The sequence below is a fragment of the Euleptes europaea genome, chromosome 5 (assembly GCF_029931775.1).
Source record: "Euleptes europaea isolate rEulEur1 chromosome 5, rEulEur1.hap1, whole genome shotgun sequence".
In the NCBI taxonomy this organism is placed as follows: domain Eukaryota; kingdom Metazoa; phylum Chordata; class Lepidosauria; order Squamata; family Sphaerodactylidae; genus Euleptes; species Euleptes europaea.
The window spans coordinates 9,113,577-9,255,760 of NC_079316.1; the positions used below are offsets into that span (position 1 = coordinate 9,113,577).

Genomic DNA, 142,184 nt, shown 5'->3' on the forward strand with positions numbered 1-142,184 from the left:
GCTCCAGCTAGTACCTGGAGGTTGGAGCAACCCAAAACAGCACTATGACAATTTTCTTATGCAAAGAATAAGTGAATTTTATAATAGTGAAAAAGTGAAAAATTATATACAAATATATACAAAACGGAGGTACAACAAGATACACATTTTACAATATGCAATCCAGTAAATATGACCATTTAAAGGATATCACAGATCCTAATTCAACAGGTAAGTCAAAGTATGCGACCCATTGAGGTATCTTTTTATATAAGGTCTTTGGTAGTTCCAAAATTTGTTTCCAGGTTTCAAACAAAGCGAACACAACACAACTGGAACAAAGCCACGAAGGAGAGATGCCAGGACGCGTCGTCTAGATCGGGGCCACGTTTCGCTTATGGCTTCATCAGCAATTATCCTTGCAGCACTGAGCCTTATTTGTGTGGAGTACCTGGAGGTTGGCAACCCTATTCCTAGCCTGAATCTGGCAACCCTACCCTCTTTCCCTCCAAGAACCCCGATCCTCCTGCATTGTTTATTAGAGGTCTTGGCTGTGGGACGGAATTGTGTCCCATACTGTGTCATCCGCCTTGAGTCTCAATGAGAAAGGAGGGCTATAAATGAAGTTAATCATAATGACAGAGCAAACCACACTCAGGAGAAGCATTTCCAGATGCAAGGAACCATTCCCTGCTCTTAAGAGCATCCCATGAGGACAGAGACAGAACAAGAGTGCCACCCTGTGGCCAGGAAGTGAACTGGCTACGGCAATTAACCTGTAATCCACTACAGCCTGCAAATATACAACATTACTATTACTACAGCTGTTACCGCACTAGGTATTCCCAGCGACGTATTAAGAGTTTGAAAATGTTATAAAAAAATACTGTTCGTACTTTCGATAGGGGTTACCGCACTAGGTATTCCCCGCAATGTCTTCAGAGTTTGAAAATGTTATAAAAAACACTGTTCGCACTTTCTATGTATGCCCACCGATGTCTTAAGTGTTTGAAAAACGTAATAAAAAATACTGTTCGTACTTTGTTTGGCCCCTTTAGCTGTGAAGACGTCTTCCAACCATTTCTTAGCCGTGGTATCCAAAAACCCTTTTAAAGCGATGTTTTTTATAACATTTTCAAACTCTTAATACATCGCTGGGAATACAAAGTGCGGTAACCCAGTGTATTCCCACTGATGTCTTAAGAGTTAAAACGTTATAAAAAATACTGTTTGCACTTTGTTTGGCCCCTTTAGCTGTGAAGACATCTTCCAACCATTTTTAGCCGTGGCATCCAAAAACCCTTTTAAAGTGATGTTTTTTATAACATTTCCAAACTCTTAATACATTGCTGGGAATACCTAATGCGGTAACAGCCTACTATTACTCATGGGTTTTTTTTGTATGTCAGTTCTGGTCCCATACTGCTTCAGTCTATCCCCTGATTTCTGCGCACATTTTTTGTGCCTTTAGTTTTTGCTTTTCTCCCCCCACCCCTGTTTTTTCCTGTTTCTTTTGAGACCACTTTCACCCTGATCTTTTCTTGGAGCCAATTTTGAGTTGGTTTCCCCCCCCCCCTCCTGCATAATGTTCCTGTCAATTTTCTTTGTCCTGCCCACTCCTATCCCCACCCACCTCCAGCCCACTTTTCGATGACTGGATTATTATCATCGTCAAACCATTCCCCCTCCCATCACTGAAGATGAGTGATTTCATTTTAAAGGCACTAAAACATCGATATATCGATCGACCATTGTAACAATAGGTAACACAGGATCTGTGAATTCCCAGCTTCCATTTAAAAAGGGGGAGGGGCTGTGGCTCAGTGGTAGAGGCTCGGCATGCAGAAGGTCCCAGGTTCAATCTTCGGCATCTCCAGTTAAAGGGACTTAGGCAAGTAGGTGATGTGAAAGACACCGCCCTGAGACCCTGGAGAGGGGCTGTGGCTCAGTGGTAGAGCATCTGCTTGGCATTCAGAAGGTCCCAGGTTCAATCCCCGGCATCTCCAGTTAAAGGGACCAGGCAAGTAGGTGATGGGAAAGACCCCTGCCTGAGACCCCGGAGAGCTGCTGCCAGTCTGAGTAGACAATACTGACTTTGATGGACCATGGGTCCGATTCAATATAAGGCAGCTTCATGGGTTCAAGTAAGTCTCTAGCCCCTCCCTTGTGGAGATAGGCCTTTTTCCTTATCTCTCAGCACCGGAAGAAGAAGGGTTGGTTTTTATATGCCGACTTTCTCTACCACTTAAAGAAGAATCAAACCAGCTGACAAGCAGGTAGAGACTTAAAAAAAAAATGAAAGACAGGAATTCAGAGAACCTGCTTAACCTATCAGTTCAATGGTATAGCTATATATTGCTTTTTTTTTTGGCCATCAATTCATAGCTGACTGATGGCGACGCCATAGGGTTGTCAAGGCAAGAGACGTTCGGAGGTGGTTTGCCATTGCCTGCCTCTGTGTGGGCTGAGAGAGTTCAGAGAGAGCTGTGACTGGCCCAGGGTCACCCAGCAGGCTTCGTGTGGAGGAGTGGGGGGCTGAGCTTGATTCTGCCTGAATGGAGTCCGCCGCTCTTCACCACTACACCATGCTGGCTCTCTGTACTTCTTTACTTAATGAGAAATTCAGTTGTGGAATTCACTAACCATGGATGTATGTAATTCACAGTGGGTAGCCGTGTTAGTCTGTTTGCAGTAGTCAAAAAGGACAAGAGTCCAGTAGCACCTTAAAGACTAACAAAAATATTTTCTGGTAGGGTATGAGCTTTCGTGAGCCACAGCTCACTTCTTCAGAAGAAGTGAGAAGTGTTCTGAAGAAGTGAGCTGTGGCTCACGAAAGCTCATACCCTACCAGAAAATATTTTTGTTAGTCTTTAAGGTGCTACTGGACTCTTGCCCTTTTTGACTACATGGATGTATGATGACTCTGAAAGCATGGATGGCTTTCAGAGGGGATTAGAGTGATTCATGGAGGAGAAGTCCATCGACGGCTACTAGACCAGATGAGTATAGCCCCCCCCCTCTTATCCAGACATCCCCCTGCCAGTTCTAGGATGTAAGCGGGGAGGATCTTGGTCTCTATTTCTTGTTTGTTAGCCCTACAGGGCAACTTGTTGATCACTGTTATGCAACAGGATGCTGGGCCAGGGGGACCACCAGTCTCATCCAACAGGGCTCTTCTTTTGTTCCGATGATGCACTCCCTTGATTTACGGTTGCCAACCCTGGCCTGAGAAATTCCTGGAGATTTGGGGGAAGTACCCGTGGAAGGGGGGATATGGACAGGGACTTCACCCGGAATCTTACAGGATTGCCAACTTACAACTTAGGGTTGCCAGCTCCAAGTCTGGAATTAACTGGAGATTTTGGAGGTGCAGCTTAAGGAGGGCGGGGTTTGGGAAGGGGAGGGACTTCAACGCCATAGAGTCCAATGGCCAAAATGGCCATTTTCTCCAGGGGGACTGGTCTCTGTCGGCTGGAGATCAGTTGCAATAGCAGATCTCCAGCCGCCACCTGGAGGTTGAAGAAAAACGAGGCTCTGTGCTGTATAGTAATATTAAAAAACAAAACCAGCACACAAATCTCAATGCAATACAATTATATTAAAAGTGCAAGGTGACAAGTGAATACTTCGCTCTAAGATAACGACGAACAATATATGTACAATATATACACAAATATACAAGGTGGACTGATGGATTCTTCTTTCCAAGGTAAGTACACTTTAGATCATATTGTATTGCAGAATTGTCAGTATAGAAGGTAGATAATGGAAGTCTGATGAAGCCTTTGGCGAAACGTGAATATTGATCTAGACGACACGTCCTTACCTTTCACCTCTTCTTCGGCTGTCTTCATTGTGGACTTCCATTATCTACCTTCTATACTGACAATTCTGCAATACAATATGATCTAAACTAAGTGTACTTACCTTGGAAAGAAGAACCCATCAGTCCATTTTGTATATTTGTGTATATATTGTACATATATTGTTCGCTGTTATCTCAGAGCGAAGTATTCACTCGTCACCTTGCACTTTTTATATAACTGTATTGCATTGAGATTTGTGTGCTGGTTTTGTTTTTTAACGCCACCTGGAGGTTGGCAACCCTGTTACAACTGGAGATCAATTCTAATGCTGGGGAATCCCCAGGCCCCACCTGGAGGTTGGCAACCCTCTCTAAATTCTCCAACTCTAAATTCTCAAACTTTAAACTTTTAAAGTTTAAAAGAGAGATTAGATGGAAAATAGGGGGGGGGTTTAATTGAACTAATGATATGGTGAAATGGTTCGTGGAGGAGAAGGACTCAACCACCTTTGCAGCGAACCAGGGGAAAGGGCAGGGGAAGGCGGGAGGCGCGCGCGCATGCGCCCAACGCGCCCCCTCTCTCTCTCTCTCTCTCTCGTTCGGGTTGCTCCGCGTTCTGCTTTGACCCCTCCGAGGCGCCGTGGCGTTCTCCGGCTTCCACCGGAAGCGGAAGCAGAGGCGGGGGTCAGCGCGTGAGAGCCAGGCGGAGAGACACGATGGCGTCCCGCGGTCCTTCAGCCAAGCGCGGGGGAGCCGCCGCCGGGCCCGGGGGCTCTCGGGGTCCCGAGCCCCAGGGGGAGCCGCCGCCTCCGCTGCAGGCCGTGCTGGTCGCCGACAGCTTCAACCGCCGCTTCTCCCCCATTTCCAAGGACCGGCCTCGGGTAAGCGAAGGAGGCCGGGCGGGCGGGCGGCTCTCTGCGCTCTTCAGGCGGCTGCTCCTCCTCGGAAGGCCTCGCGTTGAAATAAACGGTTTCTAAGGCGCCCCCGGATATATTATTTTTTGCTCCCTTATTGGCAACGCAGTCCGGTCTTCGGCATCCCACTGCCTTGTGGTAGAGCGTCTGCTCGGCGTGCGGAAGGTCCCAGGTTCAATCCCCGGCATCTCCAGTTAAAGCAGCAGTTCCCAACCTTTTCAGTATGGTGACCCACAAGTCCTAATTTACTTGGTATGATAACCCGTCCAAGGCCGGTCCAAGGTTTTTTTTTTTTTTTGGCATCCTAAGGAACCTTGTGTGTGTGTTAAGTGGCGTCAAGTCGCTTCCGACTCACGGCGACCCTATGAATGGAAGTCCTCCAAAATGTCCTGTCTTTGACAGCCTTGCTCAGATCTTGCAAATTGAAGGCTGTGGCTTCCTTTATTGAGTCAGTCCATCTCTTGTTGGGTGTTCCTCTTTTCCTGCTGCCCTCAACCTTTCCTAGCATGACGGTCTTTTCCAGTGACTCTTGTCGTCTCATGACGTGACCAAAATACGACAGCCTCAGTTTAGTCATTTTAGCTTCTAGGGTCAGTTCAGGACTGATTTGATCTAGAACCCACTGATTTTTTTGGCAGTCCACGGAATCCGCAAACATCTCCTCCAACACCACATTTCAAAGGAATCTATTTTCTTCCTATCAGCTTTCTTCACTGTGCAGCTTTCACACCCATACATAGTAATAGGGGATATAATGGCATGAATTAATCTAGTCTTGGTGGCCAGAGTCACATCCTTACACTTCAAAATCTTTTCTAGCTCCTTCATGGCTGCCCTTCCCAGTCTCAATCTCCTTCTAATTTCTTGGCTGCAGTCTCCCTTTTGGTTGATGGGAAGGAACTTTGGCACCCAATAAATTCAGCATTCCATTTTCTACAGTGGCTAACCAGATATCTTTGAGAAACCAACCAATCTTGTGCAAAGGGCAGATGGTCTCACCATGAACCCAAGCAAGGTGGCATTCTGACATATACTGTCCTTGCATATGTCTCCTTCTCCATTACTTTCTCTAAACCCCCCTAAAATTATACGAATCTCATTCTAGTAACCAGCAGGACACATTTTACTCGAACAACAGGTATATGCAGTGAAGAAAAAATAGAAGATACTATTTCCAGGGTCAGATCTTGGTTTCCAGAATACAAGAGAGGAATGGAAAGGGCAGGAGAAGCAATTGGGGGGGGGGTGGCCGGCAACCCACTTTCAGAGGCTTCACAACCCATTTTTGGGCCCCAGCCCACAGGTTGGGAAACAATGAGTTAAAGGAACCAGGCAAGTAGGTGATGTGAAAGACCCCTGCCTGAGACCCTGGAGAGCTGCTGCCGGTCTTAGTAGACAAAAATGACTTTGATGGACCGAGGGTCTGATTCAGTAGAAGGCAGCTTGTTGTGTTTATGTGATAATATTCAACGTCTGCACAGTGATTTTGAGTGTTTTTGCAGTTTCTCTTATAGGATGGCTTGCTGACTTTAGGCCAGATTCATAAGGCACTAGTCAAAATGAACACCGGTCTACTAGTCAATGGCTATTCGTCAAAATGAATACTGGTCATGATGCATACGCATTCTCTCCAGGATCAGAGGAGCAGGCCTATTCTGTTAGGTGCTGTAGAACACAGACATAAGAACATAAGAAAGGCAGTGCTGGATCAGATCAAGTCCAGCAGTCTGTTCACACAGTGGCCGACCAGGGTCCTCTAGGAAGCCCACAAACAAGACGACTGCAGCAGCACCATCCTGCCTGTGCTCCACAGCACCTAATATAATAGGTATGCTCCTCTGATGAGGCAGGATAATCCTGCTGCAGTTGTCTTGTTTGAGGGCTTCCTAGAGGCCCTTCCTGGTTTGCCACTGTGGGAACAGACTGCTTGATTGGATGGGCCTGGGTCTGACCCAGCATAGCTTTTCTTATGTTCATGCCTATTCTCTCCAATATCAGAGGAACATGCCTATTATATGAGGTGCTGTGGAACACAGGTAGGATAATGATGCTGCAGTCATCTTGTTTGTGGGCTTCCTAGAGGCACCTGGTTGGCCACTGTGTGAACAGACTGCTGGACTTGATGGGCCTTGGTCTGATCCAGCATGGCTTTTCTTATGTTCTTATGCTGTAATTGAGGGAAGTTAGCTGTGTATGAATGGCGATGGTCGCCCAGAGGCTGCTTAGTGAGCTCACAGTAGAAGTGAGTTTCCTGCTTCCTAGCTCATTTCTTAGATGCTGTGTTGTATCATTAGCTATAGCAGGTCTCGGCCTTGCCACTTCCACTGAAAAAGAATGATATGAAAGAGCTCTACCTGATCCCTTGGAGAGCTGCTGCTGGTCAGAGTAGGCAGGGCTGACTTCAGGAGACTGATGATCTGACTCTGTATAAGGCAGATTCATAAGGTTTGTTATTTGATGAGCTCTGTCTCGGAAGCTGAACTCTTTAACAATTCTGTCAGCTTTATTCACTGAGCAGCTGGAATGTTTGTGAACATTCTGTTCTGTCAGCCCAGCTCAGTCAGTTGGTTTCAGGCTTCATATCAGTTACTATATGCTACAGATTGTAGTCCTTTGTGATACTTATCTGTAAATGTTAAGGGAAGAGAAACTTGTTTCAGTCTTGCAGTAATCATTGATCAGGATATTTTGCACATTTTCAGTGCAGCTTAACAACAGACATTCTTTTTTTTAATGAACAGAGGCACTTTTCTTTCAGTTAGGGCACTGCATTGTGGTGGTGGGGAAATCTTAATCTATTGATTATCTGTCACTGTGTTATAGCAGCAGATTCTCTATGTAAAATGGCAGATATGGCTATATCACATTGATTGCATATATAGCTGGGCTTGCTTCATGGAATTCAAGGGGACTGTGGCTCAGTGGTAGAGCATCTGCTCGGCATGCAGAGGGTCCCAGGTTCAATCCCCGGCATCTCCAGCTAAAGGGACTGGGCAAGTAGGTGATGGGAAAGTCCTCTGCCTGAGACCCTGGAGAGCCACTGCCGGTCTGAGTAGACAATACTGACTTTGATGGACCAAGGGTCTGATTCAGTATAAAGCAGCTTCATGTGTTCAGGTAAGTCTCTAGCCCATCCCTTGTGGAGATAGGCCTTTTCCCTTATCTCTGGGATACCATAAAGTCCAGCGTTGCTCTGCAGAGGCAGGCAATGGCAAACCCACCTTTGTTCATCTCTTGCCTTGAAAACCCTACAGGGTTGCTATAAGCCAGTTATGAATTGATGGCTCATCATCATTGTTGTTATACCTATTAAAAATGCCCTTCCAAATCTGTTTTACACATTCTTCAGAATGATAGAATTGTGGGGATTCTTCCTGACTTCCCCAGGCCTGCCATTCTGCAAAAGTTGGGTGGGGAGCTATTATACAGAAGGCTCTAGAATATTAGTTTGCTGTTCAAAATAAAGTAGAGGCAGAGGAGTCTGGTTAAGAATAACACCCTTTTTGATCCTGCCTGGTTGCTACTGGGGAGGTATTTGTATGATCCATGCCTTCCAATGAAATTAGAAGAAGGGTTGGTTTTTATGTGCCACTTAAGGGAAACTCAGACCGGCTTACAATCACCTTCCCTTCCCCTCCCCACAACCTACCCTGTGAGGTAGGTGGGGCTGAGAGAGCTCTAATAGAGCTGTGACTAGCCCAAGGTCACCCAGCTGACTTCATGTGTAGGAGTGGGGAAACAAATCCAGTTCTTCAGATCAGAGTTCACCGCTCTTAACCACTACACCACGCTGATTCTCTGGTTAGTATGGAATTACTGGTTAGTATGGAAGATGCCTTTTTTTACAAAGGAGGAAAACATATTCTGGAGTACTCTTCTTCTGAGTCATTGCTGGTAGCCAAACAGGCTTTGGTAGATCGCTGTGACAATTAGCTTACCCATGCAGTTAACTCCTGGCGAGGTTTTCCCATTTATATCCGACAAAACTCCTTATTAAAAAGAGGCACCCGTGATTATATTGTGAAAAATACTGGGTGGGGCCAGGCATGTATCTGGGGAGGCTTTTAGGTATGAAAATGAAACCCATCAGCTCTTGAGCCTTGAGAATTTATTGCTGTTGAGCAGAGATTTGCAAGGAGCTGTGGCCCATGGAGAGTTTCCTGCAGCAGACGCCATTGTGCATTTGTTCTTGGATAAATCCTCCGCATTTTGGAAAAGTGGAATGCAAATACAAGCAGAGGCCGTAGGTCACTCTCCAACAAGACATTTTCAGAGGCCTATTCCATGACTGCGTGCGAGGAATTTGCTTGAGGAGAGAGATTGACCTACAGTTTTTCATGAATTAGAACAGGGGTGTTGAACTCATTTGTTATGAGGGCTGGATATGGCATAACTGTCACTTGGTCGGGCCAAGCCTCGGCTGCCGAGATCGGGACTTGGGGTGGTGATGGCTGCCTCGGCTGGCTTGCGGGCCAGATAAGACTCTCAAGGGGGCGGATCCGGCCCACGGGCCGCGTGTTTCACACTCCTGGGTTGGCAGATATGTGGCAACATCCTTTGGAAAGCTTCTGAGATGCTTGAAGAATATGGGTTGAAAAGTGTGGAAGACTTAGCGATCCTGCTTAGAAGAAGAGTTGGTTTTTATATGCCGACTTTCTCTACCACCTAAGGAAGAATCAAACCGGCTTAAACTCTCCCTTCCCCTCCTCACAACAGACACCCTGTGAGGTAGGTGAGTCTGACAGAGCTCTGAGCTGTGACTAGCCCAAGGTCACCCAGCTGGCTCCATGTGGAGGAATGGGAAAACCAACCCGGTTACCAGATTAGCCTCCGCCGCTCATGTGGAGAGTGAGGAATCCAACCTGGTTCTCCAGATCAGAGTCCACCGCTCTTAACCACTGCACCATGCTGGCTCTCCTTGTGAGTTTCACAAGGAGGGTGTCACTGCTCAGCAGGCCCTGCGCCGTCTAGTCCCCTCCTGGGCCTCAGAAGGAAGGGTTACAATGGCTTTCCTCGATGATCTTTTACTTTGTGTGAGAGTATACCGAGGAAGGAGGCCATTCTTCAGTGCAAGTTCTACTCATATTGTAATTTTTAACAACCTTAGGGTTGTTACACTGAAGATCTGGCTAGATGAGCTTAGGTATTCTCCCTCCCATTTCTTCCCACAGCTGGGGCTGCGTTATCAAGTTTCCTGCCTAGGCAATAGCGAAAAAAGGGTGCTTAAGTTTAGGCAAACTGTAAGCAGCCGTTCCTGGCAATAGTTTCATTGGGGTCTCTTGTCTAGACAGCGTGGAATGAAGCCATAAGGCGGGGGGATGTGTGGGAAAGCGGGCTTATTAATTGGTTTGTGTGCATTAATGGTTTGAGTGGGTTTTACGGTGAAGAAAAAAAACAACCACAAACCCAGACTGCGGTCATTAAAAAGCACTGGGGCACCAGAAAGTATTTGGAATGTTGTTTCCTTTTCAGCTTGCTTTGGGGGAGGGGGGGGGCTACCGCTGTCATGCGCTTTTGGGGTAATTTATGCATTTGCGTGAGAGAGGGGGGAACTGCACAATTGTTGCACATGGTTGCGTTGCCTCCCCACATTGAAGTGTCCAGTAGTTGTTGCAAGAGGGTGCCTTCTTGGGAGTGGCCGTGGCTCAGTGGTAGAGCCTCTGCTTGGCATGCAGAAGGTCCCAGGTTCAATCCCCGGCATCTCCAGTAAAAAGGATCAAGGAATAGGTGATGTGGTAAGACCTTTACCTGAGACATTAGAGAGCTGCTGCCAGTTTGAGTAGACAATGCAGACCTTGATGGACCAGGGGTCTAATTCAGCGTAAGGCAGCTTTATGTGTGTGTGTGTGTGTGTTTTTTTTTTTTTTTTGGTACTGAAATTTGAGCCTGCCATTGCCTGGGATGTTCTTTCAGCAAAGGAAGTCATTGGCAGCTGATCAGGGGAGCTTAATCCAGGTATTTATGTGTCTGGACTGGCTGAGACCAAAACAAGAATAGTTCTCCCCGCCCCAATGAAAGCATGAACTAAGAAAGTCCTAAGAAATGGCCGCTGCAGCAGAGCAATGTCATGGAGCGAGGCATCGAACATGATGCTGCAGGACTTTGAGCCAGTTTATGAATTGACCGTTAGGGCATGGATCTAGGTTTGATTATCCACTCCTCCACATGAGTGGCGGACTCTAATCTGGTGAACTGGGTTTGTTTCTCCACTCCTCCACATGAATCCTGCTGGGTGACCTTGGGCTAGTCACAGTTCTCTTTGAACTCTTTTGGCTCCACCTACCTCACAAGATGTCTGTTGTGGGGAGAGGAAGGGAAAGCTATTGTAAACTACTTTGAGACTCCTTTATGTTAGAGAAAAGGGGATTTATAAAAACCAACTCTTCTTTTTCTGTTTGGCTACAGTGTTAGATTATGTAACCTGGGACGCTCCACCACAGCCGCAGCCCCTCCCCAAACACACATGAAGCCCTTGCCATTCGCAGGGGATTCATTTGCAGAATTAGCACGAATAGCAAAATTCATAGACACTGGGTGGCAGGGTTCAGCTGCCTTCCAATAGTAACCCCCCAAAAATTTTTCTCACAAATTGAATGAGGTAATGATTGCAGTGATGGCGTGGTGGGAATAAAAACCAGCTGGAGACCGTATCCTGTGCTCCAGTTGCAGACTGTGAATAAGTGAAGCGGGTCGTGAGTTTGCAAATGGCGAGGGTCTGCTTCTATTCCTGTCGGTTAAATGACCAAAGCGTAGGGCGGGAGAGACATTCTCAGGGTTTTCTCCATCATCTTAGAATCAGAGTTGGAAGGGACCACCAGGGTCATCTACTCCAACCCCCTGCACAATGCAGAAGAATCACAACTACCTCCCCCCATACCCCCAGTGACCCCTGCTCCATGCTCAGAAGATGGCCAAAGATGCCATCCCTCTCATCATCTGCTTAAGGTCATAGAATCAGCATTGATGACAGATGGCCATCTAGCCTCTGCTTAAAAACCTCCAGGGAAGGATTTCTTACCACCTCCTGAGGAAGCCTGTTCTACTGAGGAACCACTCCAACTGTTAGAAAATTCTTCCTAATCTTTAGACAGAGACCCTTTTGATTTAATTTCTAAGTTTATTCAAAACACAATCTTTTTTTATTGCGTTTTGGATAAACTTAGAAAACAACATACAGCTTTTCAAGCTTGGCTGAGATGTAAGAGAAGAGCCAAGTGTTTCTCTAACAAAAGGGTCCAGGGACAATTGAGTGGTGTGGGCTCAGTAAAGTTGGGTGGAAACTGGGGAGCAGGAGGTTACCTTTTCTTGTGGTTTTCCTAGCTTTTGTGTGCCGTGTGAGCAGAATCTGTGGAATATGGCCTTGGTGTTACGCTGTTCTCTCCCTGCTTCCCTAGGCTCTGATTCCTCTGGCAAACGTGGCCATCATCGATTATACCCTGGAATTCCTAACTGCGACTGGAGTGGAGGAAACATTTGTCTTTTGCTGCTGGAAGTCGGCGGAGATCAAGGAACATGTACAGTAAGGGCAGATGTGCTTTTTGAAAACCCAAATAGGGAGTATCCTCTCTTCCATTTTTCAATCTGTCTAAGCCAGTGTGGTGTAGTGGTTAAGGTGTCGGATTGGGAGCAGCTTCAAATGTGGGCTGATGCAATCACAACTGAAATCCTCTATGCTGTTTAACGATTACTAAAATAAGAACACCCCAAAATACCCTCCAAGTCTCCCCCCCCCCCGCAACTCTGTGGAAGCTTGCCTTAAAAAAAGAGAAAGCTGGAATTTGCTGTCTTCTGCTCCAGTGGCTTGTTCACGCGTTCTCTGCATGAATTTGGCTATACAGAGGGGGCCACGTTGAGGAGAGGCTGTGGCTGAGTTGGCAGAGCATCTGCTTGGCATGCAGAAGGTCTCAGCCTCAACCCCCAGGATCTCCAGTAGGTGATTATTGACATTGAAAGAAATCTTAAGGAGGAACTTCACTGGGTGTGACGCACATGACCCGCTAAATTCCTTCCTGCCTGTATTCCTTGCCAGGAAGTCCAAGTGGTGCCGCTCGACTTCTCCAAACACCGTGCGGTTCGTGACCTCCGACCTCTACCGTTCGCTTGGGGACGTACTGAGGGACGTTGATGCCAAGTCTCTTGTTCGTTCCGACTTTGTGCTCGTCTCCGGAGATGTGGTGTCTAATATTAACATTTCCAAAGCTTTACAGGAACACAGGTTGGTGCTTGGGAGGATGGGAAACAACCTCACCTTTGGAACTTCCTATGTATTTCTTTGTTTATTGAAAAATTTATATCCCACCTTTCCTTGTAGTGCAAGGCGGCTTACAGTGATGGCTAAAACATTTCCTGTTTAAACAAATATAGCAAACCCCAAATCTCCTCCCCCCCTTAAAAGACGTCTGTCATTCAAACCCTTAAAAAAAAAAAACAGGCCTTGCATCACCTCTTGAAGATCTCCAGGAAGGGGTCACCCCTCACTTTTTCAGGGAGCCCATTCCACAGAGCCAGAGCCATGGTGGAAAAGGGCCAGGCTCTAGTTGATGCCAGACGGGCCACCATAAGCAGTTGTGGTAGCTAAGAGATGGCTGCCTGATGACCAAAGTTAGTTCACAGGGACATATGGAAGGAATCATAAAGTTGGAAGGGACCCCAAGGATCATCTACCCCAGTGGTTCCCAAACTCTTTGGGCCACCGCCCCATTGGTTCCGCAAACTCAGCCCAGCACCCCCTACCCTATCCAACGACACAGTTGAAGGGGCCCACCTCTCGTGCCCCCATGCTGTCACCTTTGCCTCTTAGTGCCCCCTTAGGTAATCCCACCGCCCCCCCAGAGGGTGATACTGCCCACTTAGGGAACCACTGATCTAGTCCAATCCCCTGCACAATGCAGGAAATTCACAACTACCTCCCCCCCGCACACCCCAGTGACCCCTACTCCATGCCAGAAGATGGCCAAAAAAAAAAAAACCCTCCAGGATCTCTGGCCAATCTGGCCTGGAGAAAAATTGCTTCCTGACCCTGAAGTGGTGATCGGCATTACCCTGGCCATGTCAGAAAGGACCATGAGAGCCAAACACTGGCGCAACCCTTCCTGCACTCCCTCTCATGATCTGCCTAAGTTCACAGAATCAGCCTTGCTGACAGATGGCTATCTAGCCTCTGCTTCAAAACCTCCAAAGGAGGAGAGCCCACCATCTCCCGAGGAAGCCTGTTCCACTGAGGAACTGGAAGTGCTTCCTAATGTTTAGCCAAGAGCAGATGGTCTTATAGGAATCGTGTCTTCCTCTGATACATCAATTAAAATCTCTCCTTGTTCTTCCTTCCTGGTTAGGGCGCGGCGCAAAGCAGAGAAGAACGTGTCTGTGATGACAATGATTTTCAAAGAGTCTTCGCCGTTTCATCGGGCCAGATGCCAAGAGGACGATGTCATCCTTGCCATGGACAGCGCAACAAACCGGGTCCTTCACTACCAGAAGACGCAAGGGCTGAAGCGCTTCCGGTTTCCCATGGTGGGTGAAGCGCAGAGCCAGTATCAGATGGCTCAGCCAGAAGCATTCTCCTTAGAAGCAGCATGGTGTAGTGGTTAAGAGCAGTGGTTTGGAGTCATGGACTGTAATCTGGAGAACTGGGTTTGATTCCCAACTCCTCCACATGAAGCTAGCTGGGTGACCTTGCGCTAGTCACAGCTCGTTTAGAGCTCTCTCAGCCCCACCTACCTTACAGGGTGCTGTTGTGGGGAGGGGAAGGGAAGGTGATTGTAAGGCTGTTTTATTCGTCCTTAAGTGGTAGAGAAAGTTGGCATATTAAAACCAACTGTTCTTCAAACACTGCATGTTGCAATTGGCATTTTCTCAGTCACTTCCAGTTTTCTCAGCTTCCAGTTGGGCGTTGCGAGGATGGGCGTCCTTAATTAAATTAGTTGTCCTGTGCTTTCCTTCCTGGTCTGGAATTTGTTCCCCCACTAATTGCTGCTGCTGATGTTCAGCCCTCACCCTCCTAGTGAATCCCCTCCAGATTCTTTCTTTGTTTCCCCTGTCTTAGAGGTCTTGAACAATAAAGCCATTAAAAACTTAAATAAGACCCATCTCTAAAAACACCTCCAAAAAATGGGCATCAAAATAAGTACGCTGAGGGTCAGAGTCCTCTAGGAGGAACTGAATCTTTTGCTCCAAAGTTGCTCGAGAAAATGCGGACCATTTGTGAAAACATGGCGTAATCCATTTTAGCCCAAGTTGGTACATGTAAGGACAATGCAGAAGGATATGCACCAAGAAGGATATCCACCAAGGATATGTACCAAGAGGGCAGGGACACAGCTGGTCTGAAAAAGAGATCCTTAGCATACGGCCCCGCAAAACCATTGAAAAGGGCCCTCCGGATTCTCTCTTTGACACTGTCAGATGATGGAATTGGTTGCAAGGTCTTAAGTGATTTTTTTTCTCTCGTCTTTCCAGAGCTTGTTTCAGAGCAATACAGAAGACGTGCAAGTACGGCACGATCTATTGGATTGCCACATCAGCATCTGCTCTCCTCAGGTGCGTTCCGACCAGAGCTGCTGATGGGCACGCATCGGCATTTATTTATTTATCTCCCGCTTTTCTCCCCAGTTAGGACTCAAAGCAAGCTCACTTAAGGGAAAGACTTTGAGCCACCGCATTCTCTTATGACTTGGGTTTTGTCCTCACCGCAACTTCTCTTCTTCTCACAGGTGGCCGAGCTGTTCACGGATAACTTTGACTATCAGACTCGGGATGACTTTGTGCGGGGCCTTTTGGTGAACGAGGAGGTAAGCTGGTGATGAGGGAGGCCGGCCGGCCAGCGTAGAGGAGCTGTGAGGCTGGGCACTGAAGAAGGTGTATACGGAAGGGGGACAGGCTAAGCCTGAGATTATAGATAGCCAGGAGTTCTGAGTGTTGCAGATTGAGAGCCAGCATGGTGTAGTGGTTTGGAGTGGCGGATGCTAATCTGGTGAACAGGATTTGTTTCCCCACTCCGACATATGAAGCCAGCTGGGTGACCTTGAGCTAGTTACAGTTCTGTGAAGAGCTCTCTCAGCCCCACCTACCTCACAGGGTGTCTGATGTGGGAGGGGAAGGGAAGGAGATTATAAGCTGGTTTGATTCTGCCTTAATTGGTAGAGAAAGTCGGCATATAAAAAACCAACTCTTCTTCTTCTTAGTCGTAGCAGCAGGTAAAACAGTCACCTATTCTCACTGGGAAGCAGGTGCCGCGATGGGTCTCTTGACGAATATCTTGTGGTCCTCCAGGTTCTGGGCAACCAGATCCACCTGCACATGACGTCGGAAGAGTACGGGGCCCCCGTCTCCAACCTGCTGATGTACGAAGCCGTATCCTCCGATGTGATCCAGCGCTGGGTTTACCCGCTGACGCCGGAGATGAACTTCAGTGACAACGAGAGGGGGAGCTGCACCCATTCCCGCCACAACATCTACCGGGGGGCGGAGGTGAGCCTGGGCCACGGCAGCTTGCTGGAGGAGAACGTCTTGATCGGGCGGGCAACGTCCGTCGGCAACAGGTGCTCCATTACGAACAGCGTCATCGGCCCGGACTGCAGGATAGGTAAGTTCCACCCGCAAAGGGGTTTTCCATCGGTCCTTTGAATATGATACAAAAAGAGGCGACGGACCCACTCCTTTGCGAATCTGCCTGACCGCTTTTCTGAGGTGCTGCTTCGGGTGCACTTGTTGCCTCCTTTTCCTTTTATTTCAAGCTCATCCGACCAAAGATCTTGAGCGCAACATACATAAGACAAAAACAAAATTTACAGCATCATAGAATGCTAAAATATTAAAAAGATACATAAGATTAAAAACAAAATTTGCAACATCATAGAGTGATAGAATGTTATAAGTATGGCTTTAAAATCTTGGAATTCATAAGTTATTTTAAAATTACAAATATAAGAATAGATAAATATCTTCATAGGGAGCAATATAGACAGTACATTGATAATATTTCTGTTTAGCACATGATTTAACGTTATCTTGACTTTAAAGACAGGACTATTTCCCAATATTTGGCGACACCTCTAGTTATTTCTGGGTCCGTGTCTCCCATCAGTAATGAAACCACCCAGGGGTCAGCAGAAAGATGATGTTTTGATAGGAGCAATCCAGAGGGCCCTGGGTGCAGACCATTGATCACAAAGTAATAGAAGGTGATCTGTTTTCTCAATTGCTCCTGATGCACCAGCACACAGCCAATCTGGGAATGGAGTTTTATCAAATCTGCCTCTCAGTTCAGCTGTCAGCAGAACATTCAATCTGGCGAGAATAAAAGCTCGCCTGTGGCTAGGAAGCCCCTGTTGTCTGAGTTTAGGCAGTTGGCAACTTGGAAGGCTTCAAGAGGGGACATGTTCATGGAGGAGAGGGCTGTCTATGGCTGCTAGTCAAAATGGATACGGTCATGGTGCATACCTACTCTCTCCAGGATCAGAGGAGCCAGCGTGGTGTAGTGGTTAAGAGCGGTGGTTTGGAGCGGTGGAGTCTGATATGGATAACCAGGTTTGATTCCCCACTCCTCCACTTGAGCGCCGGAGGCTAATCTGGTGAACTAGATTTGTTTCCCCACTCCTACACATGAAGCCAGCTGGGTGAACTTGGGCTAGTCACAGCTCTCTCAGCCCCACCTACCTCCCAGGGTCTGTTGTGGGGAGGGGAAGGGAAGGTGATTATAAGCTGGTTTGATGCTTCCTTGGTATAGAAAGTTGGCATATAAAAACCAATTCTTCTTCTTACTTAAACACATTCTATTATTTTTATTGATTAACAGCCATATAATCAAGGAATACTTTCCATTTTTCATAGAACTCGGAGGTTGATCTGTTATGCTCTAAAGATGTTAAAAATGGCTAGGCTTTATTGACACATTTATGGTCCATATGTAGGCAGCTCTGCATAAACCACTCTTGAGTCCTCTTTCTGGAGTAAAGAGGTAGTATAGAAAATGTTTTAATCTTAAGAAACAGACAGCAGTTCCGTTCTACATGTTTTACATGCTTTGGCCGGCCATTTGGTAGGTGACGAGGTCATTCTAGATGGGGCGTTCCTCTGGAGCGGGGTCCGCGTCGGAGACCATGTGAAAATCCAGCAATCAATTGTCTGCGATGAGGCAGAGGTGAAGAAAGGGGTAACGCTGAAGCCACGCTGTGTCCTCACTTCCCAGGTGTGTTTGAAGAGCTGCTGCCATGCTTTGGTCTTAGAAACATAGAGCTGGAAGGTACCTCAAGGGTCATCTAGTCCAACCCCCCTGCACAACCCAGGACATTCCCAACGCCCCCCCCCCCCAATTTCCCAATGATTCCTGCTCTAAGCCCAGAGGAAGGCAAAAACCCTCCAGGATCCCTGGCCTGGTGGAAGATTCCTTCCTGGCCCCAAAGTGGCGATGGGCATCCCTTGGGCATGTAAGAAAGGGTCACTAGAGCCAAATGCCGACTCATCCCTTCCTGCCCTCCCTCTCATGATCTGTCTTGATCTCACTGTGACAGGACAGTGAATAAAAAACCCCTTTTCCCTCCAGGCACCCCTGTCCGCTCTTGTTATGCTGGGATGGCCTGGGGCTAGTCCGTAACTCCATCTCTGCTGACCATCAGCGAAACGAATGAATGAATTATGGCCAAAGACCAGCACAAGAATAGACACAACACCAGACACGTGTAACCATCAGCAAATGGAAACGACTGCAGTCATTGTGACATACAGTTTGGACACTGGGGAGTGTTGCCTGTGTGTATTGTCAATTCTGCCACACAGCAGAAGAGACAGTCTGGTGTAGTGGATACAGTGGCGGACTAGGACCTTGGGCGACCCGGGTTCGAGTCCTCACTTCTGCTGTGGATGTGCACTGGATGACCTTGGACCCATCCCAAACTTTCAGTCTGGCCTTAGAATCATAGAGTTGGAAGGGACCACCAGGATCATCTAGTCCAACCCCCTGCACAACGCAGGAAATTCACAGCTACCTCCCCCCCATACCCCCAGTGACCCCTACTCCATGCCCACAAGATGGCCAAGATGCCCTCCCTCTCATGATCTGCCTAAGGTTATAGAATCAGCATTGCTGACAGATGGCCATCTAGCCTCTGCTTAAAAACCTCCAGGGAAGGAGAGCTCACCACCTGCCGAGGAGGCCTTCCTCACAGGGTCATTCTTGTGAGAATGAAGGAGGGGAGGATGAGGTTCTAAACTGCTTTTGAGTCCCGAATGCGGGGTGAAAAGCGGGATATAAATAAACCAGTGAAAACGCAAGAAAGAAATGACCCGGTGGATTTTTTGCTTTGCTGCCTGGACTATTTGGCTGATCTGTGTGTGTGTGTGTGGGGGGGGCTTCCATTTGATAACCGAGTAACCGGCTGCCCACACAAGCGCTCTGGGAATAGAACTTGGTGTTTTCCATTTGCTAGAGCAGCCCGAGCTGACGGAGGTAAAACGTTGCTTACTTTCCAGGTGGTGGTGGGCCCTGACGTCGTCCTCCCGGAAGGCACTGTCATCTCCTTACATCCCACCGACGAGGAAGAGGAGGACGATGACCAGTTCAGCGACGATTCCGGAATGAATAAAGAGGAGAGCAAGGCGAAGCTAAAAGGTGCATGAGGTTTGGGTCTGTCTCGATTAGCCAGTTTGCAGAGGTGTGTCACCCCCCACACACACACCTTGGGCTGAATTCCACCCCCTTCCTAAGGGTCTCCCGATCCTCCAGAGTTGCTTTGCTGGAGATTGCAGTGAGATGTGGCAGGAATAACCAATTCTGGTTATTAAAAGCCAGCCGAGGTGATCCCATCTCGCGTGATGGGAAGAGAAGAATGTGGATTAAAAATTGACAGCAGGGGTCCCCACGTGAACCCATGAAGCTGCCTTATACTGAATCAGACCCTTGGTCCATCAAAGTCACTGTTGTCTACTCAGATCGGCAGCGGCTCTCCAGGGTCTCAGGCAGAGGTCTTTCACATCCCCTATCTGCCTGGTCCCTTTTAACTGGATATGCCAGGGATTGAATCTGGGACCTTCTGCATGCCAAGCAGAGGCTCTACCACTGAGCCACGGCCCTAACCCTTTTGAGCCTGTGGGCTGCTTTGGAATTCTGACTCTGGACGGTAAGCGCAATCACAAAATGGCTGCCACAAGAGGCGGGGCCAACCACGAAATGTCAGGGAGTGGGGTCATGCGTAACTAATGGCAACTGCAGCATTTCAGGCAGAGGCTCTTTAACAGGAGTTACATTTAAAAATGCCTTTTTAAAATGAACGTACAGTTTAAACGCATTGCCTTGCATTATGTCCATCTTCAGTTATACTGTGAGGATCTGTCTGCTGTGGTGGCAGCTGCCGCTGAAGCAACTTCTTGAAAATTGGCACAGCCAATCGGAGGCCCTGTTGGGCAGAAGCCCCCCCCCCCCCGCCCCTGCCCATGTTGTTAAAACACTTGGCAGGCATCATGGTGCACATGGGTGCCACACTGGGGAACCCTGATCTGCAGTGTTGTTTTTCGAGTTTGAAGGGGGGCTACCTGGGTCAGTCCCGTCCCCCCCAAGCACGAGACATCCGTTACCTTCTTGGGCCACGAGCGTGAGCTTGGCTGCTGGCTGCGCAGGTGATAAACATCGCCTTGTCAGCGTTGGTGTAGGGGCTAAGAGCAGTGGTTTGGACGGTGGACTCTAATCTGGAGAACCGGGTTTGATTCCCCACTACTCCACATGAGCAGCAGAGTTTGATTCTTCCTTAAGAGAGGCAGTGTGGTGTAGTGGTTAAGTGCGGTGGTTTGGAGCGGTAGACTCTGATCTGGAGAACTGGGTTCGATTCCCCACTCCTCCACATGAACGGCGGAGGCTAATCTGGTGAACTGGGTTTGTTTCCCCACTCCTCCACACGAAGCCAGCTGGGTGACCTTGGGCAAGTTACAGTTCTATTAAGAGCTCTCTCAGCCCCACCTACCTCACAGGGTGTCGGTTGTGGGGAGGAGAAGGGAAGGTGATCATAAGCTGGTTTGAGTCTCCCTGAAGTGGTAGAGAAAATCGGCATATAAAAACCAACTCTTCTTCTTTTTCATAAGTGGTAGTGAAAGTTGGCATATAAAAACCAATTCTTCTTCATTGTCTTCTTATCGTCATGCTGCTGATACTCAGGAAGGAGCCACACCCATGTGGCGCATCAGCACCCTTAATTTACCACCCCTAACCTGTGCCCCCTTGCTTTGGACTGCATGCCGTGAGGTCAGCTCCAACCAGCGTCGCTGCCGTCTCCTTCTAGGTTACAACACAGTGGAAGTCGGCTCAGAGGGCAGAGGTTACCTTTGGAAAGCAGACAGCGAGAACGATGCAGACGAAGAGGAGCAGAGGCAGAGTCTCTGGGGTGAGGGACGAGAGAGCGTGGCCGAGTGGGGGTTAGGCCCGGACCTGTTGATGGGTCAGCACGACAGTCGAAAGAGGGCACGTAAATGTGAAGCAAGCCTCTTACACGGTTCCTCTTGTAATGCATGGGGATTTAGCAAGAATGCAGACAGGGCAGTGATCTTCCTTGTCTGTTCCTGATTTGCCTTGCTTTTAAGGCCGCCTCCGTCGCTCACGAGTAGGCAGGAGCACTCAAATGTGCGTGACCACAGGTGGGCGGGTCGACATTCTCCGCAGGCATGCCCCAGAGATGGCTCTCTTACCCGCAACCTGGTGTGTGCCCCAGAGACCGCACCGTTCTACAAATAACAATCCCCTGGAGGTCCCTGACCCAAGGAGTGTCCGGCTGGCCTCGACCAGGGCCGGGGTCTTTTCCACCCTGGCCCCTGCCTGGTGGAATAGCCTTTCTAATTAGACCCGGGGCCCTGCGGGGCCTTAGGGAATTCTGCAGGGCCTGCAAGACTGAGCTACTCTGCCAGGCTTATGGTTGAGGTCAGCTACGGTTCTTCATCAATTGCTGGCCTCCCAACCCCCCCTCTGCCCCCGGTCCCCTCTGTAGATCATTGTTGTGGGTGCGTTAGCTGATTATTCTGCTGTAGTCAGCGTGGTGTAGTGGTTAAGGGCAGTGGTTTGGAGTGGTGGACTCTGATCTGGAGAACCGGGTTTGATTCCCCACTCCTCTGCATGAGTGGTGGAGGCTAATCTGGTGAACTGGATTTGTTTCGCCACCCCTACACATGAAGCCAGCTGGGTGACCTTGGGTCAGTCATAGCTCTCTTAGAGCTCTCTCAGCCTTACCTACCTCACAGGGTGTCTGTTGTGGGGAGGGGAAGGTGATTGTAAGCTAGTTTGATTCTTCCTTAAGTGGTAGAGAAAGTCGGCATATAAAAACCAACTCTTCTAGTCTGCGCTGCAAAGTGCGCCAAAATGAGTTTTTATGGGGCAAGTTTTTATTTAAGAATATTCTTAATGTTTGGACTATGTTGTGCGGTTCCCTGAGCCCGGCGTTTGCTGGGGAGGGCGGGATATAAATTTAATAAAAGAAATAAAAACCGGTGGTTGTTTCCCAGATCAACGGCAGGCGTCCAGGAGGAGTACAGAAAGAAGCTTCCTCGCTGGGTGGCTCCCTAGGTTTGGAACTCGAAGTTGCTTTTTCACACTCTCGATTGGGGGAGGGGGGGCTACGGCTGCTTGTCTACATTGAGTTAGAAATAATCTCTAGCCTCCAGTTAAGAGGAAGCAGCTGCAAATCACGGGCGTAATTCCATTCAAAAAATCAAAATAAGTTTAACTTACTTTGCGGAGAGTTGTAGCCGGCACGTCTTATCTCGCCACCATGTAGAGTTGCTTTCTCACACTCGATGGGGGGGAGGGGGGGGCTATGGCTGCTTGTCAGAACTTGGGGAGAGGAGTTGGCCAGAACTAAAGCTTTGGCAACGCCCCTCCCCTCTCTGTATTTTGCCAGGCCCCGCTTTAAGCGCGGAAGAAGAAAGCGAGACCGAAAGCGACATGAGCGAGGGGTCCGAGCATTCAGGGAGCCGGGCAGCTTCCCCTCAGCTGGATGATATCAAAGGTGTGTAGCTGACGTTCCCGGACCCACAGTTAGCTCTGCAAGGGGTCATCTTCCTGCGTCGCTTCTGGGGGGAGGGGGGGGGACTTGGTCCACAGAAAGTTGCTGCTTTGGCCATGGGGTTTTGTGAACCCGCAACCTCACAACCTGGCCCCGAATGCTGACTAACAGCCCCTTCAGATTCCAGGCGGGCAAGGCGCTGTTCATTTAATAATAAGACAGAGCTTTTCCTTATCTCTCCAGGCTCTGTTTTGTTTCTGGGGGGAGACCCACTCACTATAGGGTTACCAACCTCCAGGCTGGAGATATCCTGCTGTTGCTGAACTCCAGGTGACAGAGATCAGTTCCCCTGGAGGAAATGGCTGCTTGGGCAATTGGGCTCTATGGCATTGAAGTCCCTCCCCTCCCCAAACCCTGCCTTCCTCAGGCTCCGCCCTCCAAAACCTCCCATCAGTGGCAAAGAGGGACCTGGCAGCCCTAACTCGCCAGCAAGCACGGCCCGAATAAAAGTATATTTTGGAGAGAGTCTCTCACTTCACAACAAGCAAAGAAAACCGTCCAATTTCCAAGTAAAGAGCTGTCTAAAGAAAATTTTTTTTATGCCAAGGCGAAACTAATGCCTTATCACTTCCCCCACAAATCAAGGCCAAGCAATAAATTAGCCTCGCAGCTGCTAGATGAGCACTGCATGCATGGACTCCACTGAGAGGCCCCGTTCGTACCATCTTAAAGCCAAAACAAGCCTGAGTAGACGCACAGCGCTTCCACACACTGCCCCCCCGCAAAAAAAAAAAAAATTGGGACCTGATGCCGGTTGCAAATGCCAGTTTTCCTCCCGTGCAGGCTGGCGTTGCTCGCTCATGATCTTAACCATCTGTTGTTTTTGCCCCAGTCTTCCAGAACGAGGTGCTGGGAACTTTGCAGAGGGGAGAAGAGGAGAACATCTCCTGCGACAACCTGGTTTTGGAGATCAACTCTCTGAAGTAAGGCTGTGTTTTCTCAATCCTTTTGAACTGTGTGGGGTGGTGGTTGGGGGGCTATGCCTGTATCTTTCCAGCCTCTCCCCCCAATCCCCTCGGTAGACAAGCATGCAGGATCCTTACCCGCACCTAGTATAAAGATCTGTGGCCTAAGGAGAGGGCTAGAACAGAGCGTCTTGGACTCCATCCTAAAGCCATCTGGGGAAACTCCGTATGGGTCCTCCCTCTCATAGAATCGTAGAGTTGGAAGGGGCTGTACAGGCCATCTAGTCCAACCCCCTGCTTAATGCAGGATCAGCCTAGAGCATCCCTGACAAGTGCTTGTCCAGCCTCTGCTTAAAGACTGCCAGTGAGGGGGAGCTCACCACCTCCCTAGGTAGCCGATTCCACTGTCGAACAACTTACTGTAAAAAACATTTTCTCCTAATATCCATCCGGTATCTTTCCGCCTGCTATTTAAACCCATTATTGTGAGTCCTATCCTCTGCTGCCAACAGGAGCAGCTCCCTGCCCTCCTCTAAGTGACAGCCCTTCAAATACTTCAAGAGAGCAATCATGTCCCCCCTCAACCTCCTCTTCTCCAGACTGAACATCCCCAACTCCCTCAGCCTTTCCTTGTGGGGCTTGGTCTCCAGGGCCCTGATCATCCTTGTCGCTCTCCTCTGCACCCGCTCCATTCTGTCCACATCCTTTTGGAAGTGAGGCTTCCAGAACTGCAGCTTTGTGTAGTTAGCAGTGTTTGGACAGCTGCGGTGCTGTGTTTCTTCTGCTGGAAGGGAAGTAACTTCGGCTTGGCCTGCTGTGGGATCCTTTCTATCCTAAACATCTTTTGCCTTGCATTTCCGCGGTGTCCTGCACTTCTTCCACCTTAGAGTCTGAGATACACTGCTGTAAAGGATCCTGCGCACTTTCATGTGCAATGTACAACAATCAGAGCAGATTATATAAAAATGCCAGAACTGGGTTATAGAAAAGTAAAGGTAGTCCCCTGTGCTAGCACCGGGTCACGACTCACCCATGGGGTGGCACAGAGGACTACCTTTACCTAGTATGAACTATACAATCCTGTTGAGAAGATCTGTCCATTTTAGTAAAGCTACCCATGTGGTGGCAGTGGAGGAAAATGCCACCAAGTTGCAGCCACCTTATGGTGACCCCATAGGGCAGGGGTGGGGAACCGTTTTTCCACCAAGGGCCATTTGGATATTTATAACATCATTCGCGGGCCATACAAAATTATCAACTTAAAAATTAGCCAACCAAGCCCCAAGCAGGCAGCTGCTCCAGATGACCCCTTGGTGTGGGCAAGCAGGCAGGCATCCAACCGATAGTGCACTTGCCCACCTGGTGGCACAGGATGGTCTGTTGCACCAGCCGGGCGTAGCCATCCAGCCGCACACCGGAGTTGCTCCTGCCCCGCATGGTTGGGGCTGGATTCTACAGCTGGCTCCTGCTACCTCCGCCTGCAGGGATGAAATGAAGACACACTGGCTAAGAACTCACCCCCCTCCCCGTGCATTCTGGCCCTGCCCCCTTTAACCCCTCCATTGTCACCACTTCCACCCCCAGCCCTCTTGTAGTACAGAGGGAATATGTTTCTACGTGCCCCAGGTGGGAAAGGGTTAACACAGTTTCTTGGGCGGTCCTAGCAGCTCCATAGCTAACGACTCTTCTGCAAAGGGGGAAAAAGGTTATTTTCCAGGGAAAACAAACTCACATCTGCCCTGAATAGAGGCTATTCCGGTCCGCGGGAGGGGGCGGATCACCAGTCTTCAATCCTTCTGATCTAGAGATCTGCCAGGACCCACGAAGGGCCAGACCAAATGATTTCGCAGGCCTCAAACGACCCCCGGGCCTGATGTTCCCCACCCCTGCTATAGGGTATTCGAGGCAGGAGACAAATAGAGGTGGTTTGCCACGGTCTGCCTTTGCATAGCAATCCTTGTTGGTCTCCCATCCAAGTACTAACCAGGGCTGACCATGCTTAGCTCCCAAGATCTGACGAGATCAGGCTAGCCATCCAGGTCAGGGTGTACACACGGCGCCGAAATTCCAGGCAGGCAACACGTTTTCTGGAGTATACGAAAACGGAGAACGTCCCATAATGCCATCATACCTTTTTCCAGGTACGCATATAACATTGGCCTGAAGGAAGTGATGGAGGTGCTCAGCAAAGTGGTTCTGGAGTTCCCCCTGCAGCAGATGAACGCCGAGAAAGATCCCCAGCACTACTGCATGTTGGTAGTCCCTGTGAGTAGGCCCCTCTACCTTGCTTGACTCCGTGTCTGTTTTCATTTCTCGGGTGTTGGTTTTCTTTCTTTGGAGACGGGCGGCGTTCACTGTTCCACAGTTACTGGCCTGAGCCACGAACGCGCTGAAGACCCACTGCCAGATTGTTGCTAAAGCCCAAGGATCCTTGGCAGGGAATCATAGTTTTCCCTAGTGTAAACCATGGGAAGAGCCCTGGTGGTCCGGACCAGTGGTTCAGCATCCTGTCTCACAAACTGGCCAACCAGTTCTTCTGGAGGTCTAGCAACAGGGCATAGAGACTGAGGCCTTCATAAGAAAAGCCCTGGTGGTTCAGACCAGTGGTCCATCTAGTCCAGCGTCCTGTCAGACTGTGGCCAGCCAGTTCCTCTGGAGGTCCAACAAACAGGGCGTAGAGGCTGAGGCTTTCATAAGAACATCAGAAGAGCCCTGTTGGATCAGACCAGTGAGGGTCCATCAAGTCCAGAATTCTATCTCTCAGAGTGGCCAACCAGTTCCTCTGGAGGTCGAACAACAGGGCACAGAGGCCAAGGCCTTCATAAGAACATCAGAAGAGCCCTGCTGGATCAGGCCAGTGGTCCATCTAGTCAAGCATCCTGTCTCACACAGCAGCCAACGAGTTCCTCTGGAGGTCCAACAACAGGGCATAGAGGTCGAGGCCTTCCCCTGATGTTGCCTCCTGGCACTGAGATTCAATGGTTTCGTTGCCTTTGAAAGTGGTTCCCTTTATTCACCATGACTAGTAGCCATTGATAGGCCTCCCAGGAATCTTTCTAATCCCTTCTTAAAGCCTGTGGCCATCACTACATCCTCTGGCAGCGAATCCCACATTTTAATCACTTACCGTGTAAAGAAGGATTTCCTGTTGTCTGTCCTGAAGGAAATACTTGTTTAACACAGCGAGTGATCAAAGTGTGAAATTCACTGCCAGAGGCTGTAGCGATGGCCAGAGGCACAAGTGTATCTTCCTGTGGTTTTCTCCAGACTTCATGAGTTGTGAACAACAGGGCCTTGGATCTCTACAATCCATCCCGATTTGTGCGCCCTTTAAAAGGCACTGAAGTCTGTGGGAGAGCCCCATGGCACAGAGCAGTAAGCTGCAGTACTGCAGTCAAAAGCTCCATTCATGACCCAAGTTTGATCCCTACGGAAGTCGGTTTCAGGTGGCCGGCTCAAGGTTGACTCAGCCTTCCATCCTTCCGAGGTCGGTAAAACAAGGACCCAGCTTGCTGGGGGGTAAAGTGTAGATGACTGTGGAAGGCAAGGGGAAACCATCCCGTAAACATAGTCTGCCTGGCAAATGTCGGGATGTGACGTCACCCCGTGGGTCCAATTTTTCGTTATATGCCAGAGACAGAGTAGTGTAGTGGTTAGCATTTTGAGGTAGCATCTGCGAGACCCTGGTTCAAATCCTCTCTCCACCATGGAAGCTTGCTGGGTGACATTGGACCAGTCACACAGTCTCAGCCTGGCCTACCTCACAGGGTTGTTGTGAGGATAAAATGGGGAAGGGGAGAACGTTGTAAGCTGCGTGGAGTCCCCATTGGGGAGGAAAGTGGAATATGTATGAAAGTAAATATGCCGAAGAGCCCCGTGGCGCAGAGTGGTAAGCTGCAGTATTGCAATCCAAAACTGCTCACGACCTGAATTCGATCCCAATGGAAGTTGGTTTCAGGTAGCCGGCTCAAGGTTGACTCAGCCTTCCATCCTTCCGAGGTCGGTAAAATGAGTACCCAGCTTGCTGGGGGTAAAGGGAAGATGACTGGGGAAGGCACTGGCAAACCACTCCGTAAACAAAGTCTGCCTAGAAAATGTCGGGATGTGACATCACCCCATGGGTCAAGAATGACCCGGTGCTTGCACAGGGGACCTTTACCTTTTACCTTAAATATGCTGATCAACTGCAGGCTTAGTTAGACGTTCTTGCCTCTCTGATGTGTCTGATAACAATGCAGGGTTTCAGTAGGTTCTTCTGTGTTTGCTTTAAAACCTTAAATTGCTTTTACTTTTGTTCCTTGTACATCTTAGATGTTAGCAGAAATGTAATTCATGTAAGGCAAAAATTAGAGAAGCCTTTTTTGTGTGTGTGAGATTTTTCAAACCGGGACAACTTCTTAGAATTTGGATGATTTTCCTGTGGAGGCGTGCTACCTCGAAGTTTCTTGTACCTTGGAGTTTATGGCTGGAGGGGGGATCAGAATTTTCTCAAATAAAAATATGTGTTTTTGCTGGAATCCCAAAAACTATCTGCTCATATTTAAGCTTACACAATAAACAGATCAGCCTGCTATAACATCAAGATAACTGGAAAAAGGAGACCACTAAAAATAAAGTTTCGTTCTTATGAGGCTTTTTATAACGTATCGGGTCACTAGCAAAGAACTTCTCCCTTTCTTTTGGGCATTACTTCAGTCTCCAGTGTATAACCTGATAGGCGTTCTTGTGGAGAATAATCGTAAGAGGAGAAGGGAGCATGAGGTTTGTATAATTTTCCACTTCCAGTCAGCAAAATGTGCAAATTTTACAATACCGCAAGGCCTGCGAGAGATATTCTCGGCTAAAGCTGATGTTGTCATTGGCTGCCGAGTTTTTAGAGAGGAGCCTAGCTGGGGTCCGGCGGGACCGTGAGTTTGAGTGTATTATCAATTGTGGACATTGCTAGAGATGCCAGTAAAAAGTCCCTGTGTTACTCTGCCAAGACGATTCCAACTTCTTGGCTACTCATATTACTCTCTCAGGAAGGAGCTGAGTTTCTTCTGCCTTGTAAATGCATAAGCATTTTAATCTTTGCAACTTTTTCCAGCAATTTAACAATGTCAATGTCGGGAGCTCCTGCCAGCACATCTGGACGCAAATAAGATATATTTCATGATGTTTCAGCCTTCTTGGTTCTTTCTCTCCCCCCCCCCCCCACGACAGCTACTGAAAAACTGGGCTCCGGTCTTCAAGAACTACATCAAGCGGGCGTCGGATCACTTGGATGCCTTACACGCCATCGAAGAGTTCTTCCTGGAACACGATAGCCTGTGCATGTCCATGGCCAAAGTAAGCTTGACAATTGGAATGATGCATGTTTCCACCGCAGCTTTCGATGTCTGGTCCAATTCCAGCTCTACCAGCGTGCAGTTTTCTTTCATACCGGACAGGGGAGAAGCGTTCACGTGCCTGTCAGCAGGAGCTTAATAAGAAACTTATTCTTGCCAACTAGATTGGAGTCCAGTAGCACTTTAGAGACCAACAAGATTTTGGGGGTAAGCTTTCGAGAGGCAAAGCTCCCTTTGTCAGATGCCAAGTTTGACTCCCGAAGGCTTATACCCCATAAAAACATAAAAGCCCTGCTGGATCAGACCAAGGTCCATCAAGTCCAGCAGTCTGTCCACTCAGTGGCCAACCAGGTGCCTCGAGGAAGCCCACAAACAAGACGACTGCAGCAACATTATCCTGCCTGTGTTCTACAGCACCTAATGTAATAGGCATGCTCCTCTGATCCTGGAGAGAATAGGTATGCATCATGACTAGTATCCATTTTGACTAGTAGCCATGGATAGCCTTCTCCTCCATGAACATGTCCACTCCCCTCTTAAAGCCTTCCTGAAAATTTTGTTGGCCTCGAGGGTGCTGCTGGACTCGAATGTAGCTATTGTAATGCAGGCCAACGTGGCTGCCCTCTGAAGCTTATTCTTGCCAGTCATCGATGGGTATCTTTATTGTTACAGTCAAAGACCAGCATATATACAATTTAAGCTTGTTATAAAAAGAGAAAAACTACAAAATCAAAAACTAAAATCCCTGATTGAATAAATAAGCTAAGGATAACTATATAGCTGTGATAAGTGGATTATACAAACCTGATTGGATTAGGTGTGATATGCAGAGGGGTAGCAGGCATGGAGAAATCAGCATTGGTAATGAGGCAGGAATCCCAGATCTCTGTTAAGTCCAGGAGAATGCCTTGTCTTGAGCTTCACCCACAGAATGAAGAGTGTTGTCTCTCTGTTGCTGCTCTTTCACTCTTGGTTGAGAGCCGGGGCCTTTTTGTTTCTTAACTGAACGCCTGCAATGGAAGCAAGGCAATCCATCGCTCTCCTCTCCCCGCCCTCCCACAACATATTTTTGCCTTCTGGGTTTGGCAACTGGAATTTGCTTGTGTTTAGGAAGGAGGCCAAGAATCCCTTTAGGGACCTTGACTGTCTCAGCAGCCGATGAACCATTTCCTTCCACCGGAGCAGGGGAAGATGGCCAATTTCCAAAAATAGTTGCTCTACCTGTTGCTCACTGGTCTCAATAGTGTGTGTCGGGGGGGGGGGAGAGATTGTGTGCTAGCAGCATCCTTCAAAGGCTCAGAAATGGGTTCTCCACGCAGCTCCTTACTGTGCTCCTCTTGCACTGTCTTCATCCCAGAACCTCCCTGCTAAACCTCCCAAGACTCGGAAACTCCCTTGGGGAGGAGCGGGGGCTCAGCGGCAGAACATCTGCTTTTTATGCAGAAGGTCCCAGGTTCAATCACTGGCATCTTTCATTAAAAGGACCAGGCAGTAGGTGATGTGGAAGACTGAGACCCTGGAGAGCTGCTGCCAGTCTGAGTAGACAGTACTGACTTGGATGGACCAAGGATATGATTCAGTATAAGGCAGCTTTGTGTGTGTTTGGAGAGGGGATGTGGCTCAGTGATGCAACATCTGCTTGGCACAGTGTTCCAGGTTCAATCCCTGGCATCTCTCGTTAAAAGGACCAGGCAATAGGTGATGTGGAAGACCTCTTCCTGAGACCCTGGAGAGCCACTGCCAGCCTGAGAAAACAATCCTGACTTGGATGGACCAAGGGCCTGATTCAGTATAGCTTCTTATGTTCAGTTGCAGTAGCCTTCTTGCCAGGAGAGGTACCCCGAGAGAGTTGACACCCTCCCCCCAGAGTCTGAATCATTTCTCCTCTTGCAGGTGCTGATGACTTTCTACCAGCTGGAGATCTTGGCAGAAGAGATGATTCTCACCTGGTTTTCTCAACGGGACGCATCTGAGAAAGGCAGACAGCTTCGTAAAAACCAGCGGGTGAGACTTTCAGGGTGGGGGAGGGGGGAAGAGGCCTTTCTCAGCTGCTGTTCATCATGCAGCCCGGTGTACACTCCAAGAAGGCTGGGTGCTCCTTGGAGAGCTTTACTAGAGACCAACTATCTGGGGCTTACGTGTGGATAAACATGCCTTGCGAATGTCAGCTGCGTTCCACAGATCAGGACTGCAGCCTTCGTATGTCGGCTGTTGTGAGGGTTGGTTTTACCACACCCCAGCATCATTCCTCTGCCTGGCCCAGGCTAGCCTGACCTCATCATGGGCCAGATAAGAGCTGTCAAGAGGCCGGATCTGGCCCATGGGCCTTGTGTTTGACAGCCCTGCCATAGAGTTTTCAAGGCGAGTGAAAAGCAGAGGAAGGTTGCCATTGCATTCCTCTTATTTGGTGGTCTCCATCATATTCCAACCTTGATACGTCATTCCCCCCCCCCATTTCCCACTTTCTCATCTCTTTATCTCCCTGTGTGCCTTGAACTGTTGACAGTCTGAGAGAGCCAGCATGGCGTAGTGGTTCAGAGCAGTGGTTTGGAGCGGTAGACTCTGATCTGGAGAACCGGGTTTGATTCCCCACTCCTCCACCTGAGCGGCGGAGGCTAATCTGATGAACTGGATTGGTTTCCCCACCCCTACACCCAAAGCCTGCTGGGTGACCTTGTGCTAGTCACAGCTCTCTCAGCCCCACCTACCTCACAGGGTGTCTGTTGTGAGGAGGGGAAGGGAAGGTGATTGTAAGCTGATTTGATTCTCCTTTAAAGTGGTAGAAAAAGTCGGCATATCAAAACCAACTCTTCTTCTCAACCGCCTTTGCTGATGTTTGCCTTCTCCCATTACATCTTGATCGTTTCCTCAGCTTCAGAAGTTCATCCAGTGGCTGGAGGAGGCCGAAGAGGAGTCATCGGAGGGAGAAGAAAACTGATGTGGGGCTGCCGTCCGTAAGAGAAGCTTGTGCCGCCCGTCCGGGAGGAAGGCAGGGCTGCGGCGCCAGGCCACGGTCAAAGGGGCCAGAGTGGGAGCGAACCCCAGTGCGTGGCGTGTGGGACCTGCAGAATCCGAGTGGCTGACAATCCTGTTGTCGTTCGTTATCGTGCTTAGCTCCTACCCCTGGAACGGCACGTCCTGCAGAAATCACTGGCAGGGAAGAACCAGAGACCTGTATATGTTCAAGATCTTTTTCTTGGGGGGGTGTCTGTGTATAAATATACATATATATATATGGTGATGTATAATAAGCTATCCATGAGGGGTGGGGGAGCTTGCAGCTGACGTAGAAGGTAACAGAGGTAAATTCGTACAGGTTCCATGTCAGCCTTCGCTGTTGGGGTCTGAACCACTCTGGGATTTTTATTTTAAGGTCCGGTTGAGGCCAATTTTATTTGAAGCCCTTGACTTTCCCCGGGGGGGGGGGGTTGTGTACACAGGCGCCTTCTGCCTTTTTGTGGGAAGCCCAACCGACAAGCAGAAGGTGCAACAATGGGAGGGTCTAAGCTCTGGAGCGATCTGAGAAGACTCCCTGGGGGGCTCTAGGAGAGGGGTCTGAGGGTGCCAAGGTAGCCGGGCCTCAAGGGAAAAAGATGCTTTTCTTGAGTGGGAAAAGCATCTTGCCCGTTGGGTCAGCTTCCACATCGGCATCATGCCCTTTGCCAAAACGGGGCGTGGAAGGGGAAATGTTCACCTACCTCACAAGGAGTTTGTTCATAACGGGGAAAAAAATCTGCAAAAAGTGTTCTTACGCTGTCGAGGGCGGGGGCCTTATTTGTCCATACCCAGCCTGCTTTGCTGACCAGTCTGGTTCTTTAAATTTTGAAGGGGAAGGGTGTCCTTCATTGCCACTCCTTTAGGCAAGCCGCAGACCCTCCTGCTACTACCAAGAAGTTGCTTGGGGATCCTTCCCTCCTGGAGTTACTGACAGGTCTGCGCTTTGCTCTGACTCTCGGTGGCGGCATTGGCTGCGTACGTCAAACACCAAGTAGACATATGCATGTGTAGTCAATTGAGTGCTGCATGCCGGAACCTGACCCCTTTAGAGATGCACACACTGCTTTAATCTGTTTTAAAATACACTTTGGCGCCCTCTTAAATTAAAAGGCACGTGCTACCCTCTTGGGCAGCAGACGTGTCCCTTGAGTATCATTTCTCCTTGCCCCATTTCTCATTCCGCAAACTGTTCCACGTTCGTCATTACAACAGGGAGCCGGGGCGGGGGAACCCCAGCTGGCGTCAGTAGAGTGTCGCCACCTTTCCCTTCTTTAGTAGCTACAGTACAATAAGGGAAGAAGAAGAGTTGGTTTTTAGATGCTGATTTTCTCTACTACTTCAGGGAGACTCAAACCGGCTTACAATCACCTTCCCCTCCCCACAACAGGCACCCTGTGAGGTAGGAGGGGCTGAGAGAGCTCTAAGAGAGCTGTGACTAGCCTGAAGTCACCCAGCTGGCTTCATGTGCAGGAGTGGGGAAACTAATCCAGTTCACCAGATTAGCCTCCGCCGCTCATGTGGAGGAGTGGGGAATCAAACCCGGTTCTCCAGATCAGAGTCCACTGCTCCAAACCACCTCTCTTAACCACTACACCACACTGGCTCTCTGTGCCCACAGGGGGAGGGGGGAGCTGTGTGGCATTGGGTGGGGCTGTTGTGCCATGTGGCCTGAATGGAGGTCATTCATATGTCAGGGGTGGGAGTGAGAAAAACTGCCTGTTTAGAAGGGAAAAGTCTGAGCACACAGCTGAGTTTTCCAAGTCAAGTGAGTTTATTTGTACAGCCATAGGCTGTTAATGGAGTATCCTAAAAATATTTACAAAATTGTAAGAAAACTGATAGCAATTAGTTACAGGATAAAAACGGTAAAACAATAGCTATTACACAATCACAAATCTATAATCATACAATAAAGGGGGGGAAGAATCCATTACAACTAAAAGTGCTGTCACTTGCTATGCCTAAACAGTTTCCTTCTTTGCCGCCTCGAGGGCTCTTACCATCTTAGCAGCCGGGGCAAATTGAGGCATTCTATGAGCCACGTGTGCATCAAAGTCTGACCGTAGAGGGAAAACATCGAATTTTTTGTTTCAGAACAGAAGTTTACGCCTTTCGAAATCCCATCCAGAAATTTAGCTCTGGGCTCCCTGTACAACGGGCGAGAGCTTTCCATGTCACACCATCCTCCCTTGTGAACGTCAGGGTGTGTACGCACGCACATTTTCCGTGTCTGCCAATATTTAATTAGGGGAGGAATAAACATCCCTGCAAGAAAGAAGAACGGCTTCTCTGTTCTGTAAATATTTTTGAGCCGCGACACGTCTGAATAGGTGCCGGGCGGAGCGTGCAATTCTCAGCAGAGTCACTCCTTTCTGAGCTGGTACGCATCAACGGATCAAGAAGGCAGCGGCTCCGTTTAGGGTCAGGCTGCGAGGCTTGCAGATTTCCCTCGGGATGAGAAATGTTCCCAAGCTCCCTTTCTCACCCCAGGGCTGATGGCAGCTGTGAAGGCCTCTCCCGCCGCTCTTTCTGCCTGTGTAGTTCAGCTTCCCAGCGTGTTTACAAGCCACACAAGTACGTCTGGGCCTCCTTAGGAGGTCTGTTGTAAACATGCCAGGTTGCAGAAATTTGCGGGCAGGAATCCCGCCGTGTAGCTGGCACGGCAGCAGAGGTAGCAGGAACAGCGCTTCTTAGAAATGCATACCGAGCAGGGCTTCATATCAGTTTCTTATACACTCGTCTATATATTTTTAAAAGAGTGAGTTTGTGGGTTTAAGTAGCAAGCGTATTAATTGGGTTGCAGGCCTGCGCGGAGGGGCAGGGATTTGCCGAGCTGAAGGACCGGTTTATGCTCACCCTTCTAAGATAATACATGAGCCAATCCTGCCCTTAGGTAACTTTGACAAAGGTGAGCTTGAATACCACAAGCTTGCCGGTGAATCCTGGAAGAGCTTTGGATTCCAGCAGGCACGCCTGGTTGCTTCACACTGGCTGACCCACAGTTTTGTCTCCTGACAACAAGGGCTTCAAATAAAACCTCAAACCCCACGTGCCTTGGCCGCGCGGGGAGTCGCCGATGTAGTTTGGATCCGCAGCGACCGCCACACCGCGAAGTTGATATGCGGGACGAGGCATAACTTTGCTCATTTTCAGTGAAGGATTACTTTAGGAATGAAAAAAGGGGTAAATCTTTTTGAGGGGGTGAGCTTTTCTGCTATGACTGAAATGTAATCCTAATTATCAACTGATATTATCTTGGAAAAACAAGGGTGCTATCCAATAACCTTGGAGCCAGAGAGTTTCTTCCCTCCCAATACTGGGTCATTTTTTTATGGCACTTCCACCAGTGTGGTGTAGTGGTTAAGAGCAGTGGTTTGGAGCAGTGGACTCTGATCTGGAGAACCAGGTTTGATACCCCGCTCCTCCACATGAGCGGTGGACATCTGGTGAACCAGATTGGCTTTCCCACTCCTGAAGCCAGCTGGGTGACCTTGGGCTAGTCGCAGCTCTCTCAGCCCCACCTACCTCACAGCGTGTCTGTTGTAGGGAGGGGAAGGTGATTGTCAGCCGGTTTAATTCTTCCTTAAGTGATAAAGTCGAAGTATAAAAACCAACTCTTCGTCTTCTCTGGAAAAAAAGGGGGGCCCTTTAAGTCCTGGTGAAGCAGTCCTGCTGACCTGTTACTACTGACACTGTATGTTGTATTGTATTGCTTGACCTCCGGATAGTGAGGAGGAAGACCGAAATCACACAGCCTCCTTTTGTCCGTCCCCCCCAAAAAGCGTTTACAAGCTTGATATAAAACACAGGCAATTGAAAAATCTCTGGATGTCTGAGGTTTCTTTTTCTAACCGTTTAAATGTCTTGCTAACCGAGAATTGGCTTGTTTTGGCTCGAGGCTGGGCGTACTTTCCGCCAAGTAACAAACAATTCCGTGTTCTGCGCTCCTCGGCCTGAGTTCTGTGCTCCAAAAATGACTGTTTTTGTCTGCTTCGCGAGTTGCGAAATGCTGGCCGGATAGGAGGCCACGAGCAAAAGGGGGCATTGCGGAAAAGAAGCCTTTCGCAGCCACAGTTTGTCCTGGCTTTCACCCCCCCCCTCCAGGCTGCCCCCCCCCATTGGTGATTTGTTGGATTGGCTTTATTTTTAAGATCGATGGGGTTAGGGTGTGAACAATTCTGGAAGCCAAACGTTAACAAGGAATTTAAGAATGAGTCGTTATCCTGAAAGTCAGGCTGGATTTGGAGCCTTTTCTGGATTCTTTAAAGGAAAGATTTGAAGCATATAAACCAGGGGTGGGGAACCTTTTTTCCTCCAAGGGCCATTTGGATATTTATAACATTCACGGGCCATACAAAATTATCAACTTAAAAATTAGCCGACCAACCCCAAGCAGGCAGCTACCCCAGATGACCCCCTGGCGTGGGCAAGCAGGCAGGCATCCAACTGGTGGCGCACTCACCCAGCTGGTGGCACAGGACGATCTGTTGCACCAGCCGGGCATAGCCGTCCAGCCGCACGCTGGAGTTTCTCCTGCTCCGCATGGTCGGGGCTGGATTCTGCAGCTGGCTCCTGCTACTTCTGCCTGCAGGGATGAAATGAGGACACATTGGCTAAGAACTCGCCCCCCTCCCCGTGCATTCTGGCCCTGCCCCCTTTAACCTCTCCATTGTCACCACTTCTGCCCCCAGCCCTCTTGTAGTACAGAGGGAATATGTTTCTCCATGGCCCAGGTGGGAAAGGGTTAACACAGTTTCTTGGGCGGTCCTACCAGCTCCATAGCTAACCACTCTTCTGCAAAGGGGAAAAAGGTTATTTTCTCGGCAAAACACATCCGCCCTGAATAGAGGCTATTCCTGTCGGCGGGAGGGAGCGGGTCGCCAGTCTTCAATCCTTCTGAGCTAGAGATCTGCCAGGACCCACGAAGGGCCAGTCCAAATGATTTCGCAGGCGGTTCCCCACCCCGATATAAACAAAGCCTTTAAAATAAATTGCTCCTTATTGGGGAGGGGCTGTGGCTTAGTGGCAGAGCATCTCAGGTTCAATCCCCAGCATCTCCAGTTAAAAGGATCAGTCGGTAAGGGATGTGAAAGACCTCGACCTGAGACCCTGGAAAGCTGCTGCCTGTCTGAGTAGACCATATTTAAGCAAAAAACCAGGGCTCAGTGGTACAGCGTGTGCTTTGCACGCAGAAGGTCCCAGGTTCAATCCCCAGCATCTGCTAAAAGGACTAGGTAGTAGGTGATGTGAAAGGCCTCCTCTTGAGACCCTGGAGAGAGACCGGCATTGATGGACCAATGGTCTAGTTCAGTATAAGACAGTTTAATGTGTATTTTGTGTATATGGATGGTAGAAGCCTGCTGTGGGGAATCCGATTGCCCAAAACAGAAGATAATTGAAATAGTGAATTCATCTCCCACCAGCAGCCTTTTGACCCCTGAAAAGTCATAGAATAGAATCATAGAGTTGGAAGGGACCATCAGGGTCATCAAGTCCAACCCCCTGCACAATGCAGGAAATTCACAACTACCTCCCCCACACATCCTCCATGCCCAGAACATGGCCAAGATGCCCTCCCTCTCATCATCTGTCTAAGGTCATAGAATCAGCATTGCTGAGAGATGGCCATCTAACCTCTGCTCAAAAACTTCCAGGGAAGGAGAGCTCACCACCTCCTGAGGAAGTCAGTGGCTTGGGTCAAGGCATCTGTGTCTGGAGACACAAATGGGTGAAGTCACCACCCCGTCTTGCTTTTTTTGCTAAGTGATTTTTCTCCGCTGTGCTTCTTCCCATGCCCAGTAGTTTTTACCCATTGGGGGCGGGCGGCATTCTCCCTCCTGTCACTCCGCAGTGTGATGTAGTAAACAGTGGCAAACTAGGACCCTGCATGACCCAGGTTCGAATCTCCACTTCTACCACAGAAGCTCCCTGGGTGACCTCGGGCTTGTCACAAACTCTCAGCCTGGCCTGCCTCACAGGGTTGTTGTGACAGAGCAGAGGAAGGAGCGATGTTCTAAGCGGCTTTGAGTCCAGCTGTGGGGAGAAAACTGGGAGATAAATCGCTGCAGAGCAGGAATGCGTACAGCCAGTACCTTTTCCGTGGTGATGAAATGGGAGCGTTGTGACCAGATTTGGTATTACTACTTGAGGAGGGTGGAGGAGTAAGACGTTGCCCAATTTATGAGCGCATCTGATCCCACAATAGCCAAGCTCTCTGCCTCAAACTTGTCCGCGCCCTCAGGCATTTTACTAGGAAAAGTAATTGGAGGACGAGTCATACAGATACAGGCTTGAACGAAATGCACATGAGCTTGCGATCTTGCCTTGACATTAATGAAAGGGTTGAGAGGTGCGTTCGGCTGCTCTAGGGTGCTCTCCACGCCAGAGCCAGTGGAAAGGATGTAGACAAACTGGAACGTGACCAGAGGGCAAAAAAGATGGTGAGGGGTCCGGAGACAAAGTCCTGTGAGGAAAGGTTGAAGGAGCTGGGCATGTTTAGCCTGAAGAGAAGATGGAGAGGGGATATGAGAACCATCTTCAAGTACTTGAAGGGCTGTCATGTAGAGGAGGGGGCCGAGTTGTTTTCTGTTGCTCCAGAAGGTCGGACCAGAACCAACGGGTTGAAATTAAATCAAAAGAGTTTCCATCTAGACATCAGGAAGAATTTTCTAACACAGCGGTTCCTCAGTGGAACAGGCTTCCTCGGGAGGTGGTGGGCTCTCCTTCCCTGGAGATTTTGAATCAGAGGCTGGATGGCCATCTGTCAGCAATGCTGATTCTATGACCTTAGGCAGATGATGAGAGCCATGTTCTGGGCATGGAGTAGGGGTCACTGGGGAGGTGTGGGGAGAGGTGGTTGTGAATTTCCAGCATTGTGCAGGGGGTTGAACTAGATGATCCTGGTGGTCCCCTCCAACTCTATGATTCTATGAAAAGCAGAAAAAGAAATACAGGCTTTTTGTTGACATGTCTTTGGGCCGCAAGCTCAAATAATTCCTTTCTGCTGCTTTTGACTGGCGTTGTTTTGTTCCTAGAGGGAACGCATCTGTTTTGATCAGTGTAGCAATGAGGGCAACAAATTAAAAGTATGGAAGTATGTAAACAAAAACCAGATTATCTTAGGGTTGTGTGTAGGCCGCTGTTCCATGCATTTAATAATATGTGTGTTAAGTGCCGTCAAGTCTCTTCCGACTCATGGCGACCCTGTGAATGAAAGTCCTCCAAAATGTCCTATCTTTGACAGCCTTGCTCAGATCTTGCAAATTGAAGGCTGTGGCTTCCTTTATTGAGTCAGTCCATCTCTTGTTGGGCCTTCCTCTTTTCCTGCCGCCTTCAGCTTTTCCCAGCATGACTTTCTTTTCTAGTGACTCTTGTCTTCTCATAATGTGCCCAAAATACGATAGCCTCAGTTTAATCATTTTGGTTCCTAGGGTCAGTTCAGGCTTGATTTGATCTATAACCCACTGATTTTTTGGCAGTCCGCAGTATCTGTAACACTCTCCTCCAACACCACATTTCCAAGGAATCTACTTTCTTCCTATCAGCTTTCTTCATTGTCCAGCTTTCACACCCATACATAGCAATAGGGAATATGATGGCAAGAAATAACTTGATCTTGGTTGCCAGTGACACATCCTTACAGTTCAGAATCTTGCATTTAATAATAATAAAGATAATTTTTTTATTTATATCATGCCCTCCCCCAGCAGAGCCAGGGTCAGGGCAGCTAACATCAATATACATGGGCATAGGCAATCTTTTAAAACAATGATAAATAATATAATAAACATACAACTTTAAAAACCATTAAATTTAAAATAACACTGAATATAACAGTACATCTACACAGTGCCATGTTAGTTCCTGCAAGAAGTGATGTTATTTTGGTGGCTGTCAGTCAACCATGATGTCATGCTTCAGGAGGAAGGAGATAGATAGGAAAAAAAGGCAGGAAAGGGGAATGGGAAAGGAAGATGAAAGGGGATGGGGAACAACACTGAAAACCCCAAACTCTTTAACTTTTCCTTATAAGGAAGGTGCTCCAATCCCATGATCATTTTGAGTGCCCCCCTGCAGACCAACACGGTTACCCTCTGAAACTATCTCAATCAAGAATCTGTTGCTACTACACATAACTTATATTTATTAGGAAAAAAAGCTTTTTGTTGGTTGGAGCCTATTTCATCACATGCGTGAAGTGGACTGTGTGAAGATCTACAACCAGGTGGAATTAGTGAGGGGGGTGGGTTTATAGGGTTTAAGCAGGTGAGTTTAAAAGTTCAGGAATACATCCTGGAGGCTAGAGAGACTGTCACTTATGGATAAATCAATCCCTTATCACCAAACTGGTTGAGGAAATTGGGTATACCTAATCCTCTCACAAAGGGATGCTCCCGTAATGGGAGGGGACCGTTTGGGAGGGGAATCTTAAGGAGTGCTTAGTCGATTGATCTGTCTCAGCTGATACCAACAATTAGCATCTGACCAAGGAGGCGCTGCTGGCTCAGAAAAGATTATGCAAGAATAAAAGCTGGATAGTGTCACAAGACTCCCGTCATCAGTGAGCCAAAATAAACCTTTCATGGCTTTGTTTTTGGAGAGAATGAAGGAAGCACAAGTTAATGTGCAATTGAATTAACAAAAAGCTAGCCCTCATTGTTAGTAATGCCTGTTCCCATGGCCTGTTAGTTCTAGGCCTGAACCAAAACAGCTTCAGGTTAAAGTGGCCCTTAATCTGCAGTTTAGAACCTGGATTGATGGTGTTATTGCTGAAATTAGCAGGAACTCTGCAGTTTGCTCTGTTTTAAGCAACTCTCCAAACTCATAAGAACATAAGAAAGGCCCTGCTGGATCAGACCAAGGCCCATCAAGTCCAGCAGTCTGTTCACACAGTGGCCAACCAGGTGCCTTTAGGAAGCCACAAACAAGACGACTGCAGCAGCACCATCCTGCCTGTGTTCCACCGCACCCAAAATAATAGGCATGCTCCTCTGATACTAGAAAGAATAGGTATGCAGCATGACCAGTATCCATTCTAACTAATAACCATGAATACCCCTCTCCTCCATGAATATGTCCACTCCCCTCTTAAAGCCCTCCAAGCTGGCAGCCATCACCACATCCTGGGGCAGGGAGTTCCACAATTTAACTACCGGTATGCGTTGTGTGAAAAAATACTTCCTTTTATCTGTTTTGAATCTGTCGCTCTCCAGCTTTAGCAGATGACCCCGTGTTCTCGTATTATGGGAGAGGGAGAAAAACTTCTCCCTGTCCACTCTCTCCAAACCATGCATAATCTTATAGACCTCTATCATGTCTCCCCTTAGCCTCCTTCTTTCCAAGCTAAACAGCCCTAAGCGTCCTAACCGCTCCCCATAGGACAGTTGCTCTAGTCCAGGGGTGGGGAACCTTTTTTCCGCCAAGGGCCATTTGGATATTTATAACATCATTCACGGGCCATACAAGACTATCAACTTAAAAATTAGCCAACCAAGCCCCAAGCAGACAGCTGCCCCAGAACCCCCCCCCCCGCGCGCAGGCAAGCAGGCAGGCATCCAATCAGTGGCGTACTCGCCCACCTGGTGGCACAGGATGGTCTGTGCCACCAGCCGGGCACCTACCCATCCCCGTCCTAGCAGCTCAATAGCTAATGACTCTTCTGCAAGGGGGGGGAAGTTTCCTTTTCTCAGCAAAACAAACTCACATCCGCCTTGAATAGAGGCTATTCCTGTCCGCGGGAGGGGGCGAATCGCCAGCCTTAGATCCTTATGAGCTAGAGATCTGCCAGGACCCATGAAGGGCCAGACCAAATGATTTTGCGGGCCTTTAACGGCCCCCGGGCCTGACGTTCCCCACCCTTGCTCTAGTCCCTTAATCATTTTGGTTGCTCTTTTCTGTCTTACCTGAGTAACATCAGGAAGGCCCTAAAATCTAGGGACTGAATCTCAAAACAGAGATTGGAAAGAAAAATACTATTTTCTTTTCCGTTTAGTATATAGGTGCTAGGTGAAAATTAGTGCTCCGTGACAAATTTCTCTCCTGAAAATTGCTCCGTGACTCAAAAAGTTTGGAAACCTCTGATCTAGAGCACATGAAGCTGCCTTATACAGAGTCACACCATCAGTCCATCAAGGTCAGCATTGTCTACTCAGACCGGCAGCGGCTCTCCAGGGTCTCAGGCGGAGGTTTTTCACATCACCTACTTGCCTGGTCCTTTTAAACTGAAGATGCTGGGGATTGAACCTGGGAACTTCTGCATGCCAAGATGTTCTGCCATGGGTCCCTGCAGATGCAAACCACCACAGGGCAACACCTGGATATTTGGGATGTGTAGAGCCCGGGAGGGAACTACCTGGATATGGGGGGGGGTGGAGCCTGGGGAGGGAGGGCAGTATTTGGGGGGTGGAGCCAAGGGAGGGAGAGCAATAACTGGATATTGGGGGGGGGGTGGAGCCTGAAGAGGGAGAGCAATACCTGGATATTGGGGGGGGGTGGAACCTGGGGAGGGAGGGCAATACCTGGATATTGGGGGGAGGGTGGAGCCCGGGGAGGGAGGGCAATACCTGGATATTGGGGGGGTGGAGCCCGGGGAGGTAGGGCAATACCTGGATATTTGGGGGGGGGTGGAGCCCGGGGAGGGAGAGCAATACCTGGATATTGGGGGGGGTGGAGCCCGGGGAGGGAGGGCAATACCTGGATATTGGGGGGGTGGAGCCTGGGGAGGGAAAGCAATACCTGAATATTTGGGGGGGGTGGAGCCTGGGGAGGGAGGGCAATACCTGGATATTTGGGGGGGTGGAGCCCGGGGAGGGCAATACCTGGATATTGGGGGGGTGGAGCCAGGGGAAGGAGAGCAATACCTGAATATTTGGGGGGGGGTGGAGCCCAGGGAGGAAGGGCAATACCTGAATATTTGGGGGGGGGTGGAGCCCGGGGAAGGAGAGCAATACCTGGATATTGGGGGGGGTGGAGCCAGAGGAAGGAGAGCAATACCTGGATATTGGGGGGGGGGGAAGCCCGGGGAGGGAGAGCAATACCTGGATAATTTGGGGGTGGAACCTGGGGAGGGAGAGCAATACCTGAATATTTGGGGGGGGTGGAGCCCGGGGAGGGCAATACCTGGATATTTGGGGGGGTGGAGCCAGGGGAAGGAGAGAAATACCTGGATATTGGGGGGGGGAGCCCGGGGAGGGCAATACCTGGATATTTGGGGGGGTGGAGCCAGGGGAAGGAGATCAATACCTGGATATTGGGGGGGTGGAGCCCGGGGAGGGCAATACCTGGATATTTGGGGGGGGGGTGGAGCCAGGGGAAGGAGAGCAATACCTGAATATTTGGGGGGGTGGAGTCCGGGGAGGAAGGGCAATACCTGAATATTTGGGGGGGTGGAGTCCGGGGAGGAAGGGCAATACCTGAATATTTGGGGGGGTGGAGCCCGAGGAAGGAGAGCAATACCTGGATATTGGCGGGGGTGGAGCCGGGGGCGGGACCCCAGTGAGGTCCAATGCCATAGCGTCCCCCTCCCCCCCACCCCCCAAAACGGCTTTTTCCTCCCGCGGGTCTCCTCCGCCGCGGGGATCCGCCGTCCTTGCGAGGGACCTCCCGATCCCGCCCGGAGGCGGGGCCTCCCTGCGTGGAGGGCGGGGCCTCCCCGCGCCGCAGAGGGCCGCCCCGCCCCCCCCCCCGGAGCCGCGGCCGGCGCTCGCTCGGCTGCCACGTCCTGCGGCCGGGAAGCCCGAGCGAGCGAGCGAGCGAGTGAGTGCGCGCGCACGCACGCGTCCCCCCCCCCCGTGTCGCGCGCGCGGGGCTCCCTGGCGAGCAGGCCGCGGCGCCTGAGGGAGGGTGGGCGGAGCCGGAGCCGCGTCAGACCGCGGCTCGCGTTTGCGCGCCAGGCCCGGCCCGGCCCGGCCCACCCGAAGCCGGGCCTGCGAGGGGCGGCGAGGCCGAGGCGGCGGCGGAGGGCCAGTCAGGGCCGGGCCGGGCCGGGCGGGCTCCCGGCTCCCTGCGGCCATGGCGGCGGCGGAGACGAAGATCATCTACCACCTGGACGACCAGGAGACGCCGTACCTGGTGAAGCTGCCCGTGCCGGCCGAGCGGGTCACGCTGGGCGACTTCAAGGCCCTCCTCAACCGGCCCAACTACAAGTTCTACTTCAAGTCGATGGACGACGATTTCGGGTGGGTGAGCCGGGCGGGGGTGGGGGGTGGGGGGTGGGGGGCGGACAGGCCGCGGCCGGACAACGAAGGACGGGGGGGGGAGGGGCGCAGGCAGGAGGGGGCCCCTTTTCTCCTCCTCCTCCTCCTCCACTCTCCCTTCTCCCCGTCTCCTTCTTTTCCTCTTGCTTCTTCTTTTCCTTTTCCTCTCCTTTTCCTCCTCTCCTCCCCTTCTCCTTCTTTCTCTCCTTCTCTCCTCCGCTCTCCCTTCTCCTTTCCCCCCTCTCTCTTCTTCTTTTTCGCCTTCTCCTTTCCCCTCTCTTCCTTCACCTTTCTCCCCTTCTCTTTTTTCTCCCCTTCTTCTCCTTCTTCACACTCCCTTATCCCCTTCTCCTTTTTCCCTTCTCTCCTCCGCTCTCCCCTCTCCTTTCCCCCTTCTCTCCTTTCCCTTCTTTTTCTCCTTCTTTTCCTTCTCCTCCTCCTTCACCTTTCTTTCTCCCCTTCTCTTTTTTCTCTCCTTCTCCACACTCCCTTATCCTTATCCCCTTCTCCTTTTTCTCCTTCTTCACTCTCTTCTCCATTCCCCCTTCTCTCCTCCTTTTTCTCCTCTCCTCCCCTTCTCCTTCACTCTCCCTTCCCCCTTTTATCCCTCTCTCCTCTCCTTCGCTCTCCCTTCTACTTTCCCCCTTCTCTCCTTTTTCTTCTTTTTCTCCTTCTCCTCCTTCACCTTTCTTTCTCCTTCTCTTTTTTCTCTCCTCCTCCTTCTTCACACTCCCTTATCCTTATCCCCTTCTCCTTTTTCTCCTTCTCTCCAGTCTCTTCTCCATTTCCCCTTCTCTCCTTCTCTTTCTTTTTCTCCTTCTTTTTCTTCTCCTTCTTCACTCTCCCTTCTCCTCCCCTTCTCCTTCTTTTTCTACTTTTCCTTGTTCTCTTTCTTTTTCTCCTCCTTCACTCTCCCTTCTCCTTGTTTCCCCCCTTCTTTTTTCCCTTCTGCTTTTCCTTCTTCTCTCCTCCTCCTTCTCCCCACTGCCTCCTTTTCTCTCTCCACTCCCCCTTCTCCCCCCAAGATGCTGTCCTTGCAGGGGAATCCAGCCCTTCCAGGTTAAGCCCCCCCTCCCCACAGCAGCTTTTGGGGGACTCTGGAGCATCTGTTCACCAGTAGGGTTGCTTGGTTCCCCCTGGCCACTGGCAGGGGATGGGGGTTTGGGTTGCTGTATGATGATGAAGAGGAATAGTTGGTTTTCACATACCAATTTTCTCTACCTTTTAAGGAGAATCCAGGTTGAGAAACTCTTGGGAGATTTGGGGATGGAGCCTGGGGAGGACAGGGACCTCAGTGGGGTACAATGCCATCGAGACCACCCTCCAAAGCATTCATTTTCTCCAGGAGAACTGATTTCTGTAGTCTAGAGATGAGCTGTAATACAGATCCCACCTGAAGGCTGGCATCCCTACACAGGGTCCACCTTCCAAAGCAGCCATTTTATGCAGGGGAACTGATCTCTGTGGCCTAGAGGTCAGTTGGAAGTCCCAGCAGATCTTCAGCCACCACCTGAAGTTGCCAACCTCCAGGCAGGGCGTTGGGTCCTCTCTGAAGTATAACTGATCTCCAGGTCGGTTCCTCTGGAGAATATGGCAGCTTTGGAAGGGTGGAGTCTAGGGCAGTAAATGCCAATGAGGTCCCGTGAGGGTTGCCAGCTCTGGGTTGGGAAATTTCTGGAGGTTTGGGAGGGAGGACAGGGTTTGGGGAGGGGAGGGACTTCAGCAGGGTATTATGCCATGGAGTCCACACTCCCCCTCCCCCCATTTTCTCCAGGGGAAGCAATCTCTGTGGTCTGGAGATTCATTGCAGTTCCAGAACTCCAGGCTCCAGCTGTCGACTGGCAACCCTATGTCCCTCCCCCCTCTCCTCAGTCTCCACCCCCCAAATCTCTTGGAATATCCCTACCTGTTGTTGGCAACTCTGCATGGAGCCACACTTGGTCAGATGCCAATATGAGGTTTTTGTATGCCGGCTTTCTCTACCACTTGAGGAAGAATCAAACTGGCTTACAATCTCCTTCCCTTCCCCTCCGCACGACAGACACCCTGTGAGGTAGGTGGGGCTGAGAGAACTCTAAGAGAGCTGTGACTAGCCCAAGGTCACCTAGCTGGCTTCATGGGTAGGAGTGGGGAAACCAACCCGGTTCACCAGATTAGCGTCCACCTCTCGTATAGAGGAGTGGGGAATCAAACCCGGTTCTCCAGATCAGAGTCCACTGCTCCAAACCACCACTCTTAACCACTACACCACGCTGGCTGTTTGGTTCTCACTATCTTCCCATCCCTGGTAGTGGAGCAGGGGTCTGCCAGGGCCTGGCTGGTTGTTTGACTGGCCCGAGAGGCATGCATAGGTGGGTGATGTGGGTTCAGGAATTCCTTGACGGATGTGGGTTGTTTCTCTGATTAGGCACTGGATGGAGATCCCCAGGCCTCAGCGTGGTGTAGTGGTTAAGAGGGGCGGACTCTAATCTGGAGAACCGGGTTGGTTTCCCCACTCCTACCCGTGAAGCCCGCTGGGTGACCTTGGCCGAATCACAGTTCTCTCTCAACTCTCTCAGCCCTACCTGCCTTACAAGGTGCCTGTTGTGGGGAGAGGAAGAAAAGGCGATTGTACGCCCGCTTACAGAGATTCCTTAAAGGTACAGAAAACAGAGATTCAAAGGTAGAGAAAAGTGGGGCATAAAAACCGACTCTTCTTCTAAATCATGTGTCCTTTTCTCTTGTGCTATGCTCGCTCTCCAGCGTTATTCTGGGTGGGGGGCTGGCCTCTGTTGTGGGTTTGGAGGCCCCTCCTCCAACTCTCTCACTTATCCTAAGAGCTCTGTGATTTTCCAGGCCTTGTTTGCAAGTCCCAAGACGAAGAGAGATTTCCTTAAGGAGTCAACTATGTACAGCTTTCCCCTGCCCCTTTGTATATTTCCCCATGGCACTCCCCTGTTCGCCTCTTGGGATCTTTGAGACCCTTGGAAAAGATACAAAAGATACATATCTTGCTTTCTTTTTCAGTCCAGTTTCTCTTATGGGGTTTGCTCCCCCTGGCTTCCTTTTGCTCTTACATTTCACAACTTGCTGGTTCTGTTGGTGTTCAGAAGACCCATATATACACGAGGCGTTTTTGTTTCCTGGAATCTCTTAATTTATGCTAAAACTTCTTAGGAACGAGCAGCAAGTAATTGGGAGCTTTGTAGTCCAACACTACATAGGTGGGTGATGAGAGAGCCCCGTGGCACAACATGGCAAGCTGCAGTACTGCAGTCCAAGCTCTGCTCACGACCTGAGTTGGATCCCGACGGAAGTCGGTTTCAGGTAGTCGGCTCAAGGTCTACTCAGCCTTCCATCCTTCCGAGGTCGGTAAAATGAGTACCCAGCTTGCTGGGGGTACAGTGTAGATGACTGGGGAAGGCACTGGTAAACCACCACGTAAACAAAAGTCTGCCTTGGAAACGTCGGGATGTGATGTCACCCCATGGGTCAGGAATGACCCGGTGTTTGCACAGGGGACTACCTTTACCTAGTCCAACACAGGCCCTCTTTCTCGAGCTAGCTCCCACTCAGAGCTTCTTTTGTAAAGGTTGGCCAAGTTCTGCGAAAGTACATAGGGACTGTATCACACACACACACACAGGAGTATTCTTCACGGAGATTTGCTGCTGTTTCAATGCTGATTTGCGTCGGAGGCAAATTTTGGTTATTCACTCCAGATCCGTGTTTTCCCCCACTGAGCAAAATAAGCTGGGTTAAAAGAGAGGCAATCCAAACCACTTCTGAGCCGTACTTTCCAGTAGAAGAGCGTTTTGTTGCTCGGATGCCCATGAAAAAATGTTTGCTTCGCTCCCCGGGACGTCTCCTTTCTCCTCCCCCAAGAACGGTGATTGGCTGGGGGAGTTGCCACTCTAACAGAATCGCACCGGCAGGAGGGAGTCCCAAAGCAGACTGGCTGTCCCTCTTCAGAAGGGTGATGGGGGTTTTGGCTTGGATTTGCCGCTCTCAGGATACCCCCCCCCAACACACACACATAGGATCGCACCAGCTGGAGGGAGACCCAGAGCAGACTGGCTGCCCCTCTTCAGAAGGGTGATGGGAGTTTTAGCTTGGATTTGCCGCTCTCAGGATGCCCCCCCCAACACACACACACACACACACATAGGATCGCACCAGCTGGAGGGAGACCCAGAGCAGACTGGCTGCCTCTCTTCAGAAGGGTGATGGGAGTTTTGGCTTGGATTTGCTGCTCTCAGGATGCCCCCCCAACACACAGGAGCATGGGAAGAGTGGGCGGGATTAGGTGGATTTGGAGCGGCGGCAGCAGACGTAAGCAGCGCAGAGAAGTGCGCTGTTTCTCCTGTGAAAATTGAAAATTCCCCGGGATGGGGGGAGAATCTGCGCTGCCATGAAAAAGCTATTTAAATCGGTTTATTGTTTGCTCCGATTCGAAACCGAAGTAAAATCCACCGTGAAAAATACCCCACAGGGACTGGCAGGGGTCATCTCTTTTCCCCTCCCCTACTATTTCCTCTTTCCCTTCCTTGAAAGCCCCCAAAGCCTCTCCCCTTTTCATGCTTCCTTCTTTCCTTCCCTCTCACCAGCCAACCCGGCCTGATCTACCCCCTCCTCTTCAGTTTTCCTTCATCCTGGAGGGGCTGTGGCTCAGTGAAAGAGCCTCTGCTTTGCATGCAGATAGTCCCAGGCTCGATCCCCGGCATCTCCAGTTAAAAGGACCAGGCGGTAGGTGATAAGAATAGACCTCTGCCTGAGACCCTGGAGAGCCGCTGCCAGTCTGGGTAGACAATACTGCCTTTGATAGACCAAGGGTCTGGTTCAGTATAAGGCAGATTCATGTGTTTGCGCTCTAACCAGAAAACTATGGTGCTGGTTGCCCAGTACCAACAGCCAGGTCAAGCCCAGTTGCATGATGGGAAACCTACAAAGACTTGCAGATCTTCCTACACCCTTAACCTCTTGAGGAGGGGGTGGAGTGTTTGCAGAGCCAAGCCCTAGACATCAGTTTGATAATGGCCAGCTTATGAGTAATAGTGGGCCGTTATGTAATGTGGTCCAGGCCTCCTGGACCTGAGGCCCCTTTTCCCATTCGGTCTGCCTCTTTCTCTCTGCATGACAATGGAAACACGTTGAATGCTCTGAAAAGAGCAGGCTGTGTTTCCACTGGAGGTTGAATTCTCTGAAAAGAGCAGGCTGTGTTTCCACTGGAGGTTAACATGAAAACAGAGAGCAGCTTGATAAAGTTGTGGGGTGGGGAAAGAAGCCCAAAAATCTCAATCTAAATTTCTCCCCAGGCTAAGGTGGGGCGGGGCGGTTTCTTTACTTTCCCTATCCTTCAAGCAGCCCTTACCTAGACGGCCCAGGCTAGCCTTATCTCCTCAGATCTCAGAAGCCAAGCAGGGTCAGCCCTGGCTATTAATTGGATGGGAGACCACCAAGGAATGCCAGGGTGGTTGAGCAGAGGTAGAACATCGCATACGAACGTAAGAAAGGCCCTGCTGGATCAGGCCAAGGTCCATAAAGTCCAGCAGTCTGTTCCCACAGTGGCCAACCAGGTGCCTCTTGGAAGCCCCCAAACAAGACGACTGCAGCATTATTGAACTGCCTGTGTTCCAAAGCACCTAAGATAATAGGCATGCTCCTCTGATCCTGAAGAGAATAGGCATGAACATAAGAAAAGCCATGCTGGATCAGGCCAAGGTCCATCAAGTCCAGCAGTCTGTTCCCACAGTGGCCAACCAGGTGCCTCTAGGAAGCCCCCAAACAAGACGACTGCAGCAGCAGTATCCTGCCTGTGTTCCACTGCATCTAATCTAACAGGCATGCTCCTCTGATCCTGGAGAGAATAGGTATGCGTCATGGCTTGTATCCATTTTTACTCGTAGCTATGAACAGTCCTCTCCTCTATGAACTTGTCCACTCCCCTCTTAAAGCCTTCCAAGTTGGCAGCCATCACCTCATCCTGGGCAGGGAGTTCCACAATGTATGTGTTGTGTGAAAAAATACTTCACACAATGGCAATGGCAAACCACCTCTGTTGGTCTCTTGCCTTGAAAAACCCTGTGGGGTTGCCATAAGTCGGCTGCGACTTGACGGAACTTGACACACGCATCTTTGAAGCAGTCCTGTGAGTTGCCTCAGGTATTCCTGCTTTATGAATAGGGGACTGAGACTAGGCAGCTATATTGGGCCACACATCTAAGGCTGGGGGATGACTCAGATTAGGATGAGGAATCAAAATGGGGCTGCCTGGGTAAAACATGAGAGCCGGTGGGGTACGTCATAGAGTTGCTGACTGCTGGGTGGGGCCTGGAATTCTCCCAGAATTACAACTGATCCCCATACCTGAAAGATCAGCTACCTTGGAGAAAATGGCAGCTTCAGAAGGTAGACTGTACGGCAAGGGTCCCCAGCCTTTTTGAGCCTGCGGGTATCTTTGGAATTAGGGTTGCCAACCTCCAGGACTTCCTGGATGACTAGGGTTGCCAACTGCTCTCCAGCCGATTGAGATCAATTCACCTGGACAAAATGGCCGCTTTGACCATTGGACTCTATGGCATTGAAGTCCCTCCCCAAACCCCACCCTCCTTGGGCTCCGCCCCAAAAACCTCCCGCCGGTGGCAAAGAGGGACCTGGCAACCCTATTTGGAATTCTGACACTGGATGGTGGGTGCAGCCGCAACATGGGGAGCCCTCCGCAAAATCTTGGGGAGTGAGGTCACGCTTAACTCTAATTAGTAGGAACAGGATGCCTTTTAAAGTAAACATACTGTTTTCTTGCTTGCACGCAGCGTATCTTTAGATCTTTGTGCTCTGGTGGCAGCGGCTGCTGAAGCAGCTTTAAAAAAATCTGCACAGCCAGTCTTCTACAGTGGTGAGTAAGAAGCCCTGCTGGGCAACAGCCCCCTCTGGGCCCAGCCACTTTCTAAGGACACCTGGCAGACACCGGGATACACATGAAGCTGCCTTATACTAAATCAGACCCTCGGTCCATCAAAGTCAGTATCGTCTACTCTGACTGGCAGCAGATCTCCAGAGTCTCAGGCAGAGGTCTTTCACATCACCTACTGACCTAGTCCCTGTAACTGGAGATGCCAGGGATTGAACTGGGGACCTTCTGCCAAGCAGATGCTGTACCACTGAGCCACAGCCCCTCCCTATGGCTCTCCAGGGCCTCAGGCAGGGGTCTTTCACATCACCTACTTGCCTAGACCCTTTAACTGGAGATGCTGGGGAGCGAACCTGTGACCTTCTGCATGCCAAGCAGTTGCTCTACCACTGAGCCACAGCCCCTTTCCATGTCTGTGAATGCCATGGTGCCCATGGGCATCAGGTTGGAGAACTGTGCTCTGTGGCCAAACATCTCTGCTGTCCCCCAAACTCCATCTTCCCTAAGCTCTGATCCCAGATCGCCAGGAATGTCCCAGCCCAGAACTGGCAAACCTAGGTACAGAGGCTGGAATGCTTGGTTTGCCCTGGGGAGACCCTAATTCAAATCTCCACGCTTCGGTGATCTCACTGGGTGGTTCGGGTAAACCCTCAGCTTTGTAGCCCAGACTATCTCAAAAGGTTTTTGGACTCCCGCCCATTGCTCCAAGGAGCAGAAGGTAAGCATGCATGGGCCTATCCCTTTCCATTCCATTCCCACAAGCGCAATGCATGAATGAATGATGTATCCTAAGAAAGGAGAACAGTCCAAGAAAAAGAAGAGGAAAGTGGCTGGAACTACAGTTGGCAGAATGACAGATGGCTCACAAGACAGGGCAGTTTTGTATTGGATCACAGAGTGATAAATCAGCCACAAATCTTCTGCTATTTGGGGGTGGGGGCGTAAGCGTGCTGTAATGGTTAAGAGCGGTGATTTGGAGCGGCGGGCTCTGATCTGGAGAACCGGGTTTGATTCCCCACTCCTCCACACGAGCGGCGGAGGCTAATCTGTTGAACTGGATTTGTTTCCCCACTCCTCCACATGAAGCCAGCTGGGTGACCTTGGGCTAGTCACACTCTCTCAGCCCCACCTACCTCACAAGGTGTCTGTTGTGGGGAGGGGAAGGGAAGGCGATTGTAAGCTGGTTTGATTCTTCCTTAAGTGGTAGAGAAAGTCGACATAAAAACCAACTCTTCCTCTTCTTTTTCCTCCTTCTCTTCTCTTGTCCACGCTTCCTTTCACATGTTGTGCGCTAAGCCAAAGTAACATGGCTATAGACGCCGCATGGCTCTTCGTGTTTTTCCAGGCTGTCTGCTTTTTGCTTCGGGCCGTGCGGTCTTTCCTTTAAGAGTGATGAATGGATTAACTTGAGGGTACAGGGAGGCACAGTTTAGAAGAAAAATCCACACACCCTCTCTCGCTTTGCGAGTTGAGCAGTGTGTGGGAACCTGGTTGCTGCAAACGATTTCTGGGGCAGGTTCCCCACCATGGGCGCTGCTCTTCAGGCCGTAGGGTCCTCTACTTGTGATTCTTCCCTGCTGGGGGATGTGGTGACGCATAGAGCTCTGGCATTACATGGCGGTACTTGTGGACAACAGGCCAACAATTTCAGCTTTCGTTTTTTAAAATTAAAAAAAATGCAACTCTTGCAGTTGCTCCCCCCCCCGCAAGTGTGGTATTTTCAGATGATAATAATATTCCCCCCTTCTTTTCTTGCCCCTTGCCAGAAACAGAATTGCAATCATAAATTTGTTGGTCTTTTACTATAGAGAGGCAGGGTTAGAGTGGTTTCTCTTTCTTTCATCAGTACTTCTGACAGTAAGAGTAGTTCCTCAGTGGAACAGGTTTCCTTGGGAGGTGCCGGGCTCTCCTTCTTTGGAGGTTTTTAAGCAGGGGCTAGGTGGCCATCTGTCAGCAAGGCTGATTCTGTGAACTTAGATCATGAGAGGAAGGGCAGGAAGGTTTGCATCAGTGGCTCTCATGGCCCTTTGTGACATGCCCAGGGTAATGCCAATTGCTTCCTTACCTCAAAGTGGCAATTTCCCTCCAGGCCAGGTTGGCCAGGGATCCTGGAGGGATTTTGATTTTGGCCATCTTCTGGGCATGGAGTAGGGATCACTGTGTGTGTGTGTGTGCGTGTGTGAGGGGAGAAGTAGTTGTGAATTTCCTGCATTGTGCAGGGGGTTGGGCTAGATGACCCTTGAGGTCCCTTCCAAATCTATGATTGTATTCTATGATTCTGTGATAGTTTTGTGTAGGTGGCATGTTGTATGAGGCTAGTGGTTCTCCAACGTTTTGAAGTGGGGCCATGCCTGGATTAGTGGGAATGTGCACATTGATATATAAATATATATATATAAATATATATATGTGTGTGTGTGTGTGTGTGTGTGTGTGTTCAGCGCTTTCAAATCGCTTCTGAGTAATGGCGACCCTATGAATGAATGACCTTCAACCTATCGTTAACAGCCTTGCTCCGGTCTTGCAAACTGAGGCCCGTGGCTTCCTTGATTGAGTCGATCCATCTCATTTTGGGTCTTCCTCTTTTCCTGCTGCCTTCAATTTTTCCTAGCATGATTGTCTTTTCCAGTGACTCTTTCCTTCTCATGATGTAATCAAAATATGGCAGCTTCAGTATTAGTCATTTTAGCCTCTAGGGAGAGTTCAGGCTTGGTTTGATCTAGAACCCGCTGATTTGTCATTTTGGCGGTCCACGGTATCTGTAAAACTCTCCCCTAACACCACATTTCAAAGGAATCAACTTTCTTCCTGCCAGCTGTCTTCTCTCATTCACGCACATCTCTCATTCTCTCTCTTTTCCTTTGTGTGTGAGTGTGTGTGTGAAGTGCCGTCAAGTCGCAGTCGACTTATGGCGACCCCTTTGTTGGGGTTTTCAAGGCAAGAGACTAACAGAGGTGGTTTGCCAGTGCCTTCCTCTGCACAGCAACCCTGGTATTCCTTGGTGGTCTTCCATCCAAATACTAACCAGGGCTAACCCTGCTTAGCTTCTGAGATCTGACGAGATCAGGCTAGCCTGGGCCATCCAGGTCAGGGACGTGTGTGTGTGTGTGTGTGTGTGTGTGTGTGTGTGTATATATATATATATATATATATATATATATACACACACACACACACACACACACACATTTATATACATACATACATACATAATGTGTGTGTGTGTATAGTCCTGTCTTCCTGTAATCCAGGAATTATTATTAAAATGCTACTCCTGTTTTCTGTAAGTGACACAAAACTGAGTCGACAATTTGTGGACAAAAATGTAATTGTTATGGCGGCCATTCTTGATGACTATATACCGCAGCTTGTTGTACTGTTATACATTGGCAATTGTCATAGTCCTTGGTTTTTAACAATTTTGTTGCATCTAAAAACAAAATGGCAAGGAATGGATAAAGATGGGGGATATCTGGGCATCTCCCATATCCAGTATTTTGCTATCTAGTGGGTTGAAGCCGGCTTTTCCAATCAGTCCTCTCCTTACTTCTGCCTCGGTCTGGCACTGCTGGCGCTCGTATGGATCCCATCATCTCAAGCTTTGCCTTTTTTGATGGTAAGAGGGAACCTCTCCTTCCTTTTTCACCAGCTGAAAAGGATTATCCTGAACTTCCTTTAAAGGAGCTCAGGCTGCTTCATGGTTCTCAGCCTCTCCATTTTCTACTCAGAACCGTCACATGGGACAGATTAGGGCTGATAGAGAGAATAAGAAAGGCTGTGCTGGATCAGACCAAGGTCCAGCAAGTCCAGCAGTCTGTTCACACAGTGGTCGACCAGGTGCCTCTAGGAAGCCCACAAACAAGACAGCTACAGCAACATCCTCCTGCCTGTGTTCCAAAGCACCTCATAGAATAGGCATGCTCCTCTGATCCTGGACAGAATAGGTATGCATCATGACCGGTATCCATTTTGACTAGTAGCCATGAATACCCCTCTCCTCCGTGAATATGCCCACTCCCCTCTTAAAGCCTTCCGAGTTGGCAGCCATCATCACCTCCTGGGGCAGGGAGTTCCACAGTTTAACTATGGCAGTTACCGCACTAGGTATTCCCAGCGATGTATTAAGAGTTTGGAAATGTTATAAAAAATACTGTTTACACTTTGTTTGGTCCCTTTAGCTGTGAAGATGTCTTCCAACCATTTTTTTAACCGTGGCATCCAAAAACCCTTTTAAAGCGATGTTTTTTATAACATTTCCAAACTCTTGATACATCGCTGGGAATACCTAGTGCGGTAACAGCATATGTGTTGTGTGAAGAAATACTTCCTTTTGTCTGTTTTGAATCTCCCACCCTTCAGCAGATGACCCCGCGTTCTAGTATTATGAGAGAGGGAGAAAAGCTTCTCCCTGTCCAATCTCTCCATACCATGAGAGAAATTGCCCAGGGTCACTGAGTGAGCCTCATGGCAAGGTGGAGATTCGAACCCCTGTTTCCTTAGTCCTAAACTGATGTGTTCACCTTTACCTTTCAATGATTTCCTAACTGTATTAGTTAATATATATTTCATTATGGATGCAATGAAGCATCTTCCTTCCAGCTTTTGAACAAAAGGGGGGACGGGACAGAGCAGCCTCTCCTTGTGGAGATCCATCAAAGCGGAAAAAAGTTTATCCAGCCCATGGCAGGGCCCTAATGGATAATATTGGGTTTCTTGGGTTGCAAGATGCGCAGTCTTGCTCAAGTTAAGATTAAGGGGAGACAGAATAGAGGTCTATAAAATTATGCATGGTATAGCGAGAGTGGACAAGGAGAAGCTTTTCTCCCTCTCTCAGAATACCAGAACGCGGGGTCATCTGCTGAAGCCGAAGGGTGAGAGATTCAAAACTGGTAAAAGGAAGTATGTCTTCACACAACACGTAGTTAAATTGTGGAACTCCCTGCCCCAGGATGTGGTGATGGCTGCCAACATGGGGAGAGGGGAGTGGACATGTTCATGGAGGAGAGGGCTGTTCACGGCTACTAGTCAAAATGGCTACTACTAGTCATGATGCGCACCTACTTTCTCAAGGATCAGAGGAGCATGCCTATTCTGTGAGGTGCCCTGGAACACAGGCAGGACAATGCTGCTGCAGTCATCTGGTTTGGGGGCTTCCTAGAGGCACCTGGTTGGCCACTGTGGGAACAGACTGCTGGACTTGCCGGACCTTGGTCTGATCCAGCCTGACCTTTCTTATGTTCGTCTGTTCTTATATAATACAGCATTGGAGCTCGGATTGCATAGCAGTGAGAGGTAGAGTCAGGAGGCACAATAGACATTCATAAAATTATGAAGCACTTCTGGCTCCTCCCATTCAAAAGGAAAGCAGCGTTGGGATCCCACCATCCCATGTCTGGATTGGGCATGGCCTTGGTCCAACTGGAAGTCCCTGTTTACCATATTTGAGAAGCAGTGGTTAGAGATGGATGTTGGCCCCTCCTGTAGAGTACCCCTAATACTATCCCCCCATTCCTTCAAGTGAAAAGGCAGAATACTGAGCTGGGGTGAGCGGTTTCCCTTCCCGATTCACGGCTCTCCTGTTTGCGGCTGGAGGTTTCCAGTTGGAAGCGCTGAGGGGTTCCTTGGTCCCAGCTGGACAGTGAAAATCGCTCACCTTGGTAGGAATGGCCACTTCTGCTAATTCAGGGCCACTTAATTATCTACCTAACTCTGGATAGGCAGGTTCGAAACACACAAAAAAGCATTGCTGGAATTCCCAGTGTGCCGGCCGGACCCTGCTGGTACTTGGCAGCCTCCTTTGGTGGGGGTGGGAGGGATGTGTTGACGTGTGCGGAACGGCTAGCTGATTTTTTTTTCCATTGTGTGTCCTCTTTGAAATCCGTGCCAGGATGCTCCCTCTTCCGAGCAGAGGCATTTTCCAAATCCAGGGCAGCTCTCCTGCTGGATAAGCTGGGCCAGTCCTTAAACGTCAGTCAGCTGCTTGCGTTGTGGTCCGCCTCTTCTCTTCCCCTGGCGTGCCAGTCGTTCAGATCCCTAAGCGGAGGCCTACCTATACCAGCGACTGTTTGGCGGTGCTGCCTTCCCGGCAGGCTGGCAGTGAATGCCACCAGTGCGTAGCAGGAGTTCGGAGGGAAGGTTCCAGCAGCGTTTGCGGGTGCTGGCAGGGCTTTGTAGCTGCTTTGGTTTCCTCATTTTCCCTCTTGCCAGTCTGGTTAAGTGGCACCACCGCTGTGTTTCTGAGCTCTGTGCATTGGCTTTGCTTGCTCTGTCCAGCTTTTTTTCTCCTCTGTCTCCGAAAGAAGCGGGAACGTTCTGGCATCACATTACTCGGATTCTTCTTGTGCCTTTTCAGGTTCACTTGGCCTGCGTCTATGTTTTGTTTAAGCAGATCTACGTGATGTCACGAGAACCATCACGGTGTAGAGGTTAAGAGGGGTGGACTCTAATCTGGAGAACTGGGTTCGATTCCCTGCTCCTCCATATGAAGGCTGCTGGGTGACCTTGGGCCAGTCACAGTTCTCTCCGAACTCAGCCCAGGTGGAGGAAGGCAGTGGCAAACCACCGAACATCTTTTGCCTTGAAGACCCTACGGCAGTGATGGCGAACCTTTTAGAGACCGAGTGCCCAAACTGCAACCCCAAACCCACTTATTTATCGCAAAGTGCCAACACTGCAATTTAACCTGAATACTGAGGTTTTAGTTTAGAAAAAACAACACATACATTAACATCTTTTGCCTTAAAAGAAAAACACAATAACAGAACTTTCAATGATACAAACAACTTTTTATTGAAAGGTAAAAGTTTGCAATTGGCATGCTTTTGAACAATTAATGTTTGTTCAAAGCCCCTAAACTGGGCGGTGGGGAGTCCAGGGAAGGGGGGGGGGCTTTGAACTGCTCCGCGGCAGCGGGGAGTCCAGGGAAGGGGAGTTCAAAGCCCCCGCCGCCCATCTGGCAGTCCAGGGAAGGCAAACGCGACGGCTGCTCAACTTACCCGCGCGTGCCCACAGAGAGGGCTCGGCGTGCCAAGTCCGGCACGCGTGCCATAGGTTTGCCAACACGGCCCTACGGGGTCATCATAAGTCAGCTGTCACACGAACAGATGAAGCTGCCTTCTACTGAATCACACCCTTGGTCCATCAAAGTCAGTATTGTCTACTGAGATTGGCAACGGCTCTCCAGGGTCTCAGGCAGAGGTCTTTCACGTCACCTACTTTCCTAGTCCCTTTAACTGGAGATGCTGGGGATTGAACCTGGGACCTTCTGCATGTCAAGCCGATGCTCTACCATTGAGCTACGGTCCTTCCCCGTAGTGTAGTGGTTAAGAGCAGTGGACTCTAACGTGGAGAACCGGGTTTGATTTCCCACTCGTCCACATGAAGAAGAAGAAGAGTTGGTTTTTATATGCGGACTTTCTCTACCACTTAAGGCAGAATCAAACTGGTTTACAATCACCTTCCCTTCCCCTCCCCACAACAGACACCCTGTGAGGTAGGTGGGGCTGAGAGAGAGAGAGACTAACCCAAGGTCACCCAGCTGGCTTCGTGTGTAGGAGCGGGGAAACAAATCCAGTTCACCAGATTAGCTTCCGCCGCTCATGTGGAGGAGTGGGGAATCAAATCCGAGTCTGCCGCTCCAAACCATTGCTCTTAACCACTACACCACACTGGCTCCCCTGGTGAAGCCTGCTGAGTGATCTTGGGCCAGTCACGGTTCTTTCCGAACTCTCTCAGCCCAGGTGGAAGCAGGCAGTGCAAACCACCGAACATCTCTTGCCTTGAAAACCCTACGGGGTCACAAGTCAGCTGTCACTTGATGGCACACACACCCCGTCTCATGATGCCCTCTCTGTCACGTTTTTGAAGCTTTTGTCTTAACCCTTTGAGCCTTGTTTCTTTGTAAGTGGAGGCCCAGGCATGAGTAACATCACTTGCTCAAATTCCTTCCTTGTTGCCTCTCTCTCTCCTCCTGTCTTGGCCCACAGGCATAGTTACATTGGGGAGGGGCTGTGGCTCAGTGGTAGAGCATCTCCTTGGTACGCAGAAGGGCCCAGGTTCCATCCCCGGCATCTCCAGTTAAAGGGACTAGGCGAGTAGGTGGTGTGAAAGACCTCTGCTTGAAACCCCGGAGAGCCGGTGCTGTTCTGAATACAGAATACTGACTTGGGGTGGACCAAGGGTCTGATCCAGTATAAGGCAGCTTAATGAGATTATGTGATCCTAACCAGAGTTATGTCCTTCTAGACCTGTTGGAGTCTATGGGCTCAGAAGGGTGTAACTCTGTTTAGGAGGGAGAATGTAAGTCTCTTGGAGGTTGGAAGGACCTGGTTAGTTTTTGAAAGGGTAAAGTCCACTGTGTGTGTTGTTATCACAAATCCACTCCCTCCACAGCCCCTCCAAGTGGGTTCGTTCTAGGAGAGGGGTAGGGGCTTGGGTAAGGGGCAAACTAAACAAAAAGGCTGAAGTGGGAGTCCACACACCTCAGGGTGTTGTGGCCACCAGTCCCCTTGACTTCCCAGTCTAGCCAGAGACCACGGGACCCAGCCTCCAGCACTTCTCAGGTCTAGTAAAGAAACCAACCCTGTAAGGTTGTGCACTCAAAGGGTGAGTTCCAAAAAAAAAAAAAAAAAACCCAGGTAGCTGTAGCTAACTTGGGCCGAACTACTGGATTCAGATTGAAGCTTCCCGAATGCAAGAGCACACCAAAATATAATTAAGTGTTTTATTAAAAGGATGTGCAAGAACAGAGCCAGCGTGGTGTAGTGGTTAAGAGCAGTGGTTTGGAGTGGTGGACTCTAATCTGGAGAACCGGGTTTGATTCCCCACTCCTCCACATGAGCGGTGGGTGCTAATCTGGTGAACCGGGTTGGTTTCACCCGCTCCTACACACGAAGCTAGCTGGGTGACCTTGGGCTAGTCACAGCTCTCTTAGAGCTCTCTCAGCCCCACCTATCTCACAGGGTGTCTGTTGTGGGGAGGGGAAGGGGAGGGAGATTGTAAGCCAGTTTGATTCTTCCTTAAGTGGGAGAGAAAGTCTGCATATAAAAACCAATTCTTCTTCTATACAACAAAGAGCAAATAACACTGATAATAAAATAACAAAGTTAGATAGCTGATCCTAGAGACTTGAAAACAATAGTTCTCTATTCCCGAGGGGACTTAACAAGGCAAAGTCCAGGATAGTTTCAGAGTCTAAAATCAACAGATGTCCGGCTGCCCCCGCCCACCCCTGTCAAAATGTCCCAAGGCAAATTGCTATCCAATGGCCTAGGAGCAACAGCTTGAGCCAAGCTAAAGTTGAGCACAGAACTTGAATCAAGGATCTTTTTCTTTATCTCTCGCGGCCTGCGCTGGCCTGATTTAGGCTAGCCAATCAAATGTAGACCCAGAGACGTAACCCAGCTGGCCTGATTTAGGCTAGCCAATCATATATAGGCCCAACGACGTAACCGGACTGACCATTGGCGTTACTGACCAGGTGATGCAACCAATCAGGTGAGACTGCCAATTAGTATCTTGTTCTGCAGTTACGTCAGACCCGATTAACAAGCTCCCATAAATCCTTGCGTCGGCTAGATGGGAGGTGTGGTGGGCCCACTAAGGGTATCTTTGAAAGGATTAGGGCTGATGAGTAGGGTTGCCAACCTCCAGGTACTAGCTGGAGATTTCCCGCTATTACAACTGATTGCACTTCTGTGCGGTGGCTGGAATTTCACGCCTTGCACAGATCTGCCATTTTTAGGTCCGCTTGGTGAAAGCTGCGATGTTGACATTGGGAAAAGGGGGGCTTCCTTTGTAGAGGAGATGCCTCAGATCTCTTGGACTTTCTCCTGCGAAGCAACAAAATGTCCGCCTGCGCCGAAGCCCGTTTCCAAACAAAGGACGGTCGGTTTGAGCGTGTGGAGCGCAGCGCTTTGCTGACTTCCAGTCCAGAAAAAGAATGGCGTTTGGGTTTTGGCCATTCCTGAAAGATTCCAACTTGCAAAGATTGCCAGTTCACGCGGTGCCCCTTGTTAAAACAATGAGTCATTCTCCCCCCACCCTTTCTGGCGATTTGGAAGAAGAGGAGGAGCGTGGTTTCCCCTGTCTCAGCCCGAACTCGCCCACCTCATTCTTCGACGAACGGCAAAGTGATTGCAGCCATTGTTTGATCTACTTTGAGAGCAATTTTCTTGAAGACTTTGTTCAGATCCGGGCTGGGCGCCATTTGGAAGCCTCAGCACCTTGTAGAGAGGGAAAGGAAAGTTCAGTCGGATGGTTCTTGGCAGGACACGCTGGGGGACAGCGACTGCACCTCTTTTCAAGGCCTCTTCATTGCTAGAAAGTGCCAAGTTGCTTGTAATGGCAGCACGGCAGACTTTAGGTTTGCTCCTGCTAAGATTGGCTCGGCTCAGGTGTCGCATGTTGGTTAAGGCAAGAGTGCTGAACAATAACTATGAAGCTGGTTTTTATATGCCGACTTTCTCTACCACTTAAGGAAGAATCAAATCAGCTTACAATCACCTTACCTTCTCCTCCCCACAACAGACACCCTGTGGGGTAGGTGGGGCTGAGAGAGCTGTGACTAGCCCAAGGTCACCCGGCAGGCTTCGTGTGTTGGAGCGGGGAAACAAATCCAGTTCACCAGATTAGCGTCCGGCGCTCATGTTGAGTGGGGAATCAAACCTGGTTCTCCAGATCAGAGTCCACCGCTCTAAACCACCGCTCTTAACCACTACACCATGGAGGCAGAACAGTGTCTGGATGTCTCCAGTGACCTGCAGGCGAAACTTCACTTCTGGAACAAAATTATCCCACCTTCTTGGAGGGTGGCCAGAGAAATGCTTGGTGGGACATGGGATCCCAAAATGGAAGGAGTCCGCTGGTTAAGGCAGGAGTGCTGAACCATAACTATGAACCCAGGATTACTTGTCTGTTTTAGGAAGTGTGGTGTAGTGCTTAAGGTGTCGGACGAGGATTTGGGAGAGCCAGGTTTGAATCCCCACTCTGTTACGGATGGCTGCTGGGTGACCTGGGGCACCTTCTCTTTCTCAGCCTGGCCTAACTTACATCGAGCTTGAGTCTCTACTCATCTGCTCTTGGTGTTCTGTCTAGCCCTGGACATCTCAGGGAATTGGAGGATGCCCAGGCCTAAAGGAATGTTGAAAGTGTTGTAACAAGTTCCTCATGGGCAACGGTTAGGTCACAATCCTTTTTTCTGGGGTAGGGCCAATCCTTTGGAAGGGCCTGGCAGGACGGGCACAGAAGGGTGTATTCGCTCGCTTGTAAATCAGTTTTTATTTCAGAGCGCATTAGGTGAATGGCAAACGGCTGGGGCAGAGCTGGCTCTGTGCTTTTAATCTTGCTAATGGGGCTGTAAAGTTGTTGAGACTTAGGGCTGCCTTGAGTCCAAGGAGAGCGGACTCCTAACAGTAGGGGAGGGGCCGTGGCTCAGTGGTAGAGCATCTGCTTGGCATGCAGAAGGTCCCAGGTTCAATCCCCGGCATCTCCAGTTAAAGGGAATAAGCAAGTAGGTGTTGTGAAAGACCCCTGCTTGAGACCCTGGAGAGCCACTGCCGATCTGAGTAGACAATACTGACTTTGATGGACCAAGGGTCTGATTCAGTAGAAGGAACCAGCCATTTGAGTTTCCCCAGATAGAAATGTATGGTTATGCCCCTCGTGTTTAGCTGGGGTTGCCAGGTCCCTCTTCACCGGTGGAAGGTTTTTGGGGTGGAGCCAGAGGAGGGCGGGGTTTGGGAAAGAGAGGGACTTCAATGCCATAGAGCCCAATTGCCAAGGCAGCCATTTTCTCCAGGGGAGCTGATCTCTATCTGCTGGAGATCAGTTGTAATAGCAGGAGATCTCTCGCTAGTACCTGGAGGTTGGCAACCCTGTGTTTACCATTTATTTATTTTGATGTCTACTGCTGTTTTTAGTGTGTTCTGTGTTTGGTATCTCTTTTACTTGATTCTCTTTGGAGTAGAACAGGGGACACAAATTGCCTAAATCGATAAATGACCTTTGGCTGGTCTACACAAGCAACAGACGATGTGGTAGAAACTCTTCTCTGGGTTGGCTCTATCAAGACATCCCTACTGCTTAGCTCAGCATGAAAATATGCAAAATATTTTGCATTTTGTGGCAGCTAATGGCTCTTTGCGGTGACTTTTTTATTCATGTTGTGTCTAAGTTGAGGTTTTGAGTCAGTCTCTCTCTCTGCTTTCACACACGTTGGACAGCGCTCTTCCCATGTGCCTTCGCAATCGTTTGCAACTGGATTTTCCTGTGTGAAATTTGTCTCTCAAGTTGCATGACTCCAGCTGGTGGGCAGATTCAAGTGATCTTTTTAATTGGTCATCTGGCTTGAAAAAAATTATTAATACACTATACATCCATCACAGCTGCAAAAGTTAGCATATACCCAGATCACTACGTTTCCTTGTTTTATTTTATATCTGCACTAAAAGTACAAGTTACACCATGGGTCACATGGACACATGAAGCTGCCTTATACTGAATCAGACCCTTGATCCATCAAAGTCAGTATTGTCTACTCAGACCGTCAGCGGCTCTACAGGGTCACGGGCCGAGGTCTTTCCCAACAACAAACACTCCTTTCAGCAATCTCTTTCGGGGCCTCCCCATCAAATTGATGATCTCACTGAGGACAAAAGAAGTCCCATGTGTCGGCAGTGTTTTGCGCACTGCCGGTTTCTCCCATCCACCCTCCTCTACAGCCCCTAGCGCTGCATTGCATGTTCCTTTGCCCCAGCTCTCAAGAACAGGCCTAAAAAATCCCTGGTATGCACAAAGAAAGTCAACCCAGCTTTGGATCGCAGCTGTTGTGTCTGGAGCAAAGTTACTTCTGCCCTAATCCCGCATGCAAAATAGGAGCTGGGGAAAGGGGGAGTGTGGGAATTGAACAGTTCTATAAACATCTCTCTCTGGTCAAGCCATCTCATTGGGACATTTTGTCTGCTGATGACAGGTGGGTGGCCTCGTGGTGTTTTGTTCTATTTTGGATGAGTAAGGAGTTTATTCGGAAAAAAAGTGGCAAGCTTGAGAAAAGGAATCATAGTGTTGGAAGGGACCACCAGGGTCATCGAGTCCAACCTCCTGCACAATGCAGGAAATTCACAACTACCTTCCCCCCCACGCCCCCAGTGACCCCTACTCCATGCCCAGAAGATGCCCAAGATGCCCTCCCTCTCAAAGGTCTAGTTGGATTCTCATGCAGGAACCTGAGAAGCTAGATTCTGGCTATCGAGGGCACATTCTACCATTTTCCTTATTGAGTTCCAGAGTCTTGCTCTTCTAGGGTCAGCAAGTTTTTAATTAAAACATTTTATGGATCGCAGTCCATGACTACTGCAGCGGGGTACAATATGCTAAGGCAGTGGTCCCCCAACCTTTTTGAGCCTGCGGGCACATTTGGAATTCTGACACGGCACGGTGGGCGCAGCAACAAAATGGCTGCCACAAAATGGCTGCCGCAGGAGGCAGAGCCAGCCACAAAATGATTGCCACGCCCTAACCACAGTAATACAGTGCAGATCCTTGTGCTGTGGTGGCAGCTGCTGCCAAAACAGCATTTTTTTTAAAAAAAAATCTTCACAGCCAATCAAAAGCTTTGCTGGCCGAAAGCCCTACCTGGCCCTACCCACTTCCTAAAAACACTTGGCGGGCACCAGAAAAGGTGTTGGCGGGTGCCCTGGTGCCTGCAGGCATCATGTTGGGGAGCCAGCGTGGTGTAGTGGTTAAGAGTGGTGCTTTGGAGTGGTGGACTCTGATCTGGAGAACCGGGTTCGATTCCCCCACTCCTCCACATGAGCGGCGGAGGCTAATTGGTGAACCGGGTTGGCTTCCCCACTCCTACACATGAAGCCAGCTGGGGGATGTTGGGCTAGTCACATCTCTCAGCCCCACCTCCCTCACAGGGTGGTCTGTTGTGGGGAGGGGAAGGGAAGGAGATTATAAGCTGGTTTGATTCTTCCTTAAGTGGTAGAGAAAGCTGGCATATAAAAATCAACTCTTCTTCATCATCATCATCATCCCTGTACTAAGTCATAAAACGCCCTGACCTGGATGGCCCAGGCTAGCCCTATCTTGGAAGCTAGGCAGGGTCTGACCTTGTTAATACTTGGATGGGAGGTCATCAGGGAAGTCCAAGATTGCTACGCAGGTGCAGGCAATGGCAAACCCCCCTCTGTTTGCCTTTTGCCTCGGAAAACCTGATAGGGTTGCCATAAGTCAGCTGTGACATTGACAGCGCAGGGGCAAAAAAAATCTACTGCAAGGAATAAATGGACTATGTTTGGCTGGTCAGTTAACTGGCATTACAACCCTAGTTTAAGAAGTTAGTCATGTTGGTCTGCAGTGGACAGCTCGATTTGAATCCCGGAGCACGTTAGAGACCAACAAGATTTTTGGGGTATAAAATTAGAAAAGTCAAAGCTCCAAAAGAGTCAATAAGTATTATATGAGGTGCTTTGGAACACAGGCAGGAAGGAAGAGAAGCGAGACAGGTGAAAGGAAAGCTGATGAGAGGTATCCAAGACTGCCCTCCAATTCTTAACAGACTTTTGCAGACACTTAAATCATTTGCAGCCAGAAATGTGGACCCTTTTCTTGGTTCGTTTTTGTGACAGCGGCCACTCAGCCGTACGTTCAGTGGAAAAGAGCTCTGCTCTCAATTCAAGCCGAAGCAGTTGCAAAAACCGAGCCCGAATGCGCGGTGGGACGATAAGCAGCCGTTGGGAAATCCCACGAGTTGCTGCCAGCCGGCAGGTAGAACTTGGCAACCGCCAGAGCTTGGCTCGAAGCCCGTAGCTCGCTCGCCATTTATCATAAGGCCGAAAGAGAGAGTTATAGTATGACAAGCGTCCTATGCCGGAGTTTGCTCCTGACTTTGAATCCGAGCCCCTGCCTGCCTGGCTCGCTGTTGCGCGGTATGGGTGGGGCACCCAAAGTGAGTGTAGCTGCGAGGGTGGATTTGATTTAAATCCAGTCGATTTAAATCACGGTTTTAAATCATGGTTGACATCACTAGTCAGTAAGACTAGATTTAAACATGGTTTTCTGCACTCTTTTACGGCCTGCTGCCATTATAGGTTTTTTTCCCTTTCCAGGGAGAGAATAATATGATAAACCTCAGGCTATACGCACTGGCCACCAATATCAACTTAATTCACGCCATCGTATTCCCTATTACTATGTATGGGTGTGAAAGCTGGACATTAAAGAAAGCTGATGGGAAGAAAGTAGATTCCTTTGAAATGTGGTGTTGGAGGAGAGTGTTACGGATACCGCGGACTGCCAAAAAAACAAATCAATGGGTTATAGTTCAACACCCTAGGAGCCAAAATGATTAAACTGAGGCTGTTGTATTTTGGCCACATTATGAGAAGACGAGTCACTAGAAAAGAAAGTCATGCTAGGAAAAGTTGAGGGCAGCAGGAAAAGAGGAAGACCCAACATGAGATGGATGGACTCAATAAAGGAAGCCACGGCCCTCAGTTTGCAAGATCTGAGCAAGGCTGTCAAAGATAGGACATTTTGGAGGACTCTAAAGAGATCCTCCGTCAGCCCTAACCCATTGCACTTGGTAGGAGCTGGGTATGCGCTGCAGTGCGCATCTGAGTTCATGTCCGCCTTGGGTGCACGTAGGGGATTCTCTTTCCTGGGTTAGGGTTCATGTCTACCTGCGGATTCCACATTCTTCTGTTCTGTTACTCTGGTGACAGCAGATAGTTAAATGTGGCAGCTGCAGAGAAAATAGGGCTGGGAGCTCCGGGAAACAAGTCGAGCATTTTGATGATGAGTCCAACTTTACTGATTCTCCGAGAATAGCACTCAGCAAGAAATCTGCCGCTGATGCTGTTGCAGTAGTGTTGTTATGGGGAAGGGAATTCCCTTTTTCCAAAATTGGCTTTTTAAAGGCATTCCGCAGGGCCGGCAAAACGGAGTTACTCCGCCAGGCCTATAACTGAGGGCAGGCGCAGGTTTACCCATCATTACCGGCTTCCCCATCCTCCCTCCCCCACTCTTAACATCTGTGTGGGGGGCTGACTTGCCGTGACCCAGTTATACTGTGGCGTCTTGAGTTGCTTTAAGGCCATTGGGTTTATGGTTTTAATATGAGTTTTTAAAATTATTGTTCCATGTGTGTGAGTGTTAAGTGCCGTCAAGTCGCTTCCGAGTCACTGGAAAAGACAATCGTGCTACAATCAGGGCCCTCAGTTTGCAAGACCGGAGCAAGGCTGTTAAGGATAGGACGTTTTGGAGGTCACTGATTCATAGGGTCGCCCCAAGTCGCAAGCGAAGATAGTCAAGGTGGGTAGCTTAAGAAATTCTGCCCAGAAGCATTTGAGGGGATACGCTTTTATGGATAAGCACCTAGTAAAATGCAGGAAAAGAGGAAGACCCAACAAGAGATGGATCGACTCTACAAAGGAAGCCATGGCCCTCCGTTTACAAGACCACAGCAAGGCAGTTAAAGATAGGATGTTTTGGAGGACATTGATTCATAGGGTCTCCATGAGTCGGAAGCAACATAACAGCACTTGACGCACACACAACTTCAAACTTTGTATGCTTGGTATGCTGTAGTGGTTAAGCGCGGTGGTTTGGACTCTGATCTGGAGAACAGGGTTTGATTCCCCACTCCTCCACATGAGCGACGGAGGCTAATCTGGTGAACTGGATTTGTTTCCCCGCTCCTACACACGAAGCCAGCTGGGTGACCTTGGGCTAGTCACAGCTCTCTTAGAGCTCTCTCAGCCCTACCTACCTCACAGGGCGTTTATTGTGGGGAGGGGAAGGGAAGGTGATTGTAAGCCTATTTGATTCTCCCTTAAGTGGCAGAGAAAGTCGGCACATAAAAACCAACTCTTCTTCTTCTATTCTGATCTGGCCGTTTGAGAAAACTGCAGCATTTTTCTGGGCATCAGGCTGGTGGTTGGGCTGCTGTTTGGGGTGTGTGTGTGTTTGTGTCCCCCCCCCTTCTCCTGGGTGCAGAACTGATGGCACGCCAGCCGGCTCTCTCATTCTCCCTCCCCAGCGTCGTCTCGCTCTCCTTCGGAGTTGAGGCTTTTCCAGGAATAAGCCGTTCTGCTGGCGAAGCACATTCCACAGCCTCGGCTCCTTTTTGGCAGGAGTGTTTCCCTGCCGTTAAACCAGACTCGGCTGAGTCGATGCCTGACTCGCTTTCAACGGCTGGGGGTGAGAAGGGTCCAGGGCAGCGATCAGAGATGCTCTGGGGGAGCTCCTGTCTCCTGCAGTTGGTTGCACTCAGCGGTAGAGAATCTGCTCGGCATGCAGAAGGACCCCAGTTCAATCCCCGGCATCCCCAGTTACAGGGACTAGGCCAGTAGGTGATGTGAAAGACCTCTGCCTGAGACCCTGGAGAGAGCCGCTGCCGGTTTGAGTACACAGTACTGACTTTGATGGACCAAGGGTCTGATTCAGTAGAAGGCAGCTTCATGTGTTCATGTGCGTTGGCCCCTACGAAGCCCTTGGTGTCTGGGGAACTCTAGCCAGACAAATTTGTATGGGAAAGTAATGGCCAAAAGTGTGAATTAATGAACAGCTGTCCTTTTTTGGGGGTGATCCCAGTGAGATGTACGTCATCTTTTCTGCCATTCAGGTACTGTCCTGGTTAGCATCCATGACGGGACTGCATCAGACACCTGAAAGCCATTTACCTGGTCGGACGCAGGGTCTGATTTGGAGTCGGCTCCTGTGGGAGATTATGGATGTTCACAGTGTTACTGGGAATAAGAAGAGGAAGAGTTGGTTTTTATATGCTGACTTTCTCTACCACTTCCCTTCCCCTCCCCACAGCAGACACTCTCTGTGAGTTAAGTGGGGCTGAGAGAGCTCTAAGAGAGCTGAACTAGCCCAAGGTTGCCCAGCTGGCTTCATGTCTAGGAGTGGGGAAACCAATTGGGTTCACCAGATTAGGCTCTGCCGCTCATGTTCACCAGATTAGAGTCTGCTGCCCATGTGGAGGAGTGCGGCATCAAACCTGGTACTCCAGATCAGAGTCCACTGCTCCAAACCACCTCTCTTAACCACTGCACCACGCTGGCTCTCTCTGGGATGCAGAGAGATGGGTATCAAAGGACTTGTTGCAGCCGCTGTGTAATTGGGTGGGGGTGTCTAGTCTAGTCACAACATTTAAGTGATTTTAATTACAACGTGCAGAGCCCGAAAACACGTTACTAATATGTCTTCACGGTCACCCGTAGGCTATTATTATCCTAATAGCAATTTCAGTTTTGGGGAAAGGGTTTGTTAAGCTTGTTGGCTCACCTGGTTGCCTGAGACAAGGAAGGATTGCCTCTAGACAGACATGTTTTATCAAAGGTGGCCGTCCCCCTACCCCTTTTAGGCAGCAAATGACTAATTGAGGGCATGTATTGGGAAGCGAGAGCCAGCGTGGTGTAGTAGTTAAGAGCGGCACACTCTAATCTGGAGAACCGGGTTCGATTCCCGCTCCTCCACATATGCGGTGGACTCTAGTTTGGAGAACCGGGTTCGATTCCCCACTCCTCCCCATGCAGCCTGCTGGGTGACCTTGGGCTACTCACAGTTCTCTCCGAACTCTCTCGGCCCCACCTACCTCACAAGGGGTCCGTTGTGGGGAGAGGAAGGGGAGGCAACTGTAATTCAGTTTGGGACTCCTTAAAGGTAGAGAAAATCGGGGTATAAAAACCATTTATTCTTCTGAAAAGGTGGGTGGGCATCTAGCATTCTTGAATCTGTGTTGCTGGCGGTATGACAGCCTAGCGATTAACCCTTTCCCTTACCTGGCAGCACTGCCTTCAAGTGACCTGGGTCGATGGCAGAGGGCACATGGGTTAATTCTTTCAGCACATCAGATCTGCTGTTGGGGGTGCAAAACTTAACCCTCATCTGTTCCTGGAGAGGGGTCCTTTCCTTCGGAGGAACAGGCCTGCCTGCCTGCAATTTGCCGCCTGTTCATTGCTGGCAGGAGTCTTAAATGCGAGCGGGCCACATGGTTGGCCGCTCTCCACGCTGCCTAATCTTGGTACTTACTCCGTGCCAGGGCTCAGCTGTGATGTACGAAAGGAATACTAAAAAGCCTTTGAACGTGAAGAATACTTTCCCCTTTGCTCTCGAGCGGGAAATAATGGCAACCAGCCCTTCGCATCTGAGACTGGGGAACGGCTTGTGGGCAGGCTAGAGCCCGAGTACAACTTGCTTTAGAAGTTAAGGCTGAAATCCAAGTGCTTATTTACTCTAATCTGGTGAACTGGGTTGGTTCCCCCACTCCTCTGCATGAAGCCAGCTGGGTGACCTGGGTCCAGTCACAGTTCTCTCTCAACTCTCTCAGCCTCACCTGCCTCACAAGGGGTCCGTTGTGGGGAGAGGAAGGGATGGAGAATGTTAAGGCTGAAATCCAAGTTAAGTTAAGGCTGAAATCCAAGTGCTTATTTACTCTAATCTGGTGAACTGGGTTGGTTCCCCCACTCCTCTGCATGAAGCCAGCTGGGTGACCTGGGGACAGTCACAGTTCTCTCTCAACTCTCTCAGCCTCACCTGCCTCACAAGGGGTCCGTTGTGGGGAGAGGAAGGGATGGAGAATGTAAGCTGGTGTGATTCTTCTTAAAAGGTAGAGAAAGTCAGCATATAAAAACCAACTCTTCTTTCTTCTTCTATACAAACTCTGTAATTGAGCCTCAATACAGCCATGAGGACTAGAACTTTCAAGCGCTGGTATGGCTTAGAAATGCAAGCTTCTTCACCGGGTGCCATTCTGGCCTTGGGAATGCAACCTGCACGCCGCCAAAGAACACGCTGCGTCACCGGCTTTACATAAAAAAATCCCTCCCCAGAAGCATTAAGTGGTGCAGTGGCTCTGTACATGCCTGAGAGATGTATGACATAAATAAAGCGATAAGGATACAAGAAGGAGCCCTGCTGGATCAACGGGTTGAAATTAAATCAAATGAGTTTCCGGCTAAACATTAGGAAGAGGTTTCTGACAGAGCGGTTCGTCAGTGTAACAGGCTTCCTCGGGAGGTGGGGGGCTCTTATAAGAAAGGCCATGCTGGATCAGACCCAGGTCCATCAAGTCCAGTAGTTTGATCGCACAATAGCCACCACGTGCCTCTAGGAAGCCCACAAACAAGATGACTGCAGCAGCACTATCCTGCCTGTTTTCCAAAGCACCTAATATAACAGACATGCTCCTATGATCCTGGAGAGAGTAGATATGCATCATGACTAGTATTCATTTTGACTTGTAGCCATGGATAGTCTTCTCCAGGAACATGCCCACTCTCCTCTTAAAGCCTTCTGAGTTGGCAGCCATCATCACATCCTGGGGCAAGGAGTTCCACAGTTTAACTGTGCTCCTCCTGCCTTGGAGGTTTTTAAGCAGAGGCTAGATGGCCGTCTGTCAGCGATGCTGATTCTGTGAATTTAGGCAGATCATGAGAGGGATGGCAGGAAGGTTTGCATCAATGTTTAGCTCTTGTTGTCCTTTCTTGCATGCTCAGGGGAATGCCGATTGCCACTTTGGGGTCAGGAAGCAATTTTCCTCCAGGACAAGATTGGCAAGAGATCCTGGTTTGTTTTTTTGCCATCTTGTGGGCATGGAGTAGGGGTCACTGGGGGTGTGGGGGGAGGTAGCTGTTATTTTCCTGCATTGTGCAGGTGGATGGACTAGATGACCCTGGTGGTCCCTTCCATCTCTATGATTCTGTGATCAGACCAGTGGTCCCAACTAGTTCTGCATGATGTCTCACATAGTGGCTAACCTATGGGTGACCAGCTCTGGTCTTCCATCGTGTAGTATTATACCAAGATCTCTCTCTCTCCCCCCCCCCCCACTGCTGCATAGATTATCTACCCCAGTAATGAATTATGTTTTATCTCCTGGCTTCAGAGCTCCCCTCCTCTACCCTCAAACCTCTTCCTCCTGCATCTGTTATGCATGCAGTTATTTGATGGGATGGAATAAAAGATGTAAATGGAGATGCCGTAAAATGCCCCGTTCAGATTAAATTAGTCCATTTGAGCCTCCACCCCGAGCACACTCTGTTTTATATATGCAGACACTGGTGTGTGGACAGAAGGCATCTTAATTAGGATGGAAAGCCCTGTTTGCCTTCTGGAATTTTCTGCCCATATTTTCCCAACGCTGTTTAAAGGCTGTTACTGCACTAGGTATTCCCAGCGATGTATTAAGAGTTTAAAAATGTTATAAAAAATACTGTTTGCACTTTGTTTGGCCCCTTTAGCTGTGAAGACGTCTTCCAACCATTTATAAACTGTGGTATCCAAAACCCCTTTTAAAGCAATGTTTTTTACAACATTTTCAAACTCTTAATACATCGCTGGGAATACAAAGTGCGGTAACCCCCAATGTCTGACAGGTAGAAAAATCCTGTCTGTGAAGGACTTCTACAACTGGAGGGGACTTGGCTTGCTCTGGTTTTTTGTCTCGGATTTCTAACTCTCCTTCTCTGTCTTTTTATTAAATTTTATAGCTAGTGTGTGTGTTAAGTGCTGTCAAGTCGCTTCCGACCCTACGAATCGATGTCCTCCAAATCGTCCTATCGCTAACAGCCTTGCTCAGGTCTTTCAAACTGAGGGCCATGGCTTCCTTGATTGAGTCAATCCATCTCATGTTGGGGTTTCCTCTTGAGGGGGCCTTTAAAGTCGGCTTCCTTGTTTCCAAATCCAGCTGTAGTGGTTTATTCATTTACTTTATTAATTGCCAGTCTTTCTTGCTGAGACGCAAGATGTCAGTCAAACAATGAGACATCGGTTAGACAACATAATGGGATTAGGATTACAGCAGTCGGAAACAAAACACGCGGTATGTGCTGTGATATGTTAGCCAGTGTGCTGAAATGGTTAAGAGCAACGGACTCAAATCTGAAGAACCATGTTTGATCCCCCGCTCCTCCACATGAAGCCTCCTGGTGACCTTGGGCTAGTCACAGCTATCTCAGAACTCTCTCGGCCCCACCCACCTCACAAGGTGTCTGTTGTGGGGCAGGGAAGGCAGCAGTCATGCTAGGAAAAGTTGAAGGCAGCAGGAAGAGAGGAAGACCCAATGAGAGATGGATTGACTCAATAAAGGAAGCCACGGACCTCAGTTTGCAAGATCTGAGCAAGGCTGTTAAAGATAGGACGTTTTGGAGGACATTGATTCATAGGGCCGCCATAAGTCGGAAGCGACTTGACAGCACTTAACACACACACACATTCCAACCTGAATTTGGCAATCCTACCCCACCCCCCACCCCCGCTCCCCTGCAGGTGGCCAGGGGGGACCTGACAACCCTAGGCCGTATTGTGCTTGAAAAGCAGAGGAGTTCTTAATCTATAAAGCAGGCCTTTGGCACTTGGATGCTACTCTCTAAGAAAGGATGGGCCTCTCTTAACAGTAACTCGGTCTCTGAGCCTCTCTTCTCATGGGGGCTAGCCCAGTAACCCTTGAAATCCCGTCCCCCTCCGCAGGCGTTGTCCCAAATGATCGCTCTGTCTTCCTCGCGTGGTTCCCATCTGGCAAAGAGACATCAAAGCCGATCCCATTCAAGGCAGGAACATATGGCTCTCCAGAAGAGAGAAGGGTTTGGCAGCCGGCAATATCCCAGCTGCTACGCGCCTCTCCTCCCCCCCCCCATGCGTAAAAGCACAATCGCTTTCATTCATGCAGCATGAGCTCTCCATAAGTTGAGGGAGGGGGAAAAGGCAGTTTGAATATCCGGCAGCATCAGACAAGATAAACATGAGCTCTGAGATCAGTTACAGTTACAGTAATTAAAGGAAGGAACGAGCCGGGAGACGGATCCTCTTAACATTTGGGATGCGCTTTGTCAAACAGTGCCGAAGCTCAAGGCCGGCTGTAACCACTTCCCCATCCAGACGTGACGTGTGTCTGAATTCCAGCCAAGGGCACCTGAGGTCACCTGAACAAGGGCTTGGACTGGAACCTGAAGGGCAGCAGGCAGAAGAGGACCTCGCCCTGTCGTCCAGACAAAGCCCAGAGACCAGGCTCCTTGTATTCATGCCCTGCCTGGTCAGTCCAGTCTTACACTGCCTGCAGGCCCCACACCCAGATTCCTTCTGTTCTTGAAGACTTGCGTGGGTGTCGGCAGGTTTCACCACTTTAATTTTCTCCAGGTTGTCCACGTTGCTTTTCTGCTGCGCTTTTGTGTGTGCATATCTGCCACTGCCATCTGGGCCGGTTTGCATTTTTTAAATTCCCCAACTGCATTTGCATGTGCGTGGCGTTTTGTTTTGGGGGGATGCTGAGAATCTCGGCACTTCTTGAAAGAGCGAAACGCACGCGCAAGCAAGATTCTAGCCCTCAATGCTGTGGAAATTGGCTTGAAAACACCCAGGCGTCTCATGTGTTAGTGGTTGTAATTTACACGGGTTGCAGAAGCCCGTTTCTCGTCATCGAAACGGCGGTTTTTCCAAGAGCAGAGAAAGCACAGCGTGGACTCCTGTTTTTCAGATATCCTGGTAACATGGCCTTCTTCGGGTGGGGGGGCTTTGCTTCTCCGTAGTCTGGCAATCAGAAGGGCTAGGGAGGGGCCATGTGGCTGTGTGCAAGAGCGTCTGCTTGGCATGCAGAAGGTCCCAGGTTCAATCCATGGCATTTCCAGTTAAAAGATCTGGCAGTAGGTGATGTAAAAGTCCTCCACCTCAGACCCTGGAAAGAAGAGGAAAAAGAATTTGTTTTTATATGCTGACTTTCTCTTACCACTTAAGGAAGAATCAAACTAGCTTACAATCACCTTCCCTTCCCCTCCCTACAACAGTCACCCTGTGAGAGGTAGGTGAAGCTGAGAGAGCTCTAAGAGACCTGTGACTAGCCCAAGGTCACCCAGCTGGCTTCACATGGAGGAGTGGGGAAACAAATCCAGTTCACCAGATTAGCCTCCGCTGCTCATGTGGAGGAGTGGGGAATCAAACCCGGTTCTCCAGATCAAGAGTCCCCCGCTTCAAACCACTGCTCTTCACCACTACGCCACGCTGGCTCTTACGCTGGCTGCTGCCAGTCTGAGTAGGCAGTGCTGACCTTGACGGACCAAGGGTCTGATTCAGTATCAGGCAGCCTCATGTGTATTTAGGATTGTATCACCAACCCTCAGAAAGTAAATCTGTTTATCTGAACCAGTGAGTGAAGTTGTTAAGAACAGAATTATGGGGCATTCGGTGATTAATCATTCTAAAGTGATCAATTTCTTTCTTTTGGAGCAGGGGGGACTTGATTCTCCACCTAATTTTTCATTTTTAAAGGCGTCTCATTCAGATGATTGTTAGGTCGTTCATCTGGGCAGCCTGGCCCGCGTCTCTGCATCTCCATCATCTTAACCTCACCCGGCAGTCCTGAAAATATAGGATGCTTTCCCTCTCCTCAGACTCTCTTTGTAAACCATAAAGACCAGACTTTGGAAAGTGGGCAGCCGGGGGGCTGTCGTTCCTTGCACAGACGCAAAACTGGCAAGCCCACAGCTGGATCTGAGAATAAGATACAGCAAATTAGAAAACCGTTTGCAGATGGGGCTGGATTGAATCCACATCTGTTGGACTTTGAGTTTGGAGGCGGGGAGGAGGGGGAGATGGTCCTTGCGCCGAGTTCTAGGGAGGGTGCGAGAAATCTGCTCAACCTGGGAATAATGGAGCAGAGGACACAATAGGGGAATTACAGCATAGTATAGACACTGAGATAGTTCTGGAATACCTGGCTACTCTTAATGAATCCAAGTCTCCTGGGCCGGACGAACTGCATCCAAGGGTGTTAAAAGAACTGGCTGAAGTTATTTCAGAACCACTGGCAATAATCTTTGAGAATTCATGGAGAACAGGAGAAGTTCCAGCAGATTGGAGGAGGGCAAATGTGGTCCCCATCTTTAAAAAGGGGGGGAAAGAAATCCCAAACAATTATCGCCCAGTCAGCCTGACATCAATACCAGGTAAAATACTAGAGCAGATAACTAAACAGACGGTCTGTAAGCACTTAGAAAGAAATGGCGTGATCACTGACAGTCAACATGGGTCTCTCAAAAACAGGTCATGCCAAACTAATCTCATATCTTTTTTTGAAGGAGTGATAAGTATGGTAGCTGAAGGGAATGCTGTAGATGTAGTGTACCTTGATTTCAGTAAAGCCTTTGATAAAGTCCCCCGTGATCTTCTTGAAACAAAGCTAGTAAAATGTGGGCTGGACACTGCTTCTGTTAGATGGATTGGTAATTGGTTGACCAACCGAACCCAAAGAGTGCTCATTAATGGCACAACATCCTGGAGAGGAGTGACCAGTGGGGTTCCACAAGGGTCTTTCCTGGGACCGGTACTATTTAATATTTTTATAAATGACTTGGATGATGGGATAGAGAGCATGCTAATCAAATTTGCAGATGACACCAAGTTAGGAGGGGTACTTAAAACCCCGGAGGGTAGGGTCAGAGTTCAGAATGACCTCGATAGAATGGAGAGCTGGGCCATAAGCAATAAAATGGATCTCAATAGGGAGAAGTGTAAGGTACTTCACCTAGGCAGAAACAACATAAGGCTCAGGTACAGGATGGGAGAGAATTGGCTTGACAACAGTTCATGTGAAAGCGGTCTGGGAGTCTTAGTGGACCACAAACTGAACATGAGTCAACAGTGTGATATGGCAGCTAATAAGGCCAATGCAATTCTGGGCTGCATCAATAGGAGTATTGTGTCTAGATCAAGGGAACTAATATCTACCACTGTATTCTGCATTGGTCAGACCTCACTTGGAATACTGTGTCCAGTTTTGGGCTCCACAATTTCAGAAGGATGTTGACAAGCTGGAGCGTGTCCAGAGGAGGGCGACCAGAATGGTCAGAAGTCTGGAATCCATGCCCTATGAGGAGAGACTTAGGGAGTTGGGTTTGTTTAGTTTGGAGAAGAGAAGGTTGAGGGGAGACATGATAGCCATGTTTAAATATTTGAAGGGACGTCATGTTGATGAGGGAACTAGCTTGTTCTCTGTTGCTTCAGAGACTAGGACATGGAGTAATGGATTTAAACTAAGAGAAAAGCGATTCCACCTAAACATTAGGAAGAACTTCCTGACTGTGAGGGTTGTTCGATGGTGGAATGCACGGCCTCGGAGAGTGGTGGAGTCCCCGTCTTTGGAGGTCTTTAAGCAGAGACTGGATGGCCACCTGTCGGGAGTGCTTTGATTGTGGGATCCTGCATGGGGGAGGGAGGTTGGGGTCACTGGGGATGGGGGGGGGAGGTAGTTGTTAATTTCCTGCATTGTGCTGGGGGTTGGACTAGATGACCCAGGTGGTCCCTTCCAACTCTATGATTCTATGAAATCAACCCAACGAACGTGGCTTGGAAGCTGGCCCGCACACTGCCGTATTCCTTTCAGAAAAATATTCCAGGCCATGCTGCAGATTTAAACCCGGCTTGGGACGTGTTTTCGTTTCCCTGGGCCCTCTCCTTAGGTCCGCTTGCAGAATTGTCGTCTTGCGGTGTAGTGGTTAAGAGCGGTGGTTTGGAGCAGTGGACTCTGATCTGGAGAGCTGGGTTTGATTCCCCACTCCTCCACATGAGTGGCAGACGGTAATCTGGTGAACCGGGTTTGTTTCCCCACCCCTGCCCATGAAGCCAGCTGGGTGACCTTGGGCTAGTTGCAGCTCTTTTGTGGGGAAGGGAAGGTGATTGTAAGCCTGTCTGAATCTCCCTTAAGTGGTAGCGAAAGTTGTCATATAAAAACCAACTCTTCTTCTTGTCGGCATTCTGAGAATGACGAGATTTTTGTTGTGTGGTATTTGGCAGATCTTAGAAGCTATGGAAGGTCTGCTCTGGTTAGCATTTAGACGGGCGACCACCCAGGAATTCCAGGGTGGCCACACGGAGGCACACGATGGCAAACTACCTCTGAATGTCCCCTGCTTTGAAAACCCTACTTTGAAAATCCTACGGGGTCTCAACAAGTCGGCTGTGACTTGACGGCACTGTCGCCACCAAAAAGAGTAGTCCCCAACGTTCTTTGGTTGGAGCCACTCCGATTTAAGCCAGCTTGAAACTAGTGCTGAGTTTGGTGTGTGGACATGCTAGGCTCTCGTAGCTGTGGGGAGTGAAACAACAGTTAGAGCGGTTCCTCGGTGGAACAGGCTTCCTCGGGAGGTGATGAGCTCTCCTTCCCTGGAGGCTTTTAAGCAGAGGCTAGATGGCCATCTGTCAGCAATGCTGATCCTGTTACCTTAGGCAGATGATGAGAGGGAGGGCATCTTTGCCATCTTCTGGGCATGGAGTAGGGGTCACTGTGTGTGTGTGTGTGGGGAAGTAGTTGTGAATTTCCTGCATTGTGCAGGAGGTTGGACTAGATGACAATTGTGGTCCCAACTGTGATTCTATGACATTGGACTTCTTCATTCAGCCCAAGTCTACACGTTTATTATTAGTAATAATTGCATGCCATCAAGTCGCAACCAGCTCATGGCCACCCTGGGACCATGGAGTTTCCAAGGCAGGAGGGGAGCAGAGGCGGTTTGCCATTGCCTGCCTCTGTGTAGCAACCCCAGACTTCCTTGATTGTCTCCCATCCAAATACGAACTGTGGCCCACCCCGTTTAGCTTCTAGACTGATGAGATCGGGCTAGCTGGACTGTCAGGCTCTTAGCATGCCACCCTAGTTCCTCGGACTGTACATGCTTATTGCCCTCTCTAATGCAAGGCTCCCCAGCGTGGTGCCTGTGGGTGCCATGGTGCCCACCGACCCCTTTCCTGGCACCCACCAAGTGTTTTTAGGAAGTGGGCAGGGCCCGGTGGGGCGTTTGTCGAGCAAGGCTTCTGGTTGGCCATTGGAGATTTTATTGGCCGTGCAGTTTTTTAAAAAACGCTGCTTCCACCACAGCACAAGGGTCTTCATTATGTGACTGAAGGTAAGCTGTTGCAGCCATTTTGTAGCTGCGCCCGTTACACTGGGTCAGAACTCATAAGAACATAAGAAAAGCCATGCTTTGTGTGAAGAAATGCTTCCTTTTATTCCAAAGGTGCCCACAGGGTCAGAAAGGTTGGGGACCCCTGCCCTAATGTTTTGACCACTCACAGAGCTCCAGAAGCCTCCCCCAATAGAGCTCCATAATCCAGTTGCGTGAAAATTGAACCCCCCCTCCCCTCTTCATGCCCCACCCTGCCTTGTTTTTTAAATTTCAGGCCCTTCTCTTGAGTGGGGCTTGGCAGTGGTCTCCCATCTGAGGGATTTAGCAAGCTCCCACCCTGCTTGGCGTTGGCGATTCTGCAGCATCGGGCGTGCCCAGAGACCACCTGCCGCACCCCTCTCCCTGTCACAATAAATACCCTTGGGGATTTGCGGGGAGGCAAGCGCAGCTTCTTATGTTTTTGTCCTAGAATGAGGCTCACCGCTCTGTTAGCACTTCTTCATGGGTTGGTCTGATATATCCTTTTTGTCGCCCCCCCTTTTTTTCTTACAGGGTTGTGAAAGAAGAAATCTCAGATGACAACGCCAAGCTTCCGTGTTTCAATGGCCGGGTGGTATCTTGGGTAAGCAGGCATCTTGACTTGGGTCTGTTTCTGTCTCTGGGTCGGCGGCTGTGGAAGCGAGTCCCTTTCTTCCTAATAATGCCATTGCCAGTGAAATGTCTCAACTAATAAGCCCAGGTTGACTGGGATCACGAAGAAGAAGAGTTGGTTTTTATATGCTGACGTTCTCTGCCATTTAAGGAAGAATCAGACTGGCTTACAATCACCTTCCCTTCCCCTCCCCACAACAGACACCCTGTGAGGTAGATGGGGCTGAGAGAGCTCTAAGAGAGCTGTGACTAGCCCAAGGTCATCCAGCTGGCTTCATGTGGAGGAGTGGGGAATCAAACCCGGTTCTCCAGATCAGAGTTCACCGCTCCAAACCACCTCTCTTAACACTACACCACACAAATAATGCCATCCCCAGTGAAATGTCTCAACTTCTTCTCCTCCTCTTTCTAGAAAAATGGGGCATAAAAACCATCTCTTCTTTTTCAAATAAGGATTCAGATATATTCAGATTTCTTAGTTTCTTCCAGTTGCACACAGCTGAGGTTTCTAGGCACCGCCTCCTTGTTCTGCTAACTGCAGAATCCTGGAAGGCTGGCCTGTAGCCTTCCGCTTCCTATCAGGACAGCTGGATTCTTGGAGCGAGAGGCGGCCCCTTCCTTCGTACCCCGTTGGCCGGCTGCTCCGATGATCCCCTGCGACTTTGCAAATTGTGCGTTGTTCTGGGGCCAGACAGCCAAGGAGCTATTTTGAGAGGCTGAGGGTGGCAGGGGGAGAGGTTGCGTCAGAGTCTGGCCAGTCGGCTCAAGGTGTTTGGGATTAACAGGGCTGTTAATGTGTGTGTCTCTGTGTGTGCGGAGGAAATCCTGGCATCGGGCATACTGGTGGAGAGCAGGTTGGATTCTTTAAGAGGGGGTTTCAGCCAGTTGCTCTGGTGAGAATGGCTTGTTCCCCCACCCACACACACCTAAAGCGGCAACTTTGCCTTCATCACTGCCTCTAAGGGCGTTGCACACAAAGAAGCCTTTCCCCCTTTAAGGCATAGTTAGGGGAGGGGCCATGGCTCAGTGGTAGAGCCTCTGCTTGGCATGCAGAAGGTCCCAGGTTCAATCCCCGGCATCTCCAGTGAAAAAGGACCAGGCAAGTAGGTGATGTGAAAGACTAATTTAGTTTTTATTGATTGTCAGTCCTAATCGGAGGTTTTAAATTGCGGTATTTTATGTGGATTTTTAAAAATTGTTTTATTTGCACTGTAAGCTGCCTTGAGTTCTGCAGGGTAGAAAGGCGACTAATAAATGCTTTAAATAAATAAACTATTCTACTCAGTATATAAAGTTCAGCCCACACAGGAAAAACAGATAACATACCAGTGTTGCGTGGCCTGTTCCTTGAAGTGCTAATTTTCTGTGAACGGGGAGGGTTTTTCAAAATTGCAACTTCCCACTTGTAAGAATAGCTGTTCCATGAGATTGGCTAAGACATCTCAGTGGTTTTTTTTTTTGCGGGGGGAGTTGCCTGCTGCCCCTCCCATGATGTCCTGCTTCCACCACCACCTGGGGGCCAAAGCAGGTAATCTTCCTTGCATTCTCCCCCCTTCTTCTTTTCTAAAACAACATGGGAAGAAGAAGAGGAGGAATTGGTTTTTATATGCTGACTTTCTCTACCTTTTAAGGAGAATCAAACCAGCTTACAATCGCCTTTCCTCCCCCCCAACAACAGACACCCTGTGAGGTAGGTGAGGCTGAGAGAGTGTGACTAGCCCAAGGTTACCCAGCTGCCTTCATGTGTAGCAGCGGGGAAACAAATCCAGTTCACCAGATTAGCCTCTGCTGCTCATGTGGAGGAGTGGGGAATCAAACCCTGTTCTCCAGATCAGAGCTCTTAACCACTACACCATGCTGGAGAATCAAACCAGTTTACAATTGCCTTCCCTTCCTCCCCCCCAACAACAGACACCTTGTGAGGTGGGTGGGGCTGAGAGAGTTTGGAGAGAACTGTGACTGGCCCAAGGTCACCCAGCAGGCTTCATGTGGAGGAGTGGGAAATTGAACCCAGTTCTCCAGATTAGAGTCCACCGCTCTTAACCACTACACAACGCTAAGCTGCATCTACCCCATGTTTGTTAGATCCTTTCCCTCTTGCAAGAGTCTGGCCACCATGGTCCTTGGCAGGGTTGCCGAGGCAAACGGAACGGCGGCCTGGCCCTCCCGAGCGGAAGGAGTCTCGCAAGAGGTTGGGAAGCACAGCAGGACATGCCCATTGCATGCGGGTTTTTAAAACGGGGCCCGGGGTGGAGGGCACAGAGAATGTTTTCCTTCGGCTCCTAGGAGGGGACTGACATTTTGGGGCCGGGGAGAGGTGGTGGCGAGCGGCGTCCAGACGCAAAACGTCTGCTTGGGCACTGCCTACCACCCGAAGCGACACTGGTGAGAGTCATGCTTCCTATCTCGGTGAGAATTGGCCCCCCTCTCGTCAAGCGCTCCTGTTAAAACGAGCAGGGAACAGGTGATGCCGTCCTCTCTGCTGCTGTGGGTTGGATCTCGGCCAGCTTGGCTCCAAGGTACACAAGCTGGGAGCAAGGCCCTCGTTCATTGTGGGGTCACGAAATCGATCCGGTGTGGCGGGTTGCGAAAACGTGTGTAGGCTTCTGGATCTTCCCCTCTCCTCTGAAAAACGAGGACTACACCTAAAAAAGGATATGATCTTGAGAAGGTGCAGAAAAGAGTGACCAAAATGTTCAGGGGGCAAGAGCGACTGCCCTGTGGGAAGCGGCTGAAACGCTTAGGGCTGCTTTGCCTGGAAAGAAGGCGGTTAAGGGGAGACAGGATAGAGGACTATAAAATTATGCATGGTATTGAGAGAGAGTGGACAGGGAGAAGCTTTTCTCCCTCTCTCATAATACCAGAACGCGGGGTCATCTGCTGAAGCTGGAGGGTAAGAGATTCAAAACTGATCAAAGGAAGTATTTCTTCACACAACACATAGTTAAATTGTGGAACTCCCTGCCCCAGGATGTGGTGATGGCTGCCAACTTGGAAGTCTTTAAGAGGGGAGTGGGCATGTTCATGGAGGAGAGGGCTATCCATGGCTACTGGTCAAAATGGATACTAGTCATGATGCACACCTATTCTCCCCATGATCAGAGGAGCATGCCTGTTATATTAGGTGCTTTGGAACACAGGCAGGACAATGCTGCTGCAGTCATCTTGTTTGTGGGCTTTCTAGAGGCCCCTGGTTGGCCACTGTGGGAACAGACTGCTGGACTAGATGGGCCTTGGTTTTATCCAACATGGCCTTTCTTATGGTCTTATGTTCTTATGTATGTTCTAAGACTGTACTTGCATGTCCAAACGAGTTTGCTCTTCTTCCACACCCTCTCTCCTTCCAGCTGGTGTCTGCCGAGGGTTCACATTCGGACGCCGGATCAGTCTGTGCCGACAATCAGCCAGAGCTCCCGCCTTCAATTGAGCGCACCGGAGGCATCGGGGACTCGAGGCCTCCTTCTTTTCAGTAAGTTCCTGGGGGAGGCATAAAGAGGAACCTTCGCTTAAGAGCGGAGCGATCTGAGCAGATTCCCGAGGCATGGTGCCATGGTCAGCTCAGCCGAGGACACTACTCTTAAACCGCAGGCTCTGGGGAGTGAATCTGGAGAAGCGTGCGAGCACCTGTGTTGTCTGCTGTTACACCTTTTCCCTTTGCAGCCCCAACACTGGAGGGAGCCGGGAAAACCTGGATAATGAGACGGAGACAGACTCGGTGGTGTCACTGCAGAGGGAGCGACCACGCCGAAAAGACGGGCCTGAGCACGGTGAGTCTGGGCTTTAACTGAAGACGATGGTGGTCCCCTCCAGTCTGAATTGGGAGGCTCTTCCGGACAGCCTGGGGTACTGATCTGTGCTGGTATCACAGGGGCAGAGGTGAAATCGCAAGAGGTCATAGTTCCGCTGTACACAGTGTTGGTCAGGTCGCACCTGGAGTATTGTGTGCAGTTCTGGAGGCCTCGCTTCAAAAAGGATGTGGACAGAATGGAGCGGGCGCAGAGGAGAGCGACCAGGATGATCAGGGGCCTGGAGACCAAGCCCTACGAGGAAAGGCTGAGGGAGTTGGGAAGGTTTAGTCTGGAGAAGAGGAGGTTGAGGGGGGACATGATTGCTCTCTTGAAGTATTGGAAGGGCTGTCACTTAGAGGAGGGCAGGGAGCTGTTCCTGTTGGCAGTCAGTCTGAGGAGGAGGGATGTGTTCCCTTAGAAGGGACTCCCTCCTTACATGATGGGTCAATATTGTGGACAGAATCGAGCATGTGCAGAGGAGAGTGTCGAGGATGATCATGGGGCTGGAGACCAAGCCCCACAAGGAAAGGCTGAGGGAGTTGGGGATGTTCAGTCTGGAGAAGAGGAGGTTGAGGGGGGACAGGATTGTTCTCTTGAAATATTTGAAGGGCTGTCACTTAGAGGAGGGCAGGGAGCTGTTCCTGTTGGCAGCAGAGGATAGGACTTGCAATAATGGGTTTAAATTGCAGGCAGAGAGGTACCGGCTGGATATTAGGGAAAAGTTTTTCACAGTAAGAAATGTTACTCTTACTCGGCTACCTAGGGAGGTGGTGAGCTCCCCCTTACTGGCAGTCTTTAAGCAGAGGCTGGACAAGCACTTGACAGGGATGCTCTAGGCTGATCCTGCATTAAGCAGGGGGTTGGACTAGATGGCCTCTATGGTCCCTTCCAACATTATGATTCTGTAAAGGGCCCCCCTGCCTTGGGAAATCCTTCATAGTTGTCCTAACTAGAACTTGTCATGTCATGTTAGAGAGGGGCCATGGCTCAGTGGTAGAGCATCTGCTCGGCACACAGAAGATCCCAGTTTCAACCCCCAGCATCTCCACTTAAAAAGGACCAGGCAGTAGGTGATGTGAAAGACCTCTGCCTGAGAATCTGGAGAGCTTCTGCTGGTCTGAGTAGATATGCTTTGTGGAAGAGCCTCTGCTTGGACACGCAGAAGGTCCCAGGTCTGGTCAAAAGGACCATGCAGTAGTTGATGTGGAGGACCTCTGCTTTGGGCCCTGGAGAGCTGCTGCCAGTCTGAGTAGACAATACTGACTGGTGGACTAAGGATCCAATTTGGTATAAGGCCTGTTCACGTGTTCACAGATCTCTCCTGTAATCTTCTATACCAGCTACTCCACCTCCCAGACCTCTCTCTTTCCACAGGTGTCCAATGATTGTCACTTGGAACACCCATTAAAACAGTGTCCAGGAATTTGTATCTACAAAGCGGTCACACTTTTAGTGGGCATAGAAGTCCCCAACTGGGTTGAAAGTCCCTGGTGTTTGGCTGTTCTGCCACTTAGGTTAATGTTTTTTTTTTGCTCGTTTTTTAATTTATTCTGCCTGTATGACGCTTCAACTGTATTTGAAATTAATATTTACTGTTTGCGTGCTGCTTTGAAATTTTGGGGCAGGAAAAAAAACACAAACCCGCTTGGGATCCTGTTCAGAGCAAGCCGATGTCCGTGCGTGACTGTCGGAAGGCCCTCTTGTGATGTTTGACTGTCGATCCTCTTCCTGTCCTCCAGCGCCCAGGGTGAACGGGACCACCAAGGGGGAGCGGCGACGGGAGCTCGGTGGCTATGAGAGCTCTTCTACCCTCATGAGCAGCGAACTGGAGACCACCAGCTTTTTTGACTCGGATGAGGATGATTCCACCAGCAGGTCAGAAGGAGCTCGCAACCAGGGAGGATGAGGCTTCTCCTGTGGCTAGAGGCTGGTGGAAGATCTCAGATAAGGGGCACTCAGGATCCTTTCCCCCCTCTTCTTAAAGTGCATGGGGTTTGGGGGCAGGTACAGGAAACTCAGATTCGGAGTCAAGATTGCCCCTCCCTGGCATTCAAATAGCTGAAACATGGCATAGGTTCTCCAATAAGTTTTCTGAGGAATCTGCTTTAACTACTCTTAGGGCTGTTTAGCTTGGAAAGAAGGCGGCTAAGGGGAGACATGATAGAGGTCTATAAAATTGTGCATGGTTTGGAGAGAGTGGACAGGGAGAAGTTTTTTCCCCCTCTCCCATAATACTAGAACGCGGGGTCATCTGCTGAAGCTGGAGGGTGAGAGATTCAAAACAGATAAAAGGAAGTATTTTTTCACACAACGCATAGTTAAATTGTGGAACTCCCTGCCCCAGGATGTGGTGATGGCTGCCAGCTTGGAGGGCTTTAAGAGGGGAGTGGACATATTCATGGAGGAGAGGGGTATTCATGGCTATTAGTTAGAATGGATACTAGTCATGATGCATACCTATTCTCTCCAGGATCAGAGGAGCATGCCTATTATATGAGGTGCTGTGGAACACAGGCAGGACAATGCTGCTTCAGTCATCTTGTTTGTGGGCTTCCTAGAGACACCTGGTTGGCCATTGTGTGAACAGACTGCTGGACTTGATGGACCTTGGTCTGATCCAGCAGGGCTTTTCTTATGTTCTTAAGGCACCCGTTCTGTGTGTTTAAGGAGCGTATAGGTGTTTGTGTATTTAAGTGATTATCTTTTCAGCATGTAAGGACATCCTAATTCTCAAAGATTGGCAGCGTGAGTGTTAGCAAAGCAAACTCGGGATATTTGAACTGGTACCCGGCTCAAAGTTGACTCAGCCTTCCATCCTTCCGAGGTCGGTAAAATGAGTACCCAGCTCGCTGGGGGTAAAGGGAAGATGACTGGGGAAGGCAATGGCAACCCACCCTGTAAAACAGAGTCTATCTAGTAAATGTTGGGATGTGATGTCACCCCATGGGTCAGGAATGACCCAGTGCTTTCACAGGGGACCTTTACCTTTTTTTAATATAGTTAACAATTAATGGAGACTCTATTGCCTTTTTATATATGTAAAAACTTCTTCATATATCACGAGTAACAAGTTTGCCTCCTTGTAACAGGTAAACTCTATGCTACTCGTGATATAAACTGAAACACGGAGTTAACCTGTTACACAAAGGAGGAAAACTTATAAAAATGGCTGTAGAGTCTCCCTTCATTTTGTATTAAAAAGTATTTATTTGTAAGACTTGTATCACAAACGTAAAATTTACCCTTGATACGTAACTATATTACTGAATTGATATTCATGTATATACAAATACATTCATGAATATATTACCGTGAGTTTTGAAAATAATTCCATATTGGTTGGGTACCAGTTGTTATATGGTTTGTTTCAGGGAGGCTAACAGCATCAATATTATACAATAAAATCACATACGATAAAGCAACATACAATGTGCAGTAAAACCAATCCTACCTTTATATCCCCAGCATGCAAAACCGTTTCTTTGGCATTGCTCTTTTAAAAAAAAAATTTAAAAATAAAAATAAAAATAGAACACATACATTGCATAGAATCATAGAGTTGGAAGGGACCACAAGGGTAATCTAGTCCAACCCCCTGCACAGTGCAGGAAATTCACAACTACCTCCCCCACATACACACCCCAGTGACCCCTACTCCATGCCCAGAAGATGGCCAAGATGCCCTCCCTCTTATGAGCTGCCTCAGGTCATAGAATCAGCATTGCTGACCGATGGGCATCTAGTCTCTGCTTCAAAACCTCCAGGGAAGGAGAGCTCACCACCTCCCGAGGAAGCCTGTTCCACCGAGGAACCGCTCTAACTGTTAGAAAATTCTTCCTAATGTCTAGACAGAACCTCTTTTGCATTTTCATATACATCACACACCCCTTAAATTCAATTTCATTCATTAAATTTCCTTAAACTAATATTTCATACACATCGATCTATCTATCTATCTATCTATCTATCTATCTATCTATCTATCTATCTATCTATCTATCTATCTATCTATCTATCTAGTTATTATTAATTGTTGTTGTTGTAATTAGTATATTAATTATAACATTTTTTGAGGTATTTACTTTGATCCATAATCAAAATATATCTTCCAGCTCTTCTGAAATTCTTCCATCGGTCTTCAGTTCATAACATTGGCGTTGCTCTTTTTGTTTTTCTGCGCGAGGGGTGTCCTGGCGCCTTCCCCGCCGGCAGCCTTCACGCCTCACTCTCGCCTCTGCCTTGCAGGTTGAGCAGCTCGACGGAGCAGAGCAGCGCCTCCCGCCTGATGCGACGGCACAAGCGGCGCCGGCGGAAGCAGAAGGCACCGCGGATTGAGCGGGTGAGGCACCTGGGGTTTTTTTGCTCTTCGCCCGTTCTCTAGGACTAGGTTAAAGCGAGTTGTGCCGTCAAGGGAAGAGCCTTTTGGGGCCCTTGTTTACCCCCTGCCTTCGGAGGTTCAATCTACAATCCATCCTCGATGTGGGCACCATGCGGGTTGTGTCTTGTTTGTTTTTTGCCAGGACTTGTTTAGGTGAAGAAGATTCATGTTTTTTACTTATAGTCCACCTTTCACACTTAGACTCAAGGCAGATTGGTGGAAAGTGTCGTCAAGTCAGGGCCAACTAATGGCCACCCCATGGGGTTTTTAAGTCAAGAGATGAACAGAGGTGATTTGCCATTGCCTGCCTCTGCATAGAGACCCTGGACTTCCTTGGTGGTCTCCCATCCAAATACTAACCAGGGCCGACTCTTCTTAGCTTCTGAGATCTGACAAGATAAGGCTAGCCTGGGCCATCCGGGTTAGGCCAGATGAACAGAGATGGTTTGCTGTTGCCTGGCTCTGCGTAGAGACTCTGGACTTCCTTGGCGGTCTCCCGTCCAAGTACTAACCAGGGCCAACCCTGCTTAGCTTCTGAGATCTGTTGAGATCATGCTAGCCTGGGCCATCCCAGGTGAACAGAGGTGGTTTGCCATTGCCTAACTCTGTGTAGCAACCTTGGACTTCCTCGGTGGTCTTTCATCTGAGTACAGACTAGGGCTGACTCTACTTAGCTTCCAAGATCAGACAAGATCAGGCCAGAATGGGCCATCCAAACCAGGGCAAAGGTGGATTACAAAATATAAAAAAACCAGGCTCCACCAGGCATCATGAATCATTCAGTAGGTAGTGCAGGAGGATTGAGATTACAGAATGGGTAACAATGTAGAAATAAAAACCTGTCTAAGGCATGATATTCCATAATGCAAAAAGTGTATTATCGAACGTGTAGTATCGAGTGCCAGCATGGTGTAGTGGTTAAGGTGTCAGGCTAAGTTCGAATCCACACTATGCCATGGCAGCTTGCTGGGTGACCTTGGGCCAGTCACACTCTCTCAGCCTAACCTCCCTTGCAGGGTTGTTGTGAGGGCAGAAAAAAGGGGGAGAAGCGAATGTGGTATGTCTCTTTGGGTCCCCATTGGAGAAAAAGGTGGGATGTAAGTAAAGTAAATAAATCAATAAATAAGTGGATGTGATCGCTTGTGTACCCCGCAAGACCATTTTTCCTCTGCCCCTTTAAAAAGGTTAGCATTGTCCACCGCCCCTCCATAAGGAAAGTGGAATTTTGCGATGTTCTATAAATGATGCCGTGCTTTCATAATTGTTTCATAGCATGATTCATTTGGTCTGCTTTTACTCATTCATTACCAGCCGCTTTCCCACGAGTTCAAAAGGTCTTACAGTAAATGAAATACCACTTGAAACAAAGTAATGACATTTACACGCACCCCACGAAACCCCCAAAGACGACAAAGTAGAACAGTGACCACTGGCATAACCAACTGGTGTAGCTTAGCTCGCACGCTTGCGTTGAGCAGGCCTAAAGCAAGCTGAACTAGAAACGTCCTAGAATCCTCTCAAAAAAGTAGAAGAGTTGGCTTTTATATATCAAATCGGCTTACAATCAGCTTCCCTTCCCCACCCCACAACAGACACCCTATGAGGTATGTGGGGCTGAGAGAGTGTGACTAGCCCGAGGTCACCCAGCTGGCTTCATACGTAGGAGTGGGGAAACAAATCCAGTTCACTAGATTAGCCTCCGCCGCTCATGTGGAGGAGTGGAGAAACCAACCCGATTCACCAGATTAGTGTTTGCCGCTCATGTGGAGGAGTGGGGGATGAAACCCAGTTCCCCAGATCAGAGCCCACCGCTCCAAAACACCACTCTTAACTACTACACCATGCTGTTGCGTTGTGCCCTTGGGGTGTAGTAGGGGGAAATCATTTCACTGCCTTGGGGCTACCTCACAGACACCCTGTGAGGTAGGTGGGGCTGAGATAGCTCTATCAGAGCTGTGACTTGCCTAAGGTCACCCAGCCAGCTTTGTGTGTAGGAGTGGGGAAACCAACCCGGTTCACCAGATTAGCCTCCGCTGCTCATGTGGAGGAGTGAGGAATTGAACCCTGTTCTCCAGATTAGAGTCCACCGCTCCAAACCACCGCTCTTAACCACTACACCACGCTGGCTCCCCCTGAACTACCGAATTTCCTCCTCCTTCTCTGGAGGGGACACGAGACAGATCTGCCACCAACCTGACTGCTGAGAAAACTACTCAGAGGCCGATGGCAGTGGAGCCATAGAACATTTGAACACAGAATCATTGAATCATAGAGTTCGAAGGGGCCATATAGGTCATCCAGTCCAGCCCCCTGCTTAATGCAGGATCAGAGCATCCCTAACAGGTGGAGGCAGCGGACAGAGGGGAAAGTGGGAAGGCCTCATTCTCTTTTCTCCCGTCCTAGTCTTCGTCCTTCAGCAGCATAACGGATTCCACCATGTCGCTGAACATCATCACAGTCACCCTCAACATGGGTGAGTATGGGGAGATGCCCTCTGGTCCCAGGTTGGGTCCCTTACCCAGGTTTGGTGAATGGGCAGAAGTGGGGAAGCTGCTGTCGAGGGTGGAGCGGCACAGGGTAGGAAGCACCTGTCAGTGTGAATTGCATCAACTGGGATCCCGTGTCGAGCTGCGGGCAGAGAGTGAGGGCTGGAGGCACGAAGCGTAGTCTGGAAAGCAGTCTGAGGTTGTTCGCTGTCCAGGCAGAATCCAAGATATCAACACAGGCGAGTGCAGTCCATGGCGTGAGTCAGGTACAGTCCAAGAAATCAGGATGGCGGGCATCTGAAGTATAACAGGGAGGTAAGGCCGATAACGCAGGGAGGCTCGTGATGGGTTGCTGGCACGGCAGCCAACACAAAACCCAAATAAGTCAACTTGAATGAAGCAACACAAATATAATGACATCTCACAAGACTAATAACACGTGTTATACTGTGTTCAACGTTACACAGTGAATATAGTCAGTCAAGTCAAAGAACTATACAAATTGTCCATTAAAGTACTGTATATGGAATAAAGCAGCGGTGTTGAAACATAAATTCAGCGAAGAGACAACTCTTTCATTTGAATGAGGGCAGCCAATAACATGCCCTGCCTTACAGTGGCCCCAGCCACTTTCTGAAAAGCTCAGCAGTCACCAAGGGAAATGTGGGTGCCAGTTTGGGGAACCCTGGTGCCGTCCAATACCTGGTCCAGTTGTGCTTAAAGCTTTCCCAGAAGGTTTTTCTTTTGAGCTCTCCTGCCTGAAGCTCCTACAAGTTCCTTGTGAGGCCTGGTTCACCCCCAGGAGGTACATATAATTAGGAAGGCTTAAAAACGAAAGCCTGTCCGCCCAAAACAAATTGTTCACTTCTGAAAGATTGATGGCTACGCAGAGCATTGGGCGGACAGAATGAAAATGGATAAAAACTATGTTTTTACAAGGTGGTGTCTAGTGTACGACAGTCTGTCATAAATAAATTTATTTAATACAGTCCCAAGACCAATAAAAATTGAATCAATATAATGATACAGGCTTCCAGTATATCAGATAACTTAGGAGAAAAGAAATATTTAAAATTATAAATTCACAGAATTATACATTATCTTTACAAAAATTATAGCTAAAAAGCCTTTATATGGCTTACCCAAGTTTTCCTAGTCTTGTAGGCTATCCATCCAAATTTGGCGGCTTTAAAAGTGATCCCTTGATTCTTAGCTGCTAGCATAACCGACAGAAGAGTCCTAAATTTTTCTTGCATATTTGCATTATTTTTTTTTTGCCTTTGTCTTTGTTCAAATGATCCATCCCTCCTAAGTAGCTCAGGCCTAACCTCTGAGTAGCAACTTACAGGGATTTTGTTTGTCACGGGTCCAAATTACTCCTTATACAGTCTCGGTTGACCTTTGTTGTTTCTTTTCCCCTCTGTGACTTTGGTGCGTTTTTATATTCTGTTCATCTACAGTTTCTGTGCTGGCCGTGTAAATAATATCCATCTACTTGCGGAGGCATCACACTAGGTGTGATATTTTTTTAGAAATTTACTTCTTTACCACTATAGGGTCCCTTGGCCAAGTGTAGCAACCGGCAGGAGGGTTGGGGGAAAAGGACATGGGGTGAATGACATCACCTCCGTCACCTCCAGGTACAACCTGGAAGTCACAGTTAGTACCGTAGAGTTTCCAGCAATTCCTAGAGCTAAAATATATGCCAAAACATAAAAACAGCAATTAAAACATAAGGCAGGAAGGAGGGATCACTGAGGGAATACCAGATGAAACAAAAAACGGTCTTCAGAAGATGTTGGTTAAAACGCCTAGGGCTGTTTAGCTTGGAAAGAAGGCAGTTAAGGAGATACATGATAGAGGTCTGTAAAATTATGCATGGTATGGAGAGAGTGGACAGGGAGAAGCTTTTCTCCCTCTCTCGTAATGCCAGAACGCAGGATCATCTGCTGAAGCTGGAGGGTGAGAGATTCAAAACAGAGGAAAGGAAGTATTTCTTCACACAACACATAGTTCAATTGTGGAACTCCCTGTCCCAGGATGTGGTGATAACTGCTAACATGGATGGCTTGAAGAGAGGAGTGGACATGTTCAGGTAGGAGAGGGCTATCCATGGCTACTAGTCCAGATGGATACTAGGCATGATGCCTAACTATTCTCTCCAGGATCAGAGGAGCATGCCTATTATATGAGGTGCTTTGGAACACAGGCAGGACAATGCGGCTGCATTCGTCTTGCTTGTGGGCTTCCTAGAGACACCTGGTTGGCCATTGTGAGAACAGACTGTTGGACTTGATGTACCTTGGTTTGATCCAGCAGGGCCTTTCTTATGTTTTTATGGTGGATGGGGCTATCCATGGCTACTGGTCCAAATGGTTACTAGTCGTGATGCATACCTATTCTCTCCAGGATCAGAGGAGCACGCCTATTATATTAGGTGCTTTGGAACACAGGCAGGACAATGCTGCTGCAGTGGTCTTGTTTGTGGGCTTCCTAGAGACACCTGGTTAGCCACTGTGTGAACAGACTGCTGGACTTGATGGGCCTGGGTCTGATCCAGCAGGGCCTTTCTTATGTTCTTATGGCGACAGAAGGGGACAGACGAATCTCCCTAGGGAGAGAGTTCCAGAGTTTTGGTACCATGACCAAGAAGGCTCTCTCCTGGGTTGCCCCCCCACTTAGTCTCAGGAGGTCAGTGCGTCCGAAGCAGGGCCTCCAAAGATGATCAGGTTGGGTCAGGTGGGTTTTAAGGCTAACCGACAATTATTAGGTGCTGCCCATCGGTTGGGCGCTGTTCTGACAGGCCCTATCCTCTCCTTTCTGCAGAAAAGTACAACTTCTTGGGCATCTCCATCGTCGGCCAGAGCAACGAGCGGGGCGACGGTGGCATCTACATCGGCTCCATCATGAAGGGAGGAGCCGTGGCGGCGGACGGAAGGATCGAACCGGGGGACATGCTCCTACAGGTGACCATCCTTTACTCCCAGAGCCGTGACGGCAAGATGGCTCAGAGCTCATATGCCAGGGGCAGATTAAAAGTTGGTTGGTTTGCGTGTGTGTGTGCGCGCGCTGTCAAGTCACAGCTGAATTATGGCGACCCCATAGGTTTTTCAAGGCAAGAGACATTTGGAGGTGGTTTGCCATTGCCTGTCTCTGCATGGGCTGAGAGGGTTCTGAAAGAGCTGTGACTAGCCCAAGGTCACCCAGCAGGCTTCGTGTGTAGGAGTGGGGAAACCAGCCCAGTTCACCAGATCACCCTCCGCTGCTCATGTGGAGGAGCGGGGAATCAAACCCAGTTCTCCAGATCAGAGTCCACCGCTCCAAACCACTGCTCTTATCCACGACACCATGCTGGGTGTCCCTTTTATCTCAAACATAGATCGTAGTCGATCCAAACGAATGTGGTGGGTAACCACATCCAGCGCAGCTGATACCTAAGGGGCATGAGCAGCAACTGATGGCCCTGACGCTGTTGTTGCCTGAGGACATCCACCAAGGCTAATAACACTGTCAGTTGGTGAAAGTGTGTCAATACATCATAGTAAGTCAGGCTTTGCATAGAAGCTAGAATAAAAGTGAGCCAGCAGGACTAGCTTCGTGGGGGGATGAATCTCCCAATTCCATCAAGGAGACCCCGACAGAACGGCTCAAACCCCTTCGAATGCTTTGTTTGTATCTGTTCCGTTCATGATGACGAGATATGACAGCCATGGGTTTGGAAGGTATGAAATCAGTACAGGAGCGAAAGGATAAATATTACCAGTGCAAAAACCTGTATTAATAGTTACATATAACTCTGTGTATGTGTTAAGTGCCGTCAAGTCGCTTCCGAGTCATGGTGACCCTATGAATGAAAGTCCTCCAAGATGTCCTATCTTTGATAGCCTTGCTCAGATCTTGCAAATTCCTTTATTGAGTCCATCCATCTCTTGTTGGGTCTTCCTCTTTTCCTGCTGCCCTCAACTTTTCCTAGCATGACTGTCTTTTCCAGTGACTCCTGTTGTCTCATGACGTGACCAAAATATTATAGCCTCAGTTTAGTCATTTTAGCTTCTAGGGTCAGTTCAGGCTTGATTTGATCTATAACCCACTGATTTGTTTTTTTGGCAGTCCACGGAATCTGTAACACTCTCCTCCAACACCACATTTCAGAGGAATCTATTTTCTTCCTATCAGCTTTCTTCACTGTCACTTCAGCTTTCACACCCATACATAGTAATAGAAAATATGATGGCATGAATTAATCTAGTCTTGGTGGCCAGTGACATATCCTTACACTTCAAAATCTTTTCTAGCTCCTTCATGGCTGCCCTTCCCAGTCTCAATCTCCTTCTGATTTCTTGGCTGCAGTCTCCCTTTTGGTTGATGGTGGAGCCAAGGGATAGAAAGTCTTGAACAATTTCAATTTCCTCATTGTCAACCTTAAAGGTGTGTAATTCTCCTGTAGTCATTACTTTTGTTTTCTTGATGTTCAGCTGTAGTCCTGCTTTGGCACTTTCTCTTTTAACTTTCAGCAGTAGTTGTTTCAAATCTTCACTATTTTCTGCCAATAATGTAGTGTCATCGGCATATCTCAAATTATTAATGTTCCTCCAATTTTCACTCCACTTTCATCTAAATCTAACTCTAAACATATAACTCTAGCAACCAACAAACTGATCTCTACAGTAGACTATCCAAATATAATACATTCACAATAGAAAAAAGTCTCTCTATGGAGTGGAAGAGTTCATGTGAAGTGGTTCAATGCAGGAGTCCACTCTGCATAAGGCAGAGATACAAGGGGATACGGCCGTTTCGAATTCTTCACACAAGTTCTTCCTCAGTCCCACTTGTAATCAATATTTATCCTTAATGTTCATTCATCATTCATAAAATACCAGCTTCAAAATCATGCCTGCTATTCCATAATTCAGGATAGTCAGCTAGTTCCACATAGGGATGCAACAAGTGCAGCAGTCACTTGGAAACTTGGGTTTGGAAGGAGCAGACTAGCCCTCAAGGGCTTGAAACTTGTCCACTGAAAGATGAGAGTTCACTGGCGCTAACTCAGACCGACCGATCCGCATCTATGGAGCTCACACCTATTTTTTACCCCTATTTGCAGGTGAATGACATTAACTTTGAGAACATGAGCAACGATGACGCCGTGCGCGTGCTGAGGGAGATCGTGCACAAGCCGGGGTGAGTGTCCCTCCTTCTCTCCCCCCAAGTCACCCCTCTCCAGAGCAGAGGGTTCCCCCCAGCCCCACACCCCTTCCTGTAGTGCAGGCAATGCCTGTGAGCAACAAAGCAGCCATTGGTGATGGAAGCACGCGCTCTCTTTCCTAAGCAGTGCCGGCTGGTACCTCCTGTCCTGGGATGCTGAACGTGCAAAGTGGGCCCAGGGTGGAGTGTTCGGAGGACAGTTGAATTCGGCAAGGAAGCAAGCCCCGGGTGACAGTTTCGCTCTGCAAGCCGTCTTGTTTATGGGCTTCCTAAGAGGCACCCGGTTGGCCACTGCGTGAACAGACCGCTGGACCTGATGGGCCTGGGTCTGATCCACCAGGGCCTTTCTTATGTTCTAAAGTTGCCCTACGTTGTGACGTGAAAAACTGTAAATGTCAGCTTGGTTCCAAGGAGGGGTCCAAATCACTGCTAACCGATGGAGTAGAAACTCGTTTCTTTATTGATTGAACACGATCAAGGAAAGCGTCTGTTTCTAAGTTCACGACGCTGACAACTTTACAGGCAAAAGCATAAGCATATATAAGCAAATCAACATCAGGATTTTGCTCATAACAACCCTGTGAGGTAGGTCAGGTTGGGTGGGAGTGTGTGATTGGTCCATTGTCACCCAGCGAGCTTCCGTGGCCAGAGTTGGAATTTGAACCTGCATCTCCCCGACCCTGCTCTGAGCACCTTAACATTCTTCTCCCTCCTCCATTTTTTTTAACCTCATAACAACCCTCTGAGGTAGGTGAAGCTGAGAGTACTTGAGCTTTCATGGCAGAGCGGGGATTTGAGCCTGCGTCTCCTAGATCCTACTCTGACACTCTTCACCACTGCACCACACTAGCTGTCTCTTCCCTTTCTGCTGAATTTATGCACACATTCTGAAAGTGTCCAAAGTAAGAAAGAAAGATCCCAGCAGGAAAAATCTTGACAAACAATCACTGTGCCGCCGCCCCCCGGTACTGAAATCTAGATGGGAGTCCCCCTCCCCCCCGCAGAAAGTTTATGTAAGTAGGAACGCTGTGTGGGATTTCTTCTCTTTGCTGAGCGAAGACTGGAAATGTCTGCATGGCTGAGCTCTCTGTAAGCCAGGCTTAACCCACTCTTCGTGTTTCTCCTGCAGGCCCATCACCTTGACGGTTGCCAAGTGCTGGGATCCCAGTCCCAGGGGTTGCTTCTCGTTACCTCGGAGTAAGTGCTCTTTGCAGCCCTGATGCTGGCTTTGTATCTTGGATAGCTGACTTGTGCGAGGGCCGCTTTATATGTCTTTTTGGAACTGGATGATAACGCTGTTCCTGGTTTGCATTTCTCCAAATCAGGGTGCTTGTATCTGTGTGTGTGCTCCCTTTCAAAAGACAGACAGCAAAAGCAAGAGAAGAAACACAGGCAGGACAATGCTGCTGCAGTCCGTCTTGCTTGTGGGCTTCCTAGAGGCACCTGGCTGGCCGCTGTGTGAACAGACTGCTGGACTTGGTGGGCCTTGGTCTGACCCAGCATGGCTTTTCTTATGATGCATGCCTATTCTCTCCAGGATCAGAGGAGTATGCCTATTATATTAGGTGCTGTGGAATACAGGCAGGACACTGCTGCTGCAGTCGTCTTATTCGTGGGCTTCCTAGAGGCACCTGGTTGGCCACTGGGTGAACAGACTGCTGGACTCAATGGGACTTGGTCTGATCCAGCATGGCCTTTTTTTTTTTATGCATTTGCCCGTCCAACCTGGAAGGCTTTCAGAAGGGTTCATGGAGGAGAGGGCTATCCATGGCTACTAGTCCAAATGGCTACTAGTCATGATGAATGCCTGTTCTCTCCAGGATCAAAGGAGCACACCTATTATATTAGGTGCTGTGGAACACAGGCAGGATGGTGCTGCTGCAGTCTTTTGTGGGCTTCCTAGAGGCACCTGGTTGGCCACTGTGTGAACAGACTTCTGGACTTGATGGGCCTGGGTCTGATCCAACAGAGCCTTTCTTATGTTCTTAAAGCTCCCTGTGTGTTGAAAACTAGCATGTGGGGAAGAACTCTTGAGAGATGAGTTTGCTTCGTGCAGGAAGATTTTCATATTTATTTACTGTCTGCTTTGCTCACTGAGGCTCAAGGCAAATTACAGTGCAAGTCAATACAGTCAGTAGGTTAAGGCGTCCAGCTGGCAGTGTAACAGGACTAGGATTGAAGAAACCTGAACCAAAGCTTAAAAGTTTTAGACGTGACGTATTAAACGGTGCAGAAAGTGGTGCTGCGGGATTAGAAAAAGCAATGCTGCGAGAGCAGGATAACACATACAGCAAAAGGATAACAGGGTAGATCCAGCCGTCCTCTAAGTCACCTTCCTCTGATTTAATCGTCTCTTCAACTTGTGGAAGTTGAGGACAACGATTGTGGAAGGTAGAGGACGACTTGTTGGACTGGAGGAAGGCTTCAAACTTGAGCCAGATTGAAAGGTGAGGTATAACTGCTTGAATGGATGAATGAACTTTGCTCAGCGGATGGGTAGGATCCGCCCCATCACATACTATAGAAGAAGGAGAAGGGATGGTTTTTACGTGCTGGCTTTCTCTGCCACTTAAGGGAGAATCAAACCGGCTTACAATCACCTTCCCCTTCCCACAACAGACGCCCTAGGAGGTAGGTAGGGCTGAGAGAGCTGCGACTAACTCAAGGTCACCCAGCAGGCTTCTTGTGTAGGAGTGGGGAAACAAATCCAGGTCACCAGATTAGTGTCTGCCGCTCACGTGGAGGAGTGGGGAATCAAAACCGATTCTCCAGATCAGGAGTCCACCGCTCCAAACCACCGCTCTTAACCACTACACCATGCCGGCTCTCTATATACAGTGGTATATTCATCTGCAGTGTCAAATGGCCCAGTCCTGGCAACGTCTTCCCCTGTTCTCTTCTCCTGAACGTCTAAACTGTCTCTGAGGTCGGTTATGCATGGTTGGTTTAGCCTCCTTCATTCCCTGTTTCAGCCAGGATCAAGTTTTTGAAAATGCACGTTACCTCGTTCCTTTTCGGCTCAACCCCGTTTCAACCGTAAACAAACTCGGCTTTTCCCATTCCTCTTCTTGCCGGAGTCAAACAGTCTTTCCTAGCTGAAACCAGATCCAAAGAGCGTGCATAACGCCTGCCTCGCATTGAGCTTTCCCCGCCCCCATTTTCAAACCCCTCTTCTGTTCTGTTTGCTGATAGCCATATGGGGGAGCAGTGAAGATTGGCATCTCTCACAGCCAATCATGAAGCAGCAGGGATTCAATTGCTTCCTGCTTCCTGGGAGCTCTTTCTGGGAGAAAGAAAGGCTTTTTAAAAATAAGGCTTGGATTTCGCGCCCTCCCTCCTCTTTCAGATGGCTCCATTTTTTGCTATTTTGTTCTTAAAATGCTTTTTTATGCGGCAGCTGGCTCTGGGGGGAAGGAAATGTTCTCTCACGAGGTGAGCCAATCACAGACCAGCAATTAAAGGGGTGGGACTTGATTTGAACTTGAGAGACTGCTTTCCTGTATTCGTGCCCCCGATTTGCACACAGTTTATTCCCTAATCATTCAAGCCAGTGCGTACAGTTTTCCTCAGCCCAGGTTGCTTTGATCCTGGCTGAAACGGAGAATAAAGAAGGGTAAAGTGAGCATTCATAATAGGCCTGAGTGTCCGAGAAAGAGACGGGGGTTCTGAATCCTGTTTTTTCCTTTGACCATCTGCGCGCTTGCCTCTTTCTCCCCCCCCCTTTCCTCTCACTTAATCAGTCCTCTCCTTCCACACCCGTTTTTCCCCCGACAAGTGGCCCAATTCTCTGCATGGAAGCCACACCCTCCCATCCGCCCCTCTCCCTCTGTGCCCCCCCGGCTGATCCTCCCTCTCTTCTTTCTCCCCCCAGTTGCTCCCCAGAGGATCTGGGCTGGGCCAGACTCTCCATGCTCCGATCCGGGTGAGTCCCGGCCTGACGCTGGGGGAGGACGGGGCCGCCCAGAGGCTGGGGGGGCGGGGGGCGGGAAGCGGCTCTCGAGGGAGGGGCTTCTTCACCCACCTTGTGTGTTCCCCGCAGGCGAGCCCATCCGGCCCATCGACCCGGCGGCCTGGGTGTCCCACACGGCGGCGATGACCGGCACCTACCCGGCGTACGGTATGAGCCCATCCATGAGCACAATCACTTCCACCAGCTCCTCCATCACCAGCTCCATCCCCGAAACCGAACGTAAGTCCTCGTGCCTGTGTGCCCCCCCACCCCTGCTTGGCTGTGCCTGACGGGAGCAACACATGCACAGGGGCGCAAGAGCCCCCCCGGCTCTGGGGGCGGAAGAAGAACCCGACCCTTCCGCAAGGGTGATTTCCCCCCACCCCCGGATAGCTTGGGAGCTGCTCGGGGGCAGAGCAGTGATTTTCGTCGTCTTGTAAGGCACTCTGATGCTTAAGGAGCCAGGTGTTTCAGATGCGAGGTTGGAGGAAGGGAAGGGGCCTGGAGGTGGCAGCAGGGAAGGCGGGCCTGTGGAAGCTTGCTGAACTCAGTGGAAGGTGCTGTGAAAATGAAATATTCCCTAGCTCGGGGGTTTCCTATGTGATGCCCGTGGGTGCCGTGGTGCCTGCCGACGTCACACTTGAAAAAAGGGATATTGCAGCGCTTGAGAAGGTGCAGAAAAGAGCAACTGAAATGATCAGGGGGCCAGAGGAAGTGCCCTATGAGGAGCTGTTGAAACGCTTAGGACTGTTTAGCTTGGAAAGAAGACGGTTAAGGGGAGACATGATAGAGGTCTATAACATTATGCATGTCATGGAGAGAGTGGGCAGAGAGAAGCTTTTCTTCCTCTCTCATAATACTAGAACGCTGAATCATCTGCTGAAGCTGGAAGGTGAGAGATTCAAAGCAGATAAAAGGAAGTATTTCTTCACACAATGCAGAGTTAAATTGTGGAACTCCCTGCCCCAGGATGTGGTGATAGCTGCCAACTTGGAAGGCTTTAAGAGGGAAGTGGACATATTCATGGAGGAAAGGGGTATTCATGGCTTCTAGTTAAAATGGATACTAGTCATGATGCATACCTATTCTTTCCAGGATCAGGTGAGCATGCCTATTATATGAGGCGCTGTGGAACACAGGCAGTATAATGCTGCTGGAGTCGTCTTGTCTGTGGGCTTCCTAGAGGCACCTGTTTGGCCGCTGTGTGAACAGACTGCTGGACTTGATGGACCTGGTTCTGATCCATCTTATGTCCTTATGTCACCTTTTCTGGAGACTGTCAAGTGCTTTTAGAAAGTGGGTAGAGCCGTAGGGCGTTTGCCTAGCAAGGCTTCTAACTGACCGTTGGAGATTTAATTGGCTGTACAGATTTTTAAGAACATTGCCTTGGCAGCAGCTGCCACCACAACACAAGGATTGTCACTGTGTGGCTGAAAGTGAGCTGTGGCTGGCCTCGCCTCCTGCGGCAGCTGTTTTGCTGCAGCCGTTTTGCGGCTGTGCCCGCCATGTTGTATCGGAGTTCCCGAGGTGCCAGCAGGATCAGAAAAGGTTGGGGACCCCTGCCCTAGCTCATAAGGCGAGTTTTTAGGTCAAAGTCTGGTTTTAGAGCTACTTCGCTACAAAAATGTCTGTAGGGCTTTCATGGGGAGGAGCCGTGGCTCAGTGGTGGAGCACCTCCTTGGCATGCAGAAGGTCCCAGGTTCAATCTCCGGCATCTCCAGTTAAAGGGACTCAGCAGGTAGGTGATGTGAAAGACCTGAGACCTTGGAGAGCTGCTGCCGGTCTGAGTAGACGATACTGACTTTGATGGACCAAGGGTCTGATTCAGTAGAAGGCAGCTTTGTGTGTTCATGTGTTCGTGTGTGTGGTTGATTGACCAGATCTGGCTGAGAGGGAGGATATACCAGAGCTGTAAGTAAAACATGGGCTCAGGCAGATCCAGATATTGGATACTAGAAAAGTTTTCATGTAGGCAGTTGAGATCCTGGTCAGGTGGGTCAAGGTGGCCAGGGCACGCCTGTGATGCATTGTTCCCCGCCTCCCCCCCATCCCTCCGTCCGTGGTACCTCCCATGCGTCCCTCTGCCTTTCCATCCCCTCTCATGTCTGCCTCCCTTCCCTCCGTCCGACCCGCAGGCCTCGATGACTTTCACCTGTCCATCCACAGCGACATGGCCACCATCGTCAAAGCCATGGCCTCGCCGGAATCCGGCCTGGAGGTGCGCGACCGCATGTGGCTGAAGATCACCATCCCCAATGCTTTCATCGGTAAGGCACAGGCTTTCCACGGGGCAGATGGGTGGAGCGTCGGGCAAGCATTGGTTGCCCCAGGATATCACCAAGCAGATAGAGTTGAGGTCATATCCTGGATTGTGTTCCCTCTGCTTAATGTGAAGTTTAGTATCTACAGAGCACGCCTCTGGAAGAAGCTTTTCTCCCTCTTTCATAATGCCAGAACTCGGGGGTCATGCTCTGAAGCTGGAGGGTGACACATTCAAAACAGATAAAAGGGAGTATTTCTTCACACAATGCATAGTTAAATTGAGGAACTCCCTGCCCCAGGATGTGGTGATGGCTGCCAACTTGGGAGGCTTTAAGGGGAGTGGACATGTTCATGGAGGAGAGGGCTATCTATGGCACCTAGTCAAAATGGATACTAGTCATGATCATATCTGTTCTCTCCAGGATCAGAGGAACATGCCTGTTATAATAGGTGTTGTGGAACACAGGCAGGATTGTGCTGCTGCAGTCGTCTTGTTTGGGGGCTTCCTAGAGGCAACTGGTTGGCCACTGTGTGAACACACTTCTCGACTTGATGGACGTTGGTCCTATCCAGCATGGCCTTATGTTCTTATGTAGCTAAAGAACAAGAGTACTCATCTGTTTCTCCTCTCAGGTGCCTCCCTTGTGGAATCCTGTGTGGAATTTAGATTCCTAAAAAAAATTTTGCTCAGAATTTTTTAACTCTTCTGGTGGTGACCGGAGTGATGCCATTGGCAGCGCTTAGAATTTTTAAGGCTTTAGTGCTCAAAGCGATTCACATTCATTTTCTTAGTACCAGAACACTGTAAACTAGGCATGATTGCTATTATTATTGGGAAAGAGGTTGGACCGGAGAGCATGGGGCAGAGATCGTAGCGACTTCCCTGAAGTGAGCTGGTGACTAAGTTGAGATTCGAGCAGGAGGTTCCTGGCTCACGGCTCATACTCTGAACCACTGTCTATACCGATTCAGTACCAGAGATTCCCAGGATGTTTCGGGACATTTTCTGCTTGTGTATGTTGTCACTCTCCCGTGACCTACAGACACATCTGCTTACCATGCGCCAGACATCCTTAGTAATAGCTCATCTGTCTGGCTTATATACTTCTCTCCCTTTCTCGGCGAAAAGTCTGCAAAAAAAAAAAAAAAAATCTCAAAACGCCTCCAGAGACCAGAACAATCTGTGCAAGGTGCACATATTTAGTTGTGTCTGATGCTGATTTCCTCAGCTGATAAGAGAGTTCAGAATTTTAGCTTTGGTTGCCTAGAGACCTCTACCCTCTTGCCTCATTGAATAGGGAAGATAAGAATAAGGCCGAGGCCAATGGTGGAAAATGGGAGGAGTTTTGGAGAAAATGGAAACCGTATACCGAGTATGTGTAACCGCACTATGGTTATAGGGTGTTAGATAACTAGAATGTTAATATCAGTAGCTTATTGAGAATGCAATAACAAGAGGGGTAGTATAAAGCAGATGACTAAGCAGCAGCTTGATCAATTTTAAATTGAGTTTAAATATTGATAAAATAACAATAGTATATAGGCAGTAATGACAAAGGGTAGCAAGAATATTTGAAGCATTATGAATGGCTCTAAATATATGTTCCCTTTGGAAGATATGATATTTTGTATGTATGGGTATGTACATTTTATTTCTTAGTTTAATAAAAAAATTGGGGGGGGGAGAAAATATGTAATTTTTTTTAAATTACTCAGAATAGAACTCGTGAAGGTAAGCTTGCTATGGAGCCATCTCTGTAGCTGCCTCCCTTAGCGAGGCAGGAAGGAAACTGGAGTCGGGGCGATTCCAGGCAGGAAGAGGGAAAAAATTGATCAGTTCCTGCCTACCTTAGCACCGGAAAGGAATCACCCATCTGTCTCCAAGATGCCTTCCTTACCTCAGAGTAGAAGGAACCTTCACGGTAAGGAACCACGGTCCCATTTCCCTACACTTTTCACCCAAGAGGTCAGGGGAATCTGTAGTTATTACAGCAGTCCTTCGAAAGAGCATAAATTCTGTGCTACTGTAGGACGACTGCAATAACCTCAGATCCCCCTGAAGAAACCACTTGGGGGAAACGCGTTGGGAAATTCTATTCTGAGTAATACATTTTTTTTAACCGATTTTGCACCGTTGGCCTCGGCCTTATTTTTATCTCCTGTTACTGGTGCGCCCCTTTTATTTCTCTTTGTCATTGAACTGGGGGACAGGCTTCCAAACATGCATAGGATCAGGATGCAGACCTGGATATAACTTGTACTAAGCCAGGAAAGGAAGGCTTGGCCCAGCCCCACTCCCTCTGGGTTACCGTCCTGTTTTCAGAAGTTCCCCCTTTTCCGTTCTTGCCTTTTCTTACGTCTCTGCTGCTCTCCCTTGCTGCCTTCTCTCGACAGGCTCCGACGTGGTTGACTGGCTTTACCATCACGTGGAAGGCTTCACGGACCGGCGGGAGTCCCGCAAGTACGCCAGCAACCTGCTGAAAGCCGGCTACATCCGGCACACGGTCAACAAGATCACTTTCTCGGAGCAGTGCTACTACATCTTTGGCGACCTCTGTGGCAGTACGGGCCCCTGTTTTGACTCTTGGGAGGGTTGGGAGATGGGAGGCACAGGAAGGGATCCTGGAAGGCGGTCCTCATAGACTTGTGCCAGGCAGTTAGCTCCCTGCGTGTGCAGAAATGGGAAGAAATGTAAAACCAATATGACAACCCTTCTGTCTGCATACCCGGCAGGCAGTGAAATGGTGGGAAACTCTGCTAAGTAGCTATTCTTACCATGGGGAAGTTTTCCGCCCTCCTTTCCCTTACTCTCGATTTCAATTACTTTTGATAAGCGAGAGGTAAGGATTTTATATTTACCTCTTTGTTTAAAACATTTTTGACTTGATGTGTATGGCCCAGGCTAGCTCAAATTTCATTGGATCTTGGAAGCTACGCAGAGTCGTTGGCCTTGGTTAGTACCTGGATGGGAGACCACCAGGGAAGTCCAAGGTTGCTATGGAGAAGCAGGCAGTGGCAAACCACCTCTGAATGTCACTTACCTCAAAAACCCTATGGGGTTGCCCTAAGTCAGTGGTTCCCAAACTTTTCAGGCCACCGCCCCCTTGGTTCCGCAGACTCAACCCCAGCTCCCCCTACCCTATCCTATAAAAAGCATTATTCAAAATAGGGGTTTGCATGATGCACTAAAGAAGATAATAACAATAAAGTTTCAAAACCGTAACAATTGCACATGTGTTCAAAATCAAATTAAAACTTTTTAGTTGAAATTTATTCAACAAAATTGATGAACTTGATCCAGTGGTACCAGCTCTTCAAAGTCTGGGGGGAAATTCTGATAGTTTCCACCAAATTTGCCAGCATGGTGCCACAGCTTGATCTGTTGTAAATTAGTGAACAACAGAGTAGAAGGGGCCCACCTCTAGCGCCCCCTGCTGCCCTCTTGCTTCTTAGTGCCCCCTAGGTAATCCCACTGCCCCCCCAGGGAGTGGTACTGCCCACTTTGGGAACCACTGGCCTAAGTCCTCTGCAACATGATGGCACTTTCCACTTAAAAAAAAAAACATAGTACACAAACAATTGAAAACAACCGTTAAATCAAACATAAGACACAGTTAAAACACAAGAGGCAGGAAGGAGGGTCAGCGTGGATTAAGGCAGCCTCCACCTGCGTAATGATCACATGACGTGATGGTATCGCTTCACTTTGCCCTGGTTAGACCTCACCTGGAGTATCGTCTTCACTTTTGGGCACCGCAATTCAAGAAGGATGTAGACAAGCTGGAACATGTCCAGAGGAGGGCAACAAAGATGGTGAGGGGTCTGGAGACCAAGTCCTAAGGGAAAGGTTGAAGGAGCTGGGTATGTTTAGTCTGGAGAGGAGAAGACTGAGAGGGGATATGATAACCATCTTCAAGTACTTGAAGGGCTATCATATAGAGCAGGGCTTCCTAAACTTTTTTCTGCTCTCGACCCCTTTCCGCCCAAGAAATTTTTCGTGACCCCGGGTATATAGGTATATAAAATAGGTGTACAAATCAAACATTTACTGATAATAAATCATAAAGAAATTTATTTTAAAACAATTTTCTAACAGAGCGGTTCCTCAGTGGAACAGGATTCCTCGGGAGGTGGTGAGCTCTCCTTCTCTGGAGGTTTTTAAGCAGAGGCTAGATGGCCATCTGTCAGCAATGCTGATTCTATGACTTTAGGCAGATGATAAGAGGGAGGGCATCTTGGCCGCCATCTGGGCATGGAATAGGGGTCACTGGGTGTGTGTGTGGGGGAGGTAATTGTGAATTTCCTGCTTTATGCAGGGGGTTGGACTAGATGACCCTGGTGGTCCCTTTCAGCTCTACGATTCTATGAACTGCCTCTAATTTCTTCCCATTCTCTGCCTCCTTTTAGACATGGCCAACCTGTCTTTGCACGACCACGACGGATCCAGCGGCGCCTCGGACCAGGACACGTTGGCCCCGCTGCCCCACCCGGGAGCCGCCCCGTGGCCCATGGCCTTTCCGTATCAGTACCCGCCACCTCACCCGTACAACCCGCACCCAGGATTTCCTGATCCCGGCTACACCTACGGCGGCGGAAGTGCGGGCAGCCAGCACAGTGAAGGTAAGGATGCGGGTGGGGGATACAAATGGGACTCGGTCTGACCTTTTTAAGGATTAGAATTGGCAGGCAGCAGGCCTGTCTCCACAGGTTTCTGCCAAGGAACCAGTCCCGTTTCTGCTCATAAAACAATAGGTCCGGTCTCTCTGGGAAGGGGTTTTTAATCCTTCAGGTAAAGAAGAATCTAAAGAATCATAGAGTTGGAAGGGACCAACAGGGTCATCTAATCCAGGGCTTCTTAAACTGTATCCACTCGTGACCCATTTTTGCACGAGAAAGTTTTACGCAACCCTGGGTATATAGGTATATAAAATAGATATTCAAATGAAACATTTACTGATAATAAATCATAAAGAAATTTATTTTAAAATTTTTAAAAAATTGGCAACCCCCACATTCAGTTACTCGACCCCATATGGGGTTGTGACCCACAGTTTAAGAAGCTTTGATCTAGTCCAACTCCCAAAGAAGAAGAGTTGGTTTTTTATATGCCGACTTCCTCTACCACTTTCCGAGCCCCGTGGCGCAGAGTGGAAAGCTGCAGTACTGCAGTCAAAAGCTCTGCTCACAACCTGAGTTCGATCCAGATGGAAGTCAGTTTCAGGTAGCCGGCTCAAGGCAATGGCAAACCACCCCATAAACATAGTCTGCCTAGGAAACGTCGGGATGTGCCATCACCCCATGGGTCAGTAATGACCCGGTGTTTGCACAGGGGACTACCTTTACCTACCTCTTTTCTCTACCACTTAAGGAAGAATCAAATCAATCACCTTCGCTTCCCCTCCCTACAACAGACACCCTGTGAGGTAGGTGGGGCTGAGAGAGTGTGACTAGCCCAAAGTCACCCAATTGGCTTCATATGTAGGAGTGGGGAAACCAGCCCGGTTCACCACATTAGTGTCTGTCCGCCGCTTATGTGGAAGAGTGAGGAATCTGATTCTCCAGATTAGAGTCCACCACTCCAAACCACTGCTGCTAACCACTACACCACGCTGGGTTTTCAGGGTGCCATCCGGAATGTTCTTCTCCTTCACCCCCTTTCTCAACCCCACGCAGGAAGCCGGAGCAGTGGCTCGAACCGCAGCGGCAGCGAGAGACGCAAGGAGCGAGAGGCCAAAGCCGGCGAATCCAAATCCGGGGGCAGTGGCAACGAGTCGGACCACACGAGCCGCAGCAGCATGCGGCGGGAGCGGGCTGCCAGCGAGCGCTCGGTACCGGCCAGCCAGCGCAGCCACCACTCTCTCGCCCACAGCCTCCGCAGCCACCACAGCCAGCAGTCCTACGGGCCCCCCGGCCTCCCGCCTCTCTACAGCCCTCCTGTGCTCCTGATGCCTCCACCGCCTTCTGCCATGGGGCCCCCCGGGGCCCCCCCTGGCCGAGACCTGGCCTCGGTGCCCCCCGAACTGACCGCCAGTAGACAGTCATTCCGAATGGCCATGGGCAACCCCAGTGAGTTCTTTGTGGATGTAATGTGAAACGCCGGCCCCCCTCCCCCCCGCCTGTCTGTCCGCCGTCCCGTCGGGTTCGTCTCCTAGGAACAGTCCGCTCGCATCCTTCTCTGGGGACTCGTTTTTTTTAAAATTTGATAATTATGAAAAGGGAACAAAAAATAAACTGAACTAAAAGTTTTGATTCTAATCCCTGCCTGCGATTGGACCCAGCCACCTTTCCTGACCCCCCCCCCCCCCGCACCGGAATATGAGTGTAGAGGCGAATCCCTCAAGCTTGCGCCACGTTCCCCCCCCTCCGCCCTCCTAACTCTTTCTCTAACCTATTAATCTGCACCTGCCTGCAACCGCTGCTCGCCCGTGACCTCCATACCCCCTCACTTCTCTGAGCCCTAAACACATCCCCCTCTTTCTTCTCGTCCCTTTTTTTGTGTTCTTTTCTGTCGAGCAGCCAAGAATTACGGGGTGTTTGACTTCCTCTGAGCCGGCCGCCCATGGTGGGGAGAGCCGCGGCGTGCTCTGGCGGCGGCTTGGCTCCCCCCCACTGCTCCCAACAGAGGAAGACGCGGAGCCCCGTGGGCGGGCGCTCGGGCCCCACGCGGGAGCCGAAGATGCCTTCTTTCTCTACGGGCGGAGGATGGCCCCGCTTTATCCGTAACCCCAGGAGGGCTGCGGGGCTGAGATCCAGCTGCGTCTGTCTTCGGTCTGATAAATGTAGTGACTCGGTGGCCGCTGGGGTGAGGCCAGGGGAAACATGAGGATGAGCCCCTTCCCTGGCTGGGGGGGGGGCAACATCCACCTCTTGCACTCTCAGCGGTGCCCTCTCTAGGAAGGTGCAGGAAATTGCCAGGGGGGTTATATTTCCAAAAGGCAAATGGTTCTTTTTCCCTTATGAATTTCACAAGGCAACGATTTCAACACTGGGAGAATTTAAGCGGTTTTATTGGTTAATGGCTTTAAACGAACAAACAGAATTGCAGACCGAAGAATTCCCACCTCACTTTCGCTCCAAGGACCCTGATATACAGCTGTTGGTAGACTCCAACACGCATAGCTTGGTCTGGGGTGAGGTCCCCCGGTGAAAGTAGCCCATCCTATCTTATAGGAAAGGAAAAGTGTGTGTGTGTGTGTGTGAGGGAGTTTTAGTGCTTAGAAACTTGGGATGGAGCTCTCGGGAGATAAGGCAGCTGTGGCGTGCCAATGCCAGGTGCAAATTACTCCCTCTTCCTCCCCCTGTTCTTTTGCTAGGGGAGAAGATAGAGGTCCTCACTCCCTGTTAACCCCTTCCACCGCAGTGCTGTCATAGGACGATACGATTCATAGAACTGGGAGAAGCACGAGGTTCACCACCGTCTCCTCGTATCACAGTGGTCTTCCGCGGTTTTCCGCTACGGGGGGCTTCTGCTTCTCTCCCTTCTTCGCCCCCCCCCCTTGACTGGAGCCCAAAGCAAGCGAGTGCCAACTCCTGGGCCAGTAGCCGGGGTGCCCCCGTATGGTTCTGGCCGTGGCCACCACACTCCCGAGCATACCAAAGGAACAGATGCCCTCCTCTTCTCTGGGGAAAGGCTTCCTGTTCGGCTACACAGCCACCAAGGAAATACAACGCAGTGCCCTCTCTCCAAACCAGGTCCCCCCCCCAACAGCGCTAGTAGTTAACCGTCTTCTTGCTGTGCTTCAGGGGGCCTCGTGGAACCCCTTGTCACCGCCCCCAGATCTGTCTTTTCTCACCATATAAATGTCTATCTCTTGGTTTGCTCCGTGTCACTGGCATTGCTCTCCCACCCTGACCTACTTTGCTGTTTGTTTGACCAGAGCAGGCTACACGCCACCTGCACTTTCCCTCTTCCTCCCCTCTTTTAAAATAACGTCCCTTCGTTTTCCTCTTTTCTGTTCTCGTAACTGTCTTGAAAGCACCAGGCGGAGGCCTTGCTAACAAAATTAGCTAGGAAATATTGACTCAGACCCTCGGTCCATCTTGGTCAGTCTTGTCTTCTCAGGCTGGTAGCGGCTCTCTGGGGACTCAGGTGCCTTTTGCATCCCCTAATGCCTGGCCCTTTCAACTGGAGTTGCCGGGGATTGAACCTGGGACTTTCTGCATGGCAAGCAGAGGCTCTACAACTGAGCCTCAGCCGCTCCTGTTGTCATCTGTTGTGCCCACATCCAGTTCAAGGTGATGCCAAATGATTCTTGACTGTGAGCCCTTGCTCCCCTTGGGACAGGGGTAGAAAAGGTGGTGGCTCAGCGGTAGAACATCTGCTTGACATGCAGAAGGCCCCTGGTTCAATCCCCGATATCAATAGTTAAAAGGACCGGGTTGTAGGGGATGTTGCAAGACCTCCACCTGAGACTCTGGAGAGCAGCTGCCAGTCAGAGTAGACAAGACTGACCTTGATAGACCAACCGTGTAAGGCAGCTTCTTGTGTTGAGGGAAGGCGTTAGCCTGAGACACGAGCTTTTTAGTCACTGAGCCGTCCTGCCATTCCCCAGACTTTCTCTGGTGGGGAATGTGCAGAAAAGAACAAACCTCTCTCCTAGCTGGATTTCCTCAGCTGCTCAAGGGCAAGGGACCGTGGCTCAGTGGTAGAGCCTCTGCTTGGCATGCAGAAGGTCCCAGGTTCAGTCCCCAGCATCTCCAGTTGAAAGGGCCAGGCCTTAGGGGATGCAAAAGGCACCTGAGTCCCCAGAGAGCCGCTGCCAGTCTGAGAAGACAAGACTGACTTTGATGGACCGAGGGTCTGATTCAACACGAGGCAGCTTCATGTGCTCTTTGGATTGGCCTCATCTTTTTGCTCCCTTTTCCTTACAGATGGGAGGAGCAGCCAGTTTGACCGGCAGCCCCGGCCCCTTGCTTCTTTGCTGGCAAAATTGGTTTATCTTGGGACGTGGCTTGTCGTAGGGTTAGGATATTGGCAAGAGCTCTAGAAATCAGCACGGTTGCAGTCCCGCCACAGAATGGTTGCTGTGGCATCGGTCACTGAATACGGTGATCGTCCGGAGTCTGTTTAGTTCGGTCTCGCAGCGCAATCCTCTCTGCACATTTGTCGAGAAATGAGTCTCACTATGAGTCTCCAGCCTACCCCCCTCCTTCCCCAGGTACATGTGCACAGGGCGGCAGCCTTCAGTGAACAAAAACAACCAGGGAAAGGGCTGCCTATGGGCCTGAGCCACCTGCCCGCCTTCCATTGCGCCCCCTCAAGTTCTTTATACTTCCCTGATTTTCCCCATATGTTTTCTTCAGCCGCTCGTGCAGTCTTGTGCACGTAAATTGAGCGCACAGCTTCTTAAAGCTTGAGCAGGGGAGAGAGAACCTGCAATGTGCGCTTGACTGGGGTGTACATAGTTGATTACGTGTGCATTCATGATATGTGGCTCTTGCGTATCGCAGAACTCCAAGCAATTTCTCATACAGGAGTGACGCCGTTCAGAAATCCGTCACGTATAAAGTGGCCCTCAGTACGGACTTCCGAGGGAAGGCTTCCTGAGTCTTGGGCCATAGCTCCCTAGAGCGGCTCCTTCACCAGCAACGACAAGATGGTGGGAGAGCTAAACCGTCGGCGTGTTTAGCTTCCTCCTCTGCCCCCAGCAAGGGGCCGGCGGTGCCCGCTCCTTGTAGTACAAGCCTTTTGTAGCAATTGTTAGACGGTACGCACAACTCAGCCAGACTTTGCCCTTCTGCCCTGGGACCCACAACTGCAGCCATGCTGCAGTCCACACATGCCGACTCACGGCTTTGGGTTCTCTGTATTTTGCGGGTTTTGTTCTCCTCCCCCCACCCACCCGAGAATGTAGTGTACCATCTCTCCCTGGTCTGGACTAGCACCAGCTGGCTCTCGACTCTTGAGTATCAGTTCATTTGTGCTTCTGTCGCACAGCCTGGTCTCTGCAGTCTGAACTTGTAGACCTTGATGCCTTCCAGTCGGTCTGCCCCTTTCCTTCTCCCCCCTGAGCCTTTCTTTCAAATGCTCTGCTGCCAAACCCTCTCCCTGTCCTTCTGGCACTCTCTTCTTTCCCCTCCGGCTGGTCCCTCCCCTCCAGCCTTGTTGGTTTTTTTCCTCCCCCCTACTTTGGTGCTATCTTTTCTTGTCATACATTTCCTCCCTCCCTCCTTTCCCCTTCCCTCCCTTGGGTTTTATATGAATTGAAATTATCCAACTTGTTTTTATTTATAAAATAGTTTTATTGGCCACCACGTTGTCTGCGTCTGGCTTCATTTTCTTTGTTGTCTGAAAAACCTGGCCTTACCTTGGCTTTTAGGGGTTAAAAGGGCATGGTTTGGTGCCGCTGGGTTTGTGCAAAAGGGCTGTGCTCATTTCTACTTTTAATTCTGCTGCAGTTTCTTTAAGCTTTTCACATAAACACACAAATGGCCTCATCGTGTTTCTGGGACTGAGCTCTGCTTCAGAGAAAGAGAGTTTTGTGGTGTACCTGTTAGAGCAGGTGCATCAAACATAAAGCCCACAGGCTGGATTGGGCCCCTTGAGAGCTCTTATCCGGCCAGCGAGCCAGCTGAGGCAGCCACCCCGCCTCTATCTGGGCTGGCTAGGCCCCGCATGGCCCAACCAAGTGACATTTATGTCATACTCGACCCTCATAACAGTTGAGTTCCATCCCTGGGTTAGAGTGTCTGATCAGCATCTAGAAGAATCTCACACTCTGCCATGAAAGCTGACTGGGTAACCTTGGACTTTTCTCACATTCCAGCCTAACCCGCCTCACAGGATTGTTGTGAGGATAAAGTGGAAGACGGGACCAATGGTAAGCTGCTTGGAGTCCCCACTGGGGAAGAAGGCAGGTGAATGAAGTAAATAATTAAAGGAAGTGAATAAATGAAATTGATCCACTGCTTAAAAAAACCCACTCAAGGCCACTTACAGAACAGATACCTTTTGCAACTAGTAAAATAAAAAATAATAGACGTAAAAACAACCATGCTATCTGCAGAACTCTAAAAATGCCAATGAAACAATGAAAACACACCTTGGTCGTTTATGCATGGGTACTTGGACTCAAGTTTGGCCCCGGTCTGTCTCGGTTGTTCCTTGGAGTTATGCATGAGTTTTCCATCCATTAGAGATGACTTCACGGCCAGCCTTTGCAAATCCCAGGACTTCCCAAGTCTTCCATCCCCCTTGAGATTAGCCCGGTTGAAACATGCCTAAGGCAAAGTGCAGGACACATAAGCTTGGGGGAATGACTTTTCTTTCGCAGAAAACAGTACAGCCAATTACAAAGCTGCATGTCAAGGGGCGGGAATATCGTTTATCAACGGTTCACTACGAACTTCCAGTAAAGACTCATAATAGACACAGTAGAGCAGCACATGAGTCATTGGTAAGTCCTGCGAACATGGGCAAGTCCGATTACAGACTGGGATGTTCTTGAATCTGCCCCAAAGGATTTCAGACGGAAAGATGTTTAGGTGTGCTAACTTGAAGGCCCATCGGAGTTGTGGGGAAGTTAAACAGGAAAAGTAGGTCAACAGACCTATCCTTTGTTCCTTTTGTTCCCAGTCTCTTGGGATGGCCTGGGGAATGAAAGCTAGTTGCTTTGCCAAAGGGGAGGCAACAGATGGCGCTCATGCTCCCCAATTATGCCTTCTGGAGTGGAGAGGGTAGGGTTGAAGGAATTTTGTTGTGGGTCCATATAGGGTTCCAACTTTGGGTTGAGACATACCTGGAGATCTTGGGGGTGGAGCCTGGAGAGGGAGGGTGTAGGGAGGGGCAGGTCCTCAGTGGGGTATAATTCCACCTTCCAAATCAGCCATTTCCTCTAAGGGAATTGATCGTTTCCACCCGGAGGTGAGATATAATCACCAGAGGTCTCCAGGCCCCACCTGGAGGTTGGCAACCTTAGGTCCACAGGAGACGCAGCTGTGACTACTGGATGGAGGAGTATCAGCAGTGCCATTCCATCCCTTATGACTTGCCGCATACCTGGATATTTTGGGGGCAGAGCCTGAGGAGGGCGGGGTTTGGAGAGGGACTTCAATGTCATAGAGTCCAATTGCCAAAGCGGCCATTCTCTCTCTGAGGGGGAGAGCATCTTGCAAGGACAGGTGATTCCCTTCCGGTTCCTAGGGACAGGCAGGATGTAAATAAACAAACTTCCGGTTTCCGGTCCGGAATCGCCCCCACTCAGTTTTTCTTCCTGCCTCGCTGTGGGAAGGCAGCATCTCGGGTTGCTCCGCAGCCCACCAACAGCGACCAACCGCCATCTTGGACACGCGGTTCCAGCAGACTGACCGGCAGGCAGCGGGACCCGTTCCAGCGCCGGTCAGCTGGCGGATGACCCGGCGCATGGCGAACGCGCCCGACGATTTCCTGGCGCGGGGGAAACTTATGTAGGGACTGGTTCCCGCGCCTCCACCCCCGCCGCCAATTGAGCCCTCCGGCAGCCGCAAGGGTGGCAACGCGGAGCGGCAGGAGCGCAAGGCTTCTTCCTCGGCCCCCGGCAAGAGGAAGCAGCCGGACGACGGGCGCAAGAAGGACCAGAAGACAAAGAAGAAGCCTGACGCCTCCGACCCAGCCGGCTCCCAGGTGGGCGGCGAGAAGAGGAAACGCCGAGACGCCTCCTCCGCAGCGCCAGATCCAGGGAGCAACGAGAACTCCCAGGAGAGGGCCGCCGCCGCACGGGACCTCAGCGGACCTGCACCGTTCCAAATGGGTGAGACCCAACCCCCTCCCGGCCAGCAACCCCCCCAGTACTCCGGGACACCGGGAGGGCATCCCACCGGGGGCCCCCAAGGCGAGCTCATCGCCCTCATGCGGCAAGTCCTCAGGGAAGAATTTCCCTTTTTTCAGCCAGCAGCCCAAGGGGGCTTGCAGCCTGCTCAGTCATACCCGGCCAAAGGGGGACCAGGGGATACTCAACCCCCCCAGTTCCTAGCCAGGATGGGGGGAGAAGAAGGCCCCAGCACCAGCACCTCTGCGGGGAGCCTTAAGCCCTCCTCTACCAGGGTGGGACGGCAGAACGCTGCTGCAGACGTCTCAATGCAGGGCGAGGTATCCCCCCCCTCTTCCCAATACGATTCAGAGGAAGGAGAGAGAGAGGAAGGCGAATTCTCCTCCTCTGAGGGGGAGGGCGAGCCCGTAGAAGAGCAGCAGACCAGGCTGTTCTGCAGAGAGGACTATCAATCTGTCCTCTGTAAAGCCATTGCGGCCCTGGACCTCAACGAGGCTCCCGAGCCTGACGAGGGAGAGAAGGGGAAGGGCAGGCCAAGGGGACCCAAAGAGTTTTTTCCCCGCACACAATCCTCATCCAAGGTGGTGCCCTTTCCAGAATACTTTGAGCACCGTCTTAAAGTAGAATGGGAAAAGCCCCTGAGTAATAGGCCTCTTCCCCGCAATATCGCCAAACTTTACACCTTGGCACCACACGCCATGGAACTGCTTCAGACGCCCCTAGTGGAGGGTCCAGTAGCGGCACTGCAGTCATCAGGGATCATCTCAGGGGACGGTATGGGATCTCTAAGAGACCCTTTGGACAGGAAGGCAGACCAGGCCTCGCGCAGAACCCATGAGGCACTAGCCACGTCTGTCCAAGCCTCGGCGACTGCAACCTTCTTTGCTAGGGCAGCTATAGTGTGGGCAAGGAAACTGGCCATCCTCATTCCCACAGAGGAACGAAAGGCGAATGAAGGCCTCAGTAGACTGATGAAGGCGGTCTACTTCTTGGCGGACGCCACTCTGGACTCTATGACCCTTTCAGCTAGGGCCATGGGGACCAACGCCGTGACCAGAAGAGCCCTTTGGCTTCGAGCCTGGCAAGTGGATCAAGGGGCCAAGTCCATGTTGTTGGCCTACCCCTTCCAAGGCGGCAAGCTCTTCGGAGACAGACTAGAGGACATCCTAGTGGAGACTAAGGACAGAAAGAAGGCCATGCCCGGGAGCCTCAGGAAGGACTTCCGTCCCTCATCTTCCTTTCGTCCCTACCACGCAATCACGAAGCCTAGAGCAGACCCAAGGCGCTCAACGTGGTCCGGCGCAAGAGGGGCGTATAGAGGGGGCCAGCGCTACGGCAGACCAAACCAGTTCCACGGTCAGAGACCGGGTAAACCGAACCACAACTTCAAACCCAAGAAGCAATGACGGCGACTCGGCACCGGTGGGAGGACGACTAAAACTCTACATTCACCAATGGGAGCGGGCGCTGCCAGATCGGTGGGTACGCGAAGTCATTCAACACGGCTATCGAATAGAGTTTCTTCACCCGCCACCGGACCGCTTCATTCCGTCACCCACTCCGCACAAGCGCGAGAAACGCACCAGGACGACGACGGCCATCCAACACCTTCTGCAAATACGGGCCATCGAGCACGTGCCAACTGCAGAGAGATTCTCAGGGGTCTACTCTGTCTTTTTTACAGTTCCCAAAAAGAACGGGGACTGGAGGGCCATACTGGACTTACAGTTTGTGAACGAGTTTGTGCGAGCCAAACACTTCCGCATGGAAACCCTGAGATCCATCGTGGAAGCGCTGCGACCAGGGATGTTCCTGTCGTCGATAGACCTGACAGAAGCATACCTGCACATCCCCATACACACGGACCACCGCTGCTTCCTTCGCTTCACCTTCGGGAACCTCCACTTCCAATTCAGAGCACTTCCCTTTGGACTATCCCCAGCCCCTCGAGTGTTCTCCAAGGTCCTCGTCACCCTGATTGCGCTCTTGAGGAGAGAAGGGATACACGTCCATCCGTATCTGGACGACATCCTGATCTGCGCGCCTACAGCGGACACTGCCAGAGTTCTCCAGGTACTAAGCGAACACGGCTTCCTCATCAACACAGCCAAAAGCAACATATCCCCATCACAGAGGATACACCACCTTGGTGTGTGGATCAACACCAAAACCAATGCCCTGACCCTGCCAAAGGACAAGGCCACAAAGCTAGCTCACCTCGCCAAACACGTGCGGGGATCAAGGTCAGTGGGTCTATCAGTCCTGGTTCAGCTTCAGGGGCTGATGGTCTCCTGCATCGGCATGATCATGTGGGCCAGATTCCACGCACAACCTCTACAATGGTTTCTCAAACCGTTCCAACCTCAAATCCTCCAAAAGAAGAACATCCGCCTAACCCTGCCGGCGGCCACCAAACTGGGCCTCCTCTGGTGGTCCCACACCTCGACCTTGCAACAGGGACAACCCTACATCATCGACTCCCTGATCCAGATCTTCACGGACACCAGTCTCGAAGGATGGGGGGCGACCCTAGACCATCAGGTGGCCCAAGGCACATGGTCGCCCCGGGAGAAGACCATGCACATCAACCGCTTGGAAATGCGGGCAATCTACAGAGCACTCCTACGGTTTCAACCAAGTATTGCAGGCCGCCATGTTCTGGTGCGGACGGACAACATCTCTGCCAAAGCCCATCTGAACAAGCAGGGAGGATCCAGGTCCTCCTCACTGCAAGGGGAGTCGACCCGAATTCTCTCTTGGGCAGAGAAGAACCTTCTGTCGATCAGAGCAGAACATATTCAAGGCAAACTAAACTCTCAGGCGGATTGGCTCAGTCGCCAGACGCTGGACGAGGGCGAGTGGTCGTTGAACGACCGGGTGTTTCACCTTTTACTGCAACGTTACGGTGTGCCAGCAGTGGACCTTTTTGCCTCGCCGACGAACCACAAAACCCCTCGCTTCTACACCCGGTATGCCCACAGAGAGGCAGAGCAGGTGGATGCCCTGCTCTCCCCCTGGCCTCGGGACTTCCTGTACGCCTTTCCACCTCTTCCCATCATCCCCAAGACGCTGAGGAAGATTCAGCAGGAACGAGCGACGGTCCTGTTTATAGCACCGGATTGGCCGCGCAGACCATGGTATTCCACTCTGAGGGAGCTGTCCATGCAGGAGCCCTGGCGGCTGCCCACATCACAGGACATGCTACAACAGGGACCGGTATGACACCCAGACCCAGAATGGCTGAAATTGACCGCATGGCTATTGAAAGGCAGCAGCTTTTGAGCCATGGCTACCAGGGCAACATCGTCAACACCATGCTGGAAGCCAGACGGCCCTCCACCCGGAGAATTTACAACGCATCCTGGAAGGCATTCGTCAGATGGTGCCGACGCAAGAAGGAAGACCCCATGAAACCGTCCACGGCACAACTGCTACGTTTCCTGCAGGACTGAGTACAACAAGGCCTCAAGTCGTCTACCTTGCGTAGACAACTGGCCGCTATCGCCACAATCCATCCATACCTGGAGGGACATACCACCACGAAGCATCCTCACGTCAAATTCTTCCTCAAGGGGGTCGCTCAGACATCTCATCCAGTCTTGCACCGCTTTCCATCCTGGCGACTCCACGTCGTCTTGTCAGCCTTGACAGGCCCTCCATTCGAACCGTTGGCGGCGGTGACCCTAAGATACCTTCGACTCAAGACATTATTCCTCACAGCAGTCACATCAGCGCGTAGGGTCTCTGAGCTGGGAGCCCTCTCGATGAGGGAGGGACTGTGCATTTTTCACCATGACAAGGTGTTTCTCAGAACCGACCCCACCTTTATCCCTAAAGTTGGATCTACCTTCCACAGACAGCAGGAGATCCACCTACCATCCTTCTGTCCACAACCAAGTCATGACAGGGAGAAGGAATGGCACACCCTAGACCTGGTTCGCGCCCTCCGGATATACCTGGAGCGAACGGCTCCAATTAGGAAAACAGACTTTCTGTTCATTTCCGTGTCAGGAGCCAGCGAAGGCAAGCGGCTCTCCCGACCATCCATCAGTCGCACACTGCGTTCCTGCATCATAGAGGCCTACAGAGCCGCCGGCGTGCCTGCCCCACAGGGCATCACGGCACATTCCATTCAGAGCGCGGCCACCTCGGCAGCCTTCGACAAGCAGGCCTCAGTCGAAGAAATATGTAAGGCGGCCACGTGGTCCTCCATATCAACCTTCGTGAGACACTATCGCCTCAACGCCTACGCTTCGGCGGATGCAGCCTTCGGACGCAGAGTGCTCCAGCACGTAGTCGACGAACATTAACCCACCCTGAAGATGCCAGGCTCTTGGACATCCCGTCCTTGCAAGATGCTCTCCCCCTCAGAGAGAGAAGGGAACCTTGGGTACTTACCGTGAAGGTCCTTTCTTCTCTGAGGTAAGGAGAGCATCTTGGGCCCACCCGGGCGAAGATGGAGCACTCTCGTACTGACACAGGAATATGATCAGGAAGTGACAAGATCACCAATGTGGATCTCACTGACAGTACTTCAGTCAAGTTACCGCTATGTTAGCCTTTAAAAAAGGGGTCCCAGACGAACCCCATCATGTTACTAAATGGTTAAATAAAGTGTTTAAGTTTATTGTCTCCAGTACACTTCCATTTCTTAATGAACACCGTCATAACACGGCGAGTCTCCTTTCTTCTTACTAATCCACTAGCTCGAGAAGTATCGAAACTAAGAGTGGGGGCGATTCCGGACCGGAAACCGGAAGTTTGTTTATTTACATCCTGCCTGTCCCTAGGAACCGGAAGGGAATCACCCGTCCTTGCAAGATGCTCTCCTTACCTCAGAGAAGAAAGGACCTTCACGGTAAGTACCCAAGGTTCCCTTTTCTCCGGGTGAACTGATCTATCGGCTGGAGATCAGTTGTAATAGAAGAAGAGGAGGAGTTGTTTTTTATATGCTGACTTTCTCTACCACTTAAGGAAGAATCAAACCGGCTTACAATCACCTTCCCCTCCCTACAAGAGACACCCTGTGAGGTAGTTGGGGCTGAGAGAGCTGTGACTAGGCCAAGGTCACCCAGCAGGCTTCATGTGTAGGAGTGGGGAAATAAACTCAGTTCACCAGATTAGCCTCCGCTGCTCATGTGGAGGAGTGGGGAATCAAACCTGGTTCTCCAGATCAGACTCCACTGCTCCAAACCACCGCTCTTAACCACTACACCACACTGGCTAGTACCTGGAGGCTGGCAGCGCTACCTATCTAAGGTTGCCAAACACCAGGTACTGAATCACACAGAATTGTATCCCTCGAGGAACTATGAACCTGACTTGAAATAGTATTGGATCAACGATTAATGACAAATTACCAGATTTTGGATTTTATAATGGGATTTGATTGAACATGGGGCTGAAGAAAACATCTTGAAACGGCCGTCCCCCAGCTCATTCTTTTTGGATTATACCAATCGTTGGATATCCTACTTGAACTGGACTTTTTCAACCATACTATAAAGATAAATTGCATATTTGCATCTATAACACAAAGAATAATTGTACACCCGAATGGTTGACATCAAGTGAATCTTATGTATCATAGTGGTAGGATAAGTATTTGTTGTATAGCACTTGTTGTAATTTGTCCTAATCACTAATAAAAATTTTGTACTTTGCTGATTTCCAAAGCTATTTAGGTACAAGCATAGTGATGCCTTTATTTGTTTAACCACCAGGTACTAACTGGAGATCTGCTATTACAATGATCTCCAGCCGAGAGAGATCAGTTCCCCTGGAGAAAAATGGCAGCTTTGGCCATTGGACTCTATGGCATTGAAGTCCCTCCCTTACACAAACCCCGCCCTCCTCAGGCTCCACCCCAAAAACCTCCTGCCGGTGGCGAAGAGGGACCTGGCAACCCTATAACCTATCACTGTAGCTCACTGGTTCCCAACCAGGGGTCCGTGGACCCCCAGGGGTCCGCGAGAACTAAATTAAGGTCCGCGAAACAAAGTTATAAACCCATAATAAATTAATATTTTCAATTAAAATTTATCTATTATAAAATATATATTCAAATATTATTCTAATGTTTAACTGTTATGATTAAAGTTTATTTTCAAATTCTCAGAATTTTTATTTTGAACCTTGGGGTCCCTGCACCGATCAAAAAAGTCCTAGTGGTCCCTGGTCAAAAAAAGGTTGGGAACCACTGCTGCAGCTGGTTTGATAAGGATCTTCTTTAGCATTCTGATGGCTCAGTGTGTGGTCCCAGTGTGCGTCGGATCACAAGCCAAGTGTGTTTCCCCACCCCCACCCCTACCCCTTGCTCATGCCAGGAGTAACAGGCAATAAGGGTTCCTCGAGCATTTGATCTACTAACTCTCCACGATTTGCCGGGGAGAGGCTGGTTCTGGGGGGGGAAAACTACAAGACCCAGCATGCACCCCTTCCAACCCGGGAGAGCGCTTCTATATCATCTGAGATGAAAAGAAAAGAAAGACATTTCCTTTCCCCCCCCCCCCACAGTGCATTGCGCGCCAGACTTTCCTCGAACCCGGCTCCAGCCCTCCGCGTTGCATTCTGGGACGGGCCGTCTCCTATTCCGAGAAGGCCACCGGCCGCCCTTGGAAGCGAGGCTCCTCGTCCCCTCCCTCCCTCCCTCCCTCCCTCCGAGACGCGCACGCGCAGGAGGAAGCCGGGCGTCGGCGGCGCACGCGCAACGGCGGCGCTGCGGCATTGATAGGGGAGGGGCGGCGCGGGGAGGGGCTGAGCGGCCGCCATCTTGGGAGGTGGTTTCGGGGGGAGCCCGGCGGCGGCGGTTGGCGGCGGTTGGAGGCAGCGGCAGAGACAGGTGAGCGGGCGAGGTGGTGCCGTTTGGCTGCTTCTTCGCCGAGGAGGGTTAGGAACATGCTCTTTAAATAATAATAATAATAATACATATATTTTTATTGCAGGAGGGGGCGAATTTTCCTCAGGCTTTCAGTTGCCCCCCCCCGTTTTTAAATTTCTGTGGGAAGCATCCGAGGGGGGCTCCTCTGCTGAAGCTGCAGGGCGAGAGATTCCAGACAGATACAGGGAAGCGTCTCTTCACGCGACGCAGAGTTGAACTGTGGAACTCCCTGCCCCAGGAGGTGGGGATGTGCTGCCAGCTGGGAAGGCTTGAAGAGGGGAGTGGGCATGTTCATGGGGGAGAGGGGGCATCCATGGCTACTAGTAAGAACGGCTACTAGTAAAAAAAAAAGAGAGAGAAGAAGATGATAGGAAGAGAGATTTTTTTTTTTTAAGTGTGGTGTTGGAGGAGAGAGAACCTGGACCACCCAAAAAACAAATCAGTGGGCTCTAGATCAAATCAAGCCTGAACTGACCCTAGAAGCTAAAATGACTAAACTGAGGCTGTCGTATTTTGGTCACATCATGAGACGACAAGAGTCACTGGAAAAGACAGTCATGCTAGGAAAAGTGGAGGGCAGCAGGAAAAAGAGGAAGACCCAACAAGAGATGGACTGGCTCAATAAAGGAAGCCACAGCCTTCAGTTTGTAAGATCTGAGCAAGGCTGTTAAGGATAGGACGTTTTGGTGGACACTGGTTCATAGGGTCGCCATGAGTCGGAAGCAACTTGACGGCTCTTAACGCACACACACACACAGAGTAAAAATGGAGACTAGTCATGATGCATTCCTGTTCTCTCCAATACCAGTGGAGCATGCCTATTATATATTAGTGCTGTGGAACAGAGGCAGGATGGTGCTGCTGCAGTTGTCTTGTTTGTGGGCTTCCTAGAGGCACCTGGTTGGCCACTGTGGGAACAGACTGCTCGACTTGATGGGCCTCGGTCTGATCCAGCAGGGCTTTTCTTATGGGAAGAGTGGAGCTATGGGGGAGGGGGGGTGCGTGCACGATGGTTTGTGGCCGCTTCTCCCGCCCATGGACGTGGCATGGTCTCTGCCCCCAAGGAGCCAACTGAGCCTGCTCCATTCTGAGCTCCATTCTGAGCCCATTGAAACGAATGGGCTTAGTCTGGAGTAACTCCTTAGGAATGTGTTGGGGGTGAGGAGGGGGCATGGTGAGAGAAACGGCCTGGGGCCGGGGAAACCAGAGCCTGATCCCCACTTTGCCATGGAAGGAAGGTTGCCAACCTGTTGCACTTCCTCCCACATCTCCAGCTCTCTGGAGAAAATGCCTAGAGTCGAGTTCAGTAGCACCTCAGAGACCAACAAAATATTTGGGATATGAACTTTGGAGAGTCAAATTATTGCAGACTTGAGAGTCAAATATTTATTTCAGAGTCAAATTATTGCAGAGCTTAAGAGGGTGCAGAAAAGAGCAACCAAAATGATTAGAGGACTAGAGCAACTGCCCTATGAGGAGTGGTTAAAACACTTAGGGCTGTTTAGCTTGGAAAGAAGGCGGTTAAGGGGAGACATGATAGTTAAAGGTAAAGGTCCCCTGTGCAAGCACCAGGTCGCTCCTGACCCATGGGGTGACGTCACATCCCGACGTTGACTAGGCAGACTTTGTTTACGGGGTGGTTTGACAGTGCCTTCCCCAGTCATCTTCCCTTTACCCCCAGCAAGCTGGGTACTCATTTCACCAACCTTGGAAGGATGGAAGGCTGAGTCAACCTTGAGCCGGCCTACCTGAAACCAACTTCCATCAGGATCGAACTCAGTTCGTGAGCAGAGCTTGGACTGCAGTACTGCAGCTTACCATTCTGCACCACGCGGCTCTTATGATAGAGGTTTATAAAATTATGCATGGTATGGAGAGTAGACAGGGAGAAGCTTTTCTCTCACACTCATAATACCAGAACGCAGGGTCATCTGGTGAGAGATTCAAGACAGATAAAAGGAAGTATTGCTTCACACAATGTATAGTTAAATTGTGGAACTCCATGCCCTAGGATGTGGTGATGGCTGCCAACTTGGAAGGCTTTCAGAGGAGAGGGGTGTTCATGGCTACTAGTAAAAATGGCTACTAGTCATGATGCATCCCTATTCTGTCCAGGATCTGAGGAGCAGGCCTGTTATATTAGGTGCTGTGGAACACAGGCAGGATGGCTTCTTCAGTCGTCTTGTTTGTGGGCTTCTTAGAGGCCCCTGGTTAGCCACTGTGTGAATAGACTGCTGGACTTGCTGGGCCTTGGTCTGATCCAGCATGGCCGTTCTTATGTTCTTTTAAATCTCTAACACGGCTACCCACTGTGAATTTTAAATCTCTGTTCATCAGCTGATTGCATTTTGCATAGCACCTTTTCTTTGCAACACCCTTCCCACCTTCAGACTGGAATGTAAAGACTTGGGGACCTCCACTGCTGATTTCCCCCCCTTTTTACCACCTGTGGGGGTCTGTTGTCCCCACTGTAACTCTATGTTACAATCTGGGGTGGGGGCGCCATTGGATATTTTTGATGTTGCTTTGGATTTTATAGGGCTGTTTTAATTGTTTTAAATGTTTCAAATTCCATTTGAAAATAGACCTATGTTGAAATATGTGAGCCGCTCTGAGCCCAGCCTTTGGCTGGGGAGGGCAGGGTATAAATAAATTAAATAGTGTCTGAGAAAGTGAGAAAGCTCATACCCCAGAAACCTTTTTGGTCTCTAAGGTGCTGCTACTGTGCTCAAATCTTGCTTTTCCACTGCAGACCAACATGACTACCCTCTGAAACAGAAAACGATAGCGTGGGGGTGGGGTGGCTCTGGAGCATTATATCCCTGTTGAGCTACCTCCCAAATCGCCAGGAATTTCCCAAGATGAAGTTGGTGATCCTACCGCTGGTTGGCCTTAGGCCCAGTTTCTTATGTCTCAGCCTTGCCTACCTCAGAGGGCGCTTGTGAGGATAAAACGAGAAGAGCTGTCGGCTATGTTGGATGACCTTGGGCCGGTCTCTCCTCTCTTGCCTTCATGTGCCTCACAGACTGGTTGTGAGAGTAAAACAAAAGATTGGAAGCCGTCCTGAGCTTCTTAAAAGAGTGGTGTGATATAGGGGGTATGTGTTCTGTTTGGCAAAATAGCTGCTCAAGCGATGAAATGTGTTTGTTGTTTAAACATTAAGAAGGTCTCGGTTTACCCAGGCCCATATGTTCTTGTGTATCAGCTCTGCTACATAATTTTGTGAAGAAGATATAGTGTCTTTAATGTGCTCTAGTATGTGCAGGTGATTAACTGTAAGCCCAGCATTGGAAAATATGTGTTCCACAAGCATGGATAATCCTGGAATGTGCAGGTAACTTTTTGCCTGTTTTCCAAGCCTTAGAAAAGGTTTTAAGATTATATATAAATGGTAAATGAGTCCTTATCACTTAATCATTTAAACACAGCGTTTTACATTCTTAAATGATGGTGATGAGGTTCATTTATAGTCTGCTTTTCTCACTGGGACTCGAGACAGATTACATATATAAGAAGTCTTCTGTCTGTCAATCACCAAGCGAATTACAAAGTAGGATGATAAAATTCAGTCTAATAGCTGAGACTTTTGGAGAAACAGAATTATGGGATGGGGCTGGTTGGCTTACAGGTATGAAAGAGACTATTCAGTCATTTTGCAAGTGGAGTACAAAATACGTTAAACAATTCCATCAAACAGCAGTGATCATTTAATGAAACCAAATAATTCAGTGGGGCTGGGACTGAGGAATTAAAAAAATAGCACAAGTGAACAAAAGACTGTCTAAGGTAACAAAAAATATGCTTGATGCAAGTAAGAAAGCTAGCCATCTGGAGTCTGTAGGTGGGTTGTGCGTGTGGCGTTCTCAACACTATCTTAGTGAAGGCAGCTGATACCTTAAAGATAAAGCAAGGAAGAAATCACTGTGCTGACTTCCCTCTACTCTCAATTTTTCTTTAAAGTAGATTGCTGCTCTTAAAGATGATGCCAGAGTTACTCGTACTAGTGTATTAAAGCAGGAATATGCAGGGGTCTTTTGGCGCCTCAAAGAGAGATAAGCTTTTATTCTTGCATATGGTTTTGTAGACAAGAGCCCACTTCATATGTAATTTAGTGCCAATCCACTATTCCACAAAAGCTTATTCTGAAATAAAAAGTCAGCTTTTGGGGGTGCTGCTGAGCTCTTAGTTCTCATTCTTGCTGTCAAAGAAAATCTCTGGTCCTGGCTACTGCTCCAAAAATGCTGGTCTGTTGTGTGCAGTTCTGGGGACCTCACTTCAAAGAGGATGTGGACAGGGTGGAGCCGGGGCAGAGAAGAGCGATGAGGATGATCAGGGGCCGGGAGACCGAGCCCTAGGTGGAAAGGCTGAGGGACATAGGAATGTTCAGTCTGGAGAAGAGGAGGTTGAGGGGGGACATGATTGCTCATTTGAAGTATTTGAAGGGCTGTCACTTAGAGGGGGACAGGGAGCTGTTCCTGTTGGCAGCAGAGGACAGGTGTCACAATAATGGGTTTAAATTGTGGGTGGAAAGGTACTGGCTGGATTATCCGGGTTGTGTGACTGTGGTCTTGGTATTTTCTTTCCTGATGTTTCGCCCACAGCTGTGGCAGGCATCTTCAGAGGAGTAACACTGAAGGACACTGTCCTTCAGTGTTACTCCTCTGAAGATGCCTGCCACAGCTGTGGGCGAAACATCAGGAAAGAAAATACCAAGACCACAGTCACACAACCCGGATAACCTACAAGAACCGATGAAAGCCTTCGACAATATTTTGTACTGGCTGGATATTAGGAATTTTTTTTTATATTAAGAGTTGTTCGACAGTGGAATCAGCTGCCTAGGAAAGTGGTGAGCGCCCCCTCACTGGCAGACTTTAAGCAGAGGCTGGACAAGCACTTGTCAGGTATGTTCTAGGCTGATCCTGCATTAAGCAGGGGGTTGTATTAGATGGCCTCTATGGCCCCTTCCAACTCTATGATTCTATGATGTCGGCTCCTGTCTGACCTGCTTGAGGTTGTGAAGAATACTGGATTTAAAAACATGACATTGCATTTAATTCCAGGCCTTGTACTCTGTTCCTTAATATTTGCAGTGGGCCTGTCAGCTGATCAGGTTGAGAGTGTTGAGGAACACTCCTTGCAGCATTGTACAGGAGCAACAATTTTGCTGTTTGAAACAGTCTGATAAATTGCTGAAGCTAGGTAATTTTGATCTCTGTGGCCTAGTTGCGTTCTCCCCCCCACCCCCGTCTGACATATCCAACTCGTGAAAATTTTGGAGGTGTGATTATATCACTTGGATAGGGTATAATTCAGTGATCACAATGGTAAAAAAAAGTTTCATCTAAAGGCATTTAATTAGCAAGGTGCCAGAAATAACGGGTTTGAACCAGGACTCGTATGCTGTTGCCTTAAAGCAGGTTGACTTGGAGCTTGTGGAAGTGTGGCTTGCTGCCTTGTCATGTGTCTGTCTGTAGGAAGTCTTGAGCCTCTTAGCACTAAAGGAAACCCAAGTCATTTCTCAGCGGGGCCTGTCTGTTTGGGATACAGCAATGCTTGCTCTATATTTGCACTGTAACGGAGGAGGCATGAAGTCTGGAGGCCAAGTCCTATGAGGAAAGGTTGAAGGAGCTAGGCATGTTTAGCCTGAAGAGGAGAAGACTGAGAGGGGATTTGATAACCATCTTCAAGTACTTGAAGGGCTGTCATATAGAGGAGGGTGCCGAGTTGTTGCCCCAGAAGGTCGGACCAGAACCAACGGGTTGAAATTAAATCAAAAGAGTTCCTGTCTAGACATTAGGAAGAATTTTCTAACAGCGGTTCCTCAGTGGAACAGGCTTCCTTGGGAGGTGGTAAGCTCTCCTTCCCTGGAAGTTTTTAGGAAGAGGTTAGATGGCCATCTGTCAGCAATGCTGATTCTATGCCCTTATGCAGATGATGAGAGGGAGGGCATCTTGGCCATGTTCTGGGCATGGAGTAGGGGTCACTGGGTGTGTGTGTGGGGGAGGTAGTTGTGAATTTCCTGCATTATGCAGGGGGTTGGACTAAATGACCCTGGTGGTCCCTTCCAACTCTGATTCTATTATTCTAAGTCAAGTCTGGCCTCCAAGTTGGTTGGGCAGGCTGCCGTTCATGTCTTCAGGCATGCGCCCCATTCTGCAGCTGTGCAGGGCGGCTGGGCTCAGTTACAGGTTGAAAGCCTTTCGTGAGGTATTGCATGTCACAGAGTTTGTACAGCCTCTGTACATCTTCAGAAAGCGGGGATGAATGTACATTGACATGGATGTTGATTTCGCTGGAGAAATTAACTCGAGTCTAATTCTTCTGAATTTTTCTTTTCCTCTTGCTGAAAACAGGCTCTGCTTCAAGCATCCTTCCCGTTGACATGGTGAAGGCTGTTACCATGGTGTGTTAGTCAGTTATGCTAAGCACCTGTCCCAGCAAATGTAGCCATGCTGTGGGTGTTGGGGCTGAAAATCTCTGGTTGAAGACCGCAGTGCAGCTTTAACCAGCGTTTTGTAAATCGGCGAACTAGCTGCCCTTTCTTGGATTGGATGCATCTGTCACTATACTGTGGAAACAGTCTTCTATCTCACTTTAAAATTCTGGTAACTGGTCGTAGGTTGATGGCCGGGTATGCAGGTTTCATTGATGTTGCCTGTCTTTAGTGACAAAAGCTGTGGAGGTTGTGTGGCTCACTTCCTGCTTGTCATCACAACAGCTGAATTACGTGACTACTTAAAGGTAGTTGTGGCTTGCTGCAGGCTACCAAACAAGTCACTAAATGATTAAAAAATAATGCAGGTTCGGCTTGTCACTGAATTATAAGGCTGTGGTAACAACTTACTGAATTGTTAATCTGGTGTGTCTGCAGTGGATGTTTCTGTAACAGCTCTCTGTTTCCTGCTATGGAATATAATGCATTCATAAAGCTCAGGGAGAAACCTGAAGATTTCCGCTATGCCCTTGTGATGTGTTATTTAGAGCCAGTGTGGTGTAGTGGTTCAGAGCAGTGGTTTGGAGCGGTGGACTCTGATCTGGAAAACCAGGTTTGATTCCCCAGTCCTCCACATGAGTGGCGGAGGCTAATCTGGTGAACTGGATTTGTTTCCCCACTCTTACACATGAAGCCAGCTGGGTGACCTTGGGCTAGTCACAGCTCAGTCCCACCTGCCTCACAGGGTGTCTGTTGTGGAGAGGGGAAGGGAAGGTGATAAGTCGGTTTGATTCTTCCTTAAGTGGTAGAGAAAGTCAGCATATAAAAACCAACTCTTTTTCTTCTTTGTGTGATATGTTGTTTAGAATTAAGTAATATATATTACCAATACTGTAGAATATAATATATAGTACCAATAGTGTATATAGTAATATATAGTACCTATACTATAGAATATAATGCTTTCATAAAGCTCAGGGAGAAACCTGAAGATTTCCGCTATGCCCTTGTGATGTGTTATTTAGAATTAAGTAATATATAGTACCTATACTGTCCGGTGTCTCAGCTAAAAGACTTCTTGAGGAGCCATTGTAGGATTTGTGCCTGTTGCAAAATTTGCCCCCCATTGTAGCTGTTGCTCAAGCAGTGCAGAGGAATAGTAAGATCAACAGAAGACCTCTAGAGGTCTTGGTATCGGACAAGATCAAAAGTCCATAACAACAGCAGTCTCCTACTCTTGTTTCTAGAATGTTAACTGCTGGTCCGATAGCTCCCTGCCCTAGTCTTCAAGGAATCAGCTAATACAGAACTTGTGTGGTCTTTGTGTCTCCTTTTAAAGAAGTCTTTCTGGTATAAGTGTTGCCTAAACAGCTTATTTAGTAATCCTTTGTGTCTAGGAGTGCCAGTTTGAGAATTGCTACTCTAGGATGTGAAAAGATGTGCAGAACTGGGGTGGATTGTATAGTAATTCCTAAACTCTGTTCTGCGTACTGACTGGTTCCTGTGAGCCCAAAAGGCATATCCACAGAAGAGACTGCCTGCGGTACGGCTGCATGAGTCATTGTTCTAAGTTTCAAGACAAAGCATTCTTAGAACAATAGGGGTTACTGCACTTTGTATTTCGAGCGATGTATTAAGAGTTTGAAAATGTTATTAAAAACATCGCTTTAAAAGGGTTTTTGGATACCACTGATTATAAATGGTTGGAAGACGTCTTCACAGCTAAAGGGGCCAAACAAAGTGCGAACAGTATTTTTTATAACGTTTTCAAACTCTTAATACATCGCTCGGAATACAAGTGCGGTAACCTCCAAAGATTGCTACGAAAATGCAGGGGATTAGCTTCTTTCACAGTGGGTAATTCCCCATTCACATTTCTAAAATTATCTCCCATTTCAATTCAAAGAAGTGTTCCTCAGCTGTTTGAGGTTTAGGAAACATCGCTACAGTTAAACTGGAAAAAGCCATAATGACAGTTAGAATCCCCTCATCCCAAATGATGAGGACCTGAACAGCTTCAGGAGGCCTAGAACTTGGTATATCACTGGGTTTCCTGAAATGCATTATTGTGCCAATGAACTTGACTAGATATTAACTGCCCTTCTTGCTGTGGATCCAGTAGAGGAGGAGGAGAAGTGTTGGTTTTTATATGCCGACTTTCTCTACTACTTAAGTAAGAATCTAACCAGCTTACAGACACCCTGTGAGGTAGGTGGGCTGAGGGAGCTCTTAGAGAGCTGTGACTAACCCAAGGTCACCCAGCTGGCTTCATGTGTAGGAGTGGGGAAATGAACCCAGTTCACAGGATTAGCCTCCGCCGCTCCTGTGAAGGAGTAAGGAATAAAACCCGGTTCTCCAGATCAGAGTTCAGAGGTCTTCCTGGGTTGATGTGGAGTGTTAGTTCTGAACCCAGAGCTGTTTCTGCATGTATGCCGAGGCACAGTGTTCTTGTGCCATAATGTTGGCAGTTGGTACTGTCCTTGCATGTTGAAGCTTGGCTTGTGTAGCTCTTTCCGAGACATCTAGGTTCTTCACACTGCAATGGGGAAAACAGCCTGGTTCCCCAGGTTAGATTCCCCCACTCATGTGGAGGAGTGGGGAATCAAACCTGGTTCTCCAGATCAGAATCCACTGCTTCAAACCCACTGCTCTTAACCACTACACCACGTTGGCCTTTGGCCTTCTGGACATTTTGTAAGGAATTGTTTAAGAGGGTGTTCTGTGAACTTGTATAGAAATGAGGCATTCTGTTTTTACCGAAAGCTATTGGAGGTCTTTTTTTTTTTTTTTTTTGAATGGTGGGTGGTAAGCATGATTTGTTTTATTTAGGAAATTTTAATGCTGTCACACTAGAGCACTGCTCAAATCAGCCTACAAGTGGGGAAAAATCATACAGTGATCCTAGATGCCTAAATGAGAGAATCCTATATAAGCCCCTTGTCTCAGAAAATCAAAAAGTCTTCCAACTGTGATACAGCAAGAGAAATGTTGTCTTCGCCATGGAGGGTGACTATACTTGGTAGTTGTGTGTGTGTAAAGTGCCTTCAAGTCGCAGCCGACTTATGGCGACCCCTTTGGGGGTTTTCATGGCAAGAGACTAACAGAGATGGTTTGCCAGTGCCTTCCTCTGCACAGCAACCCTGGTATTCCTTGGTGGTCTGCCATCCAAATACTAACCAGGGCTGACCCTGCTTAGCTTCTGAGATCTGACAAGATCAGGCTAGCCTGGGCTATCCAGGTCACTTGGTAACTTGGTAGTTACCCTCTGTCATATCGCAAGAAGAGAATCTAGCTACTACCTGGGTGGTAGATAATATGAGAAATTGATTTGTTGGGTTGGGAGCACTGAAATTGCTTAACATATTTTCTTAAATATTAGCATCACTAGCCCTGCCTTCTGTTGTGCATTGAAGTGACAAATCCAAAGCCAACTACAAAATTGGATTATTAAACTGCCTCGGTTTGCTTAAATCAGAGCTAATCTGACTCCTGCTTCAGCTATTTGTGCTTGTCATAAAACTTACAGTACCTGGTATCAGGCCTCCCTTGAGCTATAACGGAATGCTGCACCCAATCTTGGTGAAGATTTATAGCTTGTAGCTTAGCAGCAGAGGGCCTGTTGGAGCAACGGTAGTAGCAGGTTTTGTCTTGGATGGTGCCACTTGGAAGCTGGCTTTTCTGGTTGGTTGGATAAGCAAGGCAGACAAAAGCACAATGTTGAGCAGCTTTGTAAGTAATCTGGTTAAATTTGGATTAACGTATTTGGGGGAGGGGGGAAACAAGTTGTTAAGTACTACTAGTCTGAGTTTTTTTGGGTGCTGTACAGCTGCTGCACATTAACTTTATGCCTCAGAGGATTTTGTTAGGTTTTTAATTGATTTTTGATCTTATCCATCTTTGGGAGGTGGTTCAAGCAGGCCTCTGGAGAGGAAGCATATAAGGTTTCTAAATCTGCATGCAACTATCTGCAAACATTTGTGCTGTCAAACTTAGCAGTTATTAGTTAATTATGGTTGATGTAAGTGTATGGATGTATCCAAGCAGGTGGTGAGAAGGGCACTGGAAAAACAACAACAGTATTTCACGTTCATTAAAGGGACATCCAGAATAGACATCCTTGAAATATCAAGGCTGTGAGCCCTTAATTTGGGACTTACAAGGTGGGACTGCACTGGCTGATACATGATAGAATCATAGAGTTGGAAGGGGCCATACAGGCCATCCAGTCCAACCCCCTGCTTAATTCAGGATCAGCCTAGAGCATCCCTGACAAGCGTTCATCCAATGTTTCCAGGCTTTGTTTTGGCAACACTTGGATTGGGCAGGATTTTTCACCTTTCTTCTGGGTATTGAACTCCCGTGATGCAGGTTTCTTATTGTGACAAATTGTTTTCTTTTTTTGACCTTGAATTGATTCGGACTGACTTGAAATTAATGGAGTTACACTTTGTCAAGCTTGTGTTTGTTGGGTTTGAATTTTCAGCTCCACTTGAGTGTTTCCTGAGGAAGGAAGCATTCTATAGGGAAGGGGAAAGCTCGATACAATTAGCATGTGTCACTTGTTTGAGACACTTCCTTTGGTAAACTGTGGTGCCTATCAGACAGGGATGCATAACTGAATTATATGGGTCAGAATTAGACACTGATTGGATCAAAGAAGGCCATATTGAAAGAGTGACATCTTAGCGCCCCCCCACCCCGGTCATCAGAGCCCTCTGATTTTTAGTTTTTGGGATGCTTGGAATTTAACAAGATTCAAACAGATGAGATGAAGATCATCTTGTCTGTAGGTAGACTACAGGCTCATGCAGCCTCAACTTGCCTTGTGGTTATGCTGGAAAAGAAGAGGTTTAACCCTTCAACCTCTCTTCAACTTTGCTATTCTGAATAGAGTTACCAGCTTCCTTACCATTTTAAAGAGGCAAAAAAGTTCTGGTGTGCCGCCCCTCTTGGCAGCTAAAGTATTTCCACCCTTCTCATGATCCGACTTCATTGACACCTGGCTGCCTTGATACTTCTGAGTTCAGAGCTGCCAGTAGGGGGTGTGGAGTCTAGCCGTGCATGCTGAGTCACCTGATGGGAGGTAGGAGCTGCTGGCTGCACTGTGATGAGGTGCCCAAGGCTGCATGTTTTTCACCCATGTCGCAAAAGGTTAATAGGATCAAAAGACGATGCTGGTGGTTAAAGCAGGGCCTCATCAAGTCTGAAACGTCTTCTGTAAAGTTGCTGTAGTTTTAAGGTTCTCCTGAGTTTGTAAGCATACATTTGCTTGCAGATGAATTGTGCCCATTCTCAGTCCGTGAGCTGTGACCTAGAAGTGGTCTTCCAGCACTAGGAAAAGAAGGTGGGCCTGCTGTAGTCTCTCCTTTGTCTTGTTCTCCCATTCATTCTCAGGAATTCATTTCTCTCCCCACCCACCAGCAGTGCAGGAGGTGATGATCGTAATCACATTGCTGGTGGCCTGCGATGGTGGATCTCAAAACATAGAGTAAAGCTAGACTTGTCCCTCTTCCAGTTTGAGAACCACTGTCATCTTATGAGGTGGATGTCTTACTGAAGTCTGACACGCTTAAAGGAGGTAAAAGCACCTTTCTTCCTCTCCTACTTCACTTCTTCCAGAGCTAGTATTTGGCCTTTTGATCAAGGGCTTTCTGAAACAACAGTCAATAGATGTGGTTGTCTGAAGAGACCTTAATTGAGAACCTGTGGCCATACTGGGGTAGAACTGCAGTCTTATAACGTGTGACCTAGAAGATATGTCAGTCTTGTACTCTTGGCAATAGCTTGAAGAGATAATGTTGCTCAGCTCTGCAATTCAGAGGCTGCCTCCGTGGCAAGAAAGAGAGCTCAAGAGACTTGGATTTAATTGTGCAATGCAGCTTTTGCGGAAGGTCCAGGCTGAGTCACAGTTCTCTCTGAAGTGACTTTACGGTCACCATGGTCTCTGAAGGGATGAGTCATGAATCCAACTTTTTAATTGTCGAGCTACTTCTTTAGTTTTTCATCATTCCTGCACAGCCAAAATGGATTGTGTTGTTTTGATCACCAATAAGGAGAAAACAAAACTCCCAAGTCTGTTGGGAAAATGTGACTTTGGTCCTGGAAGTTACTTACATTAGATCTTGCTCATTCTGTTGAAGAAGAAAAAGAAGAGCTGGTTTTTATATGCCAACTTTCTCATTCTGGGGGAAGGGCATCTTGCAAAGTGCGGGTATTACCATCACGTGCCCAGGGAGGCATGAGCAAAATTCAATTTCCTGTCTCCCTGGGCGGGAAACCCACTAGTTCCAGTTTCCGTCCTGCCTCGTTTAGGGAGGCAGCTTTGTCGTTTGCTCTGACCTGTTTAGGACCTAGTTTCTTCCTATTGATCCCTTCTTGAGATTTTTTCTCTTTAAAGTTGTCCTTTGTCTACTCTCCCTCCTCCATCCTCTCTTTAATTACCCTGACTTCTCCCGAACTTCGTCTCTCGTCTCCCCTTCCCCCCCTTCCCCGTTCCACTTCGCCCCGCTGGGCAAGATGGCTGATGGAGACAGAGTCGGACTCTGACCTCCTCTGTGAGGAGAACCGTGACATGGCCCTTGTCTCCTCGACAGGGCGGAGTCGACGGGAGAGACATGGCCCTTGTTGCCTCGACAGGGTGGAGTCGATGGGAGAGCTCCAACGGCCGCCTTTGCGGTACCACGGAGCAGGGCGCTGAAGGACCCAGCCCGCCAAAAAAGGTGCGCTCTAACCAGCCGTCCCCAAATGGCATGAGGAGCAGTATGAGCCGCGGCAAGGGGGCGGAGGCAATGCGGCGTTCCGGGGGCCATGTTGTTGAGAGCACTGCGATTTTGGATCCAGACCGCTCTACTGAGGGTAACGTAGTGCGTCCCGGGTCAGAGGAACCACTCTTCCCGGCGGGAAGTACTTAACTTATTTAATGGGGTATTAGATAAGCAGGCTCAGATGATGCAGGCATTCAGGGATTCCATCTCCCCGCTTCTGCAGAGCGCAGAATGTAACTCGCCCTTATTTCACTCAAACAGTGGGGAAGGTCAAACAAGGGGGGAACCTTCTGGCCCCCACTGGCATACAAAGGCTGCCATGAAAGCCCATCCACGGGGCCAGACACGTCTCCTCCATGATGATGCTTCATCTGGGGCGGCAGATTCCGAGGAGGAAAGCAGGGAAGAGTTTGATTCAGACGAGGAGTCTCCTCTCATTTTGGAAGAGCAACAGCCCCGATTATTCTCAAATGAGGATTTTCAGGGACTGCTGAGCAAAGCCCTGGTGGCACTAGACCTCAACGAGGAGCCTGACACTGCCTCACAACCTAAGCCAAAATCGCGAAAAAAGGGAGAGAAGGAATTCTTTCCTAGATCTAAGACCCAAAGCTACGAAATACCTTTCCCAGAGTTTTTTGAGAACCTAGTACAGGCAGAGTTTGACAAACCTTTGGCCAACAGACAATTCCCCTCTAGCACCAAAAGACTGTATATCATGGTTCCACAAGCTATGTCACTCTTTCAACTACCTTTGATAGACTCCCCGGTGGCAGCGGTTGGTTCATCCGATATTCCCGCTGAGGATGGGATGGGATCCATTAGGGACCCTCTAGACAGGAAAGCGGAAATCCTGTCAAAAAAGGTACATGAGGCCTCCTCATTGGCCATCTAGGCATCAGCAGCCACTTCCATCATGGCCAGAGCTTCCATCGTCTGGCTCAGGAAAATTGTTCAACTTTACTCAGGTGAGAACAGAAAAATATCAGAAGGGCTTAATCAGCTCTTAAAGGCCACTGCCTTCATGGCAGATGCCTCACTGGACACCATGGCCTTCACGGCCCAGGCGGCCTCATCTAATATAGCGGTCAGGAGGGCATTATGGATCTGTCCCTGGCAGAACGAATTTAAAACAAAGACCCTCACCATGTCCTACCCTTTTACGGGAGGAAGACTGTTTGGGGAAAGACTTGAAAAAATATTGATAGAAAACAAGGACCAGAAAAAGGTTCTCCCCAAGTCACATAAAAAGAAAGGAAGACCGTCATCTTCCTTTCCCAATTTCAGGTCATCCCATTCCCTCGCACGCTATAGGCCAGAACAGCTCAGAGGTTCCTGGAACAACAGTAGAGGCTCCCTTTGCAGGGGAGGAAACAGGCTTTTTCGTCCCTCACAGGGACAACAACAACAGTTTGGCACAAACAAGGGCGACAAGTTCTCAAAATCCCCAAAACAGTTACGCCAGGCCACTGGCAGTGGGGGGGGGGGAGACGTCTGCTTTTTCATCACAAGTGGGCAAGGTCCTACATGGATGCTTGGGTCTCCCAGGTGGTCTCTTCAGGTTCCCTGATAGATCTCACCAGCATGCCAAAAGACAAATTGATAAAGTCACCAAGGCCCTTAAACAGGGAAAAACATCAAAGAACCATAGAAGCCATAAAACACTTGATTCAAATACAAGCAATAGAATCAGTTCCTCACACGGAAGTGGGTCACGGAACATATTCCATCTTCTTCACAGTCCCCAAGAAAAATGGGGACGGGAGAACTATTTTAGATCTGAAGCACCTAAACAGATTTGTTCAGTACAGGAAGTTCCGCATGGAAACCCTGTGGTCCATATTAGAGGCCCTGCAAATAGGGGATTTCAGGACATCCTTGGACCTAAAGGAGGCTTACCTTCATGTTCCCATTCACCACTCACACCGCAGGTTCCTCAGGTTCTCCTATGCAGACAAACACTTTCAGTTCAGGGCCCTCCCCTTCAGTCTGGCATCGGCGCCACGTGTCTTTACCAAGATCCTGGTGACCCTGATAGCTGTCCTCCGAAGGGAGGGGATCAGAATATTTCCATACCTGGATGACATTCTCATCTGTGCCAGATGTGTTTAGGAAGTGAAGGCACACACGGACAGGACTATCCAGATTCTATCGGATCATGTTTTTCTAGTGAACCAAGAAAAAAGCCTCCTTACTCCAACTCTGAGATTGCAACACCTAGGAGTAATTCTGGACACACACAAGAATCTAGTAATTCTTCCATCAGACAGGTTGGCAAAGATCAGGTCCATGGTCCAGATCATTGTCCGATCCAAACAGGGCAGGATCATGTTCCTGGCCAAAATGCTGGGTCTCATGGTTTCATGTTTGATTTTCTTCCCCTGGGCCAGATTCCATTCAAGGCCGCTTCAACAGCTTCTACAACCGTATCAAGCTCTCATTACGCAGAGCAAAGACAAGACCATTCAATTAACACAGGAGTTCCGGCGCAGCCTCCTGTGGTGGGACAATCGCCAGAACCTCAACAAGGGCCTACAGTTTTCCATAGAGGATCAAATACAGATCCATACAGATGCCAGCCTAGAAGGCTGGGGAGCGACCTGCCACAACCACACGGCTCAAGGCCTCTGGTCAGTCAGGGAGAAGAAGCTCCATATAAATCTGTTGGAGCTCAGAGCCATACATTTGGCCCTATTGCATTTCCAGAACATTATTCTCCACAGACATGTGCTAATACGCACCGACAATGTGTCCGTGAAGGCACATGTCAACAAACGGGGGATCAAGATCCTCCAGGCTACACAGGGCAGCAGAGACTATTCTCTACTGGCCAGAGTCACACCTAAAATCCCTATCGGCGGAACACATCAGGGGAGTACTCAACTGTCAAGCAGACTGGCTAAGCCGGCAAGTCCTAGACGAGGGGGAGTGGTCTCTCAACAGGTCTGTCTTCAAACAGTTTGTGGAGAGGTTCGGCTCACCCACAGTGGACCTTTTTGCCTCAGAGACCAATCACCTTTCCCCCTGCTTCTTCACTCGGTACTTCCACCCGGAAGCGGAGTCCTTAGATGCTCTAATGTCCCCATGGCCAAGGGAAACTTTATTTGCCTTTCCTCCCATTCCCATACTTCCAAGAGTGCTCAGGAAGATACGGAAAGAGAGGGCGACTGTCATACTCATTGCTCCCCTCTGGCCGAGGAGACCTTGGTTCCCCAGCCTAATAGAGCTGTCAGTACAGCAGCATTGGGAGTTACCAGCCATCCCAGACCTGCTTCACTAGGGTCCCCTGTTCCATCCCGACCCCCCTTTGGCTTCGCTTAACCGCATGGAAATTGAGCGGAGGCGGCTGCTAGACCAGGGTTACACTATAGACATTGTTAACACCATGATTGAATCCAGGAAACCCTCAACCAGGAGGATTTATAATACTTCATGGAAAGCCTTTGTATTGTGGTGTAGGAGCAAGCACGTAGACCCTCTTTCACCGGGGATTCCCAAAATGCAATAGAGTTCCTTCAAAACAGCGTGGGGCAAGGTCTTAAGGCCTCCACTCTATGCAAGTAAATGACGGCCCTTTCTACCATTCTAACCTTGGTAGATGGCACTTCACCATCTAGATACCCACACATTCTAGCCTTCCTCAAGGGAGTGGTACAAACAAAGCCTTCACCGGTTCCCTTCCTGGTGCCCCAACATAGTGCTTACAGCTCTCACTAGGCCACCATTTGAACCCATCAGGGAGATTCCCCTGAAGGTGCTGAGGATGGCCATTTTCTTCACAGCAGTCACCTCCGCATGCCGAGTCTCGGAAATAGGGGCTCTTTCAGCACGCAAAGGATTTTGCATCTTCCACAGGGATATGGTGGTCCTCAAACTAGACTCCACCTTCATTCCGAAGGTGAATTCTATTTTCCACCTCTCTCAGGAGATCCATCTCCCGTCCTTCTGCCCCAATCCCAGCCACCCTAAAGAGAAAGAATGGCACCACTTAGACCTAAGGAGGATACTCAAGGTGTACCTCAGACGCGTGGAACCCATTAGGTGCTCCGACGCCTTATTCATTTCTCTGACCAATCCTTCAAAGGGGCAGAAAATGTCCAGGGCTGCACTCAGCTACGCGGTAAGACAATGCATTTCAGAGGCTTACAGGGCTAATAAGATTCCAATACCAGCCAGGATTACTGCACACTCTGTGCGCAGCCACCTCAGCAGCCTTCGAAAAGCAAGCCCCACTGGAGATCTGTCAAGTGGCCACCTGGTCCACGATCTCCACCTTTATAAGACATTATAAAATAGACGCCATGGCCTCTGCCGATGCAGCCTTCAGCAGGAGGGCTCTGCAGCACGTCATGGATCAATCTTAGAACCACCAGGGTGATCTAGCTCTTGAAGATCCCGCACTTTGCAAGATGCCCTTCCCCCAGAACGAGAACAGAGCCTTGTTACTCACCGTGAGGGCTCCTTCTGTTCTGGGGTCGAAGGGCATCTTGTTCGCCCAAATTCTAAATTTATATTATCCAAGACTCAATTGTTCTCAGTTCATAAGGGCGGGCAGGGCAAATGGATCCCTCCAAAAAGTGAGCTTAGTAATTAGGCTCTCCTCTCGTCTGCCACCTTCCCATTATACCTTCCGGTTTCTCCACATCTGGTTACATGTGGTTAATAATTACTCTTTACAATACCTGTTTACCCTGCTGTATCTCGTTGCTGTGGTTGTTGTTATGCACTTACCTGTCTCCTTTAGTTTGGCGAGTCCGAAAACTGGAACTAGCAGGTTTCCTGCCCAGGGAGACAGGAAATTGAATTTTGGCCCTGCCTCCCTGGGCACGTGATGTTAATACCCACACTTTGCAAGATGCCCTTCGACCCCAGAACAGAAGGAGCCTTCACGGTGAGTAACAAGGCTCCGTTCTCTACCACTTAAGGAAGAATCAAACCAGCTTACAGTCACCTTCCCCTCCCCGCAACAGACACTCTGTGAGGTAGGTAGGGCCGAGAGTGTGTGACTAGCCCAAGGTCACCCAGCTGGCTTCATGTGGAGGAGTGGGAAACCAAACCCAGTTCTCCAGATCAGAGTCCATTGCTCCAAACCACCGCTCTTAACCACTACACCACGCTGGCTCTCTGTCGAAGGAATGAAACCAAATAACAAACTCTGTTAAAGCTCGACGGCATTAGTGACCTGTTGTAGATGGTGCTCTAGTTCTTAAGATGGTGGCTTGTAATTGTAATCATGGCTGGGTGACTTCCAGGCTTAATACAGAAAGAAGCCAAGGCCTTGTGGTGAAACACAGGCTGATATTCTGCAGTAACGCATTAGCAGATCTGCTTACTACAGCTGCAAAAGGGTTTGTGTGAGAGATCCCCTCTCTCTGAGTTTACTTCTCCAAATCAAATGTTCAGACTTTGATAAAGAAACAAAGGATTTATTGAAGACGAGACAGGCACAGGTAGAAAGCTGCAAGTGAGGGGCTATTCGGGTTTACAGAATATATTGACTCCAGGGCACTGGGGCACTGGGGTTCACACTTATTGTTATGGGAAGTTACAGGCTTGGCATAATACAAAACATCAGACGAGTCCCAGGAAGTCTGGTGAAGCTATCACACTTCCAAGGCCGCATCGGCCTGAGGGAGTACTGACAGGAAGAACAGCGGGGGGGAAGATACTAGGGGCAATCAGGCCTGGCGCCTGAGACCAGAAGGTGTGAACTGCTTTTACGAGTTCACTGATAACAAAGCAAAGGCAGGTGATGGAAAGCAGAGACACGTAGACAGAGACCCTCACATTCTGCCCCCCTTAAGGCCCCCCTCCAGGGTTCTCGAGAGGGCGAGGCTTATCGGGATAAGCGAGGTGGAATTCTCGGATCAAGCGAGGGGCCGCCATGTGGGGTGCGGCCACCCACTCGTCATGAGCGGACCCAAGGTTTTTCCACCGAACAAAGTAAAACAGTTTCCCTTTTTTCCATTTGGAATCTAAAACCTTGGATATTTCCAAATGGGTATCTCCCCCTACCACGGTAGGAATCTCGTGTGCGGGAGGGGGGTGGAACTGGGGAGCTGGCACATAAGGTTTGAGAAGGCTTATATGAAAGACTGGATGGACCCCCTTGAGGGTCTTTGGGAGTTCCAGTTCCACGGTAACCTCATTGATTACTCTGGTAATGGGGAAAGGTCCCACATAACGGTCGCTCAATTTTTTGCAGGGACGCAGAGAGCGGAGGTTTTTAGTGGACAGATAGACTTGCTCTCCCACCTTAAGTTCCCATCCCAGAGACCGGTGTTTGTCTGCCTGTTCCTTGTACTTGCTTTTTGCCCTCTCAAGATTCTTGAGCAGCCATGGCCAGGTAGATTTGACTACCTGAATCCACTCCTGAAGATCAGGGGTGGACTGGAGCTCTGGCGTGACGGGAGCGGAACCGAAAGGACCGAATTCCGTCCCGTATATTACTTGGAAGGGACTAAAGCCGGTAGAGGAATGAGGCGCATTGTTGTACGCATATTCGGCAAATGGCAGCAGGTCGACCCAGTCGTCCTGGTGGAAATTTACATAGCAGCGCAAATAACATTCTACCACCGCGTTTACTCGTTCCGTTTGACCATCCGTCTGGGGGTGATAGGCGGAAGAAAGGCCCTGTTCCTCCACCCCCATTAGCTTCAGGAAGGCTCGCCAAAATTTGGCAACAAACTGGACCCCCCGGTCGGAGAGGACCTTCCTCGGGATCGAGTGTAGCCTGAGGACGTGTGTGACGAACAGTTTAGCCAAGCCCTGGGCTGAAGGAAGACCTGCACATGGAACGAAATGGACCTGTTTGGAAAAGAGGTCCGTGATTACCCAGAGAACCGTCTTTCCCCGACTTGGAGGTAGGTCGGTGATAAAATCCATGGCGATGACTTCCCAGGGTCGGGAGGGGTTCTCAAGCGGCTTGAGGAGCCCTGGGGGTTTTCCCATCCGTCTTTTGGCTGTGGCGCAAGTGGGGCAGCTGCGCACGTACAGCTCTACATCGGATCTCATACCGGGCCACCAAAATTGCCTCCGTACCAGGTGAAGAGTTTTTATGAAACCAAAATGACCCGCCAACCTGGCACCATGTACAAGTCCCAATACCTCTTTACGAAGGGAGGATGGGACATATAGTTTTCCCCCTTGCACCCACCAGGTGTTGGTTCGTTCCAAGCCCGTGGGGAGGAGATGGTGCTCCTCCTCCTGTAAGGAGGCGTCCCGGAGTCGCTGTTGGAAGGCTTCCGGGATACCTTTGAGCGTAGGGGGGGTGTCAGGTTGTTGGGCTTGGGACCGGGTAGTGACGGCTAAGCTAGGAACCTCCCCTCGCTGCTCGGGAGTGAACAGGGAGTCGACTGGGCGATCGAAATCGTTGCGATACTGGGGAAGTCGTGACAAAGCGTCAGCTAGGGCATTCTCTTTACCAGGGACATGCTTGAGGGTGAACCGGAATTTTGCGAAGAATTGGGCCCACCGAATTTGTTTGGCGTTGAGCTTTCTAGCTCCCTTGAGCGCCTCGAGATTCTTGTGATCGGTACACACTTCAAACGGCAGCTCGGCACCTTCTAAAAAGTGCCTCCATATGGTGAGGGCATGTTTGACCGCCGCCGCCTCCTTCTCCCAAATAGCCCAGTTGATTTCGGACTGGGAAAACTTCTTGGAGAAGTAGGCGCAAGGTCTCAACCGCCCCCC

The 142,184-nt window shown here is 49.4% G+C and overlaps 2 protein-coding genes across 3 annotated transcripts; both read left to right on the top strand.

The window, feature by feature from the left end:
- The first annotated feature begins 4,500 nt into the window (after positions 1-4,500).
- EIF2B5 (eukaryotic translation initiation factor 2B subunit epsilon) lies at positions 4,501-31,904 on the top strand. The gene is made up of 16 exons (XM_056849663.1): positions 4,501-4,665; positions 12,093-12,217; positions 12,728-12,913; positions 14,031-14,208; positions 15,154-15,234; positions 15,408-15,485; positions 15,967-16,279; positions 17,739-17,884; positions 19,165-19,303; positions 20,964-21,065; positions 22,569-22,676; positions 23,566-23,656; positions 25,780-25,903; positions 28,841-28,966; positions 30,859-30,969; positions 31,838-31,904. Exons 1-16 carry the CDS (start codon positions 4,501-4,503, stop codon positions 31,901-31,903), a joined length of 2,139 nt encoding a protein of 712 aa, XP_056705641.1. The 3' UTR covers position 31,904.
- A 12,067-nt stretch (positions 31,905-43,971) lies between these two features.
- On the top strand, positions 43,972-108,277 carry DVL3 (dishevelled segment polarity protein 3). 2 transcript variants are annotated; one of them, XM_056849661.1, is made up of 17 exons: positions 43,972-44,138; positions 79,500-79,569; positions 82,946-83,067; positions 83,259-83,365; positions 85,126-85,261; positions 87,632-87,725; positions 90,168-90,237; positions 93,077-93,216; positions 95,358-95,434; positions 96,588-96,655; positions 99,330-99,380; positions 99,498-99,647; positions 101,543-101,674; positions 104,064-104,231; positions 106,077-106,289; positions 107,343-107,735; positions 108,186-108,277. In XM_056849661.1, exons 1-17 carry the CDS (start codon positions 43,972-43,974, stop codon positions 108,215-108,217), a joined length of 2,190 nt encoding a protein of 729 aa, XP_056705639.1. In that variant the 3' UTR covers positions 108,218-108,277. The 2 variants fall into 2 exon arrangements, with proteins under 2 accessions (XP_056705639.1, XP_056705640.1); XM_056849662.1 differs by lacking the exon at positions 108,186-108,277 and having other exon boundaries at positions 107,343-107,777.
- The last annotated feature ends 33,907 nt before the right edge of the window (positions 108,278-142,184 follow it).

Bases quoted from the DNA above. Each gene is read 5' to 3' on its own strand.
- DVL3 (XM_056849661.1), top strand. From the start codon at position 43,972: ATGGCGGCGGCGGAGACGAAGATCATCTACCACCTGGACGACCAGGAG. The intron at 90,238-93,076 runs GTGAGTATGGGG...TCCTTTCTGCAG, and splicing joins CACAGTCACCCTCAACATGG to AAAAGTACAACTTCTTGGGC. The intron at 107,736-108,185 runs GTGAGTTCTTTG...TCTGTCGAGCAG, and splicing joins AATGGCCATGGGCAACCCCA to CCAAGAATTACGGGGTGTTT.
- EIF2B5 (XM_056849663.1), top strand. From the start codon at position 4,501: ATGGCGTCCCGCGGTCCTTCAGCCAAGCGCGGGGGAGCCGCCGCCGGG. The intron at 14,209-15,153 runs GTGGGTGAAGCG...TCGTCTTTCCAG, and splicing joins AGCGCTTCCGGTTTCCCATG to AGCTTGTTTCAGAGCAATAC. The intron at 25,904-28,840 runs GTGAGTAGGCCC...CCCCCACGACAG, and splicing joins ACTGCATGTTGGTAGTCCCT to CTACTGAAAAACTGGGCTCC.